Here is a 144,179-nt window from a genome sequence, read left to right on the forward strand (position 1 = left end):
AAAAGTTTGGACTCTGAGGAAGATTGCACCAAGGCTGCATTTATTTGCTTGGAAAAACAATAAAAGCAGTTATATTAAAATAAGTTAAGCAACATTTCTTGTTATTAACAAATTTGAATTTTTTTTTTTTCAGGATTCTTTTATGAATAGAATGTCTAAAATAACAGCATTTAAAAAAAAAGAAAATAAATAGTATAGCATTATAAATGCCTTTATTGTGACATTTAAACTATGTAATGCATCCTTGCTGAATTAAAGTATTTATAAAATCACACTGACCCTTAACTTTTGGAAGGTAGTGTACATCTAATGGTGCTTTTCCACTGTTTGGTACGGCTCGGCTCGGTTTGCGTTTCCACTGCAGGTCAGTACTGCTTTAGAGTGGGCTGGATTATTCACATATTGTTATAGATGCGCTGCCTCTACTGCAGTGAATCCTGAAAAACGTTTTCATTCCGCGTCGCCCCATCAAGCTCTCGCTGGATCCACTCCTCTGCTATCAATGAGAGGAATGTCTGTAGTTCCACCTTTGGTTGTTAAAAAAAGGTGCTTCAAAACAGTTGCGTTCAATCCTTCGCTGGCTGTGCTGATTTAAATCTGGCAGTTCTGTTGTGTTTGTGTCGCAAGTTCAGTGACGCGGGTACAATTCTCTCCAAGCCAATCTGTGATCAGCAGAGTTTACACCTCATGTTTTGGTAACGGTATGGTTCACTTCAACCTCAACCGAGGTGATACTAAAAAAAAGTACCAGGTACCAGGTACTTTACCCAGTGGAAAAGTGAACCATACTGAGTCGTACCATGCAGTGGAAAGGCACCATTATATTGCTAATACAGGAACAATAATGCAAAATACAATAATCTGTGTTTTGGTCATGTGTTGACGCAATGGCTACCTTTAACAGCCATCCATCCAGAACCTTGTAGCTCATGCTGACATCCTGAGACACTTATCAGCAGTGCCTATGTAAATGTCATCACTAGTTACTGTAAAAGAAATTTTCCATTCGACTAACTTCCCTTTCGGAAGTTATCCTGATGAGGTCCCTGTGACCAGGTCACACTCACAAACAGTCTCACATTACGGAATTCAAAAATAGTATTTTTCACATGGAAAGCCATTTGTAACTAGACCACGATGAGTTAATAAATATCCTTGAATTTCCCATTCTGTCAAATTTGAATATCTACATCAACAAACACAACATTTGCATCTGGTTTGAAAAGGTTTTCTGTTCAGATTGAGTTTAATTCTACTTTACACGTACAATAAATGCAAAGTTGGGAAAATGACGAAATAACCAGTCTTGTTTTGCTGCACCAAAACATTTGTGATTGCACATTTTATATATGTAATTTGAAGCTTAGGCATATGTATGGTGTCGCTACACCTACGTTTAAAGTGGTAGAAGCAGCATTTCAGAACTCCTTATACAGAGTGACAGAAAACAAGCACATGTTTATTTTACAGTCCTTTGCTGGTCTGTGTTTCTTAGTAAACACAGCTGGTAGCATTGCAGTAGTCTATACAGTCAATGGTACAACTAATCTTTTTAATGTGTCCCATGCACAACCAAGCCATACTGTACAATGTCTCAATGTCTTCAGCAGTTGAGATAACCCCACACATTGGCTTTTAGTGGAGCAAACCAACTAACTGTTGCTCAGTTAGTCTGAGTTCACAGAAGTTGGTCTATGCAGTAGACCAAAGCGATGGAAAGAAAAACAAAAATCGCAAATCTTAATTTAGAAACACCAGAAAAAAACAAGTTGGTGTGAGCTGATCACTGGGGTCTTCTGTTGAAATGTCCCTACAGTGAGAAACAGAGGAAATATTAAATTACTTCTGTAAAATAAAATGCAACAATAAAATAATAAAAAAATAAAAATACAGCAACAGACAAAAACTTATGAAACTTAAAACAGTTTATTTTAGCTATTCTAATTTTTTGGCTGAACTTGATGTATTTAAAACTAAAACAGCAAAATTGCTTAAACTTTAAAATTGTAAAAAAATAGAATATATAAAATAATTTAAATGATTTTAATGTAATTATGTTTATATATGTTTAAAATGAATTTAAGAAAAAATACAAATAAATATAAATATCATTGAAGATGTAAATACCTTGAAAACATTACTTAAAATGTGTAGATTAATTTAAACTAATTACAAATAATCACATTATAATATAATAATCACAAACAATATCGAGCATATATTTTGCTATAAAATATAACAAATAAATAATTAATACATGTAATACATGTATTAATGTAAATGTGATTTTGTAGCAGTGACTCTGACAGAAAGAGGAAATAAGTAGCAATAAGAATACAAACAGATGCCTTCTGTCACAGAAGTGAGTAAAAAAACTGAAATTGAATGATTTTTGAAATGAAAAGCCAGAAGACATACAGTTTAGTTTATTAGATCTGAATCCTTCTTCCACCCTCTCACACCTTCCAAAAACAAAATAAATAAATAAAAATTAACACACAAACACAGACAAAAATGGCCTTTAAATTCCACCATTCCAGACAGAAGGTTAAAGTATCATCAAGTGTATTTTAGGAATGAAAGCAGATCTCGAAAGAAAGAATTCCCCACGGACGTGTGTAATTGAGAGAGAGAGAGAGGCACCAGAAGAAATTCAAGAAGAAAAGTTTAAGGACAGATTCTGTTCTCTTCACCAAAAGGAAAGATGATGATGTTTTGTGTGGGTGATTATGGGCTTAATTTTCACTTTTTCATTTCAACAATCAGTAATATGCACATTTACAGTCTGTCGATTAAACTAATGGCATTTACAGTCAACAAAAACATCCCTTTATACATCAAATACACCAAATTAATGATAAACACAATGAACAAATTAAAAAAAATAAATCGTATTCATAAAGCACCCTTACAAAACTGAAGAAAACTTTCCATTTAATAAGATCATTAGAAAGTAGGTCAGTATGCATGCATGTTGAAAAGGAAGGAAGGAAGCAAGCTAAAAGTGAAAGGGCGATAGTCTGGAGAGACCCAAAGCATCAATAATGCTCTCCACATACATTTGTATATATTTGTCTCATATCATCAAGCTGTGCGGAGGGGCTGGTGTGGCCGCTCTGGGCTCTGGGAGGAGTGCCTGTGGATGCTCGTGGAATTATATTGTCATACGATTCCATCTGTTGCTATAGCCGAAAACAGTCCAAATAGACATGGCAGGTGAACACACAAATGCACAAAAACACTGGGTCTACAACACAGATATGTACATAAGGCTCTTTTAAGGAAAATTTGTCCTATTTTTTTCTTGTGTTTTTTTGATTGTTAACAGTGCCCACAAGACTTGGTGGTTGTATGCATATTCAAATCAGTAGTAAAATATGTGCACTCACATTGACCACTCCTTTGGTGATGATGGCTAGTTCTGTCGGTTGGTAAACACAACTTCGGTGTTGGCCGTTATAGCCGCTGTATGGGGACACAGGCTTATTACCTGAGAAAACAATGTTTAAACAAAAAGGTTAGCTGTTTGGACTTGAGAACACCTTTGTGTGTGACAAACATGACATCCATATAGACACATGAGACAATAAAAATGATAAAGCTGCTACATGCGATAAATGTGAATAAATAACCTATTTCCCCCAGAATTAGAAAATTAAACAAGAATTAAAAAATGTATTTCAGATTTGTTATGACTCTTATGTTGAAATCAAACTTAGATATTTAAATAAATACAGTTAACTAAAGGTATATATTACTTGAAATAAAAATAAAACAACAAAATTACTAAAATATATAGAAATAAATATAAATGTAAGAAAAAATACAATACAAATATAATTAAATAAAATTACATTCCTTGGAAATATTACTTGAAAAGCGAAGATTAAATCATACTAATTGCAAATATTCACATGTAATAATAGTGATTATATAATAGTCTGGGGTCATAAATGCCATTGTTGTTTCTGCTCATCAAATAATCCTGTTTTGTGAGAATATATGCATTTTAAAAATGTAAAATGTAAAGTATATGTAAAAATGTATGTGGTTTCCACTAAAAATATTAAGTAGCACAACTGTTTTCTGACAATTATTATAAAAAAAATTTCTTGGGAACCAGTTCAGCATATTAAAAGACTGAAGACTGAAGGAATGGCTGCTGAACATGTATTTTTCATTTTACTAATATTTCACAACATTAATGTTTTTTTTAGTGGATTTTTGATCAAATAAATGAAAACAAAAACATACTGACCCCAAAACTTTGATCGGTATTATGTGCTATATATATATAATTTTTTTTTTTAATACATATATTTGCTATAGAAAATCTCATATTTATTCAGGAGGACAACAGCAACAATAAAACAATGTTATGTTTCCAAGAAACTAGATATATGCCTTTCTTTTATCACTATCACTTAGCAAATATCTCAAGTTATCTTAGCCATGGTATTACGTGCGTTTTGATGGCATATGACACAGTGTGGTTTGATAAGACTGAAATGATGCAGTGGGGCAGAAATGTCCTCTCGCTCTGTGAAATACCTAACACTGATGATACTGTTGCCACACCTCAGTCTCCTTGGAGACATGCTAATGTAAACACACGCTTCAGGGTCTCTACAGAGAGTCAGATAGGAGTAGCGTGTGCTCCTATTGACTCATGTCAGGGTGGGAAAGGTCCTTCAGTTTGCCCCGGGTGTTCATTTACTAGTGAGATACGATTCCTGAACTTTCCAGCACTCCCTGTTCAATACGAATAGAAGCATTCCTTTTACATCACAAAACCACAGCTGCTATGCAAATATTGAAGAAGATGAGGAAATGTTATATGTACGGCACGCTATTGATAGATGATTGAATAAAGGTGACTGTACTGTAAGTTATTGGTTGAGCAAACAGAGTTGGATATTGTTGATCTACAATAGAAAGGTTTGACCCATAGCTCTGAATGCGCAAATGCATGGAAACTCTGGGTGCAAGTTCATGGACATCAAAAGGCAAAAGACATTTGCATGTTTGGCTGGAGGAAACAAGCAGGTGCAAAGACAAAGAGAGAAAGAGACACCGACAGGGACAGACAGACAGTGAGAAGACAGGGAGAGAGAGGAAGAGAGGATGAATGAACAGCGTGTTTAGTGCGGTACGATCAGTTATTAGACTGAGGGGATTCAAACATCAGCATATCAAATTCAGGTGTGTAAGCAGAAGTTATTGGTTAAATTCAGCCCTGTTTCCAGCATGTTCTGCAGCTTTGTCCTCTCTCAAAGTCACACGCTCCCTGTCCTCTCAGTGCATGTTAACACATCCAGACATATTGGGTTTCTGGAGTATATAATTGCACGTTTAGTTTAATTCAGAATCACTGCATGGAGCACAAGTTACATTGCTGTATACAACATCTAAGACGTTTTAGATCCAAAATAGTAATTAGAGTTAGGAATTCAGAATTCATTCTTTAGAATGGAATGATTTTCATGATGTTTGGGTTCATTTACAGTTCAGGAACATTTGCAACCAGCAATAGAGCCTACAATATTTACATGAAATGTTAACTTCTACCTATAAAATCCTGATTTCAGATATTGATTTATGACGAAATATTTCATAACGGATCCAAATGAAACATATCCTTCTCAGCATATCCACAAGTGGTGCTGTAGTGGCTGTCAGCATAAACTGTTGGCTTCAGCCAGTTTTCTCTTACAGGTCAACTACAGTACTTCCACAGTGAACAAAAAAATACTTCTTTATAACTAGCTATCTGAATATTTATGCTGAACATGAAAAACTGCACAGATATATAGAGGTAACTTCAGGACTGCATCTGTGAAATGCAAATAGCGATTAGTAGGAACAAGAATCATTGTGTAAAGAATGATCACAGATTCACTACTGCTTAAAAGGTTTGGGGTCAGTATGATTTTTTTTAAGGAAATAATTTATACTTTTATTCAGAAAGTAAGCATTAAAGGAATAGTTCACCCAAAAATGTCATTAATTACTCACCCTCATGTTGTTCAAAACCCCTAAGACCTTCATTCATCTTCAGAACACAAATTAAGTTTTTTTTTGATGAAATCTGAGATCTTTCTGACCCTGCATAGACAGCAACACAACTGACACATTTAAGGCCCAGAAAGGTATGACAACTTAGACAGTGACCAGATGTCGCTGTCCTCGCATGAACGCACATTGAAAACTGACACGGAAGAGAAGAAATTGAAAAAAGTCATTAATATTGTTTTTTTACACACAAAAATGTATTCTCGTAGCTTAACTAAAGTTGAACCACTGATGTCACATGGACTATTTTAACAATGTCCTTACTACCTTTCTGGGTCTTGCATTTGGAAGTTACATTGCTGTCTATGGAGGGTCAGAAAGCTCTCGGATTTCATCAAAATATCTTAATTTGTGCTTCGAAGGTAAACAAAGGTCTTACAGGTTTGGAACTACAATGGGGTGACAATTTTCAACTATCCCTTTAAATAATCAAAAGTGACAATAAAGATTTTACATTGTTAAAAAAATCCACAAATATACGTTTCCACAAAAATATAAAGCAACACAAATGTTTCGAACATAATAATAATAATAGGATGTTAGCATATTATAGAATGCTTTATAAAGGATCATGTGACACTGAAGACTGGAGTAATGGCTGCTGAAGATTCAGATTTGCCACCAAAGGAAAATGTATATTTTAAAATATTTTAAAATACAAAACAGTTATTTTACTTTTTAATAATATATTGCTATTTTACTGTATTTTTAATAAAATAAAGCAGTATTGGTTAGCACAAGATAAGGTTTTAAAAACATAAAAAAAATGGCTTTTGAACGGTAGTGTACACATTTTAGCATATTCAATGCCGATAACATTGTTAAAAACTGGACAAAAATATAAAGTTTTACCTGCTAAAAAAACCCTAAATAGATTAAAAAAAACTAAAAAAAAAAAAAAAAAAAAAAAATTATATTATCTGGTTCCAATCAAACTGATGCTCATAAAAACAGACTTACATTTCCTGATAACAATATGGACACAAAAATATTATGGATACCCAAGAAAAACTAGCTTGTAAAGTAAGATAACTTCAAAGCAAAGATGTTAAGGTTAAGAAGAACACAAAGTAAAAACTCAAAAGCTTGCATTTACCTGCATTGGGCTCGTCCATAGAGAAGGCTTTATTCTCCACATATATGCTCTGTGCACTTTGCTCCTTCAGAATGTTCTCGTAACCTCTGCTGGGGTACAGATTTTCCTCAACAGCTTCATCTTCATCTTCCTCACTCAGGCTACACACCGCCGGCACCGTGTGGAGCAGCAGAAATACCCAAGCGTTTGACACCAATACTATAGCCAATGTGGGATCGTCCCATGTCGGCCCACCGTGCTTTGTGTTCCCGTACACATACATGACAATCCACGCCACCCAGATGCCCACCGAAATCAGTCCTGTGACCAGGATGAAGGCTCCATCTTTGCGCCAACGCTTGTGTTTACCTGCCAATATGGGTACGGATGCCACCACGACTGTCAATAGTAGATTTAGAACATAAATGAGTGCCATGACAAAATCCTGGTTTTCGATATTACAGGGAAAAGGATAAGCAGATGCCAGAATTCCAGTGATGTTAGTTGGGTATCGTACAATAGTAATGATTAGCCATTCAGTGTTGATGACAACTTCTACCAGCCAGAGTCCCAGAGCCCCCAAGCACCAAACCCATCCTCTGGGCGCCGAGTTTCTCCTGGCCAGTATGTTCAACCTGATGGCTTGCATGAGAAGGCAAGAGAAGCAGCCGGCGAACAGCACACCGAAAAGAAAGCGACGTGATGTGCAGGTAGCGAAGTTTCTTCCAACGATGAAGGCGAATGTGAGGGCGAACAGTCCAAATGTGAAGATGAGGAAGACTGCATGAAGCCCCAACGAACTGCGCCACTTCCTGTCAGTGACGAAGGGAAGGCTGGCTAGCAGCACGATCAGAAGAATCAGGGTTGCCACCAAACCAGCAGCTGCAAATGCCTCAACTACAACACCCCAGACTGCTGTCAGGTCACAGAGGTTGAAATACAAGGAGTCCACATTATCTCCACAGCCCCTGGGGATCGAAGTCTGGGCCAGTGATCCAGGAAAGACGCATAGAGCGATGAAGAGCAGAAGATGAAAACATTGGGATTTGGAGGTGAGGTGAGCCATGTTTCTAAGAGAGAAAAGTAAGAATGAGCATGCAATTAAGCGTTACAAGATACTGAGAGATATTAGCTAAAAATCCTCCCCTTACACACCCAGTGAGGGAGTGAAAACGTCAAGATCTTATCAATATTAAAGCCATTAAAATGCCATTCACAGGTTCATGCTTCACAAGGGTGGCCCACCCTGGCCATTAGGCTGGCTCTCTAAAGGTGTGGACTCTCTAGACTTTGAGCATGCAAAATTATTTCGGACATTGCGATGATTATGGGCAACAGGATTACATTCAATCAAGATTTAAGTTACACAACCATTCAAAGTCAGTAAGAAATGTCTCTTGAGCACCAAATTAGCATAGTACAATGATTTCTGAAGGATCATGTGACACTTCAGCACAATTCAGCTTTGAAATCACAGAAATAAATTATATTTTAAAATGTATTAAAACAGAAAAAAGCTTAAAAATTATAATAGTATTTGACAATATTAGTGGTTTTACTGTATTTGATCAAATACATCTTACACACTTTATACTTAAATGGTATATTAAATGGTGTATGTAACCTATGGTATTTTACTGTTGCATTTAATATAGATTTGTTCCAAATTCATGCTCTCACTGCTTTTTAAGAATATTTCTGCCTATATGGGACAAAAAAAAATTGGGTTCACCTTACAGTAGGATCAACCTTACAGTTGAACTTTAATACGCTTAATTTTTTTGTAAAATATCTTAATGTTTTCTTTAATTGTTATAAATTATTGTAAATATCATTCTACAGGTTCCTGGTTCATTCTGAATCAGACATTTTCCAAAAGAATGAATCGTTTAAAGAGGAATTTAGTTATGATTCACTACCTGAATGGGTCTTATTCATCTAGTGTGACCGCACCTTAAGAGCAGACATTAATCATTAAAGGGGTCATATGATGGTGTAAAAAGAACATTATTTTGTGTATTTGGTGTAATGAAATGTGTTTATGCAGTTTAAGGTAAAAAAAAAACAAAACATTATTTTCCACATACTGTACATTATTGTTTCTCCTCTATGCCCCGCCTTCTGAAATGCATAGATTTTTACAAAGCTCATCGTTCTGAAAAGTGAGGTGTGCTCTGATTGGCCAGCTATCCAGTGCATTCTGAAGATAGCTAGCGAGAATCAAAGTTATGCCTTCTTTCTTTGCGTGAACATTTGGGTGGCGTTAAGCAAATCTTGCCACATCGTGACGAAGACATGTGGGGGCATGTCTGAACGAGCCGTTTTAGGAGGGCATAAGTCTTAACTTTTATAAAGAATATCTCTTTGGGTTTGAGACTGTAGTCTTTGCAGCTTTAGGGATCTCATCTATTCACGAACAGCTTGTAACACTCCAAAGAGAAAGGCAAACTTGAAATTGCATCATATGAGCAATTTGGAGAAATTTCTACACTTGGAGCTTATCCAGATTTGTCTGTTAATCATTAATTGGACATTTTTCAAGAATATTGGTTTTCTTAGTTCCACTTTCAAAACTTTGAAGAGAGTAATTCAGTGAAAAATATACAAATGACAAATGGACCATACAGAGCTCTTCAAAACCTTGAGGTTTAATTCACTACTTAGTAAGAAAAGTATATTAAAAACACTGTTTACATTTTCTATTGTGTTGTGTGAAGATTAACCACAATGAATTGAATTCCAATTAATTGTAAACACAATCTCATTACAACCAAGAAGTGAGATTGTTACCAAATGATAAGACCATTCATTGTTAACAGGTTGTGTCTGTTTGATCACATTATACTCATTTCATTACATAATCGATACTTTCCCTCAGGAATCAAGAGTACTCTTTCAGGAACTGCTACAGTACAGTTTGTGCTTTACTGAAGCCAATTGCTTTCATATCCGATGGATAAAGACTACTTATATTAGAACAAACTTTTATTTGTTCAACTCTTGCACAGAAAGAACTCTCTTTGAAAATCACAACTTTAACACAGGCATACAACGTAAAAGGTGGCTGAATTGACGAACACCATGCAGGGCCTTAAAATAAACATAACATGCACTCAAGGTCTGTGAGCTGTTCACCTGCTGGATGTTTAAAACTCTCTCTAGCTTTCTAATCTTCTGGTTTTAGCCAAGCTCCAGCAGAGGATTACAGTTTTTGAGTGTTACGTTTCTTACATTTGACCATGTTAAAAATAATGTTAACAATATGTCAATTTATAAGACAATCAACAAGCATTGTATTATTTCAAGTGCAAAAATAAAATAAGGGGAAAGCTCTTCATTTCCAAGCCTTTTAAGTCAAATGGCTTGTGTGGTTTTCTCACATGGAAAGAGTTTCGTAAAGAGTATGTACTCCTTGTAGGTCTTTACAATGTATACTCTTGTGTTTAGTTTGTATTCTTTGTTGTTCTTTGCATTGTTTATTTTACCCCGATAAAAGGTAGTAAGTAGATTTAAATGATAGATAAATAAATAAATAGCTTTAACATACAGTCTATTAGAATACTGAACACACACATCCACCCAAATATATAGTGCTACCACACATATAAAATGTAGTGATTAAATATGACATTTTTAGTAATATCATGAAACATTTTTAGCAAGGTTTAAATACATATTTGGTTCCTTTCAGTATTTTATCCATGTTATTTAACAAGCTCACAGTGACATACAGCCGTTTGAGCCAATCACATCATTCAGTCCGTTACAACGCACCAATCAGATCGCAGCACAGACTGGGCGTCTCACCTGAGCAGGTGAACAAAGATTCTCTTCATTGCTTAAATATAACGGCTTTACGGTTTGACAGCTGAAGATGAATTTGATTAATATCCCTAAAAGTATTAATAAAACCGCAGTAAGGCATTTGCAACAACCCCCAAAACAAAACATGATAGTAAACTGAGTGGCGTCTAAATAATCGTGCTATTTTCACCAACACATTTATAAACAAACCAGATCAGTGCTCTCGTGATTCCATAAAACGGATTAAAACCCAAAGCACATGAAATTAATATCAATAAGCCACAATAAAATAAAGTGCAATCCACAAACATATTGTAAAAAAGCAAATCTGTTTACGAAATCACGGAGATGCACAAGAAACTAACAAAACAAACTCACCTTTTGCAGTCAGACGTAGATACTGTGTCGCTTCTCTGTCACTCAGCAAGTGCAGGAAAATAAATAAGACATCGCGACGCAAAAATGTGCCAGAGAGAGCTGAGGTGAGGTATTAAACCCTGGAGAAGAAAAAAATTAAATAAACAATGTTCCCTTTGTATTCCAGGCAAACAAACCTTCAAAAAGCTTCAATGATAGTCGAGGGCAAACACTTGGCGAGTTTTGATAGAGCCAGTGATGTGACTCAAACTCTCAGTTTCCCTCTCTCGCTCACGCGCGCGCGCACACGAGCTTGCACGCCCCTCTCTCGCTGTCATTCACGGGAGCGCGCCTGCATTCACTACCTGGAAAAAACAAACTGAGAAGGAAAAAAAGGTATCATAGGGGCACCTAATAGTGAGCTATTTATGGTGGATATAAAGTATTTTGTAAGCTTCCGCTTCATCTGTCTATCCACACAGCACATTAAAAGAGCCATCACTAAACTTTAGTACTCTGGTAATTTGAGGCCTCAGTGGCTTTGCCCAGCACAAACCTACACAGCTAAAGCCGGCTTTGTTTCTGTTTCTGTGCTTACTTCTGGGTCTGAAAAGCCAACCTGAACTTTAAAAAGAATCGAGGCAAAACGAAGACACACAGTGAATCTTCCCTTGCTTATACGTCGCCCATTTAAAATATGCCCAAACTCTTGTTATGATCAAAACACATTACTTGTTTGTCACTGTAATGTAACAAACCTAAACTGATATTACAAATCGATATTTATGTTACCTACGTTCCTCGTTTCTCGCAGAAATGTAACAGGTTCAAATGTGGGAATTATATTTTTAAAAGTGTGTGTACATTGCCACCTAGTGGCAAATCATATATACACTACCTATTCATCTCATTCACCACTCACGTTTTCTACAGATGAATCTAGTTTATTTGATATTTTTCCAAATAATATTCGCTGTACTGTACAGCATTTTTTCTTTTTCTGTAATTCCCATGTTTTTTTTTTTTTTTTTTATTCCAGCAGTGACAAAACCGCATGTGAGCAACGTGGATAAGATTTTGCTCTCCCTTCACTGCCTTCTATCTATCTATCTATCTATCTATCTATCTATCTATCTATCTATCTATCTATCTATCTATCTATCTATCTATCTATCTATCTATCTATCTATCTATCTATCCATCCATCCATCCATCCATCCATCCATCCATCCATCCATCTGAATACAGCTAAATATGCTGTATTATACACAGTCCATTTTACAGAATTGGTGATACATTTCTTGCCTTTATAAAGAAAAACTGGATTCAAAGTACAACAGATCTAATAAATTGAAATATTGTTAAAAATGTAATCGTAATTGATTTACCACTGGAAAAGTTTTTAAAAAATAACAAAGAAATATATTTTACAATACAGATGTAAATAGTTAAATAAAACCCTTCTAATTAAATTATTATTACCATGTTTTGGTGTACTGACAAATTTGGGGAGAGGACAAATATTTAAAAACTGTATGAAAATACAATATGAGAATTAACTGGACTATTACTAGAAATGCAATTTTTTATAATTTTATTGTTTTTGTCATAAAAATTGTAGAGGCATGTTTGTTGCCTTTACCATGAGGGCTTGCCCATATACATCTTAATCTGTCTGTTTGTATTGTATATAGAGGGCTTTGTCCATTTCTGTTACAGTTATGATATACTGGAGGTAGTGCTAGCAGACTCATTGTTTGTTTTCCTGTCTGGTGTGCTGTTGGAGTGTGAGGTGTGAATGTGTTCTGCTCACATAACAGGATACTGTAGTTATTGCACAGTGTGTTTTCTTTTCAAGAAGGAAAGGAAGAAAAAAAGTCAAAGAAACCTCAGCATGTATCTCAACTGATTTTCTAGGCTTGAATTCTGAATGTTTCCATCATTGAAATGCAACAGAGATTCAAGTTTGAGTGCTTTTATTTTTAAGTAATCCAGACACATAAATAGATCCTCATAGACATTTAATTTCTGATCGGTATGATCAAAATGCAAAAACAATTTATCAGTTGTCAGAGCACATATTTAATAACACAACCAAAGAAAAGCTTGTGTGTCACAATGTAAACCATAAACAACAATGCAACAAGAGGAAATATCATGCAAGTGCCACATGCCATTTTGTGGGGATTTCTGTTCTGCAGTTATCCTCTTATACCACATCACACAGAAACATGTTTAGTGTGCAAGTTTAAGTCATATTTCACAAATGCAATATCACTTCATGGCAAAATACAGTATATCACATTACATAATTGATGAAACAGGTAGGCAGTTCTAATCTGCCAGACATCACGATTGGTTTTAATTTAATTAATTTATCTGCTATAGGTTATTTAAAACCATTTAAGTCAACATGAAATCACTCGTTTCAACCCCATTTATTTTCTTAATGCATTCTTGGTCTTATTGTGCATAATTTAGTGCACATTAATTAAAAGTAAAGTAAAAAAAAAAATCTTAATCTCTGGTATTTGAGGAAGAACGCTATCTGTCATTCTTGCTTATGGGAACCACAGACATTTTTGAGCCAGTTTAGTTAGAAAACATTGCTACTTTTAGTTTCACACTAAACAGCCAAATTTTAACCTCTTGAAACTGTCAGCAAACTCTGGCATAAAACTCCTATATTTCATAATCCAATCAATGCCAAAAGTATTTTTCAAAGTTTATTGACTTATTCAAAAAATATTGGAGTAGGTTTAACAAGAAAATACTATTTCAGTCTTTCCACTTCTAAATTTTATGTTTTATTCAGTGTATTATTTGCCATTTCTTTGTAATTTTCAGTGAAATTTACTAACAATTTCTGAGTGAAAATCGTAAGTAAATCCTTTTTCAGTGTACAGGGTTATGAATGTCATTTCATGTTTACCTTTACAGATGCAATGTAGGTAAAGCGGCAAAATGCATGCATAGCAAGGACAAAACAATCTTCTGCAGCTGCAGCACAAGGGTAAGCAAATCTAAGGCTGACCTCAAACAGAGCAGGCTATTTATTGTCTTAAATATTCAGAGTCTTTCTTGTGCTGTCAGCCGTCTGCTCGTATTAAGGCTTTAACGATAGATGTGCTTTCTTCTCAGGCATCTGTGTTTGTAATGCAGCGGGGGACTTTTTTCAAAGAGACAACATCTGATAACATCTGCAGAGCCAGAGGCTCCCTCTTATGATTGAGTAGGGAGAGAGAGATCAAGAAAGAAGAAAGGAAAGATACACAGGATGCAACACTGGGTGCTGAGAAACACAAGTGAACTAAAAGGACAAGTGAAGAGTTCATAACCAAAGCTCCAGATAACAAGTGAGTTAGTGTTTTTTTCTTTTTTCAGACCAGAAGGTTAAAAATGTTCCTCTCTAATTCACCAGATTAATTAAATCAAAGCTTAAATGTAACTTTTAGTCAAATGTGTGCTTCATTAAACCATTAGTCATAAAAAGGTCTTCTAAACACATTTAATTATCATTTGTACAGTCAAGGACTAATATAATTGATTCTTGCAGACCGTCTTCCATTAGATTTATTCAGATTAAACTCGACAGGAAAATCGACACACATGCTTGTAAAGTAAAAAATGCATTTTATATACAGCTGGCAAGTGTGTATGTAAAAACATCAAGACTTTGATAATCATACCACATTTTTCATTGCATTTAAATTGAGCTGAAGCTGAAGATCTGAATCTGTTCTCCTTAAGAACACGCTGGTAAGTACTGCACGATATCTGATCAGATAACAAATTACAGAGTAATTTAACTGACCCCAGCACATCCCTGGTGATCCTGGTGAATTCTAGCAAATGGAAATTTTTACTGTTGCTGCATGGGTGCACAGAAGATCAAGGCTGGCTTTGTTCAGCAGAGCCTGAGCCCCTCAGATGGGTCTGTTTGTACAGTGGTGTCTTCACTCTTTGTGTTCCCACGTCGAAGCCCCTTTTAAAGCCTCATCCAGTCGCCATGCACTGAAAATAAATAGCTAAGCTAGTGTCTGCAGTTTGCACACTGGGGTTAAAAAGGTCAACCATCTTGCTTTGCTTCACTGGATGGGCTCTGAAAGGGTTTAATTTAGTCATGCAACATAGCCTACAGCTGCAAGGTCTTGATTAGAAGATTATGAACTTTATGGAACAATGTCTTAAGTTTGATCCAAAAAATAAAATACTAATTACATTCAAATGGAAAATTATGTAGGGTTGCATTAAGATGTCTTGAGCAGATTTCAGATGGCTTCAACCCTATCAATAAAAATATTTTATAGTCTGGAATGATAGATCATAAATTAATGAGACAAGTCTATTAATGAAACACTGTTGTATGTGTTTAAAGAACTTAATTCATCTGCAATATGAACAACATTTATAAAAACACTAAATACATGTTACATTCTTACAATATCAAAATACAACAATTAAATGGAATAGTTAAAAAAAAATTAAATTAAATCTGTCATCATTTACTCATCTTTATGTTATTCCGAAACTCTATAACTTTTTATCTACCAAAGATAAAAAGCTAATTTTTGAACTGTCTGGACCACTCGTTCTGTTTTTGATGTCAATGTGACATGACCATCATCTTAGATGTCAAAACTTATGTAATATGTGTCAATGTCATATTTGAATGAATGCAAATTTAAAGAAAACATACGGCTTTTCATATAATGAATTGAATTTCAACATTTTCTCACACAAAGCTTGTATTTTGATTTGATTTTTTGAATTTCTAACCTTTTCTCACACAAAGCTTTTACAATATGCAACAGTTTTACAATATTTTTATGCTGCTTTTTTTGTCACTGTGGTGCTTGATAGTATATATCACCATTTACTTTCCTTATATAGAAAAGTGTGTTCCACCAACCTGTGTTTCACCGGTTTGGACCGACATAAAGGTGTATAAATGATGACAGAATATTCATATTTCAACCTATTCCTTAAAAGCATAGCCATTTATGGAAAATGACAAGACATAGTAGTACTCATTTGATGAGCCAAATATCTTTGTTTCATAAATACTGTAGTATGTTTTCTTATCCCTGCAGAGGACAGGACAATAAATAACACAGATATGCAGATCAGTGCAAAAGACAAGTAAGCTCTGCAGAACAAAATACAATCTTTTCTGGAATGATTATGTCTTGATATCCATGATGTACTGCAAAGCTTACTTATCTTATCAGCAAGACAAAGTTAATATTATTGGGCTTTTGTTTAATGACTGTAAACAGTGATCTCTCGGGTCACTAACCAGAGGCCAGATAAGACAGCATTCAGATTAACGGTACCTGTGGTGCACATTATAGCGTGAATGGATGGGATTTTATTATGAGGATATTTTGCTTCCACTGTTTGTGGGAAACAAGTTGGTATTTTTTCTATTCTGTTGGGGATGCCAAATCACGCACAGTTACACTTCGGTCACATTTACTGTTGCTTGGTGAAATTTCACGGCTGAAATTCAGTCAATACAATAGGAATCTGTACGATTAATAGTTTTGTATGAAGGCAAAAAAAGTTCCCCATAAATGAAAATTCTGTCACCATTTACTGAAACTTTCGCTCCAAAGCTGTGTTCTTTCTTCTTTTTTTTTTGTTCAAAATAATGATATTTAACGGGGTCTAAAACCACATTGTACACTCTTGACTTTCCCTGTATGGACAATAAGAAAAGTCATACAGGTTTAAAACAACATGAGGGTGATTACATGATAACAGAATTTTCATTTTTAAGTGAACTTTCCCTTTAAGCAGGGCTAAATCTTGATGTCTGCCCTTTTGGGAGAGAGAGGGGTGACCTCTCGCTGGGAACGTTTGGAGCTGGAAATAGAAGAGGTGGAGGCATTGGCAGCATTGCGCTGGTGATGTAGGGGGCGGCGTGGGTGCAAAGGCGCCCCCCGGAACAACAGGACGTCCCTCACTGCTCCTCTAAAGGGTTTGCTGACAAAACAGTACAGAAAGAAATTCACAGCAGTGTTTAGCATGGCTAACATGTTGGCTAAGTCGTATGCTAGATGTACCCGCCAATCGCTGTGCACCGATGACACGTAGAGATGGTAGAGCACCACTCCGGTACGAGGCGCCCACAGGACAGCAAACACAGAAGTCACTGCTAGGAGCATAGCTGTGGTTTTACCCAGCTTGCTTGGCACTGCCAGCTGCTGCCCGCTCTCGTCTTGGCACATCTGCTGCCGCTGTCTCTTCCGGAGCCTCAGGATGATCAAAGAGTTTAGCAGCAGGAAGATGCAACATGGAAGGAAGTAAATAATAGTCACATGGGTCCAAATCAAGGCGGTATCCAAGCTGTTTGGCGCACGGCTGACCCTCCACATGTCTGACCACCAGAAGAATGGCACGCCGGATGCCAGCGCCAATGTGAGCACCACTGCGATGATCCGCCGAGCCCGTGCTGGATAACTGATCTGCCGATGAAGTAGTGGGTGGCACAAAGCGACATAGCGGTCCACCGTCAGGGGAACGGTAGCCCAGATAGATGCATGATTGGCAGAAAACTCCATCATACTAACTGACCTCAGCAGCAGCACAGGGACGTCTCGGTGAAACACAGCCGTTTCCAACAGAAAGCCCACAAAAATGATGAATAGCTGGCTGAGGATGTCCGAGCCAGTTAGTGCAAGAAGATACACATACAGGGCCTTCTGAGTACGAACAGCCAGCCGGTAAAGAGCCACCAACGTCAGGATGTTCACTAGGGAAAGGAGACAACTGGAATTAGAAAGAAGGATTGGAGTAGAGGAGGATGGACAAGGCATAAACAGTTAGGGAATGAGGCCAGAGAAGGGAGAAGCAGAAGACGGAGATAGAAATCAAGGGCATGGAGTGAGTTTACACAGCAGGATTGATGGGAAGTAAAAGATTAGGGGTCATATTTACAGAACATGGCAGCCCACGGGAACCTTTGCCCTGATTTTCCACAAAGAAAAGATTAAACTCAAGTGAATTTGTGCTAATTTTGCTGGTTGAAACAACAGAAGATAAGTGTATTTAATGTGTTTTTAAATATTTTTATAGTAAAACTATTTATAGAAAAGACATGTCTCCAGACAGCATAATGGATAAAACTATGGAGAATTTAACTCAACTGTATCCAATAAAATAAAAATATGATTTCTTCTCATTCACTTTCATGTTGTTCCAAAACCATATGCTGTTATTTTTTTTTCCATCAAACTTTACTTACCATGTCATACCACAGTAGTAAAGTCTTTGGATAGTTCATCCAAAAATAAAAATTCTATCATCATTTGACATGGCATAAATGTACCTGGGTGCACTTTTTAGCGAGACGTGAATTACGTACCAATAAGTACTGCTGCAGTTTCCAAAATAAATGAACAATAGAGGCAGTAAAACTCAGACACCTTTTATTTCTTTTCACACAAATTTACAGCGTTTCGATTAATAAAGCGTACTTTTCGCACAATTACTTATTAATATGCTGGGAAATTTGAAAATTGATGCTTTTGAATGTTAGCATCACATATATCCAGCTTCAAATCTATGGGTTTTCATTGGTGGCTCACGGAGTAAGGAGACGTACTTGAGAGGCGAGGAGCTCTCTCGCAATACGTACCAGAAGCAACATAATAAAAACACAGCAATACGTACTTGTTTCAACGTAATAAAAACGTGCCAGGGTTCACGAATTGAACCAGTGTTTTAGCACCACTTAGTGGACATTTCTCTTTGATACTGCGGTGAAACATGCAGTAAGGTATGTAAAAACGGTATTGCACAAAAAGTGCACAGAGTGGAACATAAAAAAAAAATATTTTGAAAAATACAATTTTTTGTGTCCATACAATGATGTTTCAGACCCTTTTGACTGATTGTATGGATAATAACATTTGAAATTTTCTTCAAAATGCCTGCTTTTGTGGTCTTATAAGTTTAGAATGACATGAGCGTAAGTAAAAATTCAGAATTTTCATTTTTGGGTGAACTAGAGAGATCTTATATTAGACTGTAAACTATTGTATATATAGTATTATATTGTATTTATATTTGAATTGACTGTTGTGAACACCAATCATCTATCTGTGACCCTGATCTGATTTATAGTAGCAGTTTATGGGGGGCTTTCAAACGAGTCTCTAATTAATTGTCATTTGTATTGATTGGTTTATTGATTTCCTTTCTTGTCCTCAAGCAGCTGCCAGTCTCTCTCAGGATTGGTGTAGTAAAATGTTTGTGGATACTGATGTGTGTATCAAAGTCCTCCATCAAAGGACTCAAGGTGATGAAGATCAATTTCCCATGTGCCAAAAAATTAATATTTTAGAACAGTTTATGTGCCATGGTGAATTTCATTCCATTTTTCATTTCATTCCATCACACTTCACTGAATTAAATCCAAAATTGCATATTGATTGATACCCAATTCTTAACCTAATATGCATTCTCAATTCAATTCTCAATGGTGCACGACCCTAATCTTAATCGACCCATGTTTATAGGTATAAAAATGCACATCTCATACCTGGCACTCCAACACACAACAGAGTACTGTAGTAGATGACAGGGATGTAAGCCAGCACACACTCTGACCTCTCCTGAGCGCTGCTCTCATCCTCCTGCTGGCCGGGTGCTGTGCCATTGCGCCAGTCAGTCATGGCCTCTTAGTTCCTCTTGTGAAAGGAAAGAGAACAGGAAGGAAACCTTAAAACTACAATATCAGAATATGACCTAAAACCTTTGGCTAACAACTGAAATCAATGAAATGAACCTTGCTGTGTTTATGTCACATAGATTCTGCAGTGCAGAATGAATAAGAGAAGGTGTAATGCACTTCTACATGGAATTTTACTGTGCTCTGGTGGTCTTTTACCGGGTCACTGTGTTAATGACCTCATAGGTTAAAAACAGTCAATTAGGGACAGATGGAACGAGTGCACAACACTCTCCCTCATTTACTTGTCTTATCTTTCCACTTTCTACCTTTCCTTCTGTGTTTAACTTTGATTACTCCCATAACTGCCCCCTCCAGAGAGGATGAGGTGATCAGCTCTGTGCCAAACATGTTTATTTGCTTTCGGACCCAGTGCAGAGAGCGGAAATGATTGCTTTGCTTTGTATATGTCCTTTTACCTCATGACATCTTTGAGTTTTACGGACAACTCTGCTAATGTGCTTTGGTGATTTTCTTATGGTCATGCTGTGCATCTTGCCTTTGCAGTGTGCAGTTTTTGTGTTGTCATTGGAATTGAACTGCCATATATTCATAAGCCATTCATTCTTTCCTCCTGGCAAAAAGACAATATGAGAGAGGGTTTATGTTGTGGAACATGATTGCCTGCTATGATGAGGCTGCTTCATCAACTGTCCTGCTTAGGTGAGCAAATTCTCACTGTGGGTAAGAACTGGATAAGGCAGGAATGATTGGTCTTCTGTCACCTTATAATTACTAATCTGTCTTTGCCTTACTCTGTCACCTTATAATTACTAATCTGTCTTTGCCTTGCTTTGGATTTGTGTTTTGTGTTGTTTGTTATTTGTTTATGATTTTGGCCTAAAGCAATTCCTCCCCTACCCTAAATATTTGCCATATAGCAATTTGGCCTAAAGCAATTCCTCCCTATATTAGGAAAAGCAGTACAATACATTTTGGTACTATGTTGTGGGGAAACATTTTATACCCATAGAAGTTATATCTAATGGGCATGACCCATAAATGAATATATAAACGACAAATTTAAATGAATACTATTAAAAAAAATGCTTGAAATAGTTTTAGAAATGGTCTAAGAAAACAAATACTACTTTTCTTTTTTTCTAGCAATAACATGAAATAAATATGAAAATAATTAAAAATACACCATGTCGCAATATGTAAGGGGACGGTAAATGGTTTGATATTAACACACATATTATTATTATGCATATATTATATGCAAATATAATTTTTAAATATATTAAACAACAGGGTTGAATGGTTGAGATTGACAAATGTAGATGTTAAATTTGTGCATAAATTAGGAAAAAAATGCTTTCACGGTGCATTTCTGCATTAATAGTTATCCACAAATGTTTTTAAAAAGTTGATTTGTATCGTCTCAATGGTACAATTCAAAAAGCATCTTATTATTTCCACTTCCAGAGGAGCGTAACCCCATTATCACAGGCAGTTACATCATATATTGCAATGAGACTTTTATGGCTCTTTGTTACTCTTTAGTTGTTTTGATACAGAAGCTGATAAACGATAGATCTTTAACTAAAGTGGAGCGTGTGCTAGGCTACAGAAGAGAGGTTTTCCCTGAAAGGCTTTAAGTACTTCACTACTAATGTTGTTTTCCCTTCTGAAAATATCTCTACAAATAAATCATCTCTCATTTAAGAGATTCAATGAATGAGGAGTAGCGTGTGTGTGTGTTTATATGGGTCTGAATGTGTTTATATGACATGCTGCTTGCTCTGTGAAAATCTGGCTCTATTTAGTTAAAAAAGTCAGGTTCATTGGTAGCACCAATACTCTATTCATTATTCAAAGCGTGAAAGCATGTATCTAAGGAAAGATCAATAGTGGTAACTGGACACTAGTTGAGAAATCAAAATAATTATGATTATGATTACAGTGCTGTTCAAATGCTCATTGCTTCTCTTCTCAATATGAAGGAACTGATGATTTTGGATTCAAGAATGTCATCAATATGCATATCACACATTATAAATGATGTGGAAACAACATTTTCTCACAAGGTTTAGATTTTAGGGAGAGGAAACTTGTTTTCTTGTTAGACATGCCTGTTAGCCAAAGACTTTAATATACACACATTTCCTAAGGGAACTCTTTTGATATATCCTATTTCTCATTGCCAATCATTCTTTTATTTTCTAAAGTACAATTTTATAGGCTGTGTGATATAACTAGAAATATATAGTACTGTATATTTTAGCATTGTGGCGATATATATTTTGTATATTTCAATATTTATGCTTTTTTCAGTCACAGGAACCAGAATTTCAACCAGACACTATTGAAACATGTCTAATGTTCACATATTCAAGAGTCAGGATCTTGAATTTAGTCATACTTGTTAAGAAAACTTAATGGCCAAATAAAAAATATATTAAAATCATTCTGATATTCACGATTTAAGTCTTAATGCAAAAGTCTTAAGTGGTCTTGCATTGTGTCTTCATATGCAACAAGAGCTTAATTCCATGGCCAGGGATTTCCAAAGTTCCCATCCAGAGGCTACCGTCTAGAATTAGGGTCTCAAAAGATTCATATGAAATAACTCGTAGAAGCTGTTTAAGCTGAAAGCATGACATTGCAGCTTATAGCCTGAACTATGTGAATGCCAAACAGCAATGTGTTCCATTACTGCATTCGTTCACATGTGCTACCTCGGGGCAACTACCCATACAAGCATCTATATCTGTTCAAACAGTATAGACAATAATGAAAAAAGATGTTTTCACCAAATAATGAACTGTGGCTCTATCTACACAGTCTCAAGGGTAATCACCTCATTTTGTTCCACTATAAATGGCCACTGTTTTCCATTCTGGGATGTACAGGGAGTCAATGTATAAGGTTTCAGATCTCTCTCCATAGACTTTTTGCTCTAATGAACACGCTCAATTATTCATATTCGGCCGGTATACCTGAGACAATAGTTATGAGCTCAAGGACGACGGTATAGCAATACTATCCATATCAGCACACGCAGGGAAAGAGTGTAAGTTTTGTTGTTTTCTAAAAAAGGAAGAGAGAAGATGAGAGGGACACAGAAACAGAGGTCTTGAAATTCACAGCCTCTTGATTACATAAGACTCTCACAAACAATGCCACACATTTTTAAAGCAATCTTTATGACTTCCAGAGCTGACCTCTGGATATCATGCAGTTCTTGGAGAAAATATTAAGATGACAAAACACAGAGGACACAACACGTCAAATAACTGATTTATGTCCAGAACAAACAAGTTAAGACTCTTTTAAAAAGTTTTTTTTTTTTTAAGAGGATGTAAATAAAAGCGGAAAGTACACATTGTACCAATATAAATAAAATGATTGTTTTGTTGTGACCATTTGGATGTTTTGGAGTCCTACTATTTTATATACTTTTAAAAACTTTTTATAAACATACACTTGTATATGTATAAATTAAACTAATAAATAAAATATCAAATTAATATCAAAATTTATACAATTTTTATATATTTTAAAGATTTTTTTGTAATAAAAACATTAAATAATAATAAAATATATTAACATATCACAGTCTCAAGGGTTTTATGGAGTAAATTATAAATTTATTATATAAACAGAGTTTATACTATTTATGTTTTATAATATTTATATACTGTTAAAAACTTTTTATTAAATATTAAAAATATTCTATATATTTTGTTTTTCAAAGTATATTCACTTATCACAGACTCAATGGTCTTATGGAGTAAATTATAAATTAACAAATTGTAATAATTAGTTAATTATGATGAATTTCTATCTAAATTTTACATTTGACTGTATATTGACATTTTGTAATACTGTGAAATTTTGTGAAAGTGTGATACTTTCTGCTAATTCATTGTTAGCATCATTTTAAAATATGATTGCAAATGCTTAGCCCTTGACACACTCATACCATTTTAAATAGGCTAGCTAAAATAGCTACTAAATTACAATATAAAGAAATATTAAAAAAGAAAGTGCCCCACTTTTCCTGCATTTACAAATTTAATACAGCAAAAAGGTAACAAAAACTCTAACTGCAACTGATGCTTAATTTATAAAATTCACTTAACACTCTCTTAAATATAAATGAAGTGATTCATCAGATAAAGACTGATAGATTATGGACAAAGAGGTTTTCTTACCCTCACAAATCGCTGCAGGTCCCCATCCGTGGACTCTGGAGCAGGAGTCCTAATCGCTGATGCCCAGGCAGGCAGCCCTTGAGGAGGACAGGGAGGGAGAACAGGGGTCTTTGAATAAAAGACACATCACTGCAATCACAAAGCGAGTTCGGGAGGAGGTTATGGAAGAGAGAGAGAGAGAGGGAGGGGTTAAGCAGCGCTGGTTTCTATAGAGAGGATTTTGGTAAATGAGTGAAGCATTGAGAATGAAGGTGAGTCAGATATATAGAGGTCTGTCTTTCACAGAGAGGTCAATATAGCGCAGACACATGAGGAGAAGGGTGTATAGTTTCACACAGCGATGCCTTCAGACCCATGGGAGCTCTTATCTGTTGTGTGATTCCTCTGGCTGTGATGTGAAAGTAAATTTAGCTTAAATCTAAGTATAGTCTCTGTGGTCCTTTTTAAGCTTGAATCTAGGTTTGTGAATTTACTAATAAAAAATGTGAGTGGTTCTTGTCTGTGCAAAACTCACCGCAATGCTATATAGGGTCATGCTGGGGTCTTCAGGTTGGTTGCCAGGGTTTTGTGGTTGCTAAGGTGTTCTGAGTGGTCTTTAGCACTTTTTTATGCAGTCGCTAGGTGGTTGCTGGATGGTTGCTTGCAGGGGAAAGTCAAAAGAGTCCAGTATTCTGGTTATATGTTAATAAATTCTTCAGTGCAATGCAAATTTATGGAATTTTCTTCACATTCATTTATTGATGCACCAGAAGTATTATTTATATACTAAATGTAGTATTTTTAATTAGTAATTTTTGAATTTATTTCCTGTTGTAATTTTTATTTTGTTTGAAGTTTTAGTGATAATGTGCTTTTGTCATTTTATTTGTTGCTTAATATTTCTATTTAGATTTTATTTATATCTATTTATCTATTTTAGATTTTATTTATTTTATTTATATCAAGTTTTAGTAATTCTAATACTTTAACTTCAACTTATATTTGTCTCAGTTGTCAAGTCAACATTTCTGATTTTCTTTTATGTTTTTTGTCTAATATTTGTATTTTATTTCCGCTCTATTTCAGTTAACAAAAATAATTTTTAGATATTTTTTTTTTGGTCAAAACGAACAGCTCTGCTCAAAAAGCCACACAATTTGTGACATTTTTTTTTTCTTCTTTTTTTTTTTTTTTTTTTTTTTTTTTTACATGGTAGAATTCTCAGGCATACAAATCAAATTACAATTAATATCAAAGTACTATGGTATTGCCTTCTGATACCATCAGTGCACAATACTTTTATAGTACGTTTTGTTAATTTAATGATAAAAATGTGCTTCAGGGTCCAAGATGTACAATATTTAGCCAAATAAATAAAGGTATTAGATGTTTTCTAGAAGAATAGCTTCCCTCACCAGTCAGCAACATCACGTCTCCAGATGGATGGAACAAAAAGTACATGTACACCACCATCTGGACACAGAAGGAGAGAAAGGATGGAGGATGGAAATCTGGATGCATGGATGCTCTCTCTCTTTCTAGTGAATGCTCATCACTGAGTGTTCATTTTGATGATCAGTCTCTGAACTGGCCTTGTACTGCAGCAGAGGACTGGTCAGGCAGAAAATGAGCTGTGTAAACTAATTTTCGATCATTCATCATGGTTCCAGCAGTATAGGCATATTAATGCTATGGTGTGACAACAGGAAACAGAATTCACTATTACTATCTATATTTATCAATATAAATAAGGTAGATCACCACAGACTGTCTTATTGACTTACCCAGATAACATGCACTTTTGCAAAAAAAAGTCCTCTTTATATGTCCAGATCATAGAAAAGTATGGGAGAAAAAAATTAAAAGGATTGTTCACCCAAAAATGACAAATCTGTAACCATTTACTCATCCTCCATTTGTTCCAACCCTGCATCAGTTTCTTTCTTTGGATAAACACACAAAAAATATATTATAAAGAATGTTGGTAACCAAAAAGATGACGGTAGCCATTGACTTCCATACTAAGAATTAAACTGAAAGAAAAATAAAATTCTAAGAATTTTCAGTTTTGGGTGAACTATACTTTTATATAATGCATTGTGTTAAATAACCATTTCTTCACTACAGTATATATGATTTAGAAAAACATAAAATACACATAAAATAAAAAATACAATAAAATATATTAAAATTATATAAAATAATTGTATTATTTTTCCTATTGACACTGACGCGATATTCTCTAATACAAGAGAAATTTATGTATTTATGTATTTCAAAATACAGAGCCTAATGAGCCTCAACTATTGGCCTAATGTTGTCACACTATATATCATAAATGTTTTTGGATGGCAAAACATTTATCTTAAAAGAAAGTCTAAAGTGAGGGTCAAACTCAGCAGAAAATGAAAATGTTGATTTAATATGTCCTGTGATGCAGAACAGCATTCATTATCTTATATTTTTGCACTATGACACTTCAACATGTTAGATCTGAAGCATGGCAGAGTTATAGTTTTATAAACATATTCCAAAACCCTCTCATGTTTGTAATAGCTTTAATCGATTGTCCCAAAATAGCAGATGCTCACACAGCTGGAGGAAGTGCAGTCTCTTTTCAGTTGACCTACAACAATCTCAATTTCTATAGCACAATGTAGGAGTGCAGTTCTATCTTACACAGGTCTATAAATTCTGTCATTTAATTTTTTTTTTTCCAATGAAAGTATGTGGTTCCACTTTTTAAAAAAAAGTCATTAAATATGCTGTGATGCAGAAAGCGGTTATGTCCACTTTGAACTAGTTCACTTTGTAGAGTGAAGAAGACAAATTGGCAAAAAAAAATAAATAAAAAAAGTCACAGCTGAAGCACTTAAAGTGAAGGGTCCTTTTGTTCCATCTAAACACATTAATTCATAATGTGATTGCTGTGAGTGGGGTTCACTAAGCCTAATATTATTAATGTGAATTTAATTACCTGTAATTTCTGAGGCATGTGGGGGAGATGAAGGGAGAGAAACAAGATAAAAGGAAAAACAGATGAATAAGTGGCACAAACTAAAGTAGTAATGAATGCAAAGAGATAAATAAAGAGGCCATTTGTGCGATGATTTATGGATTGTTAATGCTTCTTAGTCTCTAGGACAACAGAAATTTAGTTTGACAATGCAAATGTATGTATGTATTTCGCTTGCAACAATACTGCCCTCTAGCGACAATATCCATTCAAGTTTAGTAAAATGCATGATTGCTTGGTTGGAGACATGAATGACAATATAATCTTAAACAAAATAATCAATAAATTAATGAAAATTAAAAATGAAACCAATTTATTCATGGCCTACAATACAAACAACACAATATACAGCTAAAAGGCAGTAGAAAAGTAGATGCATTGAGGTGCCAAGTGGGTCAAATATGGTGTCCTATTACGAGAGAGGGAGATAAATCGAATTAGGTTTGCTGGGTCACTGTATCACGGATTTTATCACTCTCATCAATCAATATTCCTGCAGGCTATCCAGACTGGCTTTCTCTTCACCGAGTAGTATAAATACTGGAGTTTGAGTTATTAGTACAAAAATAAAAAAAACAAAACCTCTGTAGCCATATTTAAATTATGTATATAATGTATAAAATGTAAAGATCAAAGGTATGATTTCTTATACTTTTAAAATGTAACGAGTTGTCATACAGAGTGTACTGTAAAACTGATTTTTAAAATTAAATATAAAATATTTTAGTCTTTCTAACTCAAAATGTTTAATTCAGTGTGTTACTTGCTGTTTCTGTGTAATTATTAGTAGCAATTTGAAAGTTGAATCCTACTTGGTATAATATAATATGACCTGTATACTTGTCTATGGCTGTTGTTCTTTCACCTGAATATGAAAGCTTGCTGCTTTATTACACTGTCTGTGAGTCACTGCATCTCTCATAGTTACTGTTCTAACACTCTACAATAATATTGACTGTTCCTAGGACAGGTCACCAATGAAACAATACAAGCATTATGTATAATCAGTTGGTTATTATCAGCTGACTGTACATTATCCTGCATTGTGTGGCTTTTGGTGGACCAAATAAATAATTAGCCAATCCGATGTGAGATTTAAGGACTGTGTCACAGTTTCCAAAAGTTTGTGTCAAAGGTTCCCAAGATGAAGAGTCAGAAAGTTCCAACACAAAGGTATTTAATACAAGAATAAACACAGGGTAAGCCAAGGCAATATAACAGTGTGCATGACACATAAACAACATCCGACAATGAACTGAGGTAACAAGGAACTTAAGTATACACTGATAATGAACTAAAAGGCTAAGAGGTGTGATGATCAAATGAATTGCCATATTAAATATTACTGTATAAATTACAGTATTACTGTTTTTAATTTTTAATTACCATTTTATTGGATGCAGCCTTTTTATCAGCTCTGTTTTCTCTCAATCAAAATCAATTTTCATATTCACCCTGAATGTAGTCAGTCTAGATCAGTGTCACAATCGGCCTGATAGTTGCTTTAGGGTTTCTCCTAAGTAAATGATTTACTCAAATTTTACTCGGAAGTACATCTCACACACGCACAGCACACACCCACACACACATACACGCACACCCGTACACTTACACAAACACACGCGTATCTGTTCTCCCTCTGTCGCCTTGTTACACAGCCAAGGTTCAGGCTCTCTCAGCACATTTCCACCGCTCCTTTGACTGGCAGTAAACAAGTGACATAACCTCTAACTAGAGGACTCTGCAGCAGGGGTGGATGTCCTTACATACAGCGAGAGAAATAGACTCCAGTCCTTCTTTTGATCCTGACTGTGGACAGCATGTAATAGGATCCACATGTTCAGTCTGGCTGAGTAACTGGCTCAAGGCTAAACAGAAGTGTACAGGGGTCTCAAATACTTCTGGGTGTCATGTTTAGATAGTCCTATTACTACTTCTCATACTTTAAACAAACCCCTAACCAAAGAATTAAAAAAAATATACAGACATGAATGATATCTCAAATTGAGAAGGTCATTGTGCTGTTAAAGTTATGCAATTTTAAAATGAAAGCTCACCAAAAATGTATGTCATTCCAAACCTGTTTGAGTTTCTTTCTTATGCAGAATACAACAGAAGATATTTAAAAAGTGTGTTGGTTTCTGTCCATACGATGAAAGTCTTTCATTGTACTGAAAATAATCCCCACATTTTTCCAAATATGGTCTTTTTTGTTCTGCAAGAAGAAAGAAATACATACGGCAATGACAGAAGTGTGGGTAAATGATGACCAAATTCTCATTTTGGGGAAAACTAATCTTTAACTTGATATTTTTTCTTCTTTTTTTCACTAATGGACAATACAACTGAATTTTTTAAAGACTTTTTTTTCTTATTTAGATTTTTTTCACTGCCGATTCTTTATCATTTGGGATTAGCGGAGGAAAAACTGTTTCTTTCAACAAACATTAATCAGCGATCAAAGTGCTAAAAACCACTCAGAACACTTAAAACAATGATTTGCTGATTTTTAACCAGCTTTGCATCGTTACAATATTGACGATATATCATCCACTCAGAACACTTAAAACAATGATTTGCCGATTTTTAACCAGCTTTTGGTTGTTATTTTTTTGATTTTTTATTTCCCCTCCCATGGACAGTCAGATTGACAGTTGGATGGCACCAAAATCAAAAGTGCATTATGGATATTTAAGTTTTTGGCAAAAGGCAATGCCACAGCCGTTTTTCACTGTTTACAGTCATGATGGGTCTTTAGACGGCTGAGTTAAAGCTGCTCTGTGCCTGTACAAAATTCAATCTAAAGACGCAATGCTGGATAAAAGCCAGACTAAATTATGCCTGCTGTGACCCAACTCAGCACACAGTATCAAAGTATACAGCTGAACTGCTGTGTAAGTGCCAAGTTCTGTCATGAAACTCTAGATGGTGCAGACTGATGGTTCGTTAATGCAAACTGATGATATTCACAGTGTTAAACTACTTGCAAAAAGCTGACTGATTCATGTTGCATATGCTGCCAATGAGCTTACAGCTTTACACTGAAATGGTTGGTAAGCAGTTCGCAGCGAGCTTTCAGAGTTCCTCCGAAGCCCTCCACATCCCCCAGCTCCACCTGTATAGATCTGTTGTGGGTTATTATGTGTTATTTGTGCAGCAGCAGTATGTCTTAAATACTCACAGCACCATATCAGCGTATGTATTGGCAGTAGCAAGTTCCTGTACTTGCTTTGCAGCAGCAGCAGCGTAGTAAATTTATTCCACCAAGACCAAATACATTAAATAGTCATATCAATTACCACGCTAAAATCTTCTGAGAGTTGTCATGATAGAAATGCATTCATGCTACCTCTAAGCAACTTTAAACAGTCTGTGTGAAGATGCCTAAACGCCATTTAAGGAGCACTTCTGTGTCATCTTTGCTGTCTTCGCTCTGCATCTTTGCTAAATTTGGCTATGTAACACCAAATAAAAAAAGTGTTTCTACAGTGACAGCCAAGTTTGATTAAAAGCTCATCTTGCAAGCAGTGAATTACCCCAAAAAGCAAACACATAGCAACTCTCTGATAATCTCGTTTTTTTTTCAATAAAGTGTAAAAATCTAGTTGCTGTTCCAAGGAAAGCATGTATTAATTCATGCATGCAGATGCATTTGCATAAACACACCTGCAATTCTCCATAGCAGTTATAATTTGTGATTAGAATTCCACACTCACTCTGCCTGAACAGCTGAGGCCTCCTCTGGATCTATGTCATACAATATTAAAAAAGAGAAAAGTAAAAATCAAAGCCGTTGTCAAGGCAACTGCCGTTCCTGCCCACCATAACGAACTCCCCACCCCCCACAGGTTCCACTGATCGATAGGATATTGTGAGGGTGGTACCAACCCAAAACAACCAGTAACCTACAAACTAGTTATGCACCATATATGCCACATAAAGAGAAAGGGGCCGACAGACCATCCATCATCCACTGAAGAGGAGGAGGAGGAGGAAACAGAAGAAAGACAATTAAATTAAGAAAGGGTGGAGGGTTGAAAAGAAAGAAAAGAGACGAAAATATAGAATACAGACAGAGAAGAGGAAGATCAAATCTACATTCGGACAATAAAAGATGGCTTATTTGTTGGGGAATGGGCTGCTTGTCCACATTCACCTGCTCTTCTTGCTGTTGGCCACCGGGTCTCATGTGCAACCTGTCCATGGAGGTAAGATGACTTTCTTCTAGATGATAGATGCTTGTCAGTATTGGTTTTGAGGTTTTAGACTGAAAAATAATGCTCAAATATTTTCTATCACAGACAATGACATACCTAATCATGTCTGGTTTTAAAAGATAATTATATTCTTTTAATTTGATGACAAAAAAATGTATCATCAACCTTTCCTTTTATTTCATTATTATGTTGTATTTATTTACGGGTCTGTTTTATGATTCATAACAGCTTTTACTTTATGTGGTAACAAGTAATAAGAAACCAGGGCGCTATAAGTGGTTTGTTCACATGCACACCAACACAAACAAAAGCACACACACAAGCAGCTCATGGCATTTCCCAGAACTTTGCAATGACACCTACGTAGTACAACAGAGGTTGGATGATCATGAGGGTGCAGATACACTTCCCCATTACAAAAACACTTTCTGTTTAAAAACATTTGTTACTTTTTGGGAAAACAGGAGGGTAAAGACAGTTCTACTATATGTGTAGTTTTAATAATGGAAAAGAGGAAACACTGAAAATATAATGCAAAACATGTAAAAGTTGTTTCAATATACAGAGGAGTCCAAATGTCAGAGACTATATTGTAAATCTATGATTCAGAATCTAGCAAGAAAGAAGCAAACAGAAAGTTCTAAAAAAAAAAAAAAAAATAAAAAATTCGGGAAAAAAGGCAATTGAAGAAGAAATCTTTAAGATAATCTTATCTATATTTATGGGACATTTATTTTGTTATGTACAGTACCTTTAAAAGGTTTGGGGTCACTACAACATTTAAAATACTTTTATTTAGCAAGGATGCATTAAATTTATTACAGAAGATTTCTATTTCATATAAATGCTAAATGCATTCTATTAATCAAATAATACTAATAAAAAGGTATCATGATTCCCACAAAAATATAATTAAGCAGCACAAGTGTTTTCAACATTGATAATAAGAAATTTTTATGAGCACTAAACCAGCATATTAGAATAATTTCTGAAGGGTCATGTGACACTGAAGACTTTACTAATGATGCTGAAAATTCAGTTTTGCATTACAGGAATAAATTACTTTTTAAAACATATTAAAATAGAAAACATTTTAACGTAATTTTAAACTGCATTGATATTTCATAAAAATATTGTTTTACAGTATTTTCTATTAAATAAATGCAGCCATGGTGAGCCTAAGAGACACCTTTCCAAAAAAAAAAAAAAAAATCATACCAACCCCAAACTTTTGAAGAGTAGTGTATATATAATGTGGCTTAAAATGTACCAACATTCTTTCTTTATTTATTTTGAAGATGTAGTCCATTCATGAATTTTGATCATCAAGCCTCTATAGTTGATCTATGAAATACATATGTAACAAGGTCAACATTCATGCCATTAATGCCACATCGAACTGTGTATAGTATTTAAGGTCAAAATGTCTATAATCAGACTCAGAAAACCAATACCAGTCAGGTTATGAGGCCTGCTACATTGTTGCAAAATTCCATGTTTCAGTGTTTCAGTTTCAATGCTGGGCCACTTTTTAATGCAGAAAACAGAGAAAGCATACTTATTTGTCAACAAGGCCTTTGTGAAGCTGTATTATAATGGATTAAACTACTCACCCGTTGTTTGAGAAATACATCTGTTTCTTGAAGCAAGTTCCAGGCAGTGACAATGCACTCAACTTTCTATTCAACAATCTAGATGATTAGTCACTGGAAATTGATAATTACACTTCTTCCCCCTCGTTCTGCAGGTTTGAGGGCAGAGGGACTGGTTGAAGGCACCACAGAAGTGATCAGTCACTCACAGGGGCTGGTGGCACGGCTGGAGGGCCTTCTGGTGCTGGGAAATAACAGTGATATTTCCCTACGTGTGGAAACAGTGGATGCGGATGAGGTCAAGGTTATCCAAGCCCACACGCTAGTGCTTTCACTGCAGAGCCGAGTGTTTGAGGAGATGCTGAGAAACCGCAATAGTAGCATGCTAGTGCTGCGAGAAACAGCAGAATGCACTGCCGTGTTCGAGAAATTCATCAGGTGAGAATCATTGAATTTGAGAAACAGTTTATTTTTTTAATTTTATTATTTTTATATTATTTTTATTTTATTTATTTATTATTTTTTATATATTTAAAATATTTTTTTAAAGTTGAACACAAAATGAGTCTTTACCTTTTAAAATTTATATTTTGGTGTAAAATAAAATAAAATATTTATGTCTAAACTAGAATTGCAAAGCATCATAAACATTTACCACAGCACCACAAAACATATATATAAAATTTTTATTTTATCTTTTTTTTTTTTTTTTTTTTTTTTTTTAATGGGAAACCTGCAGCCTGCAATGCTTTATCATCCCAACATGTTATCCGTAAACATGTTGGGACATGACCAATTATGAGACCATTCCCATCCCACACAAGACTCTCTCTAATGGCCAACGCTGGAACTGCAACTTTCCTGCTCTCAGCAGCTCAGACCCAAATGGAGATAACATATGAAACAAAACAGTGATATTTAAAAATGAACTCTCTGATCTAATGTAAGGCAGCTTTATAATGAGAAGGGCAGAATAGAGTGAGATTACAATAGTGAATGTGTAGCTAGCGTGAGAAGATGTTTTGTTACAAGAGCACATGCCGCCTACTCATTTATTTTGAATGAGCTGAAGTTTTTTGTTTGGGGTTTTATTTCCTTTATAGCGATCCAAAGGATAAGATGACAAAGATGCAATCAGAATTTTTTTAAAAAGGAAAAGAAGGCAAACAAGGCAGTGACAGCATTAAACTACAATGGTAAACAACACAAGAAGATGCATTATTATAAAAAATAATGCATATTATTTTATCAGGTAATAATCCAAGTCGGCTCACAGAGACATTGGATGCCATATCTGAGACAGCCTGTTAAATAGGCCTACATATCCAGGGTAGTAGTAATTTTTGGAAATTTTTCAGTTCATGAGCTGCTGAAATATGAATTGAATTAGACACACCCAACAGGAAGCTGAATTGGAATTCAGATCGGAATATTTCTCAAAACTACTTTCAAAATACAGCCAAAACGCTCACCAGAATGTTGTCAGCTGACTTTAGAAAGTTCATTTAATAAATATAAATGGATTAAATATTTTGTTGTGAATATCTCATTTTGTTTTCCATGAAGAAAAGGAAATTTAACAAACCTGGCCAAATCAATACAGCCAAATGTTCACCACAATTTTGTCAGCTAACCTCATAAAAATAAAGTTAATTTAATATTAAAAAATAATAATCTTCTATCATGAGTATGTTATTTGTTGATCCATGAAGAAATGGAAATGAAAGTTTAATAAATGATGACAAATAATTTTTACAATTACAGCCAAAAACAAATAATACAATCAAAATGTTCACCACAATGTTTTTATCTAACTTCATAAAATAAAAAAAATAAATAATGAAAAATAATAAAGTAATATAATTAATTTATGAATTATTTCAAAAAAAGTTTAATTATTAATTATTAATTTCTTGAATATTCTGCAATGAATTTCTCCTTTTGTGTTATATAAAAGTTTTGTAAATAATGACAAATTTCTTAAAACTACAGCCAAAATATTCTCCAAAATGGTGTCAGCTAATTTGATAAAAACAGTTATTTATTAAATATGAAATACAATTAAGGTTTAAAAAAGTATTAAATATATCAAAGTAGTATATAATACTACTACTAAATTAATTACACAATAATATACATTTAAATAATAATAATAGAAAAAAAATGCAATTAAAAATCACAGGACACAGTTTGCTACCTACACAGGCAATGTGTTTTGTGACATTTTATGTAAGATACACTGAATGAAGCTTGATGATCTTGTTGTCTTCTGTTTTGCAGATATCTGTATTGCGGTGAACTCACATTGCAGTTATACCAAGCCACACCACTGCACAGACTAGCTACAAAGTACGGCATCTCCAGCCTCCAGCAAGGACTAACCCAGTACATGAGCAAGAACCTGGCCTGTGATTCTGTGGGCGGTTACGTAGTGGGCTGGTACCAGTATGCCTTTTCGGTTGGTGACATGACGCTGAGAGACAACTGCCTTCAGTTTTTATCGTGGAATCTGTCATCGGTGCTGCAGAGTGCAGAATGGCCGTCGGTTAGTGTTGACTTGCTAATGACCCTCCTGCAGCGCTCCGATTTAGTATTGCAGAACGAGCTGGAATTGTTTGAGGCGCTTGAAATCTGGCTCACCCGGAACGACCCAGACACCCTGACAGCAGAGAACGCCCTTCGACTGGTGCGCTACGCCATGATCCCTCCACGCGAACTGTTTCGCTTGCAACGACAGTCGGCGATCATGACGCGCTACCACGACTCGGTGCGCGATCTTCTCTACATGTCGTACCAGTTCCATTCAGCTTCACCGCTTCAGCTGGCCAAGTTCTTCGATGTGAACTGCAGCCTCTTTGTGCCCCGCAACTATCTCTCATCCATGTGGGGATCTCAGTGGGTCATAAGCAACCCGGCACGGGACGATCGCAGCACTAGTTTCCAGACCCAGTTGGGTCCGAGTGGTTTTGACTCCAGTAAGCGGGTGACATGGAACGCCCTGTTCTCGCCCCGCTGGCTCCCTCTCAGCATGCGGCCCATGTACACCGAGCAAGGTGCCATGCAGCCACCGCGGCCCGATGGAGGAAGCGCCATCGCCCGGCCTCGTGTCATCATCACACCTGCTACTTCCAGTGCAGATTTTGCAGGTGTCAGCTTCCAAAAGACTGTGCTCATCTTGACAAAGCAGAAGAACAAGCTTGTGGTGCGGCATATCTTCGGTTTCCACCAAAGCACAGAGGAGGTGGGGGATTTCCTGCTTGGCGAGGACCTGCAATATCGCACGTCTGAGTACCTGGTGGATGGATCGCTGTACTTGCACATCATTGTAAAGCCTATCTACCAGACTCTTATAGCAACCAAGAAATAATGTAACAAGTACACTAAAGTAGAATACATTTTAGATTTTAGAAGGTCTAAAGTTTTATTGATGCATGGAAAAAAATGTTTAGGTCTAATGTGATTAACACTAATAAAGTGCATCTCCACTGGAAAAGAAGTGTTGAAAAACGAAATGCGATAATCCACATGTACAAAATTTAAGGGAAATTTCACACAGAAATTAAAATTCTGTCATCATTTACTCACCCTTGTGTCATTCTGAAACTTTCCTTTTTCTGTGGAACACAAAAGGAGATGTTTGGTGGAATGTTTACGCTGCTCTCTTTAATACAGAAAACATGGACGGAGAACAGGACCTGTCAAGTTCTGAAAAGCACAAAAACACTACTAATACATCTTAAAAGTATCCGTATGAAGCATGCATGACAAGTTTTCTAAATAATATTATTGTTTGAAGAACAGACTGAAATTTAAGTTGAAAATTTTACCTTGTGGTCAAGAACAGCTTTGAAAATCTGCTATGAATATCTCCTTTTGTGTTCTATGAAGGAAAGGAAATAAAAGTTTTGTAAATTAGGACACAAATTTAATTTTCGATCAATTGTTGCTTTAATATAGACCCGTGACATACAGTAATCTAGTGTCCCAGATATAATAACTCATATCATAGGTATTTTTTCCCCCGCTTGATTAGGCAGAAGCCCTTTTCTTTTTAGAAAACTACAAATTTATGTGTAATCACCACAACATCCTTTGTCCAAACTGGACTCTTTGTACAAAGAAAGAGAAAGTGCACAGAATTGTTGAATTTAGTATATTATTGCATAAAGTATATTGCAAAAAAGAAACACAGGTTGCCACAATTAAAACATTATTATTATTCTTAACATTTGAAGTTTTAATATACTAGGTTTAAAGTGTTTCAAGGTGCTTTTGTAAGTTTAATGAGAAATATCACATCTTTAAAACCTGTAATGTCTTGAAACATCAGACAGTTGTGCTGGCTATTTAATTATTTAGACCATTAAGTGATGTTATAATTCTTAGTTAGGCCTAGTTATTTTTCTGTATTATCCTATCTGTGCATACTATTTTCTTAGATCTGTTTCCCTGCATGTTGGGATCATGTACCGTATTTACTCCCCTGTGCAGACCACACAATAAAATGCCTGATGCTTACAGAAAATTTGAGTCTATCATTGATTATGTGGGTAACGGAAGAAGGCAAGACTTTAGACACGTGGCCATTATGGTCTTCTTTAGAAAACATAGCTACTAAGAGGTCACGTTTTAAATGTCTTTATCTGCAGGGGTGTAAAACGTACAGAGATTCTCACACAAGTGCAGAGAACAAAACACTCATATAAACAGGTTCTGTAACTATGACTGTAGTCTGACTCACGAAAGAATGATTCTATTGAGTCGGTACTTTAAAGTGATTCAACAAAATGCAGATCGACCAGTGGAGTCCGATTCACGATCGAATGACTCTTATGAGCCGGTTCTTTCAAGTGACTCGAAAACACTTACGAATCAGTTGGAGCGGTTGTAAATGAATCTTTCAGGACGTCATGTCGAAACATATGGTGACCGTTAGGGGACATCTTTGATTCACTTAATTATATTTAGTCCTGGCCACGACATAAAAACTCGTGGGAATGTGATACTATGTCGTGGCCAGGACCTCATTTTGTCGAGGTGACGACATCCTTATGTCATGGCCACGAGATGCTGGCTGCATCCGAAAACTTAAACGGTTAGTTCACCGAAAAATTAAAATGATGTCATTAATGACTCACCCTCATGTCGTTCCAACACATTTTAAGATATTTTAGATTTAGTCCGAGAGCTTTCTGTCCCTCTATTGAAAATGTATGTACGGTATACTGTCCACGTCCAGAAAGGTCATAAAACATCATCAAAGTGGACCATGTGACATCAGAGGGTCCGTTAGAATTTGCTGAAGCATTGAAAATACATTTTGGTCCAAAAATAACAAAAATTATGACTTTATTCAGCATTGTCTTCTCTTCTGGGTCTGTTGTGAGTGCGACTGCTGTGACAGTTGACGTACGACGCTGCTGACATGTTATCTTTGTTATTGGGCGGACCAGAAAACACGTCAGCAGCGTCGTGAACACGCTCACAACAGACCCGGAAGAGAAGACAATGCTGAATAAAGTCGTCATTTTTGGACCAAAATGTATTTTCGATGCTTCAACAAATTCTAACTGACCCTCTGATGTCACATGGACTACTTTGATGATGTTTTTATTAACTTTCTGGACATGGACAGTATACCGTACATACATTTTCAATGGAGTAACAGAAAGCTCTCGGACTAAATCTAAAATATCTTAAACTGTGTTCTGAAGATGAACGGAGGTCTTACGGGTTTGGAACGACATGAGTGTGAGTCATTAATGACATAATTTTCATTTTTCGGTGAACTAACCCTTTAATGAGGCATTGACTTTGCAGGCAGAATTTTTGCACAAAGGCACCTCATAAAATGATTTCGGACAGGCTTCTGAGGCAGAGTAATGGTTACAACAAAACAGAACGAGTTTTGATAACTAAACAAATATTTAATTAGTATAATACTGGTTTCTCGCTAGAAATAACATCAAAAGTGCAAAAAGTTAGAAGCATACATTTACACACAAACTGACCACCAAACGCACTTTCAGACGCTATCTTTATTGAATGGAACACAAAGAATTGTGGGATATCAAAGAAGAAGGTACCGGAGACAGGAAGTGAAGTAGGATTTGTATTCGGATGTGCCTTTAAATGCTGCCTCCGAAGGCAGCTTAAAGTGCAGTTTAAAGGTTGAATTTAGGTGGAAATTTCATTTTATTTCGGCGAATTAATAATTATAAATATTATAGCGTTTTGTTGAGGAATTAAATCATTCACGTAGTTTGATTTGTATATGAAAACAAGACGCTCATTTATTATCATACACGGGCATAAATAATCATAGTCAAAACTTTATTGGCATAATTGTCAGGAGTTTACAGTATTTGCAAAGTATATAGTAGCAAATACTAGTATACAGAACGTTAATTAGGTAAATATAAAAAATATAGCCTAACAATATAGTAATAATAATAATCTACAAATGTTAAATGAAATATTAATAAAATGTTTTATCCATCTCTGGTAAGCCCGGGTTGCTATGGTCATGGATATCGTCCCCTCAACCTAAGGAATAACTTAGTTAAGAAGAATCAGAACAGGAACAAGAAGTGCTGATACATTTTCTAACGATTTCCAAAAAGAAAATATTTCCGTCATCAAATACTCAGTTTTAAAATGACTCCAAATTCACGAAATGATGAAGTACACTTCTTCAAGTACTTCACGCCCTGCTTATCTGTCTGAAATACACACGCGTATCTCTGTCTGTTAGCCTGAAAGATTCATATTAGCATTATGCCTGCTCCTCCCTTTTTCCCCGGCGCACAGCAATTACGTGCAAACTACGAGTCCCATGATCCCCGGCGTCGTCAGGCGGGAAGTATCTGTGTTGGAAGGGGATTACGTTGATACAAGTTAGGAGCTCTCAGCTGCTGGCCTTGGCCCATCATGTAAGTGCCTGCCGAGGTTTCTTTGCAGAGCGGTTGCAGAAATCTCTCCGTTTTCGTTGCGTGCAATTGAAAGGCCAGCCTTTGCACGGAGAACAAGTTACCCGACGCCCAAAGGCTCCGAGTGCATGAAGATCGCGGCTTGTATTTTGCACCTTTGTTGCAAGCAAGCCCGCTTGAAGCCTCACTTCGAGGGATAGATGGAAGGAGGGAGCGACAAGGAAAGCAAAGTCTTTTGTGCTTCCCCTTCCCCCAACCCAAAAGAGGAGATGTCTCTGCCAAAAGGAGGTAGGTACTTTTTTTTTTTACTCAACCGATCCGTGCAAAACCTCGGAAATGCAGCCAGCGTTGCATGGCTTGCAAAGTGCACGGCTGCAGCTTCATCGTGGCCAATGCATTAAAAGTTTGATGGCTCGCAAAGGGTCAGTTGCAACGCCTGTTTTAATGATCTGCCCTTTTGCAGAGTTTCTGGTAAGGCGATGCTCTCCTTAGACACTCGCACAGGCGCGATTTGCATTCTTGATATGCCACGATTATTAAAAGAAACGCCTTTCTTTCCGCGTTGAGGAACTGCCTAGCCAGCAATGCAAAAGTGATTGTGCAATGGCAACGCTGTCCGCACCCGACTTATTCACGCGCACGAGGCGATTTTCTCTCGAACAATGTTCGATTGTTACGTCATGACGGCCTCGGCTTCGTTCTGCACATTTAGATTAGTTCGTACAACTTCTGGCGTTGATGCATGCGAGGTGCATTAGATAACATGAAACTTTGGCCGACGGGTGACTGTGCAAGTGCAATGGGGAAACAGGGACCTGACAGCCTGCTTGCATGCCATGTTGAGCATGCAACAATTTTTATTAGTTGCGCGTAATGGAAAATAATTCGGACGCTCTGTCATGCAAGCTTTGTTCTAGGAGTAATGCATAGGTAAAGACTGCAAAAATAAGGGGCTAAATATAGTTTTGTTGCTGCAAACAGGCTTCAGATGGGCTACACAAGACGACATGCAAAAATTTCCACAAACCCTCAAGCAGAAAGCTGCAGAAAAATACTGTTCCGTATTCCAAAATTACTTGATTAATTGTGCATATTCTAAAATTGGCTTTTACTGGCATTTGTTCACCTGTTCATGCACAATCATTATACTCATTGTATGCAAATTTGTTGCATGCATTTTCATCTTTTCCACTTACAATGTCCCACTGCATGAAGCTTTGCGTGCTTCAGACCCTGCCCTTAAATTGACCCGCCAAGTTATGTGACAGAGGATGTGACACAAGTTAAATTAATGGCTGATGGACATATTTTTAGGTATGCAATTGTCATCATGTGGTCAAAAAATGGCATGCAAATGATGATTTGACCATCTTTTAGTGTCTTTAGGTTATAGCACTATATTGAGAGTACTTATTTTAAAATTTCAAGCATTTAAGTAAACTGGGACATGTCTTAAAATGATTAATTTGCCTTGCACAGTCAGACTAGTAGGATTCATGCATTTACATCAAAAACCTGCAGTATATAGCGGTCTTTAGTACTGGTGCATGTTTCAAACTTTTCTACCATTTGAATTTTGGAATGCATGCTCCGAAAAAGTATAATAATAATAATTCTGACAAAAACACAGGGTTCCCAGCACTGTATGCTTAGACCCCTTAATTACACTCCATGGAGCCTTTGCAACATATCTAATGTCCCTGCTCTTTCATGGAAGTACTGCATAGAGCCCGTGTGTGAGGTTTCTCACACCTTGGGCTGAATTGACGTACATGCACAAGCCCAAATTAAAACTATGGCAGCAGCTGTTATACTGGGTCCATTCCTATCGAGAGGCAGATTGCAGCACAGGAGTATTTACATTTTGAGAACAGAACACTCATACATCATATATTAGTAGGCGTGGTTGAAGAATGTGTGATTCTGACGCCCTAATGAGGTGATTTTGCATCGTTGAAAGAGCAGTAATTGTGCTGTTGTGTAACAGTGACACACCTGAGGAACATTTGAGAACTAAATCCTTATGAACCAAGCCTCCGTCATGCAAACAAACACAGCTTTACCTTTGCACGAGGAGCAGGTAGTGGATTGTGAAGTGCAAAGTTTAAGGACTGCTTGATAGTGCAACTAGTTTAGACTTAAATATAAATGTATTGTATGGTTACTCCTTAAAGGGATAGTTCACCCAGTGTTCAATTACTTATGTACTTCCAAACCTGTGTGCATTTCTTTCTTGTGTGGGGAAAAAAAGAGATATTATGAAAAGTTGTTTTGGACTTTTGGACCGTTTTTGATTTTAAACATGGCTTGATCATGGCTGTGCATATTTCTCTCCCGATCCAGACGAGACGACTTTTTCACTGGAGAAAGCAATATTATGGATAAGATACTCATATTTACGCTGAAGCAACAGTTTGAAGTTTTTAATGATGGATTTATTACAAACACAGCTTTTCACTGTACAAAATGTTGATTGTTCGACTTAAGTTGTGTTATAGATTGTTATATTTTATCAGCTATTCTGACTCTCATTCTGACGGCACCCATTCACTGCAGAGGATTATTTTGTGAGCAAGTGATGCAGTGCTACTTTTCACCAAATTTCTTCCAATTAAACAAACTCTTACATCTTGGTTGACCTAAGGGAGAGTAAAACTTAAATTTTTGCACAAACTATTCCTTTTGATGCATACTTGCACACTAAAACTGTGATCTGAAGTGTCAAATGCCTTAAAGCTGCATAGTTCAGAATGAAAACTGAAAGTCAGATTATAAAACTGATTGGAAACAATCACTTTTAAGTGGATGCACGTAGACTGTTTTTAAAATTTGGCAACTATTTTCCTGGTTGGAAGCTATTTCTTACATCAGTGGGGGTCTATATTGTGCTTGTTGGCCCCTGGTTCATTGAGTTTGCACTGGCTCCAGTGACAAACACAGGGAATTGATGTCCCCGCCATGCAACCATGCAGCATGCTGCCGCCATGCACAATTGTTACGTTTGTCATGCTAATAGACCACAGAGATACTAAATCCCCTATCTGCGACAGCTCAATTGTTGGTGACCGTCCAGCCTTGCTGTGATGTTTTGATGCAATAGCATGAGGATTGTTTTAAGCATTGTGCAGCTGATCCACCTAGACCTGTCACTTTTCATCTGCGTGCATGGAGAGCACAACCATGCCGTTCCATCTCTCCAGCATGCTTTTGCATGAATTTATGCATGCTGTAATTCAGGGCATGGCATCTCCACTAGATACTTGCATGCAAATCACAGTCTGCACGTTGGCAAGCTTGCATCCCAGTCTCTATATCAACGAAAGCAATACATTGCATGCGTTTTTGTAAGCAGCTAAGCTGTTTATAATGGGGTAATGTCAGGCCTGGGAGTGTCCTCCTGCTGAATCGCTTGGGAGTGACCATATGATGACTCTATTGGCTCTCTGGGAGGCCCTGTCTAGAGGCCCCTTTCTGTCTGTCTTTGTTTTTGTTTTTCCTCTCTCTCTTTTGTTCTCTCTCTCTCCTGTGGGCTGTGAGCTATGCTGGGTCACAGGAACTGCATTCTGACATTGATCCATCTTATTGCAGACTTCTGAATAATTGACCACTTTTAGGGTTTTCTCTTGAAGGCCGCCAGGGTGTCTCTTACCATAGCATTACTAACAGCATTGCTTTCCAAGAATGGACTGCCTTTATCTTATTGCAATCAGGGTGTGAAATACATGTCTAGAAAAGGTGGCGGTTACCTCCTTAGATGCCTCATTTTGGGGTGAAAAGCAGTTGGTTTCTTAAAATCAATCCAAAATATTTACCCAAATGATGCGTTTCTTAATGAAAAATGTATCTGAATTATATAGTTGTTTTTTTTTTTTACAATGGTGCTTTAAATTGTTCAAACTTCAAAGGCATTTACAATATAACAAAATATTTCAAACAAATGCTTTCTATTCATTAAAGAATCCTCAGATTGTATCAGTTTCAACAATATATATATATATATAGCAGCACAACTGTTTCCACATAATAACAAGCGATGTTTCTTGAGCATCAAATAAACAGAATTATTTCTGAAGGATATACAATATTCACAATATTACTATTTTTACTGTATGATCAAATCATTAATCAAATAAATGTAAGCATACAATCTTGTCATTTGTAATTCTGGAATTAGTCGTGCAGACAAAATAAGTTATTTGATGTTTTTAATTAAATTTACAATATCTAATCTATATGTTCTAGAGAATGTGTGAAGAAATTTCCTGCATTATGACTGATTAAATTGTGTGAGAAACCCACAATCCTGCGCCAAAATTAAGTTCTAGGTATGCTATTGTAGAGAGCGAGTATGTCATGTATCCTTATTTAAAAAAAAGATTTTGTATTTACAGCACCCAAGGGAGGCCCCTTCTCTGCAGGGGGCAGTAAACTGCTTTCTGTTGTCATCCAATGAAGCCAAAATGTGTTCGATATTAAAGAAGCCTTTACTTGGCCCCACATGCACAGTTGTATAAAACCCTCGCACAGGCAGGAAATAATATCTTTCTACAAATGACAAGACAAATCCATTCTGCAGTGCAACATTCTTCTTATTATGCAGGTCTCTGTTCAAATTGACTCTTATGAAATTTCTGGTTTTGTAAAAGCCTTACAGATTTCGTAACATTCAATATGCTTTTCTTAAGTTTAATTCAGTAAGCTTGTACATTGAATTTAAAATGGTGCCGTCTTTAAAAATAGTTAGATGAACACCTTCCATAGTAGTTGCACGGGTTTCCAATGCCCTCATTTACTGTTAACACTTCTGTTTGGTTTTCAAAATGGCGTATGTCACAACCAATTATGCTAAGTGCTGAATAGAAGATTTTGCATCACATACAAACCACTTAGTGTGACTGCGGCAGTGTTTCGTGGAAGATGTCAGGGCAGAGATTGAGTGTCAACAGGTTGAGGACTCCACCCTCTGGTAGCACTTTGCCTTGCTCTAATTCTGCCGGATCATACATCGAGGAATTGGGACACCTCCTGGTATCGGAGAATAGGAGAATGCCATCAAAAAACATCATGGCTCATTTCATTCTAGAGTTTAACTGTCAGAATGTGCATGCACAATTATTAGATTGCAATTTGAAGTAGATTTATGTGACACTCGCATCACCAAATGTAGCTGTCCCCTGTCACAAGCTCAATCCATCTAATGTAATATATGCATGAAAAAAAAGAAGATTTTAGTTAAAGGTATTTATGTGCCACTAAAATCACTAGACGTACTTGCAAAAATATGTGTTTGCAAACAGCTTGGTTCATTGAGGCAACGTTGCTCTTTTGGTTTGGCCTCCTATCCCAAGCTGGATCCATCTTAAATGTGGCATGCAATATATGTGCATGCAAATGATTACATTGCACTTGAAGGTAAATTTATGTGCCACTAATATCAGCAAATGCGCTTACAGAAACAACTGTTTTCAAACAGGTTGGTTTATTGAGCCAGTGTTGCTGTTTTGGACTGGTCTTCTATCACAAACTGTCAGACATGTGTGCAGTAGTGTACAGCTGTAATGGTGACATGGTTGCTGGTAGAACAAACTGTTTTGTTAAATGGAATTACCTGTTTGAATTTGAATTTATAACATCTACAGTTACAGTAATATATCAGTATGAAGTTATACTGTGAAAAACATCTCTCAACAAGCAGTCTGTAAGAGCTCACATGGCAAACCACACAACGCTGTATGATCTCCCTTAAAGCGTTTAGTATGAAGTGATCCCAATTTAGCTTGTGCACTTTCCGCTCCAGCTCCCTGTGGTCCCTGCCATTCAAATGCATATTTTACATAAAAGCGCATTTTTGTAAAAACTCTGAGGTTTTCAGTACTGCAGTACGCATCCAAAAAAATTAAATGATATAATTTTCTTTTATTTTCAGTTTAGTTGTTTCAGTTTTATACTTTTTTTTATATATATAACTTTTTAAAGCCTTTATATACATACTACTAATTACGTTTTTGAAGAGGTCTCTTAAGCTCACTAAGGCTTAATTCCAGGCTTTATTGATCAGAATTACAATAAAAACAATAATGTTATGGAATATTACAGTTTAAAATAAATGTTCTATTTTAATAGCCTATATTTTAAAATGTAATTTAATTCTTTTGATGGCAAATCTGAATTTTTAGCAGCCATTAGTCCAGTCTTCAATGTCACATAATCCTTCAGAAATCATTCTAATATATGATAAATGTGTTAAACATTTCTTGTTATTAATGTTGAAAATAGCGGTTGCTGGTTTGAAATATTTTTGGGAACCATGAACAATTTTTTCAGGAAAAAAAAAGCATTTCTGTGAAAGAAAGCTTATGTTATATTATATATAATTCAGGGGTGTCCCCAAATAAAGATTTACATAGTCGAATCAGAATTTTCGAATCTTGCCGATAGTCAGGCGAAATACATTACCAAGAGTCAAGTCAGACATTCTGCAGTCATATTTACTGACGTTAACAGGGAAAATATGTTACGGACACCTCGCAGATACTAAAATGATATATTCTTCTTTTGTGGATGCATTCTTCATGCAACGTGCAAAAAACACGGTAGCTAAACTCGAAAAATTCACAGCGTTTTATTATAATAGTGTTTTTGTTGTAATGTTATTTATATGACAGTCCCAGTCATAGTTATTAATATTCTGCATTGTTGTTTGTACTGCTCACACTCCGCACTAAAGAGATAATCACCGTAGTACTACAACTCAACCAAATGCATCTTATACAAGATAAATTATATATACACCATATATATAAATCAACTGAAATGTTTTGAAATCACCTGATCGGAAAAATCCAGTTTCTCCACCTGTGACAGTTTGAGTTTCATTAAAGATTTAAATCCATACCGCCAAGATGCTCCTCTGTTGGTCACAGATTATGGAAAGTGAAACTTAAATCTATAGGGGTGGTTGGATTTACTCACGCACGTTAAAATATTTATTCAAAGCTTTTCTTTTCAGATTCTTATTTATAGCATTATCTTAATAGGCTGTGTTTTAATTAATTGGGAGAAAACCGGTAGTTCTATGTGAAATCAGACATTTGAGCACCCCCATATAGCCAAAATGGCATGATCATAACACCTCAGAGAATATTCAACTGTGAGATTGGCAGTCGAATCAGGCTCCTCCTATCGAAGTATCGAATCGTCGCGGTCACCCCAATATAATTTTTCTTATGTTTTTCTCTCACTGTGCATCCTCTGCAGTGAGAAGCAGTGACGGCATTGGTTCTAAAGCAGTGTCCCCAGCTGCTGTAACCCAAAGGGTCTGCCATCTTTGGAAGTATAGTGTATCTTACAAACTGCCAGTGCGGTCAGAGGGGCCAAACAGCCGGGCAGCCCAAGAGAAGTTATTTTCATCTCTCCCTCTCTTTCTAATTCACCGGCCCTCCTCCGGGTCCCTGAAATTCCATTGAAAAACTCTTGGGATTGTTGGAATTCTGTGTGTGAGTGGGATAGTGAAGGACTAGAACTGGCTGACTTTGGTTTTGTGATACGGTCCTGGGTAGACGACTACAGAGCAAGCAAACTTCAGCTAGGGGGTCTCAGGGGTCAGTAATGTTCATGTTACTCCATAACCCAAAACACGACGGCAATTGTGCCTGATTCACATTGCTAATGGTCACCTGAGGCCAGGCGCTAAAGGACCTGCCAGACATTAGCAATGACTGTGCTGTGCCAAACCCTCTGTGTTGAGAATGAAGCAATAAATTAGGCATTTGATTAATTCAAACATGATTTGAAGGTTTTTGAGTGTGTCTGACATACCTGGACACCGTGTGCTTTTCATTACGAAAGAAGGCTGAGTTCAGCAAATTAGAGAATGGGTCTGTGTGCTTGCTTAATGTTGAGTCAGCTTTAGTCTTACTCAAATGATACAAAAATATAACACTTGCAAATCTAGGTGTGTGAAAACTGTGTTATGAAGTTGTCTTAATTTACTTTCTGTAGTTGTTGAACAATACCTTTGTTTCCTACCTGCTTTCTTCCTACTGCATGATTATATAATCTGTTGAATCTTTTTTGCCTCTTCTCTCTGTCTTGTTCTCCCTATGCAAGCACTTTCACATGTACTGATATCATGTGTTTTCGGTTTGGTCCTGAGTGTGTACGTATGTTTAGTTTTTTTTTTCTTGTTTACTGCTATGAGAACAGTGGTTTTTAGGTCAACCTTGGGTTTGGAGTAGTAGTATAAAAAAAGAATGTAATGCATTTGATTATAGTAAGCTAAATCTATTAATATTATGTTTTCTTTAATAAAAATAAAGCTTTTCATTGATTGAAATTGAAATAAACCTGAAATGAGTATAAAGTTCAAAAGCAATTATTTGAAATTGAAATCTTTAAAGCACCCTTGCTAAATAAAAAATAAAAACAATTATAAAAAAAAAACCTTTGAACTAAATTGTATTCTTATATATTATATGTGAACATTTAAGAATTTACAAGCATCTGAGCACTGTATGTATAGTGTGTGTATGTATATGTGTGGTGTGTATATATATATATATATATATATATATATATATATATATATATATATATATATATTATATATATAATTTTTTTTTTTTTTTTTATATATATACACACACACACACACACACTATAGAATATAATATACTACTAATACTATAATATACTACTGGATTTGATACATCTGTATGCATTTACTTGGAAATGCAAAATATTTTCTGCACAATGACACTTGTTGGACAAGATAATTTGCAATCATTGTTGCATTCAAAACGTTTATTGCAGGTAAAATAAGTATTGTTATAAATCTATATTTGTCTATACTGTTTTAAAACAAATGCATAGGAATATAGGCATAAACTTGACTTGATTATTTTTGAACTTTTAATATTTGGGGGGAAAAAAAATTGAGTAATGTAAAATTCTGTCATATTTTTGAATTCGCTCAATGAATCCAACTTTTGTTTTTGAATTTTTACTGCACAATAAGCAATTAATTAAATTAATGCACAGTAGCATTGCAATTTGTGCACTCAATTTAATAATGCTATCAAAATCAAATATATTGTGACTAGTCAATGTGTTGTCCAGCCCTAGTTTAGACTTCACATGGTCTTTTAGCTGTGCACTTTGTACAGTGGTTCTGTTGAATAAGAAACCTTATTTATCTCGGTTATGCAAGCAATAATTGCCAACTACTTCAAGAGCAGAATTTATTTACAAACAGAGTTCGTTTATGTGACCAAAATAAATGCAATATGTGTTTATCTGCATGCATGTGTTTAGTTCTTCTAGATGCGGCTGGTAATTCTCATGGATGAAAGAGCTTTTCCAGTCTGTAGAACATGCTGGAACATGTTCCAGCAGATAGAGCCGCCTCTGCATCTCCCTTTACATTTTGTCTGTACATTGACACATTTAAATTGCTGTAGGCTGTGGATTCGCTATAGTCCTGGACTGTTTACCATTTTAGTCGGCTCAACTTTGTCACATCGCCAACGTTCTCTCATGCTGCCTCATTAATTGCCAACTCTTGATAAAAACAAACAGCTTCCGGACACTTTGTGGCTATAATTGCAGTAGTCAATACCAACACCGGGAACTTTTCACGGGCAGCATTGTGACATGGAAGGGCACTCGTTATATTTGGAGTGCCTGAAGTGGCTGTTTTTAATGCTTATGTAACAGTTTTCACAAAGTTAGCAAAGTCACACAGAGGTCCAGTAACTGAGATCAGCCTTTTCTCTACATCACTGATGTGATCAGCCTGAAGAAAGCTATCGGGTTTCGGCCTGTAATGTGTCAGCATGTGTGATTTTTAAGGATTAGGGCTTTCAACGTGGAACATTGCTTGCGTCGGTTGCTAGGGAGTGATTTCCAGTTGGGGCATAGTTATTTTGGCAGTCGTGATCGGTGATGTATTTTCTGCAGGAGGCATGCAACCATTTTGTGCTTTTGTACCCTCACTTTAAAAGGGATTCGAGTCCTTGTTTTTTTTTTTTTTTGAGTGTCAGCTTTCCGTTGCTATTGTTGTGCATGCAAAGGCAGGTGGGAGAGGTTCAGAACTACTTTTTTTGCCGGTAACAATAGTGTAACGGACATACAACAGGACTGTGGGTAAAGGTGGACACTGCACAACCCCCTTCTCATGCTGCACTGGCAAATAGCTGCTCAGATTTTGTGTAGAATTGTACAATATGGGAAGTGTCTCTGCATTTGTTTCCTGTCTGTGGGCTCATGGTGTGGTCAGGCCTTTATAGAAGCCACACCTTTTGCAGGGTTTCTTTCTCTGGTAGTGATCTGTGCAGCTGTTGAATATTTATTAAAAATATTGTATTTATTTATTTATTTTGTGTGTGCTGCTAATATACTTATACTCTTATTTCAGATTAATGAGACCAGCTATTATTAGACCATGATTATCCAGAAAACCTGAAAAACACTGTGGCTCTGTTGTGTAGTCAGCTTTGCTCTGCTTGTTTGAGCAGCCCTAGACGAGTTTGGGGCGGGACTATCTGTTTGGCTGACCAATGACAGATGTGTTCTGGAAACTTTTTTTTTTCCATTTTCCATGTTCCATATAATTTATTCATTTATTCAAATTTGCATGTATTCATTTCATTTTATTAAGTTGCCATGTGAGATTAGAAGTGCTCTTTCCATTCCTGGTTTTAAATCTAGGCTGAAGACTTTTTTTCACTGCCTATTAATTTGTTTGCCTCCTATTATTTTTCACTTGTTTTGTATTTTAAATGTATTTGTATTATCAAGTGTGTGTGTATGTGTGTGTGTGTTTTGTTTTGTTTTGTTTTTTTAGTACATGGGTCATTTTAGTCATTGTGCCTAAGGATTATAATTTACTTATTTAAAAAAAAATGTATTTTAAGTTCATTCAAATTTAATAATTTTTTTGTTGTATCGTTTTTTTTTTAGTACATGGGTCATTTTAGTCATTGCTTTTTGTTTATTATTATTATTATTTTAGCCATTTGTTTTGGTGGTAGTGGCTCAGAAATTGCTTTAAACCTTCTACTGTGGCTTTATCTCTCTATCAAAACATTATTCTATTTGCTTGAGCAGCCAGACATAAAGTTTGCCTTAACCTTTATTTTGTTTTATTATTATTTTTATTTTTTCAATTAGACTAAATTTGATTCAATTTAAATTTTTTTTTTTGTTTATTTATTTATTTATTTATTTTATTATTTGAAAAGCTTAATCTCAATGATGATCTAAATATTCCAAAAAAAAAAAAAAAAAAATATATATATCTATAATATATATGATATATAATATTCCATATAAAATAAATATATATATAATATATATATATATATTAAAAGATAATCTAAATATTCCAAAAATTTAAAAAAGCATATATATACGATGACCGTAATATAATTAAACATTGTTTTTAAGATTTCAGGAATTTTTTTTTATTTATTTATGTTTTTTAATTTTTTTAATATTATGATAAGAATGATGGAGGAGTTATTAGCAGATGCCTGTGAGTCAGACAGCTTTTAAGGACCAGATTGAGAGCTGCTGATGCTACACAGACTGATATTCTTTGATCATCTTTTTAGTATTCACCATTACAGAAGTACAGCATCTGACATCCTTACCCAGGCACGATTGTTGATATGTATTGAAATATCTCATACAGAGCACATTATACCTTTTGTTTGCCTTCAGCAGACTGGAATGAGTCAGTCAGGTGGGTGTGGGCTGCTCATGTGCCATCAGGTATGTGGATTGCCCCACTCTGGTGTCACTCACGATGATGGGTCACGCCTGTGGCAGCAGCGCCTCCGATCTGCTTCAGATGGAGAGAACGTACCTGGCCCTGCTGTCTCGCCTCCCTCTTTCACACTTGCACTCTCTCTCCTCGCACTCTCTCGCTCTTTCGCATTTACTCAGCCAGGATCTGGAGCCGCTTGCGCTGTCTGACCGTAAGTGCTCATCCGATAGGGAATCTCGCAATTCCATGGGGAGCAGAAATAAAGGAAAGGGCTCTATATCCCTCAGGATGGTTTCAGAATGCCTTTTTTGTTTAGACAGGCCTTTTGAGTTTTTTTATCTCACATAAAGCTTTTGTTGCAAGACTTTTTTTTCTTTCTTAAAAGGATCTTTTAAAAGGACTTGGGCATAATGATAATTTTTTTTCTTCTTCTTTAGCAGGTAAAAAGAAGCCACCACTCAAGCTTCCGAAAGAGGTGTTTGAGAAACCCCAACCTGCTCCTACGTAAGATTTTATGCAGATTTTAGTGCACTGATTAAGTTGTAAGATAATTATGCTTTTCTTGATGGTATTCATTAATGGTGCTAAAACTAAGTGTTTCTGTCTGAGTGTGTAAGTAGAAAAGATTTTATAATTAAGGCTGGCTTTAGTTAGTAAGCCATTTACTGTGTCAGACAAGGACACTCAATGGGATTTCTTTGTTGCGCAGACCCCCGAGAGACCTGGACTCCAAAGCCTGTGTTACTATTGGAGATAAGGTACGTTTCACCATCCTTTCTTTAATTAAGAAGGAGAATCTTGTATTTTCATCTTATACTTTTTCACTCCGTTTGTCTCCTGTCTTCTGTGATGTCGTTTTTCACTTTTCAGTTATGTTTTTTTTTTTTAATTATTCAAAATAAATCTGCATCAATCTGTTCATGGCAATAAAAAAAAAATCTAGCTTCTCTGATAAATATTTCATGCTGCGGGGTTTCACTTCACCTGATTCTCTTCCTCATCTGTATTAAAAAGCAATATGAGAGGAACTGTCCTTGGGTCATCTGTATGGAAAGCATCTTTGTAATTTGCATTCCCGTGCTAAGGTGATAGACATGTCATGTTTTACATTGCTTTTTATGGTGATGTAACTCCTGTGCCGGGCTTGATACGAAAGCTTGGCTCGGTGAAGGACTGGCGGGTTGTAAAGAATGGCCCAGTGCACATTACAGCCCTTTTGAATACAACTGATTGTAGGCAGCCTGGAATGTACTTTACTGCCTCTCAGGCTGTAAAAATATTTATTTTAAACTCATCAAATAAGTGGAATTTTCCATTGGCAAAGATTAAGGCTTTTTGTCTTACAACCAAACCCGAAGAGTAAGTAACTTACTAGCTTTTTGATTAAGTCAGATAGGTACGTACAAGCTTTTGTGAGGAATTTTTAAGGAGCCATGTTGTTGTTGCCTCCAGGTTTAAGGCGTTTGTTGTGAATGCTAGTGGTAGCGAGCTGAAACAGGGATTGGAAAATGATATCAGGGATAGCGTGCTTCTATTCTTCATAGGAAACAATCAGCTTATGCTCATTTGTGCCATTTATTTTTCTCTTTTTAAGATGTCTTTCAGACTGTGTTTGGAATGCAGGCTTAATTTTTTCCCCCTGTTTGTCCATCCTTTTTTTTTTTTTTCTTGGTTTCCTTTTATCTGCCATTGGATGTGTGCATCAATTTCTCCTTTCTTAAACTTTATATGATACCTTTAACGTGTGTTTTTGTTGTGAACAGAACTTTGTGGTGAAGGCCGATGATTTGGAGCAGATTGGAGAGTTGGGCCGAGGGGCGTATGGAGTGGTGGACAAGATGAGACACGTCCCAAGTGGCGTAATAATGGCAGTAAAGGTGAGTTCACACAGGCCTATGCTAGCCAGACTCATGTGGGGAATATTGCTATAATTAAATGTCTCAATTCAACAGAAAGTATTAATTTGAAAGTCCTTGTTTTTTGTGGTGCACATTTTTATTTGAAATTCAGTTTTTTGTATTAATTTCAGTGTAATAATAAACCAATGAGCCTAAAGTTACTTACGTTTTTATAAAACTGTAGTAACAAGGTCAGTAAATTAAATTTGGTAGCATTAATTGCTGAAATGAAGTAATTTTCTGCCAAGTAATATGGTTCTGGTGCTGTACTAAGCAACCTTAGGGCCTTTCGCAACGCAGGAACCTTTTCATAGTACCAGAACTAATTGTGGAACTACCTACTTTTGGGCGTTTTTGCACCGCAGGAACTGGATGTCGATTTTAGTACCGGACTGCCTTTTTCAAGAACCAAATTAGCTCCTACTCCGGAGCAGGGTCTAACCAGTACAAATGGTACTACCCGTGACGTAAGTAGACATTGATTGGCCAGACGCATTCGAAAACGCCCTCACCCGCCATGATTTAAAACGCTGTGTAACGTACTGTAAACATTGTGTCAACTTCGCAAGTATGAAGAACAGTGATAAATATACGGACGCTGAAGTGCAGGCACTTGTAGCAAATGTAGAACTGCCAGTTGTGGTTGGAGAATCTTAGTCCTCCTTTCCGTTCTTTCAGTCGCTTTACGTATACATCGACATTCCATGTCCATTATTGTGAAACCTGCGAGACACAACAAAAACACAGCTCTGATCACAGCGTCCTCCATCCTCCTGTTGTTAAAGTTGTTCTTTTTTGTTTTCGTTGTTGAACGCCGCGCACAAATGACATCGCTGTCGACTGGCTTACGTCACGTCCTAGTACACACTGTCGGTGCAAATGTAACCCTTTAAATAGTAGTGGGAAACAGTTCGCGCAAAATCGTCCCGGTACTTCAGCACTGTACTTTTAGTTCTGGAACTAAAGCGGTGCAAAAGACCCTCTTGTAACTTGCCATATTTAATGTGTGGTGGGCTAGTGCGTGTTTATTAGCATCTTTCAACTACCTTGGAACCGGCTTTGAATGGCTTATCCATTTCATCGTAACCATCAGTTTTTTTTAATCATATTTTATTTTTTTTTGGAGTTTTTTAAAGTGTTTAAAAAAGTTCATCTTCCTCAAGTTAATATTTTTGGTTATTTTTGTTTTTAATTTTCATTAAAACTTTATTAAGCAACTCATAGAAGATATATAAACTACTATTCAAAAGTTTGGTGTTGATAAGATTATAAGAAATCTCTTATGCTCATAAATGCTGCATTTATTTGATGAGAAATATAGTAAAAACAGTAACATTATGAAATATTTGTAAAATTTAAAAGAACTGTTTTCTATTATATTTTTAAAAAAGTAATTTGAACACTGTTTATCAGCATCCAGCACAGAAACTATCATAATTGACAATGTTATTGCTTGTTTCCCTGACCCATTTTATTCTACAGCGAATCCGGGCCACAGTAAACACACAGGAGCAGAAACGGCTGCTAATGGATCTGGACATCTCCATGAGAACAGTCGACTGCTTTTATACTGTTACCTTCTATGGAGCCCTGTTCAGAGAGGTACAAGCACATGTACAGTAAATGCACTCAGCAGTCATCTCATTTGTCGCTATTTTAATACCAGATTACAGAGTAGTAATTGTACAGACTAAAGGCTGAGCAAGCCCAGTCTTCTGAATCTGTGTCCTTACAATGTCTCAACTGCATTATTGTACTTTGATCTGAAAGAAAAGTTCCACAGGAAGTCCTACAATGGGAATGTGTTTAGTCATTTCCTGCTGTCTCATTTTATAGTCAGATTGTTGTTATGTCTGAAATCCTAGCCCTAACCTGATTGGCCCATTGTGTTGTCAGGGTGACGTGTGGATCTGCATGGAGCTGATGGACACCTCTCTGGATAAATTTTATAAACAGGTGCATGAGAAGGGTATGACCATCCCAGAGGACATCCTGGGAAAGATCACAGTTTCTGTAAGTACCACCTGATTTTCTGTCTTTTATAAAGATTTAAAGCTTCATATGTTTATTTTTAATTGCATGCCCACTTCCTGAGCATTTACGATCATTTTAAGGCTGTGCAACTCTGAGCTCCTGCAGATCTGTAATGAGCCCGATGTTTTATAATCCCATTGCAGATCGTGAAAGCATTGGAGCATCTCCACAGCAACCTGTCAGTGATACACAGAGGTGAGCTGCGGCTCAAATACAGTGTTGTATATTTGCTTTTTAATGATGCCAGCGACCGATTTTCACATTTTCTGTCTTTCTTCAGATGTGAAACCCTCTAACGTCCTGATAAACATGCAGGGTCAGGTGAAAATGTGTGATTTTGGCATCAGCGGGTACCTCGTGGATTCAGTGGCGAAGACAATGGACGCCGGCTGCAAGCCATACATGGCGGTAAGCACGAAGAAAGAAGAGTTGTATATTTAATTTTCTTATGCTGGAATTTGTTTTTTCCATGTTAGAGCTTCATAGTTGTTTAATAACAATAAACACAAGCACATTAGTTTCAATACATTTCTAAACTGAATATTTAGGGTTAGAATATTTTATTTATTCTTATTTTTTTTTACATGTTTGTTTGAGTATATAGGTAAAAAAAAAAAGAAATATATATATATATATATATATATATATATATATATATATATATATATATATATATATATATATGAAATGTATATTTAATATTTTCATTGAGTAATACTTAAATAATTAAGTTATATGGTCAGTTTTTTTTAAGTGGTATTGGAAGCTTTTTGACTATTTGCCTTAAAACGCAAATAATGAAACACTCTACTGTACTCCGTAATGAATTAGACATGAGCTATTCACATTTAATGCACTATATTTCTAAATGAATCTAAATATTCAGAGTCTGAATATGCATTTTTCTTATTTTGCAAATGTTGTCTATGTGTGTATATGTGACCCTGGACCACAAAACCAGTCATAAGTCGCTGGGGTATATTTGTAACAATAGCCAACAATACTGTATGGGTCGAAATGATCAAGTTTTCTTTTAGGCAAAAAATCATTAGGATATTAAGTAAAGATCACGTTCCATTTGTAAGTTTCCTACGGTAAATATATCAAAACTTATTTTTTGATTAGTAATATTAATTGCTAAGGACTTAAAGCTCCAGTATGTGACTTTTGTAATTGACCACAAGAGGGCGCATTTCCAACAATAACAAAGGCGAAGCTTGATGACGCTATGAAGCAGGTGACGATGGGAGATGTCGTTTTTAATTCGTTTTCACCATAGCAATGTATCTAAATAGGATAAACGAATCATGATCATGGATGAGGTAATTTATTCGTTTTTGTATTACCTGTATATATGATCGTATTATTTTATGTCAACATAATTAATGAACTGCAAGGAACGTGAAATGTTACTATATTATCCCGTTACAACTTACAGCTATTTGTTAAATGATTTATTGGGTTAATGTTGTGCAGTGTTAAGTGTTTATGGTTAATGCCAAAATAAATAATTGATTTGCTTACCTGTCTATCAATACACTCGCGAGAGCAGAGTCTCTGTCAAGTCCAAAGATTTTCGCGCAGCTCTCTCCATCTCGTAAAAACCCCCTGGCCGATATTTATCCTGGTTTTATTCCTCCGTTTGTCACACAGTCTGCGTGTATCCGAATATGGATGCTTACGTTTTACTGGCACTTCAATGCTCGCCAAAGAGTTATCGTGATCCATAACAACGACAACCAAAACCATACGCGCGGCTAAAAAAAAAACATAACATAACATAACGACCATGTGATATTCCGGTGTGGTGGAACATCACATGGTCTACACTGGAAAAAAAGTATAGAGCGGACATTGCGTCACTGAGAGGCGACATATTTTTTTCCGGGACGGCCAGTTATTTAAAATCGGAATTTCTCTGAAATAAAAAATCTTTGGAGACTTTTGAGATATTGTAAGTACACAACTGGAGGAAATATATCACACTATGCAAGTTATTTTCGGAAATTTTATTACAAAATTCCTACATATTGGAGCTTTAATTTGGACAATTTTCTACTGTAAATTTTGAATTTTTTTTTTGCACCCTCAGATTCCAAATTTTCAAATAGTTGCATCTTGGCCAAATCTATATTCTAACAAACCATACATCAATGAAAAGCTTATTTATTCAGCTTCAAAAAGTTGACCCATTTTGTGGTCCAGGGTCACATATGTAATACAGGTTAATTCAATAAAAAACAAAAGTAGTATTTTTTTTTATAATATTTTACTATATATTTAAGTATTTGTTTAATAATTTTAAGGTAATTAAATTGTCAGCTTTTGTTATCTTTTTAATATTATAAACATTTAGGGTCAGTGAAACAGCAGAAATGTTTCTTTTATTTATTTATTTTGGTATTTCAAGCATTATGACTATTTACCTTAAATCACAAATAATGAAACTGTCTACTGTACTCAGTAAAGAATTAGACGTGAATGGTTCAAAAACGTAGCCATTCAAAAAAACCATATTGAGACATCGATAAAGTGTGCATGCTCCAGAGAATTCTCCACATACTTCATGTAGCACTGTATATAGCTGTGAATGTTGTAAATGGGAGACTTGTCATAAAGAGTAGAATACAGTAAGAGCAAAAGTGACATATTTTTTTATGGCACTTTCTCAGGCTTGCTTATCTCTCTAGCCTACTTATCAAACCACACTTCCTCTTTTGCCCACAATCATATTAATCAGTCATAATTCTTTCTCACTAACAGCCTGAGAGAATCAATCCAGAGACCAATCAGAAAGGCTACAACGTCAAGTCTGATATCTGGAGTTTAGGAATCACAATGGTACGTCTGAATGACCTTTTTATATTTTTAACACTTCAATGTTGATTAATTGTAACTTCATATATTGCACTCAAAATGTATGTATTAATATTAGGGCTGTCAGTTTATTTAAAATATTTATTCACAATTAATCAAATACTTTTGTTATAGCTAATATGTTAAGGTTTAAATTTGATTAAAAAAATTAAGGCCCATGTGTAATATAAAACAACATAAAACAATGCATTTACATTAATATGAATAACTGTTTCTCTTGTCCAGCTTCAGTGATGATTAAATTTCACTTGGCAAAACAATAAGTGTTTCATTTGTAAATTATTCATAAAAAAGTCTTTCTCTGGTATTTACTGATTGTTACAATAAAAAAAAAAATCAGTGCAGCTTCCTTTGTTGCATGGCACTTTATGGTTTGTGATGGTTGTGCTGTGACGTGTTTGTTTTTTGCCGTGTCAGATCGAGCTGGCCATTCTGCGGTTTCCCTATGACTCATGGGGAACGCCATTTCAGCAGCTCAAGCAGGTGGTGGAAGAGCCGTCGCCCCAGCTGCCTGCAGACCGCTTCTCACCCGAGTTTGTGGACTTCACGTCACAATGGTGGGCGAGCTGTTACACACAGTTGCACACTTACACACCAGAGTACAACAATAATGACTGCCAACTCACTGGCTGCAACACAAATGCAAAGAGTACTAAAAAAAGTGTAATTTTTTTTTTTTTTTTTTTTTACTTTTTTTCTGGATCAACAAAAAAAAAATTCAGGTTGAGGTACTTTTAAAAATAATATAAAAATAAATGTATATTTTTATTAATCAAGGATGCATTAAATTTATCAAAAGTGACAGTAAAAATGATTTTACATAAACAACATAAAAAAAGAATGTATCACATTGTTTGTTTATTTATTTAGGAAAACATTTTGTTGAGCACCAAATCAACATATTAGAATTATTTCTGAAGGATCATGCGACACTGGAGTAATGTGTTTTGTGAATTATGATATGACACTGGAGGTTATTTGATTTTTTTATTATGTTTAATTTGAAAAGTTATTTTAAATTGTAACATATTTTTACTATATTTTACAATATTACTGTTTTTGTTGTCATCCCTTTCAAAATCATATTTGTCAAAAAAAATCTTTTTTTACTTTTCAAACATTTGAACAATAGTGTAAATCATCATCCTGACATTCACTAAACTGGACAAATCCTTTCTCTCCCGGATGCTTTAGTGTTTGTAATAGAATATTGTTGCATTGAGTGACTGAATCAGTGTTAGATCTGTAATACACATTTGGGATTACATAACCCGAGATGGATATTAATATGTAAATGAGGCCTTTAAATTGATACGGGATAAGTTTTACTTGTGACTCGAGTGTGTGGGATGATCATGACTGAATTCTGTAGAAGTGCATTTCTCTGAAACAATGCGAACACCACAAAGTTTCATGAAAGTGAGAACACTCATTTAAATGTAGCATAAGACACACACACACACACACACACACTATACATACCTTGACTCTGCATTGTGTAGTAGGAAAGCGAACAGGATGTAGAAACCTTGATTGCATCCTCTCTGTCACATTGTGAGGGGAAGTACTTGAGGCCACAGTTTGCATTGAGGTTTTTGCGTGTTCCTGCTGCAGTTCTGCTAATTCGTATTGTGTTTCTAACATATGTTTTGCTTTTCTCTGGTTGTGTTTCAGCTTAAGGAAGAATTCCAAAGAGCGGCCGACTTACACAGAACTAATGGTGAGTTTGATGCTGAAACTTTTTTCCCCCCACTTCCCTGGATTGGCCTTAAGGTGTCAGACTTGTGCTTTCGATGCAAACGTGAACCTTTTCCTATCTGATTCTGTTTGGCAGCTGACAGCAATTTGACTTGCTGTATTTTATCTAAATCTGTTGTTTTTGTGTGTATGTGTGTGTGCATGTATATATATGTATACAATTAAAATTTTTTTTAATTTTTTTTTTTTTTTGAAATTGATTGATGGATGGAATTAATTTAATTATGTTTTGTGTATTTTTTTAGACATTTTCACTACTGAAAATAGTCAATTTTTTACTTATTAAAAACTTAGAGTGCACAATATATTTTTCAACAAATACAATACATATAGTCTGTTTTGCAATCCACTCAGCATGTTTATATAATATGTATTTACTGTACAAACGGTATTGTATTTTATTTATTTATTTTTTTTACAACATAGCATGTCCATGTTACTTGTGTATTACACTAATACAGCTTTTGTAGCTTTTTCTGTGAGCACATCATTTGGCACAATATTGACGTTTCAAATCTTTTCCACACCCAGCAACATCCCTTTTTCACCATCCATGACTCCAAAGACACCGACGTCGCTAGCTTTGTGAAGAGCATCCTCGGGGACTGAGAACGTCCCTCTCTGCAAAACTGATGTGTTGCCATGGGGGGAGACGGGACTATTTGAGAAAAAGCACCAATAGCAAGACTAACACCTGTAAGACACGCCCACCTCAGCAGCCAACAGTGCACAAGCACTCAGGAGGGTCTGGGGGAAAAAAACACAGAAACTGAGGGTGGGCAGGCCGTTTCCTAGCAAAACACGGAGTAGGGCATGGGACGGGAATCTCAGCACGTGTGTGCATGTGTGGATGTGCGAGAATGAGAGTGTGTGTGTGTGTGTGTATGTGTGTGTGAATTCTTCGCCTGCCTGTATGTGCATACATGTGCATTAAAAGGTTTTACAGTCCCAAGTCAAACTTCATCTATTGTTCAATCCCAGTCCTCCTCCAGCTTTACCTTTCAATCCAAAAAGCAGTTTTAGCATCAGGTGAGTCTGTTAAAGATGTCTGTTGAGTTTCCCCAGTGGCACTTCAGTGTAATTCTTAAAGTATTCAGAAATGTTACCCACCCCCACAATGTCCGGTTCTTCAAAAAATAAAAAAAATAATAAAAAAGAGAGCGAGAGAGAGTGGTATAGATATATTTATCTATTATCTAGATATGTATATATACTCAAAAATATTTCTTGAATTTGTTAAATGAGGACAATATTCTGTGTTGGCTGTAAGGAGTGATGGTTATTAAAGTGGATGAATGGAGCATCTTTCTTTTTTTCCTGAATTTGCAAAGACTGATTTAGTGCATTTGTGTCACTGAAGGCTAATCTGTTTATAAATGTCTTTATAGTGTGGGTCTAGGCCCACAGAGCTGTCCCTGAACCAGACGTTAATGGCCAGAAGTGAAAAGAGCGCTTTTCACATACCCTCTATGAACTGTGTGTGTGTGTGTGTGTGTGTGTGTGTGTGTGTGTGTGAGTAAACGCTTGTGTGCTTTATATGCTATTCATCTAAACCAAGGTGATTTTGGGCAAAAGGTATCTAAGTCTGTTGGCTATATCTAGACCTCTTTGTTCTGAGCCAATCAAAAATTCTCATTCTTTTCAATTGCAATCCAACTGGAAATTATTATATTATTATAATTATTATCATTATTTTATTATTATTATACGCAGTGCATATGTATTAACAGTAATGAGGTGTTCTGCAGTTTCTGTATGTGTTGTAACTGCTGTTTTTCTCATTGGAAACTTGACTTTCTTTTTAATTTTAAGGTGGTGTGTGCAGGTATGAGCGTGTGGTCATTGAGCATGTGTGTGTATGTGTCTGCATGCGAGCGTTATATAAAAGTCTGAACACACGTAGCTGACACTTCTTTCAAAGCCTCACTGTGACTCGGAAGCCTGATTTTGTGCCTCTCTATAGAAAAAAAAAACAAAAAAACACCTACATTAAAACAAACTACAAAACCCACGCTGCTGTGTCATAAGACATGCTTTGCTTTCCACAGGCTTCAGATAGTGGTGGGGGGTCTGTTGCTTTGCTTTCTGGGCTTCTGGTTTTATTCTCGTATCATTTTTGTAAGTTGGAGATGATGAATGTGTATGAGTGTGTGTGGGTTTTTTTTTCTTTCTTTCTTTTGGTTGTTTTTGTCTTGTGACCACTGTATACAGAATGGATAACACTGCTGATTTGCCTGTAATCGTTATATTGTTTGATTCAAACATAAAAGTTCTCTTATATCTTCGCTGTTTCTTTTTGATATGCTACATTAAAATGGTCAGGAGTTTTTTTTTTTTGGCCAGCAATCAAAAATTATAATTCTCTTTACACGTTGGTTTAATTTAGTTAATATATATGCATTATATTTGTACACTGTAGAATTAAATGGTCAAACTGACAAAGCCATGCCTAGATCACATTTCCCCCCCAACCACCAACCTCTCTGTCACAATTCAAAAATATCCCAAAATTGTTTGATTTTTTTTTTTTTTTTTTTTTTTTTTTTTTTTTCTATTTGAAATATTTTAGTCTTTTGAAGTCAAATGTGACCTGGACATGATTCTTTAAAATTTAACCAACAAAAAAATGCAAACACAAGTATGTTACTGAACTCCTGAAACACGAGAACTGACTTTACATTTTTTTTTAAGTTCTGGAAGTTTCTGCAAGTGTCCTCCTTCAAAAAGATGACCGCTGGATGCCACCCAAATTTCTCCACTTCGTCTGCTTCATTCATCCAAATGAATGTTCCCAGCCATCATATGTTATAACATTAGACATTAAAGAGTGGACATGACCATGAGATGACCATACAAGTGAAAACATCCAGCACAAGCACTTTGAAAATGCTATTTTTCATGGCCAGTAGAATAAGAGACATCTTTCATCTACACCATTCTTTTTATTTCTCATTTGTCAATTTCTTCTCTCAAGTGCTGTTTGATCAGTTTCTCGTCACTTTATTGTCATCTTTATTCAGTTGAGGAAGTTTTTATATGAAACAGAAAAAAGAAAATGCTTATGGAAGTGATATCAGATGTTATTGTGTTAACAGACTCTTTTTCTTTTAAGGTGTCAACAAAAATTACATTCAAAGTTTAGATACTCTCCCATTCGGAAGTTTGGGCTTAGATTTAAAAAAAAATGTTTTTGAAAAAAAGTTATTGGAAATTGTAATAACTTTGTTAATATATTTTAAAATGTAATCTATTCATGTGGTGGCAAAGTTGAATTTTCATTACACATTTTCTTCATAAATCTTTGTAATTTGTTAATTTTTGGTGCTCAAATAACATTTCTTATTATTAATATTGAAAGCAGTTGTGCTGCTTTTAAACATTTATGGCAACCTCACTTTTTTTTTCCAAGATTCCTTGATATATAGAAAGTTGAAAAGAACAGATTTGAACATTTTACAAGTGTTACTTTTGATTATTTTAATGCACCCTTGCAGAACAAAATAAATATTATGAAAAATGTTGACAATTTGAAACTAAAAATGTAACCAGTTGTATGTAATGATAATGAAAGAACAATTATGAAAAAATGCCAAGCTTTGTGGCCTTATGACTTGCAATCCAATCCCAGAATGCCCTCTGTGGTCACACAGATAACTTTCCCTTTAATTTTAGTCAATGTGACAAGAAGCTGGACTGAAAACCCAATTCATGATCAACTCAACATCTTACTCTCTCAGGCAATTCTCCCCTTCACGGGTTGCCCAAAAGTCAGCCAAGTATTTTTAGATGTGGCAGATGCAAAATAAGCGTTTGAGGTTTGCTTAAAGGTGCTGTAAGCATTTTCACCTGTTTCAGCTGTCAACACCCCCTTTAAAGCCATGTCTGCAAACCTGAACATGCAAAATGACTGACAGTCTACTGAACTATTCTGATTGGCTGGTTTTATCTGCAGTATAGTAAGGACATTTTTTATTTAAAAAAAAAAAAGCTTGAAGCACTTTTAATGCAAACTTGCACAGCAGTGTTACACAATAGATTTCAGACTTATGAAGAGTTTTTAAATAAGATTACACTGAAATGATTGCAAATTTGTGACAATTTCTGAGGTTAGCAGTTTCGGCTTGGCTTGCTGTTGCAGTACATGCAACTTAAATTTATCCTTTCTCTTTGGAGTGTTACAAGCTCTTGGTGCATAAAGACGATCTGTAAAGTTGCAAAGACTAAAGTCTCAAATCCAAAGAGATATTCTTTATAAAAGTTAAGATTTGTCCACGCCCTCCTAAAATGCCTCGTTTAAATACGACCACACATGTCTAAGTCACTGTGTGGGAAGATTTGCATAACACCACCCAAATGTTCACGCAAAGAAAGATCTGTGCTGGTCGCTGAGGAAATATATCAACTTCGCGTTGTGGTTCGCCGGATCGGCTATCACTGTGGACGAAGCGTAGTCCAGTCCAGTGTCGTCACATTTTTTCTTCGTCGAATCTGCCGGCCGCGCCGTTCTCTAACCCGCTGGCCGCTGCTCACTCAAGCCTGCAGTGTGTGACACATTTATGGAGGACTGTTTACTGAACCTGCAGACTAACCTATAATGGGTCTGTGCTCAAAGGCTGTTACTATAAAGTGGGGCAGTTCCAACTTTGCAAGGACAGTCTGGCACTTCTGACTCACAGCCTGTAAGTACGTTTTATATTTAGAGAATTTGCCACTGATGATTCAAACATGAGTTTTGAGCAGTGTAGAGTAGCACTTGTTGTTTGTCGTTTCTCCGATCACAAATGCAGACATGGTTTTGTTTACGTGGCGCGATACGCAACGCGTAAAAACACAGTATAAGTCATTATAATAAGTAATTATGTACCCACTGGATGCAGCAAATGCCTCGTTTGTAATGGGTTTTATTGGTTTTGTCTGGTCGTGCCGGGAGACTGCATCACATTGTGTCAAGGGGCGTAACATTTCTGTCACGCTTGAGGTATTCAGCCAATCACAACACACTGGATAGCTGGCCAATCAGCATACACCTCACTTTTCAGACTGATGAGCTTTGTAAAAAGCGACGCTTTTCAGAAAGGCAGGGCATAGAGAAGAAACAATAATGTACATTATGTTGAAAATAATGTTTTTTTTTTTTTTTTTTTTTTACCTTAAACCACATAAAAACATTGCATTACACCAAAGACACAACTTTTTAGCAATGCCATATGACCCCTTTAAGGTCTTTTTTTATATGCACTCTTCTTCGCATTAAAATTCATTCTTTCATTTATTAGCAAAAGCCAGTTGTATATATCCTTTATTAATCAGTGCAACATCAAAAGAGAAGCAGAAAAGAGTTATTTGATCAAAAATCAATGGGAGGTTGTCATGTAATTATTATGCTTTGTTTGCTGTGGTTTGTCTGTTCTTACTCTCCTCTGGGTCTTTGACAGGAATATGGCGAGCCACACCGTAGGCGTCAGAAATTGTGTCTCAAGGAGGTGTATATTGGTCTGATTGTTAATTAAAGGTTTTCAGCCTTCCATGTGAGTAGGTCTCTGTGTGCCAGCTCTGTGATACCCACATGCTGACTAAACTCAGGATTTGTCACCTGTACTGTACAATGAAAAACGTGCCCCGAGAGCCATTGGTGACGTTTTGTTCTGCTGGGTTCTGCTTTAACCAAGTAGTCTCGGAAAGAATGAATCCGATGAGTTCATCTCCTCTTACTAGAATATAAGAATATGGCTTTAATTAATCACAAAGCTCCGTCTGCACGTTGATGTGACTGATCCTATGAATCTCCACAGATAAAGAATTCAAGGAAATGTGAGGACATGTCTGTTCCTGTTCCGTTGCCGTAAAAACGGCATGTAGGTTATGTAGGTTTCTTTCCAAAACTGAAAAGCCTTCAGGCATTTAAAGTTCACATATTTATTCACAAATATATTCAAATCTGTCTTAACTGTCACAGAGTGCTGGGAAGCCACTATGACAGAGCTTCCCAAGGTACAAGCTGCTCTCAGTTTAAAGTAGTTTATTTACAGTCAAGCAACCCCATTTAAAGTGTAAAAAAGTAGATACAGTAACTACACTGAAGTTTAAGTTTGATCGGATAATATAATTTATGTAATTTAATTATATAATGTTGATAAAAACAATGATTTATACATAGTTCCATTTCATCATACAAAACAGTGCATCTCAATCAGGTTGATAGTATTAAACTTGATCAAAAATGTATGGCAATTTTTTTTTTCTTTTCATAAAACTTTTAATTCTATAAATAATTGAAAACGATGAACGTCTTAAAATCCCTCACTTCGACATCAGTGCTATTTTAGTATCATTTATGCATTATCGTATTTATTAATATTTAGAATTTTTGTATACAATACTGTCAGTTTTAGTAATTGTGCTTTTAGTATTTTTATTAAAAAAAATGTAAACCAATGTATTTTTGTTTTAGTAGTACTTTGGTTTAGTAGTACTTGTTTTTTATTTTCCTTTACATTTTTTCAAGTCTTAGTTTTCATCTAGTAGTTAGATTTTATTTTAATGTTATATTTGGACATTATTCTTTAAAATATCTTGTGTTTTGCATAAAGAAAACACAGGCTTGGAAGAAGATTGTATTTTTGGGTGAGCTTAGCGTTACAAATCTACTTGTGTGTAGAAAATGTTTGAATACAGTGTGGACTGAACCTGACAGTAAATGCACAGCAAGTTTGTTTTTTAACTGCCTTTGCTTTGTAAAAAGAGTAAAGTGAGTTTTTTGCTTGAGGACTTTGGGGCCTTTTTGACAGCCTTTTTACCCTTATTTTACCCATGTTTATTTCTTTTTTTTCTTTTGCAATGCTCCTGTGCAGCTGAGGACAGTTCATTCATTCCGCAGGTTCAGAGGATGAAATGGAAGCGTTGACTTAATTTTACCCATGAATAAGACTGCAGCAATGAGAAATAAGGCAGACAGCATAACTTTTGAAGGTGTTTTTTCCTCTCTGTAGAAGTAGTGTTGAGAGAATGGATGTACAGACATGCATTTCTGCTGGTCTGCACAGCTGAATAGATTTTTGTGAATATTTTAGATAACAGTTGACTGATTTTGTGACCTTAATGAAAGGGGCTTTCTCTTTGAACATGAGTTTTGAAGTGTAGAGGTAGCACTTGTGGTTTTATACTTCAGAAATGCAGACATGGTTCTGTTTCTTCGTACGCTAAAATCCTGTAATGAAATTATGTAGACTTGCAGCAAATGCCTCTTTGATGGAGTCTGGTGTGGGCTTCAATGTCAAGGGGAACATTCTGTCACGCTTGAGGACACATACGAGACTGGCTGAGAAATAAGGCAGACAGCCAGAACTTTTGAAGGTGTTTTTCCTCTCTGTTAATCAAAAGCTTGGGCTGAATAGATTTTTGTGACAGACAGTTTTTTTTTGATTTTTTTGATTATTTTAGTTAAAGGTTGTCTGTTTTTGTTGTTTTTATTGTTAAGGGGTTTTTTTTATTTGTTTTTTATTGTTATGAATGTGTTTTCTTCGTCTAATCCTGTAATGAACGTTTTAATCAAAAGCTTGGGCTTTGACAGACTTTTTTTTTTGCAGAATGGGGTTTAGGCTTCAGTCACGTAGCATTGTGAGCTAGTGTATACGGTAAGGCGGCCACATGAACTCATTGAACTTGTTGAGCATATTACACATAATATAGGCAGCCAAAAACAGCAGAGACGATAGACAAAACATGCCAAAATTAAAGCCTGTCTGTCCAAAATCTCCAGTGGGAAGAGAGGGGAGTGAGAGAAGATGAACTCCTGTGGCCTCTGTGTGTGCAGCATGATATAACGGGCCCCTATTTACGGACACCTGCTTTGATGCGTTGTGTGTTTTTTGACGCACATCCCTCCCCCCATGGTCTTGAGCTAAATAATGTCCTCTTTGGATAGAGGAGGTATTTATAGTAAACTTCAAGGCCTCTGTTTCAAGATCTCAACACATATTTTTTCACACACTCTCAAAACTAAATACACAACTAATTTGATTTTTAATAAATTTTTCATAGGACATAGGGAGGTTTAATTGAGTTAAAAAGAAAAAAAGAAGAGTGTGTGAATGATTATAATGGTCATGGTGTTGATTCAGCCTTCCATGTTGTCAGTAGAATTGGTTTAGAAGTAAGAAATGAACCTTCATTCTACATCACAGAAACCAATTAAAGTTTTAAGATCATGAGAAACAATTTCAGTCAAGTGTGTTTAAACAAGGTTTTTTTTTGTTTGTTTTGTTTTTTCTTTTTTTCTGTTTACCCACTTGGCACTGGAACTTGAACTTGTTTCCTCTTACTTATGAGAATTCACGGATTGAGGGGTCATAAACACAAGACGTCCAGAGGAAGTGTTAAAATATGCTCTGCACGCCAGCTCTTTTGTCGAAGGTGACATTTGCACTATGCCTGTAGAAATATCTAATCTGTGAACACGTTTCTTTTTTCTACTTGTCTCTCAGTACAGATCAAATTATTTTCTAGTGCTTTAATTTGAATTGGCCTGTCTGTTGTGTTTGCTTATGAGTGCAACAGTTGATTCCGAAAGAAAAAATCCCATTAATATTTTTGTTAAAGACAGATATACTGTGAGCTACGTGGTTGTTAATTGATATACTTTTGTTGAAGCCATCAGCCCTGCATTTTTTTTTAAATCATATATTTAATAAATAAATAAATAAATTGTGTTTAACAGCACAATTGAAAAACTATGACAATTTATATTGCTTTATTGTTTTGTGCTTTATAATGCGAAGATGTTTTGCAATAATGAGACTAATTAATTTGTTTTCGATTAATATTAGGCCTACCTTTTGGTTTTTGTTTATCAAGTTCCAAATTTGAGAGAAAAAAAAAGTATTGAAGTCACAAAGTATGGGAATACAGATTTCACTTGATAGTTATGTAACATACAGTGTAAAACATTTTGGTTTATAATTGCGTGTAAAAAATAGCTCTATTGTGGAATATACTGTTACGACAGGAGATTTTGGTCATCCTGCCTTCCTAAGTTTGACCGCCATTCATGCCAATGTACAGTATGTGGTGACCTTTGAGTGGTCTTTTTTGAATTTTCATAGCTATTAATGTTATTCCATGGCTTTGTGCAAGCACTCACACCTTTACACGCATATGTAACATTCATCATTGTGAGTGTGTTTCTCAGTGGGACTTCTCGTAGCGTGAGGGGGCCGGTTTCCTCTCTGTGCCCTGGTTTGGGTTTCACAATATAAAGGACCGGCTTCCCATACTGACAGCTGATGATGTCATGGAAACTGTTATGATTGTACTTAAAAACGGGAGAATGATTTGTAATGAAGTGCAGCTCTCTCACTCGCCTTTTTCTCCCCTCGTTTTCTTGAGGAAATGGGGGGAGGTGGTCGTCTTTAAGCCTTTGCGATCATTAAAGCCATCTACCTGACCTGAACTCATGCTTTTTGGGATATTTATGCATTTACGTAATCTAGAGGAGGGTGCTTTGTTGGACCTTGTTCATGTTGCATTTGAAATGATATTTTTAAAAAAGTAGGGCCTCCAGTGAAAGACAGTTTTAATGCAAATTTTACATCCGTTGCTGCTTTTCAGGCAAGACACTGTAAATTGATTGCAGTACAAAAGACCCATTGACCCGAGACAAAAGGTCTATGCAGACCTTAATATCAAACTGTCCGGTTCTCATGCCAGACCGCTCAAACAGAAAAGCATGTTGAGAAAGACCAGGGGACTTATAAGACTTATGCTTATGGAATATGGTTAAAAAAAAAAATCTTAGTGGCTATTCTTAATATTTGCACAAAAGATATGTGACATAAGCACCTTACATAAGGTAACAACCAGTCACGGAAAAACTTGCATGACTAATTTACGTTTTAGACTATATAACAGCATGCACTCCCCGATAAAGTGCAAGAGTGGGATTCTGGAAGTAATCTTTCTTTCTTTCTTTCTTTCTTTCTTTCTTTCTTTCTTTCTTTCTGCAATGTTCAGTAACTAAATAAGAAAATCAGTAATTTAATATAGTTTTAATTTTTCCCCATTCCATTACATCATTTCAAAATTTAAAATGGGATTCATCTCACAACACTTATTTGAAATTGTTTTTAAATGGAACAGTGTTATTGTATTTTTTTCTGTAAAGTTAAAATTTTTTTTTGTTTGTTTTTAGTTAGAGATTCTGTAGTTTCAGATGATTTAGTTGTTTTATTTTATGGCTGCCGAATCAAATGCGCTAAGCATTATAGATTAAAAATGTACAGTACAGTATGTGGTTTCCCGGGACAGTTTAGTGTTATTATCTTTTTTCGTTTTCATGTTTGACTGTGTCGGAAATATTTTTCTTATTTGGTGTTCTCAATCAAAAATGACTGGCCTTTTAAAAATTGCTTGTAAATTTTTAATTATGCATTATGCATATAGTGGGATGCATATTTATTTGATCCTCTGCTAATTTTGTAAGTTTTCCTACTTGCAAAGAAATGAAGGGTCTGTAATTTTTATAGTCAGTTTATTTGAACGGAAAGAGACAGAATACCAACCAAAAAATCCAGAAAAAACACATTATATAAAGGTAAGAAATTGATTTGCATTTCAGTGAGTGAAGTAAGTATTTGATCCCCTACCAACCAGCAAGAATTCTGGCTCCCACAGATTGGTTATGTAACTTTAAGAAGTTACTTCTAATGTCAGCTCGTTAGGTGTATAAGACACCTGTCCACACAATCTGCATCTTCCAATCCAACCTCTCCCACCACCATGGGCAAGACCAAAGAGCTGCCAAAGGATGTCAGAGACAAGATTGTAGATCTACACAAGGCTGGAATGGGCTACAAGACCATCGGCAAGAAGCTTGGTGAGAAGGAGACAACTGTTGGTGCGATTATTCGGAAATGGAAGAAATACAAAACAACCATCAATCGGCTTTGGTCTGAAGCTATGTGCAAGATCTTGCCTCATGGGGTATGGATGATCATGAGAAAGGTGAGGAATCAGCCCAGAACTACACGGGAGGAGCTTGTTAATGATCTTAAAGGGTTAGTTCACCCAAAAATGAAAATGAGCCTGTGTTTTACTTACCTTCAAAGCATCCTAGGTGTATGAGACGTTCTACTTTCAGATGAATACAATCAGAGTTATATTAAAAATTGTACTGGCCCCTCCAAGCCTTTCAATGGGGGTAAGCGGGTGTTGGTTGTCAAACATCCCTCACATGGCTTCAGGGGGTGAATAAAGGCCTCCTGTAGGAAATCCATGCATTTTTGTAAGATAAATATCCATATTTCAAACGTAATAAACAGTTTTTTATCACTTCTGCTGACTGTGGTATGTAGAAGACGTTCAGGCGAATGACGTAGTGATAATTATTTGGTAATTATATAGCATAACAAGAAATTTATAAGCATTTTTTGTAGGCTAGTCAGACCAGGAACACCACAAGGTGATTAAACAATTCCTAAAAAAGTACAAATATTTTTGGGAAGTGGATATACCCTTTGTCATTTTTATCCCAATGCGATAACATTAACTAATATTTTCTGGAAAAAGAAAATCCTCTCTGGGTCAAAATAACCAGAAAACAACAGGGAAGGTTAATGCAGACATGTTGTAAAAGTTTACAGTTGTATAATATAAAATCTAAAAAGCTAAAATCTTTTTGTTGTTGTTGTTGTTTATATTTTATTTAATTATTATTTTTTTTTAGTTTGCATTAATGATAATACTGCTTTGCAAAAAAAAAAAAAAAAAAAAAAAATGTGGGGGAAGATTACTTCAAGAACCAAGGCCACTCACGGTTAGTCACCATCACGTGCACATAAAGGCCTTGTGTACAAATTCAGCGTGAGTTTGAGCTAGAAATAGCAGAAGATGTATGTGTTTTGTAGATAAAGAGCGTTCACATGGTGGAGCGAGATGAGTTCGGAAGAACGGAAAAAAAATAGGGGGGTTGGAGCGGCGGGGTGATCACCACGTTGCACCTGCAGTGTCGTTGCTCGTTGGGAAAAGGGAAACAACAGGATATGGAGCTCAAACAACATCCTGTTACGGCTCCCCCCTCCTCCTCAGGCTGTTTGAGTGTGTATGTGTGTGTTTGGTTATTTGTGACTCCTGAGCGAAGAGTGGGAATGAACTGAATTAAGATACGGTAGGGAGGATGGTGAAAGGAGAGTGGGTGGTCTCATCTATTCAGACTGGGTTTCATTGATTCTCTCTCATTCACCTCTTATTTCATTCATTCTACCTTAGGGGAAAGACAATGAATAGAGTGTGTGTTTGTGTGTGTGTGTGTGTGTGAGAGAGGGAAAGAGAAAAAAGTAATCCGAGAGATAAATAGTGACTGTGTGTTTGTGCATATCCTTTGCTCTTAATGATAGTCTGAGTAAGTGGCCTTGTTACTGGAATCAAAGTCCTTCCTTTGGTGGAAAAATCGCTTTGTGCCGTAACTCTGCTATCTAAACCTGGCAAAAAGGTGAAAGAATAGCACCATCATTTCCTCGTGGCGATAAAGTTAGGCATTACCGCACGTTTACACAGACTTCCTACTAGGTTCTCATTACAAGAGACTTCCTTCTGTCTGTGTTCAAAGAGAAAAGGGGATGTAGCATCAGTCATCACAACAGTACGTGGCAATGTTATATAGTTTACAGCTGACTCTGAGTCGTTGTTTGCATTCTATTTTTACTGAATCCAACTAGTTAAGTGATTCAGGACATGAACCAATAGAGTTTAGGCTAATTATGTCTACACGCAGGAGGCCGGTGTGAAGGGAAGTGTGTGTGGTGGTTGTGTTTGACTACGGGAAGGCAAAGTGTTAAAGTTATTTGCTGAGAGGGAGTGTAGGGGGCATCCTGTTCACAAAAGTGCTTCCTGTCTCAGCTTCGCATGCCATAAACAACAACGTGCGGGAAAAAGGTGCGAAATTATGTGTTTGAGAGATATAACAGGTTCACCAGTCACAAATGAATGACTGAGGGAATATTTCATGAGAGACTATCAGCTCACTGGGTTTTTAACCAGTTGCTTGAGCCAATCATGTTGCTTGTTCAATTTTTCTTTTTAATGATCCATACATAACTTTTTATCTTAAAGGAGACCTATTATGCAAAATTCACTTCCACATGTTGTTTGGACATAAATGTGTGCTGGCAGTGTGTGTACACAACCAACCTATAATGAATAAAATCCACCCATTTATTTTTTTTAAATCCCCATAAGTAATAAGCAGTGTCTCCCAACTACCTGTTTTCAGCATTGCTGCTAATGTGACGTCACATTAGCCACAGGCCCCGCCCACGAAAGACACTGCTGTTCTAACTTAGAACCGCCCCGAGCGAGTTCATAGCTAGTTGTATACAGTCCGCCATTTCTGCACTGACGAGAATGTCTCCGAAGCGTTTTAGGTGTTCTGTAGCTGGATATATGAATCCACATAGCTCTCTCCTTACTCCCGAAATCTGAGCCACTAAAGATGAGGTGGATTCATTTTGTTTTTGAAGAAAATGCTCCCTCAACTCTACCGAAATTCGTTTATGTCTGCGCGAATCATTTACACCGGACTGCTTTGTGAATGGGGGTCAGTAGTATAAAGCAGGTTTTGCACAAAAGTTGCTCCTGTCCTTAAGGATGGAGCAGTGCCAACTGTTTGTGATCCAGCTACACCTACAGAAGAAGTAAGTATCATGTATTTGTTTTCAAAATTGCCTCTCTGAAAAAGCTTCTTAGCACTCTGTAAGTCTAATGTTGCTAAAGCTACCATTGTCTGTCTGTTTTCACTGATGCTGCCTTTACGTGCTACCAGAATGATCATGAATTGGAAAGTGGGAGTTAAAATTGCATATGAAAGCAAAGTGAAGTCGACCGCTGGAATTAGTCGAGCTCATCATCACAAGTGGCGCTAATAAAGTTGGCATCGCACCATGAGTTATTTTTTATTGAGACGGTGTAATTCATAAAGTGCATTTTTTATGCACAGTACAATCAGATGACTGACTTTTAAACTGAGTGCATTTTCTGTAACGATAACAGGCTTGTACTAATAGTGGAGTGTTTATTTGCAAAGGCTAACACTGGTATTGCCGGAGTTTGAGCTCTTGAAGTTCCGCCCTCTTTCCCGGAGCACCAGCTCATTTGCATTTAAAGGGAAAGACATGAAAATGGTGCGTTTTGGCTCATGCCCTAAAAGTGGCAATTTTAACCAGCTATAAAAAATTATCTGTAAGGTATTTTGAGTTAAAACTTCACATACACACTCACATCTTGTGAAAAGGGGCATAATGGGTCCCCTTTAAAGTGTCCAGTGACCAGTTTTTAATCTATTTTTGACACACTAATAAAAACATATGCATTATGAATATTTTACTGATAATTATGTTTACTGTTGTTTTTATAAAGTTGTTTTGTTATTTAAATGGTCACAAATTTATTTACTTTTCCTTGTCAATGCCATTGATTGCTGTTTTTCTTTCATTTTCAATTACAATTTAGAATTCTTATATTGTATTATCTATATTAAATTTTCATCAAAAGTCAGTATATTATTATTTTTTCACGAAATAAAAACCTTTATTCAGCGATGGTGATGAACTGATCAACAGTGTAATGACAACAGTGTAATGACAGTGTATATATATTTCACCTTTCATCAAAGTTGTAAATTATTATTTTTTTCACAAAATAAAGGACAACTTTCATGTACAAAGTTGATCACTTCAAAACCTAAATCCATAAATATGCTATATCTATATATATATCTATATATCTCTCTATATATATATCTCTATCTTCTCTATATATATCTATATATATACTCTCTCTCTATATATATATATTAATGCTGTCAAACGATTACTCACAATTAATCGCATCCAAAATAAAAGTTTTTGTTTACATAATATATGTGTGTGTACTGTGTATTTTTTATGTATATAAAAAGACACACACATACAGCGTATATTTGAAATTATTTACTTGTATTTACGTGTATACATTCATATTCATATAAATTATATCATATATAAATATATTTTATATATAAACATAATATATTTATCTTAAATATATACATGTATGTGTGTGTATTTATATATACATAATAAATATACACAGTACACATATTGTGTAAACAATAATATGTTTTTTATTCCAGCCAGTTCTATCAAACCTTTACAATTAATCTAGAATGCGGCAGCAACAATAACTTTTAATGAGCCGAAAAGAATGCACATCACACCTCTGTTTATCAATTTTGCACTGGCTACCAATAGCTGCTCGCATAAAATTCAAGGCATTGATGTTTACCTACAAAACCACCACTGGCTCTGCACCCCTTTACCTAAATTCATTACTTCAGACTTATGTGCTCTCTAGAAGCTTGTGTTCTGCAAGTGAATGTTGCTTGATTGTGCCATCCCAAAGAAGCACAAAGTTTTAAAAAGTTTTTAAAAGTTTTACGAACTTTTAAATTAAACGTTTTCTCCTGGTGGAATGACCTGCCCAACTCAATCCGAGCATCTTCAAGAATCGGCTAAAATCACATCTCTTTCATCTCTTTATTTGACCCTCTAACTCTAGCATTCTCTATTTTAATTATATTCTTAAAAAAAAAAAAAAAAACACTTGTCCCTATTAGACTTGCACTCTATTCATTTGCTGCTTGTTTTCTTAAAAACAAAAAACTAACTAGCTTTCTAATCTTTTTGTATTCTATCTGTTTTCTTTTAATTTATTATACAATTAACAAAAGCAAAAAGACCTCTAACACTAGCTTGCTCTATTCTTTTTCTGTTCTATCTGTTTTCTTTTTATTTATTATATTATTTAAAAAGCCCTTGCTATCTGCATTGCGTTAAGCTAACTGAGACTTGTTATGACACTTTATTGCTTCCATTGTCCTCATTTGTGAGTTGCTTTGGATAAAAATTGTCCTGCTTTGACTAAATGTAAATGTAAATGTAAACAATAACTTTTATTTTGAATGTGATTAATGTCAAATGCACTAAATGTAAACACTATAACTATATATGTTTTACAGGGGGTGAATAAAGCACTAGATTATGTAAATGCAAATGTAAACAATAACTTTTGTTTTGGATGTGATTAATCAAGATTAATCATTTGACAGCACTAATATATATATTTGTTATAATGCTTTTCGCTGCCAGATGTTTTTGTTGTAACACCTACCAGCTGGGGTTAATTTGATCATTTTAACCAGCCATACCTTAATCTGCTCTAGACTGACTCTTTACTCTGCTGTCTGCACTGTTTCTGCTGTAGCCTGGATGAACAGGACTGATCAGATCTATTGACCAGCAGATCTTTCTTGCAGTAGCTGCAGCAGGTGCATGACTAAAGCACACACACAGATTTATGAGTGTTTTTTGGCTCTCTCACACAGTCAAACCACAAGACTTGATCCTCGTCATTTTGACCAGTTTGGCCAGCTTGTAAGACATGTGATATCATTACACAATTATTAGCTCAAATAAGCCAGATGATGTAACAGAGCGAAATGAAAGCTTGTTCTTGGATAAACCCCAAACTGTTTCCTTTGAGAGCTTCCAATGTGCCCTACTGCTCTTCTTGACGAAAGGATTGATCTGTAATTGAGATGATGAAGGAAATAAGCCTTGGGACCATCAAGGCCCTAGTTAGGCCTTGACATCTATCCATGCCAACTTTTTCCCTCCCTTCCCTTTCTGCAGTGCCCTCATGATGACGCCACTGCTAGACATTTACTAGCACAGAGGTGGGTGTATATTCCCATCAGATTCTGTTATTTAACCTTGGCATATGCCCTGTTTTCTGTCTCTTTTTCATAAGGGTATCTGTAATGATACCTAGGTGTACGTGATGATGCATGTGTGCCAAATCATCATGCCATTCAAGGCTTGTGTATGCCATCCTGGCAGTGCAGCTGTCCATGTCCATCCGAATACACACCCCTTCTAGCCGACGAATTGGACTGGCACTAAAAAGTGTCATGGGCCATGCACAGTGAACAGACACAATTATGCACATTCCATAGTAAGGGACCATCACAAATATGCAGGGGATCTTTACATGATCCCTTGCTAAAAGCTCCTGCAATGCATAGCCCATCAGTGGGGCAGATGATGGTTTGGGGAAGGTTGATGACAGAAGATCTTTGTGACTTTGTGCACCTCGACAGAGGACTGTGCATTACAGTTAACAGCGTTATTAATATGAAGAGTTATTTGCTGTTTTTCATTGGCTGTCTGTTTACTCTCTGATTGAAAGGCTGGGCTATTGAAAAGCATTTTCATTCCTAGAAAGCATAGATTTGACACAAAATGTGATGTATTTTAGGATATTCAATGAGAAAAAAATGTTATATTGAAGTAATTGTTTACTGAAAATCTTTTCTACACTCTAAAAATGCTGGGTTAAATACAACCCAGCGCTGAGTAAAATATGGACAAACCCAGCGACTGGGTTGTTTTCAACCAACAGTTATGTTAAATGTATAACCCAGCCTTCTTGGCAGTAACCCAACTGCTGGATCAAAACAACCCAGTTGCTGGGTTTGTCCACATTTTACCCAGCACTGGGTTGTTTTTAACCTAGCATTTTTTAGAGTGTAAATATTTTGCCAATCCACATACATTAGTAAATTAAAAAAATATACTTTGTCCATTTGTGTTGCACTGACACTGGACAGTAGATTTCTAGCTCCCAGCATGCTTTGCAATGTTGAAATTGTGTTGTTTTATGTGCTTTTGAGATAAGAGGAAGACTTGTTTGTCTTTAATGTTCTGGTATTTACAGATTTATGTCTTGTTTTTTTAGTTTTTGGAGTTGCCATGCTGAAAAGAGGAGTTTGAGCTTAGGTTGATGACTTAATATAGTGGAATGATTAGTATATTGTGCAAAATGCAGCAATTTGTTGAGTAACTTCAACATATCTTGTTTTATGGAGAGTTTTCTCATTCAGTTAGGTTTACAATAGTTGTGTTGAGTCTAAATGTTAATTTTATGTTAGGAAAAATCATTTCCAACATGTGGAACAACTATACACTTTTATTTTATTTGATTTGATTTTAAAAGTCACATGGATTGCTTTTATGATATTTGGTGCTTTTCTGACGCTTGAAAGCATTTAATCTCCATGGAACAACATGAGTAATGATGATCAGAATCAGAATCAGAATCAGAATCAGAAGAGCTTAATTACCAAGTATGTTTACACACACAAGGAATTTGACTTGACGACAGGAGCTTCCAGTGTAGAAGAAAGTACAACATAGCGCAGAAATACATAGGAATAACACAGTAGATATGTAATATACCACTAATATATATATATAGGAATAACACAGTAGATATATATATATATATTATATAATATATATATATAAAGGAATCAAAAAATTAAATGAACTATATATACAGGAATAGAAGTATGGGGGGAAAAAAGAAAAAAAAGATAATTGTTTAGATAAATGTACAGGTATGTTATTAGTGTGCAGATATGTTATTTACAAAGTGTGCAGTTTAATATAAATATGTCAGATAACTATGTTAGCTGTGATGGACGTTGTAAGATTCATTGTTGAATTAAGCCTGCGGGAAAAAAACTGTTTTTGTGCCTGGCTGTTCTGGTGGTCAGTGCTCTGTAGCGCTGACCAGAAGGCAACAGTTGGAAGCGAAATTCGAAGGGGTGTGAGGGGTCCAAGGTGATTTTTTTTAGCCCTTTTCCTCACTCTGGAGATGTAAAGATCTCTGAGGCTGGGCAGAGGGGCACCAATGGTCCTTTCAGCAGTTCTGATTGTCTGTTGTAGTCTCTTGATGTCTGATTTGGTAGCTGAACCAAACCAGACAGTTATGGATGAACATAGGACAGACTCGATGGCAGAGTAGAACTGTTTCAGCAGCTCCTGTGGCAGGTTGAATTTCCTCAGCTGGCGAAGGAAGTGCAACCTCTGCTGGGCCTTTTTTGCAATGGAGTCTATATGAGTGTCCCACTTTAGGTCCTGAGAGATGGTGGTGCCCAGGAACCTGAATGACACAGGGACACAGTGCTGTCCATGATGGTGAGTTGGGGGAGTGCAGGGGGTTTCTCCTAAAGTGCACGATCATCTCCACTGTTTTGAGCGTGTTGAGCTCCAGGTTGTTAAGACTGCACCAGACAGCCAGCTCTTTAACCTCCTGTCTGTAAGCAGACTCGTCTCCGTCCTTAAAGAGGCCGATCAGTTATATTCTTTCTACACTATGAAAAGGATTTTTGAAGTTGTAAATATAGATTATTGGAATATGTTTTATAAGATATATGTTTTTATATGTTTTATTCATTTGTAAGTTGCTTTGGGTAAAAACGTCTGCTAAATTTGTACTTCAGTTTTTTTTTTTTTAACTATTGCTGAAATGTAATAATTTCTGGCAGATTTTTTTCACAGTCTATGTTGCACAACAGGACTTAATTTTTTCTATATGGTTAAATTTTTAATAAGTATTTAATGCATCATCCCAAATGTTCTAGCTAGTATCTTTTTAAACATTTATTTGTTTATTTTAGAAGGAAAAAGGTCAAGATGAGGTTTCAAGAGGAGTGCAAAAGGTTACAAGGAAAGGATCCAAAAGTCTTGGATGTTCCGTCTGCTGTTAACTCCCTTCTTGATGCAGTATCACGTAACAGGTTTCTCCGATCACGAAGCTGAGATTTTCTAATCATCCTGGTTGATTTAAAGCCCACAAGGCATGAATCCGAATCCAAATGCGTTGTTGTATTCCCTCAACCCATTACGGAATATCTGGAAGCTTTACGAATGTATCAGTTGTGCTGTGGTTGTTAACTGCTTTGGCTTTCAGGGAATGGCTCTTATTACAGAGATGCTTCCAAACTGCAACCCTAGCCTCTGATAACAATTTCTCATCTAGCACCAAAAACAACAACAACAACTTGTCCTTAATGTTATCATGTCTGTTCTTTTTCATACAAAGAGCCTCAAATGGGTCAGAAGTCCTGACACCAACACAACAATAGTGCTTCATCAGAAAGTAAGTAAACAAAAAGGGCAACCTAGTACAACGGAAGTAGAATTTGTTATTACGATATATAGACAAAGGTGGACGTGGTGTGGGAAGGATATGTATTTAATAACAAAATAAAGGAGGGAATGAAAGTGAATGTCACCAAGAACCTAATGTGTTACCTAATGGTCAAAAACAGGGTAGGAGGTTATGTGGAGTGTGAAAGGAAAAATGAATCAGATCCGATCTAAACGTTCATGATTTTTATCAGGCTAGTCCTGAACTTTAATCTATAATTCTATAATTGAGAGCGTAATGTTCTGAGCATTCTTCCTCTTCAAGGGTGTGCATGCTGAAAAAGGTTATGATAAAGTTTACTAAACAGTAAACAGATACAGTATATATATTTTGAAAATATTTCCATCTATATATTCATATTCATGTAATTTATATTACATATGAATATTGTGCTGTCAAAATTATGACAATGGTTAAATATTGGGGGGGAAAACTATTTTATAGAGATATCAGTAGTATTGCTATCAGTGATACTGGCCTTCAGTCATAAAAAACTGTGATTAAGCAAATATTTTAAAAATACTGTCTTTATGTTGTTTGTACATTCATTTGAAGATTAAATTTGAAAATATTGCAATATAAAAGTTTATTTAAAAACTTTAATGTTAGGTGGGCTTAATCGAGATTCATTTCAGAAAAACGCGCAATTAATTAGTAAATTTTTTTAATCGATTTACAGCACTAATTGAAATATTTGAAATGTATGAAGAATAAATTTTTCTTAAATATATACATATGTGTTTATTTATATAAACACTTTTATTTTTAATGCCATTAATCGCATTTAATCATTTGACAGCTCTAAAATAATGATTAAATTAAGGTACATATCATTTATGTAATTTAATATTAAATCAAATATTTTTATATTAAATATATATTTTGGAAATTAAAATCTGTTAAACAAAAAAACATTTTTATGTTCATTAATATTTTAATAATTTTTTTACTACAATGAATAGCATATATTGGCAAGATGCAGACATTTGAAATATTTAAAACTAGTATACTAGATTAACCGTATGTTAGATAATCATCGTTTATCTATCATATTTAATACTTTTCACAATAAACCACATGGGTTTTGTGCGTTTAATGCTTAAAAAAGCACAAAATGTATGCAACAACAACTTGTACCCTATTCGTGGAAAATGCCTTATAGTATTTCAATGAGAGAGTCTTTATGTGTGCGTGCAGGCGAATGAATGAATGAAATGTTTACAAAATGTGTGTGTGTGTGTCTGTGTGTGTGTGTCGAGAGGAAAAAAGAGAGAGGATTTCATTTTATTGACTGGACGCGGTTAGGCCCCTGTATGGAGGGAAAAGGAGAGGAATTTCCCATGCGGTCTGCGGTGCTTTTAGGAAGCAAAAAGCTTTTAAAAAAAGACCTCAGCGGAAACTGGGAGAGGAGGGGGGAAGTCAGAAACGTCAGGCCAGGAGTTGGTGTGAAATTATTCCTGCCCTGAGAATTCCACACACACACACACACACACACACACACACACACACACCGGATAAGAAATTTCTTTGTCTTTAGTCAGTATATCTCACAGATCCACCGGCATGATCGCAAGACTTCTTTCCAAGCGGCTCTTTTGTATCGAATGTCTTCATCTCGTATTCTTTCCGTTGACTTGTGCTCCATGTAACTCAAGACAACGCAACACAATTTGCTGAGGCATGTGCTAAAGTCCTAGCTGCACAGTGAAGAGATAGAAGAGAGGCCTAGTTTGAAATGGAGAGTAATGAGTGTTAGTAATGCTCTTATGAGATCATGTTCATTTCCATTTGTTTGTGTCTTTGTAGTTTCCATTTTGTGGGCCAAGACGATCGTATTCCGTGAATGTGTCCCATTTAGGCGAACGCTTGTGAAGTGCTCAACCGGCATCGCTTGCATTTCTAGATGCAAGCCTAAATGCCTGGGTTCAGCCACTAAGTTAGTAATCGTAATTTAACATTTTAAAAATTAACTTTAAGTTAATTTTGAGCAACAGTTAACAAGCCCACAATACATTGTGGTTACACTTTATTGTAAAGTTCCCTTTTTACAGTGTAATTATACAAATTAGCACTGCGTAATTTTATAATAACAACGTGCTTGCTATATAACTAGGGTTAGGGTTTGGCATTACACTTTATTTTAAAGAGTCCTTGTTACAGTACAATTATACATTTAAGTACTGAGTAATATTAACAACATAGGGTTAGGTTTAGGATTAGGGTTTGGTCTAGTGTTATTGCATGCAATTATGCATAAATTTGTGCTGATACTATAGTAATTACACGTAACAAGGACACCTTAAAATATAGTGTTACCAGGTTTGGTTTAGGCTTAGGTTCTTGTAATTATGCATAAGTTACTGTTATTACTATAGTAAGTACATGATGTGTAAGATGTGCAACAAGGACACAATGTAAAATAAAGTGTTGCATGTATTATTTATTAGTTACTTTTTAAATGTAAAATGTAAAAGATAAATGTCATTCACGCACATGTAGTATAGCTTATGAAGCAATTTAGCTCACTGGAAACTTCACAAAAACTTTTTAATTCATTAACATTGTGAACTTGTAACAATGAACAATATTACAGCATTTATTAATTTATTTATTAAGTTAATGTGAATGTTTGTGTCAGTAAGACTTTAAAAAATATTTATTTATTTATCTAAACAATTTTGAAGCATTGCTGAACTTTCTATTCCAAATCAGCATATTAGAATGATCATGTGACACTGGAGAGTGGAGTAATGATGCTGAAAAATTTAGCTCTAAAATCACAGGAATAAATACATTTGAAAATATATTTAAATTAAAAAAAAATTACATTTTTTTACATTTATTGAAAAAAAAAATTCACATTATTGGCATTTGTAGTATATTTTTAATTCGCTTTGATGAGGCTTTAAAAAATACTAAAATTACTAACTGATCTTACTTCTGAATGTTGGTGAGTGTAAAAAGTGTAAAAATTAACATTAACCAAGACTATTAAGTGCTTATTGTTAGTTAAGGATATCTAATATAACCTAATAACCTTGTTTCAATCACATGTTTGTTGACATTGAAATCACATGACCAGCTGAATATTGCTCACTCACTCATTTCAGTAAACCCTATTAAAATTTCTACAGCGGCACTGGTAACAAAACTTGATTTTTTTCAGCTTTTTCATGCACTTTCCAAAATGTATTATAGGATTGTTTGTTTTTAATTAATTGTGTTCTTTTCAAGAGTGAATGAAGAAAAGGGTTCTGTTTGGGCAGCCAGAGGTAGTATCTAGGAAACCTGCTTGAACACAATCATTATTTATGCATATCCATGAGTAGAAATTACACACTTTGCCTTTAACTAGTGGAACTGAACTGGAAGTGTAAAGTTGCCAGCACGTGTGGTCCCTGTGTGTGTGTTGGCTTGTTTTGGTTTACACTGTAAATATATCCGTGTGCAAACCATTGAAAGTAATATTCCCAAATCACAGTACCTCCCAGCACTAATACAGTTATGAGGTCATAATCCCTGAGTGACACGGATAGCAACATGTTTGATTTACAGCCTCTTGAAAGCTCTGAACTTCTCATTCAGTCTTCCATTGACAGATTTGGGGTGAGGGGATAAATCTGATACGCCTGTAAACACAATTGCCATTAAGTCAGTCTTGATAGACAGCCGTTGACCTTTGCTGAAACTGCAGGGCAAGAGGGCTTTGAATATTTCATTGTTCATTTAATGTTCCTATGTGTTTAATGATGGGGTCGAGCCTCTAAGGGAGGTAATGAGACCCCCGGCATGCACATACAAAGCTCTTGAAATGTTTATCTATGGGCCAAGTGGTTTTTGACTATTTTTACTATATGGGGTGAAACATGATCTGTACCTGAGAAAAGAATCTAAAGAGGTCTGAACAGCTGCAAAGATGCATCTCGTGGAAAAAAGTGAGAGTTTACAAGTGAGAAATTAGCAGTTGGCACTTTGTTTAAAGGTGTGCCACGTAAAGAACGAACTGAGTGTGCTTATTTATGTGCTTGTTGCGTATTTTCCCATGTGTATTGACATCTTTCCATAAGCCTGTCCCAACAGAACATGCTAAAATTATATACCAGAGATACTCACCCTGTTGAAAAGACCAGCTTAGATCAGCAATTCCACGATGACCCAAGCTGGTTTACATCAGTTAGTTCTGGTCTGGTCTCACTAGAAAAACAGTAGAACCACGTTGTTTTTTAATGGTCTTGAAATAAAACTCCTTTATTATATTAAAAATACAGTAAATTAGTAATATTGTAAAATATTATGTGTGTGTATGTATATATATATATATATTTGTTTATGTATTACAATTTAAAATGTAATTTATTTCTGTGATGCAAAGCTAAATTTTCTGCAACCATTACTCCAGTCTTCATTGTCACATAATCGTGCAGGAATGTTTCTAATATGCTGATTTGGTGCCCAAGAAACCATTCTTATATGTATATGTATATATGTGTATGTATAGGTATGAATGTTTCTAATATTATGGTATGTGATTGTGTGATTAATGTCTGTGTATATGTGTGTGTGTGTGTGTGTGTGGTGTGTGTGTGTGTGTGTTTTGAGAGTGTGTGTGTATATATATATATATATATATATATATATATATATGAAATACATTTTTATACATTATTATTAATAGAGTGTGTGTGTGCATGTGTGTGTGTGTGCGTGTGTAAAATAAAAAATAATTATGCATATCAATATGTAAATAACTTAAAAAATATTAAAGTGACAGATTTGGATTAAAATGAGGGTGATTAAATGCTATGTTAACATATTATATTAAAATGTTTTTTTTTGGGTGAACTATTCTTTTAATACACTACACTGAGACCTATAACGTTAACTTTAACTTTAATAACTGTAAATGTTGCTTATCATACGGAAAGGTATATGACCTCATTAATCCTTCCTTGTTTTGTATTTATATTGAGTTGCCATGGCAGCATAAATGGATGTCATTGAAAGCAGTGGCGGTGGATCTGATGTATTGAGATGAATTGTGTGTGAGAGGGGAAGGTGATGTCTCTCCAGGTCATGTGGGGGACAACCCAGGAGAGATGTCACACGGTCGGCAGTGACGCTTTCTCCCTCAGTCCAGAACAATAGACGGAACCAGCTGCTGCTGTGAGAGTCACTACAACACCAAGGACCCGACTGGGAACCTGTTTACCTGTGTATCATCCAGCCGTGCCCAGGCCGGACATACACACACACACGGTTCCGTCACTATTTTATCAAGCATCCTCTTCAGTGTTTGCAGCCTGTCTACTGCTGTCATTGTCAACACAACTTCTCACCTCCCCTTTGTCTACAGTAACAACAAAGCCATCGGAACTCTTTTTGAAGGTCTGAACAAAGAGATCTGACTTACATTTCTTTGTTGTTGGTGGTGGTTTTTGTGGTTGCACGCCCGCAGTCTGTTCACTAACTGCCTAGTTCACATTGTGCACAAAAATGACAAGTGCTACCAAAAATCAGCTTTTATCAAACGGTACCGTAAGACACCTGGTCCTCAGTCTTCATTTAGAAATCTATTTAAATATGATGCATCATCAGTGCAACTACTTGAACTGAAAACTCAAATTGAACATAATTGAACTGAATGCTTTCACCAGGTTGTACATATAGAGATGCACAGAAGTGCATTTTTGACTCCTCAGTAAAGAGAGAAGCCAATTAGAGAAGATTGATTCTTGTGGTATGATGTTTTAATTAGTTGCAGGTGTAGTCTTTAGTACTGTGTGGGTTTTGTACACAGTATAAGGTTTTCATGAAGTCCTTGGGCTTAAGAGTTAATGTGTTAAAGGTCAGTTGTGGTGAATGATGATGCAGTTGCGAGAAATACTCTCCCCTCAGTCTTTGGACCCTGGAAGTTAAATTAAATTAAAAATGTAATTAAATATTTATTCCTTTTTTTATTTAGCTCTTCAAAATACTTATAAAAAGCCCTTTAAAGTCATTTTTGTTGTATTACTGACTTCAACCACATAAATTCTGTCTAAAACACAGCAATCCAAAAACAAATCAGTGTCAACAAGCACAAATGTGCAAACTGATTCACAAGTAGAGAGCATTTTCGACTGGCCGTCTCTGAGACACTAAAGTTGCTTGGAGTCACTTAATACTGCAAGATGTGTAAATAAATAATAGCCATAAATAATCTGAACTGAGTTTATAAAAAAATCTTAGTAAGAACCCCTGTGAATATTTTCCACACTGATGCACTGTGAGGAATCTGGCAGCTGTTTTGAGAGACTTTCATAGTCAGCTGTAAGCGGCTGTTTGTTCTTAATACAGCTGTCATATCAGTATTTATACTCAGTTATACTGTACTGTGGTTTATTTTTTTGCTAACTGCATTTAATCAAATAAATTACATTATATGCTAATTAATTAATTAATTAATTATATTAAATATTACAGAAATTAAATATAATTGCAAATATGAGTATCATGCTGTCTTTGGTTTTATGCATGAGTCAGTGCATATTTTTTATTTTTATTTTTTAATTTTGTTGGGGGGTATATTAATTTGTTGCATTTGAAGTGTATTGTATTTTGATATTAATAATTATTTACATATTATTTTCATGTATTTAATTATAATAAATAAACTAATTAAATTGACAACCCTATTTAAAAACAAACTACAAAGTTAAAAATAAAAATCATGTGGTTTCCCAGAGAAATGTGCTTTGTGATACAGTGCAAGGTAAAGGCTTTTTCACTACAGGAAACCGATTGGAGGGAATCGAGAAACGTGCACACAAACACACTCCCTCTCTCTCTGTTTCCTGAAGGTAGGATGTGGTCCTTTATATTTAGATCACAGCTGTTCTTTGTAATAAAAATATTCAAGGCCCCCTGTGGCCAAAGAGAGGTGAGACAGACCTTACCATATGCAATTTCTTCAGAAGTCTTTAAAGCTAATATTGTACTGGGTGTGATATTGATCCGATACATCCATTATTAGTGGTCTTATAGGAACCATTAATAATTAGTTGCTCATTACTGAATCAGGTCAATCTAGCATAAGAGATTGGTTTCAGGGAAAACAGACAAATACACAGTTTTGAGGTCATTATTTGATCTGAGTCTAGATTAGTAAGACTGTTTTTACAATGGATTTGCACTAAGAAAAGTATTCAAAAACATCAGTGAATTTCATCAACAATCTACTGGCATCTGTTAATCATCTAAACAGTAAGGCCAAATGAAAGAAGCATAGGAAGTATGTTCATGCGGACATGTGTCTTTGCTTTTACGAGGGACATTGGTGTCTGTCCCACCATGGGATTTCCCATTATAGTGTTTCTGTGTGTGTAAGAGGAAAACACCATGTTGACCTTAGCTAAGTGTGTGTCAGTTCAGACATCTGCTCACTGCAATGTTGGACAGCTGTTAGGAGAGAGAGGGAGAGTATTGGATCGTGTGTGGGTTTGAAAGGGACAACAACTGTTTCAGAGCCGCTTGCTGTTTTTAAACGTGGTGTGTCCCGCTTTCAGTGCGGTTCTGAGTTTCCATGCTGGCCAGATAGGGAAGTATTTTAACCAGCTGAGCGGGAAAGAGGAGACAGCTGGGGTGAAATCTGAAACGGCATCAGACGAGCCTTTAAAAATAAAACTTTCATCCCTTTAGAAGAGCTGTTTTTATCATGTAAAGGTCATTCAGGGGGAAAGTCTGGTTTTCCTTTAGTTGTCTTAATAATACCCCTTTTCCATAGTGGTGAAAATACTCAGTGACCTGACTGCTGTTATCTCTCATATTCCATGTAAAATTATTATAAGGGATTCAAATCTTCAGAGATTTGACACTGTTTCACATTATTCTGAAAAAACCTAATTCTTTGTTCTGTGGGACAAACACATTTTGAATATTTTTTATTAATGATTTTTAAGAATATTTTGGAGAATCTTTATATAGTTCTTTGCATTGTTTATTGTGTCTACAGATGGTAAGCTGCAAAGTCACCATAAATTAATGAATAAACGAATGAGGGAGTGAGTGTGTGAATGATTAAATACATAAAAATGAAAATAAAAAAGCACTATAATAGTGTCCCATATGATTTCTGTACATTATTCCAGTATAGCTTTTCTGAGTTGATACAATTAAAAAATCAGATTGAATAATCACGCATTAATCAAACTGACCTTGAGTGTACTAGTTTATGATTCCAGTGCTTTATTTATTTTATTTCATTTTATAAAATAGTTTTATAACAGGGACTGTTATTGTGAGTAACACCTGCAATAAAAATTATTGATTGATTTATTGATTTTTCATTTGTCATTCAATAGTTCATTCATTCATTCATTCAGTCAGTCAATCAAGCATTTATTCATTATTCCTAACAACCATGGGACTGTTATTGTGTGGAGGATTCATAATCAAATTTATTGAATGATTCACTTTACTCAAAACCCACAAAATAAACTTTCAAGGGTTTATACTGGCATTCCAGGAATTATATCTGAAAGTGAAAGTTATAAAGCAAACTGACATCTCCAAATTGTCGTCTTGTTTTCCCACATGGTATTCGTGTTCTGCAAAAACTCCCTGCTCTTAACCAGAAGACATCTGTCTTCTTATGTTCTTGATTACTGTGGATATGCTCTTTTCAATGTCCAGAAACCTCAGAGGACCTATTTGGGTATAGTGAAGAGGGGTGTCTTTGTCTTTCACAATAAAAAGTTTCCGTCCAGTGAAGTTCTCCAAACCAAGTGTCCAAAGAGAGCATTGTTTCATAATTACGGCTAGAATCACTCTGAAAAAAGATCAGTCTGGAAGACAGGGTTGAATGACAGTCTGAAGCAGGTCCTTAGGTTCCTTTGGGAGTATCAAACCTTTGTCCTGGGGCCATTTAGCTTTGAAAAACTCCCCAAGTGGCTGAAATCTGATTCTTGCTAAAGATGCTCTATCAGCCAACAAGTAACCATCAGTTCTGGTCAACCACTGGTCAAGCTGAACTCTGCATGAAGATGGGACAATGAAGGAGGTTAGCATCTGGTATTTATCACTGTTTGTACAATAACCTTGTTTTATGTTATATTGGTGTTTTGCTGTTGTAGATATTATTGGTATAATTAGTGTAAATTCTGAGGATTCATGTTTTCATGTTTTTGTTTTAGTGTTTTTTTGTTTAGCAAATAGGCCTTGAATACGATTGATGTGTGCTACACTTGACCTGTTAGAAAGCCTGTCCTCATTTCCAAGGAGATCAAGTATATAAAATGGAAAATTCACAACATAAAAGCATAAAGTTCCAGAAAGACTAGAAGATATGAACACAAAAGATTGCTGTTGATGGCAGAAGTGACTGGTGGGGTTAGTGAGAGCCCTCAGTGACTAGTTCCAGAAAGACTAGAAGATATGAACACAACAGATTGCTTTTTGTTGGCAGAAGTGACTGGTGGGGTTAGTGAGAGCCCTCAGTGACTCTTTTTATTCCTTTATTTAACCAGGAAATATAGAGTTTCATACAAAGAGAATCAGAGATAGTTCCACGATTTACACATTCACAATTCATAAATAAAATCAGATCATGAAAAACAATTACAAGATCTAGTATGACGACTATTTATATGGAACATTAACAGATTAGAAATATAAGATGGTAATTTACCTAAAAAACTAAATAAATGTAACTTTCTCATTTGATGTAAAGGTAACCAATCTAAAGATTCATACAAAATACAATAATGCGGCTGTGACTCTGCACCAGTGACAAAATGTAATGCTGCATGATAAGCAAAATCTAATTTTCTAAGTAAAGAAGTAGCTGCATGCATATATAAATGATTATATTAATGATCATCATAGTCAATTATAGCAAAAAATTACTCTCCACTAATTTCTTACCGGCCTTATAAGGAAAGCAGTTTTTAGATGATAAAAGAAGCCTAGTTTAGGCCTAAGCTTATCAACTTGTATATCAAAAACTAATCTTTCATCCATCCAAATACCTAGATATTTATAGGAACTAACTCTTTCTATAGGTGAACCGTTCATGGTTGTAATAGTCAAATCTGTTAACTTAGTGTGACCATGACTAAAAATCATATACTTTGTCTTGTTTGAGATTAAAACCAGTTTTAACTGTAACAACAAGCACTGCAATACTTGAAAAGCATTCTGTAGTTGCTGTAAAGCTCATTTTAAAGAAGATGCTCCTGTATAAATAGTTGTATCATCTGCATACAAATGTATTTTGGCTGACTGAGTCTATTCCATGAAATAAATCATTAATAAAAATAGAAAATAACAAAGGGGCTAAAATAGATCCTTGAGGAACCCCAGTATTTACATGAAGAAAAGGTGAGTGTGTTCTGAAAGATAGAACCATTTTAAAGCACCTTCACTGAGACCTAAAGACCCAAGTTTCTGTAATGATGTAATGGTTAGTGTGTTCTGAAAGATAGAACCATTTTAAAGTACCTTCACTGAGACCTAAATAAAGAAATTGACTCACACACAGCAAGATAATATAACTTCACTTACCTCGCCTATCACTTGAAGCAAACATCCATCCCTTCTTAAAAGTCTGTGTTAAAAGAGAGCTGCATGTTGTGCTATTTAATTAAACTGATTGTTGTAGCCTATATCAGCTTAGGCGTGCTCTCCCTTTATTTTTAATTTGTATATATACTGTTTGAATGACAGCTTGGTAAATCTGTTGGCGATCAAATATTCAATATTATATATTCAAACAAAAAATACACATTCTGAGACATGAACTGAAATTAATTGTGAACTTTATTAACATTGAATCGTCCTCCTCCCATTTTCACCTCGATCAAATATTCAATATTATATATTCAAACAAATACCCTGACTTAAATTAAATATAGAGGCTATAGGTTCTGCTTTTAAGATCAGCTGCCAATCTTAAAAAAAGTATGGGTAATGGGCATAAAATTAAATGAATATAAAGTGCAGTTTTGAGCAAGCTCAACAGTTTCCATAGAAATATGTACACCCGAGTTAGTAGACTTGGAGGTTGAGACGACTGATGTAAAATAATTATTAAGAATATCTGCAACAGGTTCTCTGCCCTTAACTTCAGTGTGATTAACATTTAAGTGATTTGGGAAATTAGATACCAGTTTAAATACTGAAGTAGACTTGAATAATTGTACAGTATTATTTAAATTTTCATTTATCATAGACAGATAATAATCACACTTTGCACTTTTGAATAATTTTGTGCACTTATTTCGCAATGCTCTATAAGAAATCTATAGTATTATTTGATTTCTTTGCCTTGGCCCATGAAGCATTCCTCTTTTTAATAGAAGTAGAGATGGTGCCATTGAACCAAGGATTATCTTTACCACTTATCCTAAATCGTTTAACCAGGGTATGTTTATCACACATGGATAAGACTGTTGATCTGAAATAGTCCCAGGCCAATATTAACCGTATAATGCCTACTGTACTGTATCATACATATATGCAAATTTAAGGCCTCTAAATAATCAAAACTTTACTACACGCCTCATGTCTTCTGATTGCTAGTTTATACTTTTTTTTGTATACTATCAAAAAAATATTGAATGATTACTATAAAGTTAATGTAAGAAAAACTTTTTATAATTTTATATTAAATACAATAATTTAGATATTTATATGAACACTTATTGGACTAAAGAAACTGTAATTACATATATATTTTTTTTTCTCGTCAAGTATGATCTCCATATTCTCATATACTGTATCATACTATAGGAATAACACATATTGCATAGCTGTAAAAACCTGATGTTTCAAATATGATATGCATACAACTATATATCTATATCTATATATAATGGAATTTGTAAAACTATGGAAATGATGGTCATTTGCAATTGTACAACGGTATAAATTTCCTTGCAGGCACTGCCGTTATTCATTTTTGCCTAAAGTACTGTAAATGCAACCTCGTTAAACAAAATTAAGCCCCTCAGATATTAATATTGGCAGTGATTTGGCATGAAAGGAATTCTGTTAAAACAATTAATCTGTTGTGAACAGCATGTTGAAACTCATTTTCTGCTGTTTTTCTGGCAGACCCTTTGCACTGCCTCTGCCATGACTGCACGGAAGCTTACTGTCAGCTTGTTTGAATGTCTCATTAACTTTCATTAGGTGGACACTCTAACAGCACGTTAGCACAGCCATTGTCATGGAGACCGGTGTGAGAGCAGCTCTCAGCCCTTATGTGGGCACACCGCTTAATGTGATGCTCTCCAGAACTAACTAACTCTTGTTTTTCTTCCTTGTGGAGAACGTAAGGTGATTGCTTACTAAGCTATGTGATTCCCTGTCAGACTTTAGTGGGACTTGAAAAGAAAATACAGCACAGTAGCAGAAAGTGACTGCAAAGTAGGCAAATTAAATATCTGCAGGCTTTCTCAGAAACTGAGAAGTAAGAAAAGCAAATTTAGAATGAAAAGAATAGCAGCTGGCAAATTAGAATTAATGTTTGACGTTATCAGTGGTCAAGAGCTATTATTTTAAATTGAGAGATGGGAAAAATCTAAGACATGGTTTATACATTTTTTATTTTAGTACGTCAGCAAAATATTTAAGTGAAAATGTAAATGGTAAATGTAATCATTTAAAAATTTAATAAGGTGAATTACTGCAACAATTTGAATAATTACATATAAGCACTTTTTATTTTTGTATCACAAATTAACTTTTTTGATTAATGACTTAATGCAGAATTTAATAATGGTTTATTAAATGGTTTATTATTCATTTTATTTATTTTCATAATGATAAAACCTTTCTGGTTATTTCCAGGTTTAAAAAAACTCACATTTTCAGTGTCAGAGTCTCAGATTCTCAGATTTATATATTTTAGGGCTCGAACAGAAGGTTCTATGTAACTCATCCTAGCAAGCTAATGTAAGTAAGCGTGTGTGAACATTTAATTTGGACTGAATGTGATGAAACTCTGTCTTCTCTAAATTTCCCTTTCACGTCAGCATTTGAATCCTACACCCTCCTAGCACACACACACACACACACACACACACACACACACACACACTTGCTCATGTATTGCAGGGTCCCAGGAAGCTGTTCCACATGAAAGCACAAGTAGGGGACTCGATTGTGTATTTTTAACCGAGAAAGACAGACACACACGCTAACGCAGGGAAGCTCTGTGTTCTTTGGACTCTCCTGTTACCTGCCTGCTGATTAGATGCGGAAAACCAAGCATTATAGCATCTTGAGCGCTGCTCTTATCTAATGGGATTCTCTATACACAGTCTGGGCCAATGAGGTTTACATTACATTTACAGATTACATTAACTGAGTGGGTGTGTTTTGGTCTGTTCTGCATGGAAAAGCTTTTTCATTTATCAACAGAGGCTTGTGTAAATAAGATGGAGCTCATCGGAGTGTTTGCAGAGTTTGCGTTTCAGTGCAATATGTGTTATCCCTATTTACTGTACTTTTTGGAGCCACCCAGTTTCAAAAGCACATTTTCATTCAGCGGTGTGATTGTCTCCACTGAAATAATATCTACTGCAGTCACACCGTGGTGTCGGGTATCAATAAATTCAATCCATTTGCTGCACTTCTCAGAATGACCAGCAGTGCAAACATTTACTTATCCATTTGCTGCACTTCTCAGAATGACCATACTCGACAGGAAATTAATATAGCATACTGTGGTATCAACTGATGGAAAATTCAAGTGAGCTGTTAATATTACAATAGCAAAATTTCCTTGTCATTTGACAAATATGATTACTTACAATGCAGCTTATTCCAGTCCACACTGGCCAATTACAATCTCACGTGTAACAGGGTCCAAAAGTCTGAGAACACATGGAAAATCATCAAAGATTGTGATTGTGGAAAAGTTTCAGACAATATATATTATGAATGAAGTCTCTTATGCTCAGCAAGACTGCATTTATTTGATTATTAGAATTTAAAATAACTGTATTCTGTTTTAATATATTTTAAAATTTTATTTTGAATTTCATGAATTGATGTTTAAGTAACATTTCTCAGTTGAAAACAGCTTAAAAACAGCATTTATTTCAAAATATAATCTTTTGTACAATTGAATTATTTCAATTTAATTAATCTTTTCTAAATTAGTGTTAATAAAAAGGGTTAATTTATTTGAAAAAAAAAAGTTATACTGTTGTGTTTTTTATGTATTATATAAAATTTTAAATATGCAAAAAATTAAACAAAACCATTAACAATAGTGGTCTCAGATTTTTGGACCACATTTTAAACTTGTCTGCTATTTGCATTACAATATGTTTTTGAGGTACATGTGTGTTATGCTTTGTAATGTATTACATTATATATATAAGTGACTTACAAGTAAATGCATCTATTTTTCTTCTCTTCAGCAGGCATTACAGGTCAAATACTAGCATGCAGGCTTATGGTTATACTCAGCTAAAAAATGGCATTATGCATTACTGTCAAACCACCTTAGTGAGCACTTTTCACTGGCCCGCACCTCTTTCTTGGACTTCTCTCTCCCCTCTCTCGCGCTCTCTCTCTCTCTCTCTCTCTCTCTCTCTCTCTCTCCTCTCTCCTCCATCTGATCTCTCTCTCTCTCTCTCTCTCTCTCTCTCTCTCTCTCTCTCTCTCTCTCTCTCTCTCTCTCTCTCTCTCTCTTCTCTCTCTCTCCCTTCCTCTCTCTCTCTCTCTCCTCTCTCTCTCTCTCCCTCTCTCTCCCTTCTCCCTCCCCCTCTCCTCCGGCGTCCCTCCCTCCCCCCTCTCTCCAGAGGGCTGGTGAGTGCAGTGTTTACCTGACCTCCATTGGGACTGGTTGCCATGGCTGTGTGTGTGTGTGGTGGTTGATGGAAGTGAGATTCAGTTGATGGTGAGAACAGAAGTGGAAGGTCAGGTGATGGGAGCAAACACTCACACCAAACCATTAGAGCTTAAAACTGCTAGACCAATTAATCTACCTCACACCTGTAAAGTAGGGACACTTTAACCAAAAGTGTACAAGATGCTCCTGTTCTCATTTGCCAAACATGAGTGTGTTTTTATGTCCGTGCAAGCTTTTTGCATTAGAAAATTTTGTTTCATACAATCCAGGATTGTCAGTCAAGTTAAGCAAACTCTGAATGTGCGTCATTCTACAGTATATGAATATGTTCTTTAATATATCAGCTTCACATGTGACTGCTCAATGTTATTATGCTTACCTCACCTTGTTCTTACCCTCCCACTCCTCAGCCCTCATCGTGGCAGACTGTGTGTTGCCGTGGCGCTGTCTATGCTATTATTGGTTGGCTAATTGGTTGAAGAGTATGGAGGAGGCCTTGGTTCATTCGGTGCCGCTTTTGTACAGAGCCAATGACGACAAGTTCAGATGATGACTCACTGACATCTGAGAGTTGGTCCAGAGGTGGTCTGTGTATCTCACTTACACCTACACAATGGCATCATACACACAGCTGAAGAATAGAAAGAACATTTTTTAACTGAATAGCCTCTATCATGAGGTTCAAATGGTCAGCAAATGTGACAACATGAAATACATGAGATATTATTTGATATCTTATGTTTAAGTGATATTAAATTGCATTTTTACATTTAACATTATTTTACATATTCAGAACAGGTAAAATTTATAATAAAACATAAACATTAAACAACATTATATTATATTATATTATATTAATATTATATTATATTATATTATATTATATATATTATATTATATTATATTATATTATATTATATTATATTATATTATATTATATTATATTATATTATGATAATAACTGGAACATAATTAATGTTCAATGAATTTGTAAAGTTGATCATAAATAACACTAATAATAACATTTTGAATTGTCTTCATCATATATACAGTATATATAATATAAAGTTTTACACATAAACACATATCATTAGATGATAAATGTCAGTGTGTAGTGTGCTATATTTTTCCTAAATTATTACAATTTCCATAAACAATTTAAATATTGAGTTTGTAATAAATATAGATCATACAAAAAATTTGGATAAATTATATTATATATTATATTATATTATATATATTCTATTATATTATATTATATTATATTATATATATATTATATATATTATATTATATTAATGTTTCAATATTGAGTGTAAGACATTTAGAATGATAAAATAGAATAAAAAAGTGATTTGTATTAAATATAGATCATATCAAAAATGTGAATGAAAGTAAAAGGAATGCTATCATTTTTTTATATTCATATATAATTTTATTCAGGTACAAATATTGCACTTGATAATCATATACAATTTTATTTAGGTAAAAATGTTGCAGTTGTTCAGTAAAATATTAGATAATTAGTGTGCAGATATATTCTTTATAAATTATAAAAATAAATTCAGTATTGAGTGAAAGACTTCAAGAATAGAATGGGTATGAAAAAGTGACCTATATATATATATATATATATAGTATATATATATATAGATATCATTATATAATATATATATATATATATATACAGATAGATAGATCATATCAAAGAGGTGAATAAAACATGCGCAGGCCTGTTCTCATGCTCGTATGTAATTACAAACCTCAGGCTTTACTGCAGGGCTTATCAGATATTTAAAGATGACCTATTCTTTTATTCATGCATTTATTATCTACATGCCTCTGTTACCTCTTCATACAGCACCCCCAAACCTTTTTATCATTCTCGATTATTTTCTGTTGTTCTGTATTTTAGATCTGTGTATCTGCCTCTAGAGGCTTTCTCTTTGTGTCTTTCTGTAACTGAACATCAGTAGATTTATCTCCCTCTGTGTCTCTTTAACCAGTATCACCTTTCTCGCTTTCTCTGCCTCTCTCCGGTGGTTAAGTCAGTCTCTAAGAAACTCCAAATTAGCTGGCAGAACAGTTGTTGGTGCTCCGATACTATCAGTGTATTTTCCACAGTGACAAAGATGTGCACAAGTGGGAGTGATTCAGCTTGAACATGAATACATATGTGTCAAGTTTATCATTCAAGTTTCTTGATGAAAACTTTGTTGCTAGGGCGCAAGCAAGCGCCATCTCATTGAAATGCAAATTGTTGACATTTAAGTAAATGCTCATCTGATGCTGGAGCGCTTTGAATAGTTTCTGTTATGCGAACAATGAAAGAAATTTCACAGATATTTATTTGTTTATTTCATTCAGGACCCCGAGCAACACCCACGGTAGTTTGTGTTGAGAATAGTTTCGTGTTGGCAGCTGTCATATAAAGTATGTCTGGTGCGGACCGGCAGTGTCTGAGCTGGATGATATTCCCAGGACACTGCTGAGATGGCCTCACAAAAGGTGTGATCGGAGATGTTTGCCAAACTCCTGGCACATTGAACTTACTCTGCAAAACAATACCATCCTCGCTACAGCTGTTGTTTTCTCTCCACGCCTCAGCCTTCCCATACCGTGCCTTTGCCCCGAGCTCTTGTTACCCCACTGAACCAGATTTAACATTATCACTTTTCACACAACATATTGACATTGGCTGCCATACTCTCAGTGTTGCCAGTTTTACAAATTAACCGTATAATTTTTTTAAAATTATTATTATTATTAGTTAATTTTTAGCTTGAATGTCTTTTGTCTTGAATGTTAAAGCATCATCCGTGACTGGCCAAACTGATTTTGAAGTATTGATATTTCTGATACTGATTTTTATTGATATTGCTTATCACGGCATGCATTTAAATTGAGGAGAGTGTCACGCCCGGGCTGGCGTGCTGAGTCAAGCGCTCGAAGAAGAAGGTATTAATAGGGTATTTTTAATAATCCAGGTAAACTCAAACACTCAATAATAAACATCAGAACAACATCACCTATAACACTAACCACTCGACATGAACAATAGCGGACCAGGAGGAACGAAACAAACAGGGCTTTTAAAACACCAGGAAAAAGTAATCAGAGGAGTGGAAACAGGTGGGGAGTAATCAATTAACAAAACGAGGAATGGAACGGGAACATGACCAAATAGGGATAACAGAAAAGGAACAGAAAGTCCATGACTGTGACAGTTCGCCCCCTCCCGGAACGGTGCGTCCTCGCACCGACAAGAGATAGTCCAGCGGAGGGGAGGGTGGGGTTTCAGGAGGTGGGCGTGGGGCAGGCAAGGGGCAGGCAATGGAGAGGGAGCATGGAGCATGGTACCAGGGTGGAGTGGATGGAGGGAGGAGCCATGGAGGAGCCCGGAGCAGTAGGAGCCAGATGGATATCCAGAGGCCAGCCAGGAAAGCGGCCATGGTGGAGTCGACGGTGGGAAGGAGCCATGGTGGAGGAGGGGCCGACAACACCAGGGGGCCGACTGACGGAGACTGAGCCGATGGCAGAGGAGTCCAAGACGGAGCCGAGCAACCGCAGAGCCAGGGTGACCCCGAGGGTCCGGAGGGCCAAGGCGGAGCAGAAGGCTCAGGCGACCAAGGCGGAGGCGGGGCACCGGAAGACCGCTGCGGAGCCGGAGTGACTGAGGATGGAGGTGGAGCCGAAGGGAAGGAGGAGCCTGACAGAGCCGGAGGGATGGAGCGACGAGGCGAAGCCAGGTGAAGCTGGAGGAATGGAGTCCCGAGGCAGCGGCGGATGGTCGACAACTGATAAGGAGGGACGAGGGAGCCCGGTGGAGCAGGTGGGATGCCGGGCCACGGTGGAGACGAGGGAGCTAGGAGCCATGGCGGAGCCGCCGGGTCGAAGGACCGAGGAGGAGTCCAGGACTCGGAGGCTGGAGGCGGAGGCAGGGAATCCACACGCCCAGGTGGAGGTGGTGACTGGAAGTCCTGCGGCGAAAACTCCGCGCCCAGATGGCGCGGACTGAGGGTGAGCTGCGGGGACTGACTGGCACCAGCGGGATGAGGACGAGGAACTGACTGGTCTAGGACGAGATGAGAGAGGGAGGATGGGAGGAAAAGACAGAAGGATCTGGACTGGGCGGAACCAGTGGGAGAAACAGAAGGGTCGAGGCTGGGCGGAACCAGCGGAAGAGGAGCAGAGGAACTGACAGGTCGAAGAGGAGGCGGGAGAGGGAGGATGGGAGGGAACACAGAAGGATCAGGGCTGGACGGAACCAGCGGAAAAACAGGAGAATCAGGGCAGGGCGGAACCAGCGGAGAAACAGAAGGGTCGAGGCTGGGCGGAACCAGCGGAGAAACAGAAGGGTCGGGGCTGGACGGAACCAGCGGAAGAGGAGCAGAGGAACTGACAGGTCGAAGAGGAGGCGGGGGAGAAAGGGAGGATGGGAGGGAAACACAGAAGGATCAGGGCTGGACGGAACCAGCGGAAAAACAGGAGAATCAGGGCTGGGCGGAACCAGCGGAGAAACAGGAGGGTCAGGGCTGAACGGAACCAGCGGAGAAACAGAAGGGTCGGGAATAACCTCCCCAAACCAGTCTATTAGATCCATAAGTTCTTCTGTATACTTCCCAGAAACCGCATGCAGCTCACCCTCAGTCGCAGGAGTGTGGGCGGGGCGCTCCTCCACGCCCTCGATCTCCACCAATCGTCCCCACGACGCACGGGGTTGCCGGCTCACACACCTGGTCAGTCGCACACTCGAGTTCCTCCTCCCTGTCGGCGATAGGCTCGGGCTCTGCGGCTGCGGAGGTCTCTAGCTCCGTGCAGCGGGGTGATGGCTGGCTGGTCTCTGGGTCGGGAGTGGGGCTGGAGATCTCCTCCTCAGCGGGGCAGACGGTGAACGGAGATCCGTTTTGCTCCAGCACCCACTCCACGAAACGCGGCGAAATCCTCTCGTGGGGACCGTTCGCTGGGAGGCGTGCCTTACACCGCTCGCTCAGGCCAGCATAGTAAAACGCACAGAGCGAGCGGTCCGGGAAGTCTGTAAGGCACGCCAGATCGAAAAAGTCCCTGGTATGGTCCTCCAGCGAACGGTCCAGTTGCTCCAGGCATAGGAGTCGGACGCCTGGGATCTCCATTCCGAGAGGGGGCAAAACCAACAAAAAAAAACACGAAAAGAAAAAACGCCGCTAAACTGTAAGGGTCCGCTATTCTGTTAGTTGTGGGATGGTGTGCTGAGTCAAGCGCTCGAAGAAGAAGGTATAATAGGGTATTTTTAATAATCCAGGTAACTCAACACTCAATAATAAACATCAGAACAACATCACCTAGAACACTAACCACTCGACATGAACAATAGCGGACCAGGAGGAACGAAACAAACAGGTCTTTTAAACACCAGGGAAAGTAATCAGAGGAGTGGAAACAGGTGGGGAGTAATCAATTAACAAAACGAGGAATGGAACGGAACATGACCAAATAGGGATAACAGAAAAGGAACAGAAAGTCCATGACTGTGACAGGGAGATGTATGACAATATGACAATAATAATAATAATAATTATAAAAAAATAATTCCACAGCTTTTATTTATTTGATTTTATTTTTAGTTATTTTCATTCATATTTATTTATTTATTTTTAAAACTATATTTTTGTTAAAAAAAAAAAACAACTATTTTTTTTTGTTGAAATGAATATGATGTCATTCATTTAATAATGTATTTAATATTAACCTTCGGCCCGAGATGCTAGGTTAAGTAGCTACAACTCTACATAAGACAAACAATTTAATTTAATTTAATTTAAAATTTAATTTTAATTTTAAAATTTAAATTGTAAACATTTAATTTAATGATTACATTTAAACATAATTTTAATAAATTATGAACAATACCATACAAATCTATATTTTTTGTTATTGTATTCAATATTATATATTAAGTGTAAGATTTATATATACTTGGAATTGAATAAAAAGGAAGGAATGAAGGAAGGAAGGAAAGATTGTACATGTTCCACAGCTACTGAAAAATTCTGAATAAACATGTACATTCTTTTCCTGCTATTTTTATGCATTGCATGCTTTCATGCATTTCATGTGCATGGGTCTTTTCTGCTGATTAAAGATATTATGACAACAATGATAATTTGTATGCAAATTTTAGTAATCCATTGAGGTTTATTATATATCAGTCATAGCTACGGATATTCCTCTTTAGAGTAGCACTCGAGGTATCAGTGCAACTGTGTTATTTTTGCACTAGTGACTGACCTCTCACACTCAGCAACAGGGGCAACACACACTTTACATTCCTTTAAACTGATTTAAAGCCAGAATTACATGTTAAGAGCCAGACTTCAGACAGTTAGAGAAAAGTCTGCAGAAATCAAATGACATAACTACGTAAGATGATAGTAGATTATATTTGGTTTGCCAGACATATCCATTGGTTGGGAAAGATTTATTAACTTCTAATGTAGTGACACAAAGGCAGTCTCCCAGAAGCCTGACCTACGTGCTGTTTACTGTCATTGAGGATCAGTCCGTCAGCTTTGCGTTAGCTCAAGATTGCCAGCATTGGAAGGGCAAGTTCATTGCTCAAAATCCTTCCAGAATGGCTTCACGCATAGATCGAGAAACCTGAATGTCCTTGACATTATCCAAGCACGGGTTTTTAGTCCTGACTGGCACCTGTTCTGGCCTAAGTGACTGTTGTCACCGTTTATAAAAATATCAAATGCATTGTGGGTAATCCGGTTCGATATCAAAGCCAGAGAGAGACAAAGAGAGAAGGTTGAAGAGAGAGTGTGTGGGCTTCCAAAATGACAGTGTGTGCTGAGAGATGCTCAGAATTCTGCGGATGTCAAATGGAGCTCGGCTCAGACTCTGCCAACGCATGTGAGAAAGAAGTGATACATTCTCGCACTGACTGACACATACACACCTATAATTATAAACAGACATGCATTCACAACTGGGCAGCCCTATACAAACAACCCAGTATACAGCCAATATAACCGCATAGAAACTCACACATGCTAATGTGCTATATACAGTATGAGGTCAGCTGGGGGTCATTGTTAAATGCAGGTCAGTTTAATGGCAGGGTTTTCCAAAATGCTGCTCATTTACTGTAAGGGTACTTTGGGAACGGCTTTTCCTCCTCATAAATAAAATACTTGTCAGCAAACTGACAGTAAAAACCCATGCAAAGATACTACTTGTATTGCCTTAAAGCAGTAAAGCAGCAAGGAAAAGCAATAAGAATGGTCATGCATTAGAATCTTTAAGAAATCTCATTTTTAAATGCATATGCAAAGTTCTTGGAAATGAAGTCTGGTGTTCCTGCAAGTTCAGTGGTTCCTAAAAAAAATCGTTATTATGACATGTTGTTCATTCAAGTAATTTTGGTTGGAATAAAATGGACTTGCTGGACAATTTAATATTTCTCTGAATCTTTTTCACTTACTGACCAAATCTGGATGATTTTTTGCACTAATGCAACATAATGAAGAGGAAAGCATTTGCACCAGTAGTTAAGAGTTAAGTGTTTCTCCTCATAAACCAAATAAATTATTATTATTATTATTATTTTAAACTATTATAATTTTATTTATGTATTTATTTTGGCAAGTTCCATTACAATTCTAAAATCAACAGTGCACAAAAAACTAACCATTTATAATTGTTATCAATACTAATTTATTTTATGACATTTTTATTCATTTTAAATGTTTGGCTTTTGGTTAGTAATATACATTGCTAAGAACTTCATTTGGACAACTATAAAGGCGATTTTCTCAATATTTATTTAATTATTTATTGCACCCTCAGATTCCAGATTTTCAAATAATTGTATCCCGGGCCAAATATTATCCTACAGTATATACATACATATACTGTATATATAGGCTAAACTGCATACTTATATCACGTAATATCATATTACATGATATTCTAATACAGTGCAGATGATATGCTGTGATATGGTGCCATATAAAACGACACAATGACATGTCTGCACCTCCAAATTAAATTCACAGGTTTATTTAGATGTGTAGTCAACATTTATTTTATAAGTCAGGTCCTGTTGCATCACTTGAGCAGGATGAATACCAGTCCCTCATTGCTGATGAATCTGTTTTCACTTTAAACATTTAGTCTGCGAGCAGCGAGCCATGTAAAAGAAAAGAACAACTCTAGTGCATGAGCCTGAGCTGATAGCTGCCGTACATCTTTTTCAGATCTGTCCCAAAGATTGGATTCATTTGTAAGAGGTGCTTTATTTAGCTTTTGTCTGGTTTTTAATCACAAAATATAATCTGAGTCACAATGAGAGAATTTCTAGTGGTTGCAAATCACAAAAATATTACAAAAATGTTCTTTGAGAAAAATCAAGTCATATGATCCAAAGCTAATCAACACCGGTCTGAAAATAACTGGCTGCTACCTGTGCAACCAAACTGTTGCAATAAACATATCCTCATTTTATATTTCGATCAAAAACATGCCAGGCTCTTGCAGACAGAATAAGCTCTTCCTATTGTTCATGAAATTCCTGACCCTTCATGACCCCTCTTGTTTGACGTGATCCACCCACACTGTTGGCTCTGTGATCTCAGCTGTCAGGGGTCTGGCCACCGGTTTACACACCATAGACACAGCACAGACTAGGTGCCAATTATTGCTTCAAAGAGAAAGATTGAAGTGTGTTTTTCTATCTTTTATTAGTTTACTTTATTAGACAAACTAAAGATACAGTATGAAAGTAATTAAAGACAATTTACCTAAAATTATGTAATTATTTGTGTGCCCACAAAAGTCTTTGCAAACCTGTATGCTATGAAAAAGGCAGTATTTAGTTAGCGTTCTTCTAAATAGCTTTTTTATGTTCCACAGAAAATAAAAATGTCATACAGGTTTGAATTGACATGAGGGTGAATATATGTTTTCATTTTGGGGTGAACTATCCCTTTCAATTTTAACATTTGCCCAACATTTGTCCTATAATCATTGGTATTTTTAAAAGTATTTCTTTCCATGTGAATAATTCTGTTTTTGCTTAAAATGTGCAATTAGCATTATTTACCTAGTTCAGAGAGAACAACGGAAGGGTTTTGTAACCATCTTTATTAGTTTACTCTATGTATGACTTGGACAAAAAAAAAATTAAATAACTAAAAGCATTATTTTGTCCGCATAATGAAAGTGATTGTTCTTCTAAATCTTCTAAATATGTTTCAGACATAAAAAAAGTCATAAAGGTTTGGAACATGAAGACAGAATTTTAATTTTAGGGTGAACTATCCCTTTAAATTGTAACATTCGTCAAGCACTCAGCACTGGAGAGAATTTCTTTAAAAATATATTTAGATTTTCTGCACTTATGGTAATTAAAGGCATAGTTTAAAAAATTACATGCCCTCAAAAGTCTTTGCAGTATGATTTTCAGTTTTTCTAAATATCTTCTTTTCTGTTTCACAGAATAATGTACTGTATGTATGTATGTATGTGTGTATATATATATATATATATATATATATATATATATATATTATGTGCATAATTCTGTTTGTGCTGAAAATGTGCAGTTACCAGATTAGCATTAATTTCTTGCTTCAAAGAGAAACATTGAAGTCTACTGATTTTTTAATTCATTTCTTTTAGCAAATTAGCATTAATTAGACGTGCTGATGTGACAACTCAGCAGTCTGCTGTAATCACAGCCATTACTAACCTCAGGAAAAGCCCAGTTGGCATGAACACTATGTGACACAGTCAGAGATAAGTCTAGAGATCTCACATACTTACCACAGACGAGGAGGAGATGGAGCGCAACAGGTTGATGGCTGAAATTTCTGTCATTCGTCCCACATCCATCCATACATCAGTGTCGGTAAAGTGTGTGATGTGAGAAACAAATCACTGTTCTGACAGGGCTATTTTAAATCAGACCACACTTAATGCTGTGCAATTCTTCCTCGGTAGGAAAAGTAAAATGTTGCATAACCCTATTTATGAGTACAACAGGTGGTTTTCCTAATCCTCTGTTTCCAAGGACCGAATAAGTACCTTTTTATTTATGTTTCTGCGGTGTGTTCATAAATGCGCAAGATGAGCTTTTTCCCAAAAGTGATGTTCTTTTGATGCATTTGATTTTTCCCCTTGGCAACAAGGCCTTCGAAAACGTTGATAAATGTTGTGTCCTTGCAATCACTCATACATAATCTAATAACTGCTCATGCGTTTTTACAGTCATGCAGAAGTGCATGCTGGGAATTGAGCTACATATGACACATTTTAAACATGCTGATTAGTCACTAACGCAAATGTGCTCCCTATTTATTTTATAACGTGAGTTTGATACATTACTGTGGTTGTTATTTTTTGATATGCGGCATTACTGTATTTTTTTACGTTACGGCTATAAAAAGAAACAAACTTGAAGAAAGGAGAGAAATTCAGTTAGCAACATGTAATCTCACTAGTGGAGTAGGAAGGGGGTTGTGTCATGTTCTAAAATAAGACTGGAGGGTGGCCGGATTAAATTAGCATGAGCTCGATAATGATGATGATGATGGCTTTTCCTGGTTGCCTGTCGTTAGATGGGGCTGTGCACTTAGAAGGAGATGGAGCTGTAGAACATCACATGCTTTGTCATTCTGAGTGACTCTACAGTTCCAAAAACACAACTATTTGACCATGGGACCAAATGGTCATGACAACAACAAAAAATATATATATTTCCCTTTTCCTAAAGTACGTCTAGCATTACTAGATCAGGATGAGGACAGAGACATGACAACAGTGTTTATTCTGCTGTTTTGGAGATGATGTCAAACAGTTATTGTTGCTCTGGTTAAACCAAAGCGTAAATATTTGAACTGAATGAATCTGAACTGAAACAGACACACTTCTAGGAAAAATCGTGAAGGAAACTTTGCAAAACTTAATCATGGTTTTAATTCAAATAAAACAAAAAAACATGGTTTTATGGTAACCACATACTATATGGTAACCACAAATTAACCATGGTTTTTCTGTACTAACCATAGTTTAACCATGGTATTTGTAGTAAAACTGTGGTTTTACAAATGGTAATCGATACACCAAAAAACCATGGTTACTATACTTTTACTACAGTAAACCAGGGTTATTTTTTGTAAGAGAAAGGCCTTTAACATACTTTACAGGACATACTTAACAAGTATTCATACATTTATGTATTCGGCAGACACTTTTATGCAAAGAATCTTACACTGCTATATATATATACCAGCTGATTAATATATATATAAAAAAAAGAAAAAAAAAAAAGCTGGATGTGCATTCAAGTTTGGAATTTCACAATCTTTATCAGACTGTAAAGATATGTGGGATTAACACTTGAGCTATAATATTGCAGCTGCCCAGCGCTGACTAAATTCTCCCTACAACACAGATCTATTTCAGTCAGGATTATTATAGTGGGATAGATGAATGGAAAATTACAACTTCATTGTCTCTTCACCAACGTTACCCCAGTGACCCAGGAGATGGGAGAGATGACTCAGTGAGCAAAAATCCCCATCTAGATCAGAAAATGTATGGAGAGATAAATGAGGTTTAAGGTCATGACAAGTCTTCGTTCCAGCCTCCAGGTCAGTGGATGTTGAGAGCCATCACAACTGTTCTCTTGAACTACTAAAAGAATGTTGTGGCAACCACAAAAAGACTCGAGATTAAATTAAAATCAGACATGACTTGTTTTTGCTGGAAAATTTTGACCTAACACAAGTCCCAGTCTCTCATATCCCTTGAAGAACACTGAGTTGAAAATACCAATCAAAATCATTTCTGCATCACTGGTTCTTCTTCTATCCCAAATCTAAAAGCTGCAGTTCATAACTGTGAGCAACCGGAGAACATTTGTTAGGTTTTAACCCCATGCCAGATCCCGTCAAGGTCATATCTATATGCGCCAGGTCTATCTCCTGTCCATCAGGGCTAATTCTGTCCAACACAGGAGAGGAAATGTGAGGATGTTTGTTTAGAGGGATACACACACAAAGAAAAAAGCGGGCCATGCCCTGTCCTGCAGAAATAGTACAGGCTGTTTTAGTGGGTCTTATATTAAATATATACACAATTTTGCCATTAAATAAACATTCTTGACAGTGGTGTCTTTCAAGGTTTCCTTAAATCTGATTGAAGGGAACACAGTGAAATTCCGCAGGCATTCCCAAATGTCTAAAGGTGCAAAAATGTTCTCTTTTATGAGGCTGTCATTTACTGTCAAGTGTAAAAATTGTCCAGGTATCATCTGGTTTTATAACTGATATATAGAGCTATAAGGTCTTTGAGCCAGAGCTAAATATTTGGTCTTAATACATTTAACAGGATGCTGTGAAATATAACAGACGGAACATGAAATTAAAAGTTTGAGTATCAGTGCATTTGACCTTTATAGCGGAAGCTTTAAAATGGAATGCACGGTTTTGGGCACTGGTGTTAAACTAGGTGTCATTGTCTTTTGGAGCTGGTTATGTTCTTGCGAGTTCTTTACGGTACGTTCTGGTTCCATACCTTAAATTCCGCACTGCTTTCCCATTACCAACAAACTTTGGGAGGAAAAACTATTTTTATAATACATTACCAGTGTGACATACTGCTCAACTTTTGCAGAATTTTGCAAGTACCAGTAAAATCCATTTTGCAGGACACAGCTTGCAGCCTGGGGCTTCATTCACCTGGCAGGTGCTATAAACTTCAGGGAATTTATGTTGTGTCATCAGTTTCTGCAGGGCTATCACACTATACCTGCTATTCTCTGAAACTTTCAGTAATTAGATCTCATGAATATTTGCATGCTTCCATCACATGCTATTCAGCACAGTTTTAGGTGACATCCCCTGATACAGGTGTATCAAATGTTGCATTATTCATCTCAACAGCTGTTTTTTATTCATGCAATATTCATGGAAAATTTGCTGCACCCATATCAGAAACAAATCTCCCACCCACCACAGGTTATGCCAAGTTATTCTCATGAACAAATAATATGGCAGGACAGGGGATGAATGAGCTTACTGACATACCACTAAAGCCATAGAGAACAAACCATAGCAGACTGGTATTAAAAGAATGGTTTCTGAGAAAGACCCTAAAAATGAAATATGCTGCACAGTGACAGCAGGGTCTGTTTCTCCTTTTTTGTAATGGAGAATTTACGTCAGAAAAACAGACAGACAAGCTTCTGAGAATTGCAAATGTTTCAAAATTCCACAGATTTCAAAATGTTCATTTTGATCTAATTGGGAAACTGTTTTATGTATTAATTTTAGTCTTTGTGTGTGCATGTTCAAGTTCAATTTTGCAGTTCTTAATCCAATAAATCATTCACAGTATGTGCTGTGGATTTGGTGTTTTCTGTTCTTTCGTTCTGTATTTCTCACTTTCTCACAACTATGATTCTTGATCTGTTCTGACCTCACAGTTTGAAAATCATGTTTTGCTTATTACTTGGGGGTTTGCTGTGAAAGTGAAACATTTCATGTCATCAGCTCAAAAAGCGCTGATTGTTTAAATCCATGTTCCATGTTGTTTCATGTTCTGTCATGTCCTGCATACTTCCTCTTACTGTTAGTTGTGAAATTGCAGTCTACGTGTTTTCAGTATGACAAATTTCTTGCTATTTTTTTAAAGGATGCCGCTGCAGAGCGGGAGATCATGTGAAACCGGAATAGTGTGCTCAATAAACAGACACAACAGCGTGAGGATCACAGTCTTACAGTAGAGCTCGGAGTGTCTGATAGAGCAGTTTCCCAGACGGTGGCTTGTTAGAAGGTTTTTTCCGGTGATAGTTTGGTACACTGATTGTTTTGTGTTGCCTGGACAAGGGCCTCTGAGTTCAGCATTGTTTACCCTCCCTTCAGATCACAGCTGGGCAGAAAATCTTAAAAGAAATCACCTGTTGTGGACTGATACACGCAGATCCTTTTCTAGATAAACCAGACCTCAAAATCATTAACCTTTTCATGAACATTTCAGTGTTGGTTAGATTCCTTAAATAAAAAAAAAAAACCTTAAGAACTTTTAAATACCACTGTAAAAAGGCACTTTAATATTTCCATATGGGATAAATAAAATGATTAAATGGGTCATATCATGAGTAATAACATTTTCCTTGATCTTCTTGAGATACAAAGGTTCATTCTGCTATGAAAACACACTTGGGGAATATTGTGCCTGCTGATAGCACTGTTTACTTGCACGTGCACTGATTTAGTGGCCAATGCTTTCTAAAGAAGTTATCCAAATCATGTAATGTAACAAAATTAGTGCGGAACACAATTTGCTAGCAATTCCTGGTCTTGCAGGCCTATCCTGAGGGAGAGTTGTGGAGGATGCAGCAGAACACTGTGATACTTCAATGCTGCCATGATTGCTAAAAAATGTACAGAAACATCTCCAACACTGATGTGCACTTGCATCATATTTCCTTTAGTAAATCAAAATCTAAAACAATGCAGGCAACACATGCAAACAGACAATTTTATATTCAAACAGTTATATATTTATATTCATATATGCACACATTCTATAATGTAATTACTAATTTAATTGGAAAAAAATACTATTTATTTCATGTGCAATGAGAATGTCTACTTTTTTAAAAGCATAAAAACTAATCCAAAAATTTAAATTTTATTTTTTTTTTTTTTTTGGCAAAATCATGTCTGAAAACGTAAACTAATGGGAGGGGGATTAAATAATAAAAATGCATCAGATAACATCAAGAATTAATTATTTATTATATATTGAGTTGCTTTGATGCATACCTGTAATTGACTGAAGAATATGGAATTTTCAATCTAAATAAATGAGCTTAAACAAAAAACCTTCTCAGAACCTTTAAGTCATGAGGTCTCTTGAAGCTTTGTTGCAGCATGTTCAACTCTCTCGAGAAATCTAAAAAACGCGGGTGGAGCGGGAAAAAAATCACCTACTAAGCAGTGTTATCATGCATCTTGCCCAACAATGTGATCCCTTCAGACAGGAAGCACAGACTCAAAGCGCCTTTCCCGGTCACCGCATTAAATTAATAATTCAATAAATAAATGGAATATTAAATGGTGTGACCGGAAATGGGTTGACACCCTACTCTTTATTTTCCCACCAGTGCAGCAGCCTGTCCCATACAGTCTAAAGCCTCACTTCTGTGTGAGATTTAGTCATTTTTCAAATATTCTTTAAACTTTGATTTCTTTCACATCTATACTATACATTTTTAATTTGTCCTTCATTCCAATGAAATCTTCCAGTTTGCATAATTCATTGCATCTAGTAAAATATTTGTGCATTTACAATATATTATTGGCTTCTAATTGCTGTGCTTTCATAGTCAATTTATAATACCTGTTTTACAATTTAATATAAATCTAAATCTGGTTTACAATTTAATACTCAGTCTTAAATAAACAACTGTATCATGGTGTAGAGCAATCATATTGCTGTTAAATTACAGTCGGTCTGCATGATTTTCACAGAATTATGCTGGCACATATGTTCCCATCAGGGTTACTGTTAACTATTTTTAATAAAAACTAAAACTGAAACCATAAAACAATTTTGCTACTTGAAATAAAATATTTTACTTATGTTATTTTAGCTGCTTGCCAAGACAACATTTCTCATTTTAATTAAGTTTATGTTGATTTACAAAAATAACTGAAACTAAAACTGAAACAAAATTAATGACGTTAAAAAATAAAAGTGAAATAAACAAAAATTACTAAAACTTTAACTAAAAGTAAAATGAAAACAGATTATAAAAAAACTATTTAGATTATTAATAAAAACTATAGCTTAGTATCAATGATACTAAAAGTTTTTTTTTTATTATTATTATAATTTTTACTGGTATGTTTTGGTGTTTTTGCTTTTGTTACTTTTGTTGTTTTTCCAGTGTACAAGTCATTCATGTTTAAAACATGTAAATGTTTAATTTTGAAATAATGAAGACAACATCCGGTGCCATGCTTTAAGACCAAGGACAAAGTTACAACATCTTAGTCATCTATACTTAGTCATCTAATTGCAACGCTAATGCAATTGAAAAATTCCTTAATATTATACAATACGAAAAGTAAGGTTTATTTAAATTTTTCATATTGTCCTTCTTTCTAATAGTTTTTCTTGTCCCTATCATCAGATGGTCTGACGAACAGAGCAGATGAGGTGACACACATTCAAACACACGTGCACACACACACACACACACACACACACACACACTCCACAGTCTGACGAACAGAGCAGATGAGGTGACACACATTCAAACACACACACACACACACACACACACACACACACACACTTAGTTCCTTGTCAATCTAAAAGCCTCCTGTGTATAGAGATATTTTCCATGGCACTAATCTGAATCGAGTTTCTCCATCATTTTTCTTAAACACAAATCTTGTGTTGGATGTGCAGAGCATGACAATCATCCCTATTTGGTATTACTTAAGATCTCATTTCCTTTCCCTCACAAACTGGTATTTCTCATCTTGACATAATGGTGGTAGGTCATACAGAGATCTGGTGCGAGAAGTGTGAAAGCGAGTCTTTTAATGTTAGTAGCACTTATGAAACAAGAAATGACAAGTTGATGGAGATCATTTTTAAAGCGTTAAAAGCTCTAGATGTCAACCCCAGCAGTTCATTGACAATTGCACCGCAGGTTTTTCACAAGCGTTTGCTTTTCACTTAACTCTGTCTGTAATATTTTTGTTCACTTTAGGTTATCTGTTTCTGCAGGTGTGCCGAGAGCTTCTTTGAGTTAAAAGGAATGAAGTGAGTGAGTTTTTGTAAGGGTTATTTAGCTTCTGCTTTATATCTCATGATAACAGGCTACTTTACGTAAGCTGTGGTCATGACCTGGCCTGCGATACAACTGACCCCAAAGAAATTTTTGATAAATAGGTAGATAAAAGACATGAACCCACTGAGTTGGAAAATAAAATACATAGGTAACTATGAGCACTTTTAGTCCTGTAGACATTTAGAACATAAACTCTCTTTAAATATACTTTTCATTGTCTAATTTATGTGAATTATCCACTAATAATATATATCAGTGAACGTAAATATGTCACAGAAAAATTAAAAAATTTTGACATTTCCACCACATCTCAGATTATGTTTTGTAGTTTTGTATTTGATAACATTCTGTGGTGGAAATTACATTTTTGAAATAATATGGCTGACCTTTTTTTGTCTTGTTAAGTGTAATTTAAGCTAACATTTGAAAATTATTTAAATTAAAAATTATTTAAATAATTTTTAGACATTAAGTACTGAAATTATCATATTTCATTTAGGCCTATTTATTTTTTGAAAATCTGGGCCTGGTACAGGGTGAAACAAGGTAATTTATATATAAAGGCATTCTAAATGTAGCATAAAAAGACAAAGTTTTATTGTTACTATAATATAATAAACACAAAAAGGTAATGGGAAATAAAAGTGCCTTAAATTGAAGAAACATCCATAAATGAAAGAATATGTATTTTTAGGATGTCTTTAAAAAAAATATTATTATTATAGGAGTTTTAGACAGTTTTATAGCAGCTGTCCGTAAGTTACAACATTCAAGCTGTATATCTGTTTTATGTGTTATGGTTAGTCTTTCCAGTGTTTTCAATGTTTATTTAAAGAACTTCCAGTACCAATCCAAGTTACCCAAGGAACACAAGTGACTTTTGACCATTCAATCTCGTTTTATTGAAAAATGAAATAAAATAGCATGTACAATAATAATTACAATAATAATAATAATAAGAACAACAATAATATTAATCATAATATAAAAATCTGTACATTCCATTGTTTTCTTTCAGTACAATAGGGAAGACTGATACAAAAACGACTGTATAAAGTATGGGGATATTTACAACAGAGAGAAAGAAACGCTGCCTATAGACCCACAGTCATTAAAAGGAGCATTTTCTTCAAACGAGCTAAAAGTAGCCCGGTGAGAACCAGGTGCACTGCGTATTTGGCTGTTCATCAAGTGTCTCTTGAAAAAATTACATGCCACAAAAAAAAAAAAAAAAAAAAAGCTATGGATGAAAGATATTTGATGATAAAGATTTATACTCTTCTGTACGTTTAACACAGCTGCATAACATGCAGTATTTTCAAAATAAATATCCCCTAATTTTATTGTCTCCTTTTATAGAGCTTTCCGGAGAAGATGCTCTAGTGGCTGTTTTGGGTTACTTCAGGTATTTAAGAAAAAGCAAGGGTGAGAGGAGACACGTTAGACATCACAATCAAACGTCAAGTGATATCTCAGGAGCACATTTTGTGTGCAAGTGCGGTTCTGAGCTCAGATTCTGTCTTCTGATTGTCATTGGATCACAGTACCATGATCTCAGTCTACATACCCAGTCCTTGGTATACCTGCCAAACAAGTCATTAGGGTTGTATTGCAGTTTGTCAGGCAAGACAAGAGGTTAGAGTTGATTGAGAAATAATGAATTATTAGAGAGGTTTAAAGTCGGAAGGGAGAGTGGATTCTGTTTTCTGTTTTCTGTTCTGTTTCTTTCCAATAGAACCCAGACCGTTCGGACAATATACACTCAGGCAGTCTGTAAGAAATGAAACTAGATGTAATCCATGCAAATAGAACCTTAAATCTAATGGTTTTCTAGCAACATTTTCCAACCCAAACACTCACGTAGCATTAAACTACAGTAATACTGAGGTTATGGGATGGAAAGGAGGGTTTGAAAATAAGGTAGGCTAACCTGTAGCTCTTATTTCCAATGGGCTTTGTTATTCATAGTCTTTGTCTTAAACACATTTGGCTTTGAATAAGAAAATAATCAATAAAAATAAACCATATATGTGCGTATGCAAACAAAAACCATTTCTTTTCACTTACAAATATATTTTTTTTATTCCACGTCATGACTTGTCCTATTGTCCTATGTCTACTAAAAGAATTTGATGCATTCTTTATGAAAGATCACTTTGAATACTCTTTGGTTTAAGTCTAAAACTTTATAATATGCAACATAGCAGCACTTGTAGAAAGACATTCATTAACACGTTCACTCTCTTTGTCCATGTGGACATGCCGACTGCGATTCTCATTCTGATACTGATCTAAAGACCCTGTCAGATATTTTATATATCACATATAAACAGGCATGTTCCTGTGCATTTCTCCCTTCAGATAACCTGAAATGTACTATGGAGCGCTTCCAACTTAATGTCTTTTTTTTTTTAAAGAGCAGACACCAAGTTGTTTGTATTCCCAAACAGAGGTCACACATCTGAGCCCCCTACAAGATTGTTCCAGAAATACCTGAAGCCTCAAAGGAAGGCCAGTGAATTTAAATAGAAAGGAAACGAGGGGATGATGGAATAATTAACTAGATGGTAGGAACAGGATTTTCTTAATGATACTTAAGACATTGACTAACACTCCTGGCTGTGTTTTTTCTGATTTATATAATGCTATTACTAAGAACTATTATTATTTTAATTTTAATATTGTTAATATTAAGCATTTATTTTATTTTTCAATTAAATTGACACAATTTAATATCTGAATTTTCCACAATAATATCAACTTGGGTAGCAGCATGAGTAAAAGGCTGAATGAAAATATTGGTCTGAGCTCGAATCATTCTTACATCGTTGAACTGCACATGGACACATGCCTGCTCATTTTCAAGTTTTGCCAACCAGTTACATCCTCTCGGCTTCATGTAATTCAGAAGCAATGGTCTAAAAAGGTAGTGTTACTTAAATGGGTTACTTTCTCTCTCTCTCTCTCTCTCTCTCTCTCTCTCTCTCTCTTCCTCCCTTGATGTGTATTCTTCGTTAGCTGTGCAGTGCCTCTATGCTGTGTTTTATTTAACCATGCATACTCGTAAGAACACTCTTGTACAGTTTCTCTGTCGTTCCTCCTCGTAACTGTACCGTTAGCTTGAGTCTGCCTTGCCGAGGGGCTCAGTTCAGCTCAATGTGCCTGTATGAAGAGGTGTCTGTAAAACCTTTCTGCTAGTTCTGCAGAGTCATATTTCAGATTCCCGCCGTAGAGGCCGTGGTTCTAAGGGAACGGTGGCCTGGCTGTGGTCAGAGTCTGAGCTAGTGTCCATGTTTGTCCCACCAGGGCCCAGGCTGTCCCCGTTCCCGTCCTCTTTCTCCTCTTTGTTTGAAAGGGCCACCTCGTTCTCATAGCAAAAAGAATTTGAGTTGGATAGGATATATTTTTTCTCAGCAAGGTCCCTCGCGCTGCACAGTGGGGTGCTGGGCACTTCGTAGGTCTTGTGAAAGCGAGAGTAGTCTACTTTGTAATAGTTTTTCTCCTCGAAGAGGACAGGCTCAAATCGGTGTCCCCACAGGATCTCAGTGGCTACGTAGGAGCTGCGGCATTGGGTGGTCATGGCTGTGGCCTCCACCATGCCCTCTAGTATAACTACGATTTCAAAGTCAGAGTTCTCCATTTCCTGTTTGTTCATGTCATAGAAAGGGCTGTCCTCGTCGATCTCATGGACGATGGTGATCGGTGACACCAAGAAGATGCGGTCAATACCACTGTCAAAGCCCACGTCGATGTCCATCTGGTCTAGAGGGATAAACTCTCCTTCAGCAGTGGTGCGGGATCTAAGGAGCTGAGCTCGAACATGGGCCTCTACCAGGTGGCTTTTGCGCAAGTTGCCAACCCTCCACATCAGACACAGCTTATTGTCCCTCATGGCCACTGTAGCATTGTGGCTGAACAGCAGAGTCTCGTTCCGCTTCTTGGGCTTTGCCATCTTAGCCATGACAGCACCGATGATGAAGGCGTCAATGATGCAGCCGACTATGCTCTGAAATACAACCATGAACACCGCAATGGGGCACTCGTCTGTAACATAGCGATAACCGTAGCCGATAGTGGTCTGTGTCTCGATCGAGAAGAGAAAGGCAGCCGTGAAGGTGCTGACATTGGAGACACACTTGGGCCCGTCGTTCTCCAGGTCTCCATGGAATATTGCAACCAGCCAGAAGATACATCCAAAAAACAGCCACGACAGCAGGAAAGCCATGCAGAAGATAACGAACATCCATCGCCAGCGAATGTCCACGCACGTGGTAAAGATGTCGGCCAGGTAGCGCTGGCTCTTCTCACTGACGTTGATGAATTGCACGTTGCAGTGTCCGTCTTTCTTGACGAACCTGCTCTGGGTCTGGTGACGGGTATGGACTTTACCCTTCCCATTACCGTACCCATTTGGCACCGCAGCAGTGGCCAACTTCATACCGTCCTCCTCAGATGACACGATGCTGTAGCGGTTGGCCCGCACACTTCCCATCACCTCAGTCTGGGAGGTCTGTGCTGTTTCTGCTTTGGAAAACAGTCTTAGTTTCTGGAAAAAGCGTTGGAGAAACAGTTTTGAAACACTCACGGGGACCAACACAAGCAGGAAATGGGTTTGTTACGAGCTGGACGCAGGAGGCGTCTCTTTGCTCCAGTTGGACCTTTGATTGACAGAAGGGCCAAGGATGGGGTGATCACTTGGTTCTCATCTGCTCTGGTGATATCATTGATCAAATGTCCTATCAGAAACAAGAAACAAGATATACGTTAACATTAATTGACTGAGACTGTAAACTCAACATTCTCTTAACATGAACATTCTCTGAACTGAATTTTTGGATCTAACAGCACACAAGTCTCTGAGACCAAACGTGATGAACATAATTCTCACGTATTCTCATGCTTGAACTGATAAATTTGTACACTGATTATATCATAATGTTAACATTTCCCTCTGAATTTAGTATCAATAATACTAACTTTGATGCATGGTATGTGCTTAATTAAAAACTCATACTTTGAAACTTTAGAGCACCCTGACCATTCCTTTCAGACTTAGGGAAGAAAAAAACAGCAGTGTTAGCCAACAAGACTTCACTCAAAATGGACAAAATAACAGAACCCAAATTGGACTTCTCTAAATCATCAGTGAGGCTGTGAAATGAGGCCATGAAGTAAATAGTTTCTTGTTTGAATGTGAGATTTTTTTTCAACTTATTTTTTTATTATGGATCATCAGTTTTATTTGTCCATATGTTGAGAAAGATAATTCTCCATTTCACTTACTTTCTTGTGTTTTTATATAATGTCAATTTCAATCTCAGTCACCAACACCGGTGTCAATTTATTTAGTCAAAAATGTATTTCTTGAATACAATGACAATGACATTTTACCAGGCAGTGCACCACAGCACTTGATAATGCCATGCCAACCTGTCTGTTTATGCTTTCTCCCATATAGTGTACTTGCCCACAGGACCATTAATAATACTCGTTTTCACATACTGTGCTAATCGGGGCATGGGTGAATGGAAAATTGTTTTCTTCAGTCACGTATGTCTATTTACCTATGCACTAATTTAAATTGGCAAAAACTCATCTATAACCAACAGTGGGTTCCTGACAGCTCTACTCAAAACCTTTACAGTATCCTCTGTATATTTAACGTTATCTATTTTTAGTGTACTGAACAATAATAAAATGACAGGATATTCACAATTCATCACAATAAGCTCATCACAGGTATTCCAGGTAAAAAGCTGAAACAGTTGATCTTTTCCATGAAAGTACAGCCCTATAAAATAAGACCTGTTCCCTAAAGGATTTTTGACATTTTAAGAGTCACACAAGGAAAGAGAACTCATTTAGTCGATGGAGAACAACATGGACTCTGATCAAATTTATTCTTGCGTCCAACCTCAAATACAATCTCAATGTACATAGCATTCTGAACTATTGCTTAAACATCAGCAAAGGTAAAAACAAGCCAAGACTGGTTTGCAGTAGGGTGCAGAGCAGGGACTGAGACGAGGCTTGTTGACTTGAGAGCTTGTCCTCTGGGACCTCATCTTCTCTCTCAGCAGTATAATGACAGCCCTGTGACAATTCCCCGGGGAGGACTAAAACACTACTCATTAAAGCTCCTATTCTGCCCTCAATGTTCTTTGCAACCATAACTGAAAAGAAAGGTCCCATTTTATCTTATTTAGCAGATGCACGAAACAGAGAAGGATTTGAGAGAGAAAAAGACAGCAAGCGAGTTAGACGGAAAGAACCTGAGAAAATTTGTATTTAAACAGAAATTACTTTTTATTATATATACTAGTAAGGACATTTCTGCCATCTAAAACAAAAGTAAGCTGTTTATTTTCTTTTGGTTTTACTAAAGACATGTTTTTCACATGTGGCCCCACAGACATTCAGATAAAGAGCAGGTTGATAGATGCTATTATTTCTTACATGAAACATAATATGACAGTGTTTATATCTAGGAAAGATGTTTATTTTGATGGCGTGGACCAGTGAGGACCAATGGAAAATGTTACATAAAAGTCTACATTCTTTGTGTGAGTGATCTAACTAGGATTAATATTCCTAAAATATGGTTGCATATTTTAGGGAAATTCCTTTTGCTCTATTATCACTGTTAACAGTTTACACTTTGTGGTGTGCATAGACCTGACAAACACGCTAAGCACCAATTTAGCTGCCAATTGAAAGTCTCTGAGTGTTTAGGGCAGAAAAGGGGATCTGCGCGTCTGTTACCCGACTGTCGCCTGACAACTGCTGAACACAGCTGTGCTCCAAATATATTAGACAAATGCATACTTAGCAACATTGAGTTCAATCGAATAGACAACTAAGAACAATAATAGGCTATAATATTTAACCTCAAGTGTTGCATACAACAATGCAAAAAATGCAGTACTAAACCCGATTTGTTCCTTTTATAAGGCAAATCTTATGCGGAGAAGTATATGGAGAAGTCAACAGGCGTTGGAGGAAAAGACATTCCCTTAACCTTTTTTTTCACATTTTCTTTCTTTTGAATGACTTCTCAATAGTTAACATGCATAAAGTAATAAGAAATTCAGGATGCTGTGTCACCTTGTGCATTTGTCTTCAGAGAAAATAAAAATAAAATATTGAACACACTCACATGTTTCATTGAAGTGTCATGTACATGAGAGTCAGAAATAAACTGTAATCAGTAACTCGTTACCATCCCATAAGAATAATCACTCAGACAGCAATAATATTAAATGGAGCTCAAACTGAGAATGTCTGCTTCTCGTTTTTTTTTTTTATTATTAAATCTGATATCATGCGTCTGCTATAAGCTTTCAATAGAGAGCTCAACAATGTTCTCAAACTGTACTTAGACTATTTGCTATCAAAAGTCAAATATAACCGAGAATCCACTAAAGTCTCTTGTGCACTGAAATAACAACATCTGAGCCACAGTTTTCTCAATGGAATGAAGTTAAAATGTATAGCACAAAACACTTCCTATCGTCAAAGAGTGTATTTACAGTTGCATAAAATATGTCAGCAAATATATGTGCGACCTTACCTAGTCATTTGTAAATGAACACGAAAAAGTTCTCATATATAAAAATATCCCACGAATGGTTTTACTATCCACACTGTCTTCTCATTGATCTTGTTCTCTCCACGTAACGTATTAATAATATTTGATATGAAGTATAAGAACAGAAATCTCCACGTTTCTCCTCTTGTTTGCGGCGTGCGGTAACTCATGTGCTGTTTCTTCTAGGCTTCAAACCCATTTAAACAAGACGCAACAGCTAGCCACGCCCCCTCTCTGAAAACCGCCAATCCGAGGAGAGAGGGCGAGTTTCACGCGCGGATAAAACAATCTTCCTCTCAGACTGGAGAGAGCAAGTGCGCGGACCCACAGCGGCTTGCAAATTAAGGCTTGAATCCCCCCGAAGGAAGCCAAAACAAAAGCTTGTGGGTGTCTAAAAGTATCTATTCTTTCATAAGTATGCATATGTGTCAGCAGAGTTTTTAAACAACCTTTTCACCACAGTGACATTACAAGTTAGTCACAATGAGCTGACAAACACGCCGCGTTCGCCTGAGGAGGTAAGGTAACCATAGCAACAGTACGATTTTTCGTACGTTGTCTTACGTTACTTCGACAAAACATTCGGTCATAATCTGTTTACAAGTCATAAATATAATCGCAACGTGATTTAAAACGACAGTTGACGACCCGTGTTTGTGAGTGAAACATTTCTAACTGAAAAGTGAAGTATACTGGGAAAAAATTGTGTATTTCTCACACTGACATCAGATATTTAACTATGAGTAATACGGCCAAGTGTTAAAGAATGAAAATTTCCTGAAACGACAATTTCCTTAAATAAAATATAATTTAAATCTCAATTTGTGGTTTATGGTAACGTTGCGTATTTCTTTTCAACTCACATACTATAGGAATCACACATTATATGTTACAATTGTTGATAGTGGGTCCAAAGTCAATGTGAATGTAATTTATCAGGCTCCAGGCAATTCTTTAAAGATATTTTGAAGATGAAGATATTTTGTTTCAATAAACAAATGCTGTATAAAATAATTCAACGTGAAATACTGCTGTGGCCTTTAGTCTGGGGATATGCCAGTGAAACAACAACAACAACAACAACAAAAAAAACAACAGTGAAGTAATACAGTCTGGAAACGTGCTATTCTGGGTTTTGCTATTATGAAATATGATCGATAAATAGTATAGGGTCCGTTGTTTGCATTTCCACAGGACTGCTCTGAATTTATTCAGGTATTGTTTATTTTCCAGCATCTTATATAATGACTGTGCATTGTATTGTTGGGAATCAGTAATTCAAGACCATTGTGAAAGATAATTTATTGTTCAATCAGAGGAATGTTTCTTCTTTTCTTTATAAGTGGTCCAATGAAAACCCAGCAGTAAGTGTTCCACAGGCCTTTGCCCTTCCCGGCTGCTGCGTGTCACACACTGCTTACTTATCATAACTAATGAGCCGTGTTAAACTTTTATTTGTGAAGCTGTTGCAAAGTGCTTATTTTAGTTACTTTCTTGTTCAAGTCTATAAATAATGCAGACTATTTATAGGTGAAACGTGGTGCATGAGCTGTCCGGCCTCTGTTTACCTTTCAGCCTAATTTGAGGCGATGCTTGGACAGCACTGCATCCAACCACAAGGTGGAGGTCTGGAGACTTCACTTTCCGAGGAAAACCTCCTGGGACCCAGCAGTTTTATTCACTGTAGTAGACATATGTTTTTTGTTAATATCTCTGAGACCATACATGCCACTGTTTTGAGTCCTGGTCTGTTTTGAAGAGGACATCCTGAACTTTTTTGTCATGCCAAATTATTGGATGTGGTCAATGGGATAACATCAGTGTACAGTATGGTTTAACAATTTTAAAATGTGATCATATATATAACAATTTAATCAAATAAACATTTATAAAAATTCTCTAAAAAACATTTTTATATATATATATATATATATATTTATATATATATATATATATATATATATATACATAAACTGTTTAATATATCATAGCACAAATATTAAAATATATAAATTTATATTAAAATATGATGTCAATATTTTAGAATTGTTTGGTTGCAGGAGGAGAGGGCTTTTAACAGTCATACGTTGCACAATGAAATCTAAACCCTCATTTATCAACTGTTAGATTGCCCTTAAGGGAATTGGATGCATGCTGTGTAAATATTGAAAATTGCCACTGGGGCTCTGTTTCCAAAAGATTTTATTAGTTTTTTGGATGCAAAGGTTAACCACTCTTCAAAATAAGGTGGAACAGTGTTCTGCACTTACTCAGCTAATGCCAAAGAGACACACTGACTGACCACAGTTTGGTCCGGTTAACATCACTGTCATTATAATTGATCCATGGCCTCTTATGTAGGATGAAGGTTTGGGTTCATAATTTAATCAAGGAGGTCCTTTCTTACATCTCGGGATATCAAAGAACCTTCAAGGTCATAGAAGAAGAGTCTGTTATTTCCATTAAAATGTGTGATATATGTTATAGTGTTGTATAGAGTTTTTGTGAGGTGTTTTTAAGAGGTGGTATAAAGAGTGGTATAAAGAGTTTGTGCAAGGCTGCTTAATGCCACATTAGATATACATAAAAAATAAAATACTAATAAAACAAAACTTTTATATTATTTTGAATTTAGTGCTCTAACCAAAATGCCTACAGGGATTTAATGTGGTATTCCAGTACCTGTCCAGGATACTGTCTGTGTAAGAAGGGCTTTTTAAGATTTTCCAGCTAACTGACCTATATGTCTAAATCTAACTATAAGTGCGGTAGGCTATTTCTTATAGTGATGCCCTTTGAGGAAGCCTGATTTCAAAGTGCTATAGCAGAGTCAGGATGTATCAAGTCTACTTTTATAGCTTGTGTTCTTGGACTGCACTACTGCTGGATGCTTTTTCTGCCTCAAGACTATTCCCATTAACCAATTCCACAGCTGCCGTTGGAGAACTTATGTGGAGTGGTTTGTGTTTTGGCTGTTGAGATCACTTCTTTAGGTCATACTCCTCTGCGCTTAGTTCTGGGACCAGGACTTTAACTGTGTGGTTGAACAGGGCGTAGTCCACTCTGTAGTTCCTGCGGGTGACCCTGATCATCTCCTGAAAGTGCTGGCCCCACAGAATCTCACTTGAAGTGTAGGATGTGCGTGTCTGGTGAAGGATGCCCGTGCAGTCGTCTGTATAGGTGAAAGAGACCACCAGCTCAAAGTTCTCCTTCCTCAGGTCCTTCAAGCTCACCTTGTATAGAGGACTGCCAGGGCTGATTTTATGAACTATGGTTGTTGGGGTGGCCAGGATGATGTTGTTCTCTTCAATGTTGAGGTCTTTGTATGTAATGTTAACTTTTCCTGTGCTGTGTGCCAGGTGCCTTACCAGCTGTGCATGAGCTGTACCTTCTACCATGTGGTTCCTTCGGAAGTCCCCGACCCGCCACGTCAGGCATAGGTGACTGTCACGTAAGTTGATCACCGCACAGTTGCTGAATCCAACCGTTTGGGCTCTCTTACGGGCAGATGCCATCTTGGCGACTGCGATGCCGATGACAAAAGTGTCAATGAAGACACTGACGACATCTTGGATGGTAACTACGATGATGGCAATCATGCAGTTCTCAGACATCCCCCGAAAGCCATAACCAATGGTGGTCTGGGTCTCTAATGAGAATAGAAATGCTGCTGTAAAACTTCGAACCTCATAAACACATGGCTCATTGTTGGGGTCTTTCATATCGCCGTGGGTCAATGCAATGATCCAGAACAAAATTCCGAAAAAGAGCCATGATAAAATGTAGGAGAGAGCAAATGTCAAGAACATGACCCTCCAGCGGATCTCCACCAGGGTGGTGAAGATGTCAGTGATCCAGAGAAGCCACTCCTCTGGACCGTTCTGCACAACCATGTTACAACTCCCATCTTTTTTCACGTATCTTTTCTTCTTGGAGTTATAGTCGTCGTCTGTAAGCACAGTAGGATTTTCGTCACTGCACTTCACTCCAGAATACTGTACTGTGCCCGAGTTCATGTTGCCTCAGTCTAGAGAAGAGAGAAATGCACAGTCAGATTCAAAGGTACCCGTAATACTGCACTTGATTTTAAACATACATGCACTGTTGCATCTTGAATAGACAAAAAAAAAAAATGGAATAGTGATCCTTGAACATGGGATCAGTTTCATTTACAGCCAACTCAAGGGACAAGATGTCTACAGTTATATAACAGGTTTGACAGACAATGGTTAAATGATTTTTGTGGCAGACCAAAAGAATTGTCATAAGATCATGAGAAAAAAAACTTCTGCTGAGAAAATAAGACAGAAGAAAATAATGCATGGCCCCTCAGGTTGTCTATAAATCTAATCACAAAAGATAAATCAGTATACAAGGACATTAAGGATATTGACAGAAATCTTAATGATGCCTTTGGAGGATTTGCCAGTGCTGCAGATATATGATTAGTCTCACAGTGCTTACACAAAACACAGTTGCAAAAACACATGGTTTGATGGTTGCTGGGTGCACTTGGAGAACTATTTCTTTGGAGAGTTTTATTTAAGCTAAAGACATCCTTGTTTGTGACAATAACTGTTATGGTGGCATTTGTATTGTAATGTGTTCCATGTATGTTCAGGAAAATATCTATCAGAAGTCATTTTATACATAGGTATTTAGATATATATTTTGTGAAATAGCTTAATTTTTCAAGTGGCTTACTAAGAAAGGAAGGTTGGCTTTTTTGTTTGTTTTGGTTTATCAGTAAACACTGCATCATATTATCTTGTAAAGTGTGGCTTGAATTGGTTGTTTTTGTTGATATAAGAAGTAAAACGTCTTATCCGCAGTGTGGTATTGTGTTTTAGTACATTGCTGTTAAATGTAGTAATTGCAAACTTACGAGAACATATTTTGTAAACACTACCATACTTTGTCTCTTGGTCATGAGTGCCACGGGTTGTGTCAGGGCCAACTTTAAGGCTGTTTTAGGCTGGGTGGTGATGTGTGGAACAAGAAAAGGGTTGCGGTCAGTGGCCTGACCATTTTATTTTATTTTTATGGAGATGACTTAACACAAGCTTAACTTGGGGACACTATATGGAATGCTGGACCAGAACAGAGACCGGATCTTTTGACATAATCCTCATTGTGCCCTGCTTAAGAGTCTAAAGTCCGGGTGTCAGAAGGAGAAGGGAAAGGAAGAATCTCACTGAGAGATAAAATTTGGCTTTATGGCTTAGATCTGGTGTTAAATACATACAGTAGGCCTATTACATACATGTAGTTCTAAAGGACAATAGCTGACAGATGACTTCCTCTCTTGTCTCAAGTCAAGACGTGTTACTCTATATTTTCCCTGTAATAAAATACTAACTATAACTTATTAAAATGCTTGCACAGAATTTAGTTATGCAAACAGATGTTCTGGAACAGGTCTAGACATGGCCCGTGTATAACAGTAGACGGTTCTTTCTGTCTGTTTTTTTTTTAACATCATTTTTGTCAACGCTAAACAGGAACACCCCATTGTGGACTTTCCCCTCTTGATCAGGATAATGCACAGGCTTTTGTTTTACACATGAGGGCAAAAACAAACACCCATACATATAAAACGCACACATTACATTTGTGAATGAGACGCAGTGTTAATACATATTTGCTGGTAATGATGACCAAACTTACTTTGCACATGGTAAAAACACACACACACACACACACACACACACACACACACAAATAAATTTGCACATGGTAAAAAAAAAAAAAAAAAAATTTACACACACACAAACACATGCTGTCTCACAGACACTCTTGCACGCTTAACCACATAGACGCACAAAAATTATGAAGTTTTCCACACCACCATAATAGCAACGTCTGTTTAACATGGAATGGATTGCGAACAGATACTTATAATTACTTCTCACGCACTTCATGTTCCGTGTCTTAGCATGAATTTGTCCCTGTCCTTTATCAAAGGATTTACTTCCAGCTGAGTACTGGAAACATAGCCTCCATCCAAATTTCAGTGTTAAGGGAACACACTATTTTAGATGAGGGATTCAGTTTCCATTGTCACTTTCCTGTGTGGTGTGTACATTTCCAAGTATAAAACGAATGAAATTCTGGCATGTTCCCTTGAAAGTATTGTTGTCTGGGGGCCATGTTACCTTCTACTCAACTGGTACTGGCTTCTGCATTTTCTTGCTGCTTTTTAATTTGTATTTACCGTCAGTGAAAAAAATCTTGCCAATCAATGGAATTATCTTACTTGTGTTTGTCTCTGTTACTTGTCTGTGGACACGAACCGACAAATAGGCCATACTGTGGGAATAATAGAAAGTAATAGAAAGAAGAAGAAAGAGATTGTTCTATATTTTTTCCAGAGGTTGATTTTTTTTTTTTTTTTTTTGTTAGAACTTTATTCATGTTTTTCATCAGAATTTTTGTTGGATGTTGGTTTGACTGGTACGTTTTGGCTCCCCAGTTCTATTTTAAGATGGTAATCTGGGAATGTTTATCATTGGTAATTCTTTTTTTTTTTTGAGTTCCCTTTGCCCAGTGTCAATACAGTTTATCATAATAGATTGTTTGCCTGGAGAAGCAATCCTCATTGCAACAAACCATTGTAATCTTTCCAGTTTGTGGGATTCTTAGAAACATAACCGCATTGTGTAGCAGTTGTGCATAGAGAAATCTAATATCTTCAATTCTCGGTTGCCTTTTTTAGTTCCTTTCTCTTGATAAGTTTGGCTTTGATTGCTGAGTAATTCTTACATGTGCTTATATGAAATTTACTGTAAGTTCTGGATGTAATTTAAATCTCGTGCTGTTCATTCATCATTAGATGTGTTGTCTCACCTCCTAATTTTGTGATTTGCTACTGTGAAGCTTTCAAAAAGACTCTTCAGAAAGAGATTCTTCAGAGGTGTAGAAATTTACATTTAAATTGACAAATAATTTCAAATTAAAGAATTTTGCATGTTATTCAAAACAAAAGTCTTTGTTTTATTGAATCAAAATGTTATAATCTGCTTTGCCACAACTTCTCTTTTCAGCTGATGTCACCAGTACCTCTTATTTCAATCCTTGACCTCCAACCACCTCCATTCACCCACTTTTCATGATATACTCAGTTCCTGATTGATAACATAAAGTCTTACCATACAACTTTTGTCTTGATGAATATCCACTTTCACTCACAAATACTTTATATTATGGAAGTACAGGGGGTTTTGTATGGCGCTTCACATTGCCAATGTTCATCTTTTAAGTTTTAGGAATGTGATTTATTTTCTGTCAGTTTTCTGTGGTTCCAACTAATATTTATGTTTTGGTCAAATTGACTCCTTTCTATGGAGTAGTTCACCCAAAACTAATCGTTGAATAAGAAAATGTACATTTTGACACATTTCTCACACAACTGTGTGATGATATGACTGATAAGACTTTTGTCATTAATCACTTACCCCCATGTCGTTCCAAACCCATAAAAGCTTTGTTCGTCTTTGGAACACAATTTAAGGTATTTTGGATAAAAACCCGGGAGGCCTGTGAATGTCCCATAGACTGCCAAGTAAATAACAGTGTCAAGGTCCATAAAATGGATGATTTAGAAGAGCATACGCAGCATACGGTGACATGGAGAGACACAGAAGAGACTGTTGACAAAGGAACTGTTGAATAAAGTTGTCATTTTTGTTTTCTTCGATTACAAAAAGTATTCCCGTCATTTCATATAACCCAGATTGCACGTCTAATGGCAGATGGAGTATATCTTAAATTGTGTTCCGAAGATGAACGAAGCTTTTACAGGTTTGAAACGAAAAGGGTGGTATGTGATTAATGACAAAATTTTCATTTTGGGGTGGAGTATAACTTTAATGATATGACTTAAGAAAATTAGGTATATAGTGCTTGTAAAGACTACTTTTATGATACTTCCATTGTGTTTTTGCATCCTTTTTGAAGTTTTAAAACTTTATTGTAATTAAATCAGTGACTAGGATATTATTCAGAATTTCTCTGTTTGTGTTTCACAATTGCAGCAAAGTCATATGGGTTCAGACCAACATGAGGATAAGTAAATGACCACAGAATGTTCAGATTTGGTAAAGTATTCCTTAAATGATCTTTGTTCTTCAGAAAACTGATTTCCGCACTGATAAAAGAGCTCTGTGTTTTCTTACTGCAGGGTGAGTGGGCTCAGCCAGGATAGCAAGTAGCTGTTATTTGGGTGGAGTCCTGTGCTTTCTCCATTAACCATTAAAGGAAGCATCTCTGAACTGCAATGCGGTGAGAAGGTAAATGAAAAGGGAATGGAAGCTTCCCACTGGGAGAACCTTTGGCAGTAGAGTAATATTTTACGGCCAAACCACTGTAAGCATCTTCTCCACTTATTGCTACCCCCACCCTAAACCCTAACCCATACTGGGCTGCAGGTTCCACTAACTGGCTGAACTGGTGTTCATTTCCTCTGGACACAGAGCCATGCATGTTTTTGCCAGATTATGGACTGATATTTCTGTAATCATATGAAATAGTCAAAGTATCATCCAATTATCTTTTCTCGTGAACTATTGGATACAAACAAAAGAGGCACTGTGGTTTTGTCTCCAATATTTGTGTAAAAAAAAAAAAAAAACAGTGCAGATTGCCTTATGTTAATGCAGTTGCAGCTGTGAAAACTCAATTTCCACTAATTATTTGCTATTATATAGTTATTGCTTCAGTCCTTATATGTGAAACGTGTCATTTCTATGCATCATCCTACCAATGGATACTTATAGTTTTCTCTGTATATTAAACTATTAAAAAAATACCTTGAAACCTTGAAAAATCACACATTTCACATCATAATTTTGCAGTCTTTCTCCAAGAAAGTGACATTTCATGTCCAATGTGCATGTGTTGCCACCAAAACAGGTTACAATTTATTTAGATTTTTCAGTGTACATTTGCCCAAACTGCTAACCATAAAGAATTGATTGTGTTGAGCCATAGGTTTATTTGATAGTAAACTTGAAAACATGACTAACGTTACTGACCTGTGAGTTTTTCAGTCTGTTTTTAGCCCATGTTGTGAATTTTAGAGCATCAGATTGGCTCACAAAGCAGTATCTGTATCATGAACGTTCCAAATTACACACATCATCAATTCCCGTCATGCCCATTATTTCTTAATGACAATCATCATGCATAAACCCTGTACTGTGTCCCACAAAGAATGTTTGTAAAGACATTTACAATGGCCTCTTTAATTCAATTAGTACGAACTCCAGGGTGATTTTTCACAGTTTAGAGCCCTAAAATAGTTCACCTCAAACATTCTGTCATCATGAGCCCAACCTCATGTCCTTTTCAACCTGCATGACTTTCTTTCTACTGCAGAATATAAAGAGAAAAATTCTGAAGAATGCCCTGGTTAATTTTCTAATGCTCTGTGCTCCTTTTGCATCCTTTTTTAAACTGGAAAGTGTAAGTCCCTCTTGTAATAGCGTATAATAGCATTGTGTAATAGTGTAATAGCATTCAAATGGTCATGCCATGACATGAGGGTGAGTAAATGATAACATACATTTCATTTTTGGATGAACTATCCCTTTAATGCACAGTCACAATATAATCATATAATGATGAATCAGTTGGTGGTCAAGTTCCTGGGGAAACAGAACCAGCTTCTCAAAAACTGAATCTTGCGCTTGCATAAACATTTTCTCAATTTACTGTACAGGCCACTTCTTGTGTCAAACAACGTGAATGGACAGTCACAAAGATTTAATCAAAATGCATACTAAAATGGTGTAATTCTGCCCTGTCCTTCAGACGACCGTTTCTCAAGACAAACACCAGTACCAGATCATGTGGTCAGTTAAAGGATGCCAGTGTTTTATCAAATCATTGTGGCACAAGTATGTGGCTTTGAAAGCTAAACATGCCCCTTCTTTTCTTTGTTTTTTGTTTTGACCTGACCGACACAGTAATTCAGAGATTATTTTTTTTTTGTAGTTAATAGTGAAATTTTTTTTGTTTGTTTTTTGTTTTGTCTTGTCTGCAAACTATTTATAACTGTCAGGGAGCACATTGCTCTGGGTTTAGACAGATAATTAAAAACCCAGTCAATATCACGCTGAAGGATACTAGTCTAAAAAATTCAGAAATGCAGTTTTATCAGAAGTGCGAAAGGATGTGTTCATACTGCTTCTAAATGGTAATTTGTGTCTTTTACTCCTTTCAGATTGATTCTTTCACTCATGATCAGCTAAAGGGGAAGGTGGTATGCATAAACTGCTCATGTGGGACATATGGCAATGTTCTGAATGTCAAAGTCCTAGTACAGCTTACCTCTGCTATGTTTCCTGCACTGCTCGAGGGCTTTACAAGACCATTACATGCCCACTTAAAGCAAATAACGTCCATGCAGATACACAGTATTCAGTCGCACGAAACCACCCGGTATGTGGGGAGCAGAACGTCTTTGCCCTAGGCCCTGTCTCACCCATAATGACCTTCAATTTCTTGGTTCCCAGGAAGTTAGAGGAACTTTATTTGGCTAATGTTTTACACGTTCCATCACAAGCTCCTGTGGATCAGAGCACCAGACTGTGTTGAGCAAAGTTTCATGTTATGTAAAGCTTTTAATCTGTGCAAAGATCTTGGAAGATGGCACGTGTAGGTTACAGGTGTGGTACACTTTGGTTTATTTAATTTTTTTCACGGTCATGTTAGTTAAACCACAGCGATGAAAGAGGAATTGAGATGAAAACTAAGTTGTCACCTTGTAAGGACTTTTCCGCATTACAATATGCTTAAAGTGCTACTTTATTACTAGCATGAGTACCATGTTAGCCAAGCTCCGTTAATCTTTGCCCCAAAGCACACATCAAAAACAGAGATGTAGACATTTTTTATGCCCCTGGAGTACGTGACAACAGCACTTTGTAAGTTTAAGATTAATAGAAACAAATTAGCATGGAATATTTATGCAACATTGAGTTTTGTGCTGTGTCAGCTGTTTACACGTTCCAAGAAAATTCCCTAAGACAGTATATACTGTACAAGTTGAGCAGCATGCATTTTCGCTTGTAACAATTTCTTAATGGCTCAATTCATACATCACTAATTATGTTCAAAAATAATATTTGTGGTTAATTTATAACATTTAAATCTATCTTTTATTATGAAACAGAGTAGATGGAAAAAAAATACTTTTATTGCACTTGTGGGTCATTTGAGTCCATTGTTTTCTTAGATTACAGCATGTTCTCTCAGACACCTTTTTCTCGCCCATTTAAAGCTTGAAACTTGTCCTCCCCAAAGCAGCTCGAGTGTCGCCCATATCCTGGCTCAGCCCTTCCTCTAACGCCTTAAAATCTTAGCAGAATAGGTTTATCGCTTCTCACATGCCTCTTTTCTGATCTGTGTCTGACAGCAACAGGAAACAAGGAATAGCATTCACTTTTGGGGGGAGGACTTGGGAGGCGGATGACTGATCTTTAGGACTAGACTCAAACTGTTGTCCACCCCGTGTCCTTTAAAAAAACACCCATGCAAACGTAACACTTAAAACTCTGGATCTGTGTAATTTAGGTTAACAGTAATTTTAAGTCAAGTAATTTGTCATGATCTACAAGCATTGTTCTCACAAATACTGTTATTTCTTCTCACAGGACAGCTGTGATTTGCCATTTCTGGTGAATAAACAAACAGACTGAGAATGTGGATGGTGCCTACCTGCTCTGTGTCTGTTGCTGTTGCTGTGAGAGTGTAGCGTGCTTTGAAGTTTCCACCTGAGTGAAGGACTGCACACAAACTCCACTGGATGTAGAGGCTGGATTAGGTAAGTGTGTGTGATAGAGAACCACCCCACCTGTACCTATGCTGGAGAGAATTCACATGCGCTGTTTGAGTATGTGACAGACTTCAAGCCATAGCGACAATGTCTGTCAAGAAATTTCTTTGAGTGGTTAAAACATTTTAGTCCAAATAATGATTGCATGTTTATCACGTTAACACATGATCACTTTAGCATTCTCTTGTTCTGTCAGGATAGACAGAGATTTTTAAAAATCTATACAAATTTAGTTATTATATATGCTTAATCAAATAGACAAGTTGCACACATTGTATCTTCTTTTAAGCAAAAATTATAAAGGGCCTAAACTGTACCTATAATTTTAAAGTTTTAATAAATGTCCTAATTTTATGAGAAAACAGATGTCCACACCAAATCTATAATGGTGACACAGATTAACAATATCATTGTAAACACGTTCAGAACAATTTTTTTCCCAGCTGGTGAACAATAAAAACATTGACAGCCAATCAGAATCCATCCAACTTTAGAGAGCTTAAGTATTTAAAGTGGCAGACGACGTAATTGCAGCATATGCTTATAATAAACAAGACATTATTGTCTATTGGTTTCTTGTGCTAATATAGTCATTATAATTATTATTCTTTGTGTGAATGGGGCTAGGTATTTTTTGGCTAGGTATTGTTAGCAAAATGGATTACTTCAATTTTGGTCTGTTCCTCACATACCTCTGTCATATTGCTTGAGTACATTTGGAATATAGCAAATGGGTTGTGTGAACTAATTTTATGGTACTTTTTCAGTGTATAAATCATCACACACTTTCTGTTGTGTGTTAAATGGCACTGTAAACATTACGCAAAATATAGAAGAACAATTGAATAACATGAGGGTGAGTAACTTATGACAATTTTTGAGGGAACTGTTCCTTCCAAGTCCAATGTAAAGATACACGTCATATTTAATAAACTCATATTTGATTTGGGTATGCACAAATACAAGTAACAAAAATGGCCTAAAGTAAAATAAAACCTGTAACATGCTCCCAGGAGTGAGGACATGTTGTCACCGTAAACACAGACAGCATATACCTGAACAGCTTTGTAGTCTTGAGTTACAGTTAATTCGTCACAATGGCACAATGGCTGATCTGAATAAGACATTCTAAACCTAGCTATTAAAATTGCTTTAAAGCCACTAAAAACGTTTAAGCAACACAGAAAGAGAGAGTATAAAAAAATCCACGATATACAAGAATATTTTTCATCTGACAAGTGCTCTAAAAAGAGTAAACTTTATCTCTCATGTTCTCTAAAAAGCACCTCAAAATGATACAAAAAGGTTTCTCTTGGCCATATCAATTTGTTCTGTTCATTTTCACATTTCATATGCAGGATCATTGTATATCTTTTTTGCTTGAGCTTTAGAAAGAAATAGGTTAGCTTGACTTAAAAACAGTGTGGACAGGTTGCTGCTGTTGTGTGCCTACAGCCACACTTAATGAAATGGAAACAGGAGATTATTGTTCAGCCACCATAACTTTTCCATGCAGGCACAAATAAAAATGATCTATAAATGATCAATGGTCTAATTAGAAATTCACATGTACTGTAGATGTGTGGAATCAATAAGGTGTTTTCTTAAAAATGCATCTCTTATTGTTTGTTTGTTTAAAGGGGTGCTATTAGTTCAGTGGTCTAATTAGAAATTCATGCTTTTTTCAATTTTTTCATCGACTTTAGTTCGAGTCTCGGGCCGGTCTGTAATTTGGGTTGCTGTGCATGTACAGCATAAAAAAGGTATGCAAAATTACCCCAAAAGCTCAAAGTCTAATTCATAAAATGGCTGAGATCCGGGGTGTGTGTTCACAGTGTGTGTTGTGTTCACTGCTCTGTGTGTGTGCACTTCGGATGGGTTAAATGCAGAAGCATGGGTCACTTTTCAAAAACTACAACGAATGACTCGTTTTGGACTGACAACAAATATTTTCTAAATTCAAAAGGAGATTTGTGATATCACAAATCATCACTCAAAAACTACAAAATGGGACAACGAGACCTGTGATTGACAAATGGGCTGCAGTTGAGCTGCACTAGAGTAGACAACGAGTGTTATCACTATGTTGGATATGCGCTAGTGTTCCCAAAACAGACGAGCTTAGAGTGATTACAATCATCCGGGTTTAAATCGCACTCAAATTGATTTGATTTTGACACAATTTTTAAATTGAAGCTCACAGCAGGCAGCTATGGTAAGAGGCAGGACATTTCCCGACCAGGCACTGATTGCTGTTTAGTTTAGCAATCACATAGCAACCAACACCTCAGCAACCACCCAGAGCAATGTTGAAAAATCACAGCACACACTGGCCCAGCTAACCAATCACAGCACATCTCGTATTCCAAAAGGCGGGAATTCATTTGAAACAGGAACTATTCGAGCCGTTCATGCCAGACTGGGGAGAGAGGTGTTGTAATAATGTAAAATATGTGAAAAATAATGTGTTTTTCGAACAACCTAGTATAAGAGCCTGTTCTAGTATACCCCCAAAACAAAATCAAGACTTTGTAAAAGAGCATAATAGGACCCCTTTAAATGGTTGTTATTTTGTTAATATAAAGACAATAAAAAGTTGATCACAAAAAAACAATTCAGAAATAATTAAAAGAGAAATAATGCAGTTATTAAAATTATTTTTTAGAGTATACAGTATGGAGGACAGAAGACTGAAAGTGATAATTCATCCAAAAAAGAAAGTTCAGTAACCTCTCATAGTTCCGAACCACTTGATTGATTTTCTTTCTTCAACAGAATGCAAAAGAAGAAGTGTTTGCTGCTATTCTTTTGTTTAAAATGGTTACCAGTGGCTGTAAAGCTTCATATATTACTAAAAATGACAATAAATGTATTGATATGACTTGTGCACTATATTCCAAATCTTCTAAAACTATACAGTAGTTTTATGTAAGAAAGACATGATGATTGTTATCAGTGACATCAGCGTTTAAGACAACATGAGGGTGAGTCAATGTTGACAAAGAGATTGCATTTTTGTGTGTTAATGTTTTCTGTATGATCATAGGTAATACAGGTAGAGAACTGTATTGTCATTTAGTGTTGTTCTGCCCTTTCCAATTCTCTGTGACAATCTTGTCAACCATTGATCTTAAAGTTAGTTGAGTCATTCAGTAGTTCAATAGCATCCAATGTGTCCTTGTCTATTCTGCAAATTAATTTACTTAAATTTGGTCTCTTAGTGTTACATTCATTCTGTAATAACTTCATTATATATTTATCCAAATAATATCTCAAAGAATCTCAAAGTCAATTTATATGTTAAATGATTAACTTCTTAATGATTTATCTGACGAAATGCTCTTCAGTTATGTAACAACATACCATTCAAAAGTCTTTTTTGATTTAGAAAAAGGTCTATTATGCTCACCAAGGCTGCATTTATTTAATCAAAAATAAATAGTTATCAAAAGTAAAACAGTAGTATTGTGAAATATTATTACTATTAAACAGTTTGCTAACCTAATATATTTTAAAATGTTATATATTCCTGTGGGATTTACTAGGGATCCTGGGCCCCTTGTGTATATGATTTCTTTGCCCCCAAGCCCCCCCAACCCCCCCCGGGTGAAATCGCTTTCTGAGACCCTACTAACTCTAACCTTAACATTGTCTATGCTGGTACATTTGAGCAATTTAAAGCATCCTTGCTGAAAACTGACCCCAACTGACCCCAAACTTGAACAGCATTGTACAGTGGACATAAAAGGACAGTCGCAAGCCATTTTACTTCTGTAATGTGAGGCGCAACATTCAATAATGAAAAACTAAGTTAAGAACCCGAGAGGCTCTTAAACAATGCCTTTCTCCATCTAACTATTCACCACTTCTATTTTTACTGCAGTTCTTTTCTGTTTTACACAATAGGCTGAACTGTCATCAAGGTCCTGGATGTGCACATGCTTTCAATGAAACCAAATTGAATTAACCCAAATAATTTGTGAGTTTCCTTGGCTTTTTGTTTCCCCTTCTGACCCCAGACACAAAGCAGCCACTGTTGGTGTTAATCAAGGCTTTTAACTTTGCTTAATCAGTTAACATGTTGCTAACCTTACAGCTTGATACCCTAATAAGCATGAAAATACATAAACGTCTGTTCAAAAGATTGGGGTCCATAAGATCATGTTAGTTTTAGTTCGTTTTGTCCCATCAAAGTGCATTTGAACCTGACACTGTACAATGGTTTTGTGTGATGTTTGCACTGTGACCATGGTATGCAGTAATGACATGCTGCTTGTCTCATTCTCCTAAGGTTTTTAAATGCCTGTGCGTGCGTATGAGTAAGTGTGTGCATGTCTTTCGATCTATTCAAGGTATTTGGTGTCCAATGGTTCAGAAAGCATCCCCCGTTTAAATGTCTTCCTTCAAGCAAAGCAACAAACAAACAAACAAACAAACAAACGATTGTACCACTGCAGGGACCCTGTGGGCCACCCTGTCTACAGAACACTCTGGTGGTGTGAGTCCTGGTTCACTGTGGGTCATTAGTTTGTCTCACATGTGAACTATTAAAAGAAACACAGATGACCTGAAACAGACTTATTTATGCCTGCACTTCTAGAGAAGAACCTTACATAATTCCTAGTGCAGCAGTCCAAGTAGGCTAATGTTTTCATTCAGATTTCGAATGACATTGTACAAATAAGTTGTAAATGGTTGTGAATGTTCTACGCAAATAAACCCAAAGGTGTGGCTTTTTGTCTTTATCTGCTATTTCTTCCTGTTTTCCATTAAGCAGGTATAGGAGTAGTTCACCCAGAAATGAAAATTGTAATTTACTCATTCTTATACCCTTGTTTTTGTAATAAAAGAAGATGAAAGCTTTCCAAGCTTCAAAAAGGACACAAAAGCACCAAGAATGGTCTATGCAGGTACTTCCGACACAAAAGCAGCAAGAATGGTCTATGCAGGTACTTCCAATTTTATTATATGTTTTGGGAACTTTATGTTTGTAAGAGAACTTTATTTTGTGCTTTTTCTCTCAAAACAAGATAACAGCAATTAACAGTTAGCTGTTATCTGCCACAACTAGATTGTTTAGTAAGAACTGAGTTTGAGAACCGAATCGGTGATTGAATCATTCTAGATGGTTTTGTGAGCTAGATTCACTGGTTCATTGATAAGATCTAACTCATAAGAATTTGTTTCTTGTTTGTATGGGTGTGAATTGACATCAGGGTGAGTAAAGGATGTTGGAACTATTTAAAAAAAAATAAAAATATGTCCCTGAAAATCAATTCCAGGTTGTAAATATCACTTCTTATAATGAAGTTAATTTCTGTCATTGGTATATGCCGTTTATGTATCTGGCTGTGGATTTGTCTAGGCCTGTCTGTTCCATTCGGAGTCTCACATTTGCATCTCAGTTTCATAAGCGTTCTCATGTCAGTGGTGATGAGGCTGTATATATTGATGCTAATCTGATAGAGCACAGTGAGGGGAAATAGACACTTTTCTCTGGCCCTTTTTCACCCAACCTCAGCCCTGCCCTGACCGCTTGGCTCCACACGCATGTTTCCATCTCAGACCTGCTTTTTCCATGTTATATTTCAGATTTAGCCCTTTCCTTCACTATGTTCTATCTTTCCTTCTGTCTTTTATTCTCTCATTCCTCTGCTGAAATCCACATGATTATGTTTCCTGGTGACTGAGTTAAATGACTCCAGGACAACAGAGAGACTGAAAATTCTTCATAAAGATGTCATTAGTCTGTCAGACATTTTTGCTTTTTTATTTTAGATTCCCCTCCAATCCAACAGAACCTCAAGGCTTTGGTCACGTATTCACTTGTTGTCAAGACAAGTATTTATTTTTAAAGTCTATGATAAAGTGAAACTGGGACACTTTATCAGTTGCTTTTCATATGAAATAAACAAATCTGCCATCTGTGGGCAAAACAGTGACCTGGGTTTACTGCTTATTTTATACTTCTTCATCTTTAAGAAGGATATGTAGCGCATTACACACACTTTTGTAAACCCTTATCTATTTGCCCACTTACCCATTCAAGCTTGCTCTGGTTGCCCATTGTGTCTCCAGTTGGCACTAATGACTCATAGAACCTTGAAAAAATGGTTTTATATTGGCCTTGTCCCAAATCCTGACATGTTCCTGCGGACTTTTGATAGCATCCACTTACCTGCTTTCAGAAAATTGTTTACTAGGGGAACATAACCTAACTGGTATACATGAACCAGGCTGATAAATGTAAATTTTAGTTATTTTCAGGTTTTTTCTACATCACATTTTTGAACTACCCTAGCCTAAAAAGATTGCAAATTAGTCTGACAATAGGAATGCTCATGGTCAATTATATTAATAGTCATGTTAGTAGTTGCCTGAGGCTGATGGATCTATTAACATTTATGAAATACAAGCATGTAATTTATTTTGCGCTTTTGAGTGTTTTTGTGTTTATTTGTCAAAACTTGTGACGATCATGTTGTGATAAAGTTAATTTTTTTTTTTTTTCTGTCAACATATTTTTTTATAGCAAATTCTTTAAATATGAAAATGTACTTACAGGCTGTCAGTCAGAAGCGCCAGACTGTCCTGGCAAAGTTGGAATTGCCCTACTTTATAGAAACAACCTTCGTGCACAGCCTTCCCAGGTTCAGGAAACAGTCCTCCGTAAAATGCGCTGCACACATCTGAATATTTGTGTTGAACTGTTCTGGAACAGTGTTGTAAATACAACTTAACCACTGATTTCTAGTTGTGTCCTCTTTTGGAAGAGCAAAAAAAAGTAGTTTCATTTTCAGAATGAAACACAGCATCTACACGACATGGCAGCGGCGGCAACAACAAAACTACAGCGAGAAACAAGTTACGCCTTCTTTCTTTGCGTGAACATTTGGGTGGTGTTATCCAAATCTTCCCACATAGTGACGTAGACATGTGGGGGCGTGTTTAAACGAGGCGTTTTAGGAGGGTGTGGATGAGTCTTAATTTTTATAAAGAATCTTTTTGGGTTTGAGACTTAAGTCTTTGCAACTTTAGGGATCTCATCTATGCATGAACAGTAATGTGCTTTTGCAAAGCTTTAGTAAATGAGGCAGGAGTTTGTTTTGTAGAAATGTGTTTTCAGTCTTTATTTTTTGGGTTTTTTTATGTCCTCTCTTAAGTCTTTTGTGTTAAAGTTTTTTGTAGTCTATTTCTGAAAATGTATGCCCTTATTGAGTGTTAAAGGTATGATCAGTAAAAAATATAAAAGAAAGAAAAAGAAAAATTGAGAGGAAATTTTCTAAGAAATTTTTTTTTTCAAAGTTTTTTTTAAAATTTCTGGTAGTAAAACTTTCAGAAAAAATTTTGAGAGAAAAAGGAAGTGAGAAAATGCGTCAGTATTCATTATGCAAGTTAGATTGTTATAAGGGCTTAGAACTCGTTAGTGTTAATTATGATGGCCTAGCAAAAATAATGACCGCTTTCAAACAGGTTCTCCAAACACCAGTGATGCTGTTAAGCTGGATGAGAAACTCAAGCAAACAGCGCAGTTATTTGGAAGTGCCACAGTGTTTACACTTTTATGGGGAAATCATTCAACTTATGGCTTAATTATTACTGTCTCTTAATATTATACTGGGATATTTTTAAACTCTTTAGATTTAATGTCTTTGGAGAAAATGAGAGGGAAAAAAATACCTCTGGAACCCAGGGTGCTGAAAAAAATGAATGGTCACTGTTGTGTTCTATTGTCATTATATAATATTTTTCTCCATGGTGAAAATACAATGGACCGATGATTCAAACTGTGCATACAGTTTGATGCATGTCCATGGAATTCTTTCTGTCCATCTGTTGTTTTTATGCTTACCTCAAATTTGTTTCTTTGATTGAAATCCCCTCAGTGTGTGTGTACTAAGAGCCCTTGACATGAGTCATATCAAACGACTGCCTTCTACTCTTTTTGTATCTTTCAAACATTCTCCGTCATTCTCTCTCCACTCTTACAAACACACTCACAAACCCGCACATATTTGTCACACATAGCTTTGGAAAATCTGCTGGAGTTTATTTGCAGATAGAAACAGAGGAGAAGAATAGTCATGTAAATGTTTCCAGCAATCGAGCTTTTCCATTGCTTTAGCGGTCGACTCGAAACCTTCATTGTAATACCTCATTGAGCTCCAACAGAAAGATAATGTGGTATGTTTTTGTTTATTAGCAGTTAAATGAACTTTGACCTTGAGTAAAATGGGCATGATTGCATTTATTTCATACATAATGTACAACACAAACCGTATTCAGCTCCTATTAGTTTTACATTTCGTGACACAATTGTCCATTTTAATACCTCCCTTTGAGAAGAACCCCATGCAACGCGTACTGTATGTTGCATATGATTTTTGTATTCTGCCTCCTTTTTTGTCTCAAATATTACATAGTTGGAATGACAAGGGAATGATGATAAAATTGTCATCTTTTTTGTCACGATTATATTAAGACATGTATTGACTTCTTTTTTCTCATACAGTTTACAACACTAAACGGGGGCAAAATATGTATGACGAGGCTTCAGGATGGAGTCGATAGAAAAAAAAAATAGAAGAGACAACTAAGGAAGACCCCAATTACTGATTACAGCTGGAGAGGAATGCTAAAGATGGGTTAATGTTGAGTTTGGATATGGTTGTTCTGGATAGAAATTCATTGTCATTCAAAAGATAAAGATGATAACTCTCTCTCTCTCTCTCTCTCTCTCTCTCTCTCTCTCTCTCTCTCTGTATTATTAGAGTCCATAAAGATAGCGATGAGAGATCTCTGGCTAACCTTCTGTCGACTCCAGTGCTCCAAAGAGAGAAAGTGAGTGAGTACAGTGAGAGTTCCTGTAGATGTCATTGGTGTTCACTGGGCTAGTCTGGGTGGAGACTGGGCGTTTGGGTTTCTGACAATCTGTCCTGGGATGAACTCGGAGACTTAGTGGACAGGAGTCAGGACTGACACAGAGAGAGAGAGACACTGATGGAGTATGTGAACGAGGAGGAAATCAGCTGTTTAGGAGAAACAAGAGCTCAGCCAAGACTCACCGCACTGTCTGGCAGAGTCCTTCTCCTCATCGCTCCATCGTTTTCATTTTCAATTATGCTGTACCCTGGCCTCTACGCTCTACCTCTATCATTTTCCTGTTTTCTCTGTCTGTCGAACAGCCAAATCAAATCCCACTCTTCTTGTTGGTGCTGTTTATCCTGGTCTCTGCAGGGAAAATTGACTTGATTCGGGGCCACTGAGGAGATGTTATCTTTTTTCCGCTGACATTTTCGATCTCAAATCACATCATACTCATCATTTGATCTAGAGGGTTGACTTCATAATAATTGGGTTTTCAGGCACGTGATCCTGTAGCACTTGCAATAAACACTAGTACATGAGCTACAGGCGATATTGTCACAATCTACATTTACATTTTGTCACTTAGCAGACGCTTTTATTCAAAGCGACTTACAAATGAGAACAATAGAAGTAATCAAAAGTAACAAAAGAGCAACAGTATGTAATTGCAAATGTCAAGTCTCAATCTTTCACAGAGCAAGTAAAAACAAGGCATGTTCACACAAACCAACAGGTTTTTAGGTTGCCGTGTGTTTGTGCAGCATGCAAATATTTGAGCAGAGAAGAATATTTCTGATAGCATTCTACCAAACACCCTCATGCTTTTTCTTGTAAGGTCAAATGTGATTACTTCAGAGCACTGTCAGAAAGAAGGCCTCTGGCAGTGTAGTACACACTGCAACAAACACTAGCGCGCAAACGTGCACTGGCCGACAGTGATGCTGGTCCCTACAGCTGGGTCTCCAGCACAGAGTCGTACACAGTGGTCCACCTGTGACAATAAACACTGTGATTACCTCCTAGAGCCTACTGACGCCATCTAATATACTCAAGAGATCATCACAAGGACAGGGTGACCATTCCATCCGTATCTCTCTCGCCACATCTCTCTGACCCATTCCCACTGCCTCCCCTCGGCCTCAAGGGAAGTACACTGGCTCGATTCCCACAGCATTTTCCATCGGTGAGCACCTGTGATGCAATTACAACAGCAATTGTGTTCATTTAGATTTTTTCCCTAGATTTTGTCTTAAAGGTACATTAAGGTGGTAAGCCTAAAAAAAACTCCCAACAATAGCGTTGATGTCACTTGCAGACATGATAAAGGCAAAAGACATGGGCGCTCTCTGAGTTTTGCACTGACAAGATTACATTTGACAAAATTTTTTAAACAACAATTCTGCCAAGTGTTCAAATAATTCTTAGTGGCCAGTTTTTGGCAAACCATAGAGCTGTATGGTGAAAACTTGGCACACCAATTAGGGATAGAGTGACCAAATGTCCCAATAAAATCAAGACAGTGCTTATTATATAACTACTTTCCCATATCTGGAGTTAAAGTTGGTTTTATTGTTATGAATAAACATTTTAAACTGATGTTGATGTTTTTTTTATCATATTAAACCAGCACCGCAACGTGTAACCGTAAGTAACATGAATGAGTGGACTTTGTAGTTCTTTAACCGATTAAAATAATATTACATTGCATATGTGTAATTGCGCAAGTGATAGACTTGTTTTGACTTCAATCTGGAAAAATGACTTTACACATACTCAATTGACAGATCATCAGAAATTTATTTGAAATCTGATAAATCCTTAGAACATGAAAAAGGAGTTCACGACCATCTCATAATCACATGGGATTAGAAATTAAAACTTTTTAATTCTGCTGCCACCAATCAGCATGTCAAAGCATGCACACTGGCCATCAGCATGTCATTTTTTTTTTATCTTGGTCATTATCTTGAATAGACCTTTGACCAGCATTTAGGCATCCCACTTTATAATGCTATTGCACGACCAACTGCTCAAGTTTTTCTTTTGGTTAGAGCTATGAACTCTTAGCTCTGGAGACATAAATCATTCTCCTCTGTTTTTTATGCCTTTTTGAGCCCAGTGATAGCCATCTTTCAAATGTCAGCCATATTCCCCATCTGCCATTTTACATTTACTTCCTAGCTTTCATCTAGTCTTCTTCCAATTTTGATTATTGTAATATCTGGATATTCCAAAATGTTACCAGTAATTCAGCTTTGAATTTGAAAGCAAAACAAAAAGTAAGGCTATATCTTAGCAATGCTTAGTGTGTTTATGAAATTAAGAGAATCTTAAGGGTTTGGTGGCAGCGCCACCTACTGGTCCATAGTTTAACCTTTATATTTAAACCTGTCACAGTTTTTTTTTAATAATTGGATATAAATGCATGCATAGGTTGTTGCTTATTCTTGCTGCTTTTCTTATTCTGACACAAAATGCCCTCTTCTGGTTTCAATTGAAATTAAGACCTGCAAACATAGTGATAATCCCAAGCATGTATCATTATATCCATCGCAGGCACCAACAAATGTGAATTTGAACTCCACAACCTTCAGTCACCTTTGCTCTAGATTTCATCGCAATCTCACAATGACTCAATCTTTTAGCATCTATCCTGACTTTCGCTCTTAGATCCGAGGCTCATTACTGTGCTATAGGCCTTCAGACTGCTATCAAGCTCCCAAATGCTGTCAGTCAGTGCACAGTAGCCCAGAACCACATGTTTGTGTAAATCAGCAGACAGCCAGTGGAATGATGCGTCCGGAGTTATATATAAAGGAGATTGTTTCATCTGTTAGACTTGTAGCCAGATAACATTATTAGTATATTTTTTAAATGATTTATTCCATTCACATGTCAGCAAGGGGGCAGGTTGCATTGGGTACATAAAAACAATTAAGAGGGGAGGGCTGGTTTCATTTCCTTCCGTTACGCTGCCCCCCATCCCCCCCCCCACCATGCTGTCCTGTTGTGGGAGAGTGCTAGAGAAGGCTTTGTAGATTCAGGGTGCTAAAGAGCCACACACATGGTTTTCCTAAGCTGTAAATTTTATGGATAATTTCTGATGTGGTTAGAGATTTATACCCCCCAACTAAGACCAGCATCTGCAGGTAATTATTCCTCCACTCACACGCTTTTCTCTGTTGCTTTCTCATTCTCTCAAACACACACGATTTCTTTACAGCTCCCACATATTTTTTACACTTTGTCATTCTTTGTCCTGTCTACACTCACTTAGTCACACAGCTTAGGTTTGTCTTTCCTCTATCTGAACTTTAATCTGATACCCCTAAACAGTTAGATGTCCCGAGAGAGTGAGAGAATGACAGACAAAGAGAAAGTGAAATTCAGGAAAGAAAATGTGTATTTCACTCAGCAAGTCCTCGGAGGCCCATGTAAATCAGACAGCTTCGGAGTTCAGATCTGACGGAGGGCTTTGGGTTATGTCATAATACACGAATTTGCCCGAATACAACTGCAGCCAAACCAACTCATTAGGGAAGTGTGTATGTGTGTGTGTTTATGTGTGTGGTGTGTGAGTAGGTGGGATTTGAAGAGATCTAATGTTTTTCTGGAAGTTTTGTCATCTTGAAGGCAGAGAGCTTTATATTATTACAGTATCTCATGGAATCCAAATACCTGTAACATTTTCCATCCTGCTAATATTTTCCATGATATTTTCCCACATTGTTCACTTTCTTGTACACGTAATATCTTTTTAATTATCCGGCAATTGGTGCTTGCGCAATATTTAGTTCAGATAGGACAAATCACTGTGTTTGAAGGCTTGATTC

The 144,179-nt window shown here is 36.3% G+C and overlaps 6 protein-coding genes and 2 long non-coding RNA genes across 14 annotated transcripts; 3 read left to right on the plus strand and 5 right to left on the minus strand.

Annotated features, from left to right (window-relative positions):
• Positions 1 to 1,212: 1,212 nt before the first annotated feature.
• Positions 1,213 to 11,932, minus strand: LOC109105175 (G-protein coupled receptor family C group 5 member C-like). 3 transcript variants are annotated; one of them, XM_042735911.1, is made up of 7 exons: positions 11,816 to 11,932; positions 11,330 to 11,687; positions 7,169 to 8,217; positions 3,390 to 3,490; positions 3,060 to 3,182; positions 2,419 to 2,462; positions 1,213 to 1,810 (listed from the first exon to the last, which is right to left on the minus strand). In XM_042735911.1, exons 3-6 carry the CDS (start codon positions 8,211 to 8,213, stop codon positions 2,457 to 2,459), a joined length of 1,275 nt encoding a protein of 424 aa, XP_042591845.1. In that variant the 5' UTR covers positions 8,214 to 8,217; positions 11,330 to 11,687; positions 11,816 to 11,932; the 3' UTR covers positions 1,213 to 1,810; positions 2,419 to 2,456. The 3 variants fall into 3 exon arrangements, with proteins under 3 accessions (XP_042591845.1, XP_018974072.2, XP_042591846.1); XM_019118527.2 differs by lacking the exon at positions 2,419 to 2,462; XM_042735912.1 differs by lacking the exons at positions 2,419 to 2,462; positions 3,060 to 3,182.
• A 1,626-nt stretch (positions 11,933 to 13,558) lies between these two features.
• On the plus strand, positions 13,559 to 36,599 carry LOC109105173 (BTB/POZ domain-containing protein 17-like). The gene is made up of 5 exons (XM_042735913.1): positions 13,559 to 14,321; positions 14,450 to 14,664; positions 31,049 to 31,408; positions 33,165 to 33,447; positions 35,290 to 36,599. Exons 3-5 carry the CDS (start codon positions 31,315 to 31,317, stop codon positions 36,374 to 36,376), a joined length of 1,464 nt encoding a protein of 487 aa, XP_042591847.1. The 5' UTR covers positions 13,559 to 14,321; positions 14,450 to 14,664; positions 31,049 to 31,314; the 3' UTR covers positions 36,377 to 36,599.
• LOC109105171 (probable G-protein coupled receptor 142) lies at positions 16,107 to 24,374 on the minus strand. Of its 3 annotated transcripts, none has more exons than XM_019118524.2 (3): positions 24,206 to 24,374; positions 19,925 to 20,004; positions 16,107 to 18,065 (listed from the first exon to the last, which is right to left on the minus strand). In XM_019118524.2, the coding sequence occupies exons 2-3, from the start codon at positions 19,971 to 19,973 to the stop codon at positions 17,113 to 17,115; spliced, it is 1,002 nt and encodes a 333-aa protein (XP_018974069.1). In that variant the 5' UTR covers positions 19,974 to 20,004; positions 24,206 to 24,374; the 3' UTR covers positions 16,107 to 17,112. The 3 variants fall into 3 exon arrangements, with proteins under 3 accessions (XP_018974069.1, XP_018974066.1, XP_042591848.1); XM_019118521.2 differs by having other exon boundaries at positions 19,857 to 20,004; positions 24,206 to 24,367; XM_042735914.1 differs by lacking the exon at positions 24,206 to 24,374 and having other exon boundaries at positions 19,857 to 20,779.
• On the minus strand, positions 36,145 to 36,975 carry LOC109105174. Its single transcript, XR_002020372.2, has 3 exons — positions 36,837 to 36,975; positions 36,595 to 36,714; positions 36,145 to 36,277 (listed from the first exon to the last, which is right to left on the minus strand). It is a non-coding gene; the product is annotated as an uncharacterized LOC109105174 (long non-coding RNA).
• A 2,906-nt stretch (positions 36,976 to 39,881) lies between these two features.
• On the plus strand, positions 39,882 to 62,552 carry LOC109103603 (dual specificity mitogen-activated protein kinase kinase 6). Of its 3 annotated transcripts, none has more exons than XM_042735917.1 (12): positions 39,882 to 40,226; positions 52,143 to 52,209; positions 52,415 to 52,463; positions 53,469 to 53,582; positions 55,086 to 55,205; positions 55,500 to 55,616; positions 55,781 to 55,832; positions 55,918 to 56,045; positions 58,401 to 58,478; positions 58,932 to 59,071; positions 60,189 to 60,234; positions 60,804 to 62,552. In XM_042735917.1, the coding sequence occupies exons 1-12, from the start codon at positions 40,139 to 40,141 to the stop codon at positions 60,879 to 60,881; spliced, it is 1,077 nt and encodes a 358-aa protein (XP_042591851.1). In that variant the 5' UTR covers positions 39,882 to 40,138; the 3' UTR covers positions 60,882 to 62,552. The 3 variants fall into 3 exon arrangements, with proteins under 3 accessions (XP_042591851.1, XP_042591850.1, XP_042591849.1); XM_042735916.1 differs by having other exon boundaries at positions 39,885 to 40,226; positions 52,146 to 52,209; XM_042735915.1 differs by lacking the exon at positions 39,882 to 40,226 and adding an exon at positions 51,594 to 51,916.
• A 52,450-nt stretch (positions 62,553 to 115,002) lies between these two features.
• Positions 115,003 to 119,809, minus strand: LOC109051916 (inward rectifier potassium channel 2-like). Its single transcript, XM_042735918.1, has 2 exons — positions 119,625 to 119,809; positions 115,003 to 116,790 (listed from the first exon to the last, which is right to left on the minus strand). Exon 2 carries the CDS (start codon positions 116,544 to 116,546, stop codon positions 115,263 to 115,265), a length of 1,284 nt encoding a protein of 427 aa, XP_042591852.1. The 5' UTR covers positions 116,547 to 116,790; positions 119,625 to 119,809; the 3' UTR covers positions 115,003 to 115,262.
• A 2,356-nt stretch (positions 119,810 to 122,165) lies between these two features.
• LOC122139266 (inward rectifier potassium channel 16-like) lies at positions 122,166 to 123,658 on the minus strand. The gene has a single exon (XM_042735919.1). The coding sequence runs from the start codon at positions 123,656 to 123,658 to the stop codon at positions 122,624 to 122,626; it is 1,035 nt and encodes a 344-aa protein (XP_042591853.1). The 3' UTR covers positions 122,166 to 122,623.
• A 3,997-nt stretch (positions 123,659 to 127,655) lies between these two features.
• LOC109105170 lies at positions 127,656 to 140,119 on the plus strand. The gene is made up of 4 exons (XR_002020371.2): positions 127,656 to 127,738; positions 127,822 to 127,930; positions 131,297 to 131,466; positions 139,991 to 140,119. It is a non-coding gene; the product is annotated as an uncharacterized LOC109105170 (long non-coding RNA).
• Positions 140,120 to 144,179: the final 4,060 nt, after the last annotated feature.

This window comes from Cyprinus carpio, chromosome B12 (genome assembly GCF_018340385.1).
Source record: "Cyprinus carpio isolate SPL01 chromosome B12, ASM1834038v1, whole genome shotgun sequence".
Lineage (NCBI taxonomy): Eukaryota > Metazoa > Chordata > Actinopteri > Cypriniformes > Cyprinidae > Cyprinus > Cyprinus carpio.

What these genes read in the sequence shown, in the direction of transcription:
- LOC109105175 (XM_019118527.2), bottom strand. Translation starts at nt 8,213, where the DNA reads ATGGCTCACCTCACCTCCAAATCCCAATGTTTTCATCTTCTGCTCTTC. An exon ending in TATGGACGAGCCCAATGCAG is followed by an intron (nt 3,491 to 7,168) that starts GTAAATGCAAGC and finishes TTGTTTTCTCAG; the next exon opens with GTAATAAGCCTGTGTCCCCA. An exon ending in TGAGACAAATATATACAAAT is followed by an intron (nt 1,811 to 3,059) that starts GTATGTGGAGAG and finishes TTCTCACTGTAG; the next exon opens with GGACATTTCAACAGAAGACC.
- LOC109105171 (XM_019118521.2), bottom strand. Translation starts at nt 19,989, where the DNA reads ATGACTGACTGGCGCAATGGCACAGCACCCGGCCAGCAGGAGGATGAG. An exon ending in GTTGTGTGTTGGAGTGCCAG is followed by an intron (nt 18,066 to 19,856) that starts GTATGAGATGTG and finishes TCCTTTCCCTAG; the next exon opens with TGAACATCCTGACGTTGGTG.
- LOC109105173 (XM_042735913.1), top strand. Translation starts at nt 31,315, where the DNA reads ATGGCTTATTTGTTGGGGAATGGGCTGCTTGTCCACATTCACCTGCTC. An exon ending in TGTGCAACCTGTCCATGGAG is followed by an intron (nt 31,409 to 33,164) that starts GTAAGATGACTT and finishes CTCGTTCTGCAG; the next exon opens with GTTTGAGGGCAGAGGGACTG. An exon ending in GTGTTCGAGAAATTCATCAG is followed by an intron (nt 33,448 to 35,289) that starts GTGAGAATCATT and finishes TCTGTTTTGCAG; the next exon opens with ATATCTGTATTGCGGTGAAC.
- LOC109103603 (XM_042735915.1), top strand. Translation starts at nt 51,745, where the DNA reads ATGATGGGTCACGCCTGTGGCAGCAGCGCCTCCGATCTGCTTCAGATG. An exon ending in AAACCCCAACCTGCTCCTAC is followed by an intron (nt 52,210 to 52,414) that starts GTAAGATTTTAT and finishes TTTGTTGCGCAG; the next exon opens with ACCCCCGAGAGACCTGGACT. An exon ending in CGACTTACACAGAACTAATG is followed by an intron (nt 60,235 to 60,803) that starts GTGAGTTTGATG and finishes TTCCACACCCAG; the next exon opens with CAACATCCCTTTTTCACCAT.
- LOC109051916 (XM_042735918.1), bottom strand. Translation starts at nt 116,546, where the DNA reads ATGGGAAGTGTGCGGGCCAACCGCTACAGCATCGTGTCATCTGAGGAG.
- LOC122139266 (XM_042735919.1), bottom strand. Translation starts at nt 123,658, where the DNA reads ATGAACTCGGGCACAGTACAGTATTCTGGAGTGAAGTGCAGTGACGAA.